General features: G+C 44.9%; 3 protein-coding genes across 4 annotated transcripts in view; 2 read left to right on the forward strand and 1 right to left on the reverse strand.

The window, feature by feature from the left end:
* Positions 1-4,918: 4,918 nt before the first annotated feature.
* On the reverse strand, positions 4,919-49,458 carry fbxo42 (F-box protein 42). Its single transcript, XM_084316126.1, has 10 exons — positions 49,330-49,458; positions 36,028-36,307; positions 32,869-32,985; positions 22,955-23,089; positions 12,740-12,893; positions 10,828-10,938; positions 9,375-9,471; positions 9,024-9,080; positions 8,797-8,913; positions 4,919-6,995 (listed from the first exon to the last, which is right to left on the reverse strand). The coding sequence occupies exons 2-10, from the start codon at positions 36,299-36,301 to the stop codon at positions 5,919-5,921; spliced, it is 2,139 nt and encodes a 712-aa protein (XP_084172252.1). The 5' UTR covers positions 36,302-36,307; positions 49,330-49,458; the 3' UTR covers positions 4,919-5,918.
* Positions 49,459-57,303: 7,845 nt separating this feature from the next.
* LOC311231225 (SUZ RNA-binding domain-containing-like) lies at positions 57,304-94,697 on the forward strand. Its single transcript, XM_084317768.1, has 4 exons — positions 57,304-57,529; positions 87,828-87,877; positions 88,154-88,426; positions 89,084-94,697. Exons 1-4 carry the CDS (start codon positions 57,476-57,478, stop codon positions 89,193-89,195), a joined length of 489 nt encoding a protein of 162 aa, XP_084173894.1. The 5' UTR covers positions 57,304-57,475; the 3' UTR covers positions 89,196-94,697.
* A 45,330-nt stretch (positions 94,698-140,027) lies between these two features.
* necap2 (NECAP endocytosis associated 2) overlaps positions 140,028-144,179 on the forward strand; it is an 18,389-nt gene continuing 14,237 nt past the window's right edge. For both annotated transcript variants that reach the window (XM_084316372.1, XM_084316373.1), the window contains exon 1: positions 140,028-140,166. In XM_084316372.1, the coding sequence (XP_084172498.1) occupies positions 140,072-140,166 (95 nt within the window). In that variant the 5' untranslated portion in view covers positions 140,028-140,071. The remainder of the gene's footprint in view (positions 140,167-144,179) is intronic.

Below are 144,179 nucleotides of genomic sequence, written 5' to 3' on the forward strand. Positions count from 1 at the left end.
GACTTTCTGAGTGAAAGACCCCAGGCGGTCAGGGTGGGGGGTCAGACCTCCAACACCATCACCCTGAGCATCGGGTCCCCCCAGGGCTGTGTTCTAAGCCCCCTGCTGTACTCACTCTACACACACGATTGTGTGGCCAAGTTCAGCTCCAACTCCATAGTGAAGTTCGCAGACGACACGGTGGTGGTGGGGCTGATCTCGGACAACGACGAGAAGGCCTACCGGGAGGAGGTTGAGGTACTGGAACGTTGGTGCCAGGACAACAGCCTGCTCCTGAACATTGGTAAAACCAAGGAGCTGATCGTGGATTATAGGAGAGGACAGCAGGAGACACACACACCACTGATGATTAACGGGGCTACCGTGGACAGGGTGAGCAGCTTCAAGTACCTGGGGGTCCACATCTCAGAGGATCTGACATGGTCAACACACATAGACACAGTAGTAAAGAAAGCGAAGCAGCGCCTCTACCACCTGAGACAGTTAAGGAAGTTCAGAGTATCGGGGAAGATACTCCAGTCCTTCTACTCAGGAGCTGTAGAGAGCATCTTGACCGGAAACATCACTGCCTGGTATGGGAACAGCACGGCACAGGACAAGAAGGCCCTACAGAGAGTGGTGCGCTCAGCCGAGCGTACCACGGGTATTGCGCTACCTCCCCTGCAGGCTCTATACAACAAGAGGTGCAAATCCAGAGCCTGCAGGATAATGAAAGACCCCCACCACCCCAATAACAGCCTGTTCCAGCTGCTGAGGTCAGGCAGACGCCTGCGAACCCCAGCTACTAGGACGGAGAGGCTTAGGCTAAGCTTCTTCCCCCAGGCCATCAGAGCCTTGAACAATGAACATTGAGAGACACAGAAATGCAACTATCCACACACAAGCACACACACGACACGCACGCTGAGCACGCTCACACACTAGCAGCCACTTTAACACTCATGCCGCACACACGCACACTTATGGCCAGAGGAAAGGCCACTTTAAATTAGTAAAACAACAGGAACAGTGTATTGCACTACTAAAGCTACCTAGCATGTCCTATATGCTCTGTAAATACTATGTACAGATACCGAGATGGCACACAATGTTACCTGTTTATTGCACTGTTGTTTTTATTGGATTCTATTATATGTTGTACCACTGTATTTTTATTGGATTCTATTATATGTTGTACCACTGTATTGCACATCGTCGCGGGCAAGACCAGCCGCATTTCATTGTATACCTGTATGCCGTGACAATTAAAACTCTTGACTTGACTTGACTTGAAACGTGACGACGTCATCGCCTCGGTGAAACTGCGTTGGGGGAAATATACACGCCTCGTGGCCACGTTCGAATCAAAACAACAATATGAGGGAACCCCCAAGATAGCTAGCTAACGTTATGTGAGTCTGGGGAGTCTTAATGTCTAAACAAACAGCATTGTTTGATTGATTGAAATTCGGATTCCTCTCTCGGATTAATTCATTGAGGAGACCTGAAATTCGCTCAGCTGCAGAAGAGTTGAGGAGAATATCTGAATACCCACAGGACTTGGAGAACTTTGTGATTGTGGACGTTGCTTTACTTTACTTTGCAGCGTCAGCTGCAACAATGGTGACTGTGAGTACCTAATAACTTTTCATAAGTGATGCCGCTGTGTGTGTGTGTGGGGATGGGGAGCCATACTGTATATTCTGCCGTGTCATATCATACTGTGTTATTGTGTTGATGGGGCGCCGCCGACTCGCAGAGTCATACTGTACTGCTTGTGTTTGATGGGCCGAGCCACAGGCTACTGTATACATGCATGTTCTGCCATGTCAGCAATATCTTGCAAGACGCTGAGAAACGCTCCAACGGTGACATCAGGCCATATCTCTATCTATCTCTCTCTCTCTGATTCATAATCAAACCAGACCTCCTGCAGGCAACCACTGTGTGTCTGTGTATATATATTTGTGTTGTGTGTGTGTAATATTCAGAAAGAGGGAGAGAGAGAGCGAGGGAGGGAGAAATATATTATATATATTATTTGGCTTAAATACGAAAAAAAATTATTAAAAAAATCTATTAAAAAAAATCTAAATTTTTTTTCCTTCTAAGGGGGCTTTCACACTCAGCCTTTTGTACCGAATCACCGTCCCGGAGCACGGGGGGCAGTGTTCTCACTCACCACTTTTGGGGTGCGAAACGGCGCTGAATCGTTTCACCCCCCGCTGAACGGGACCAGCTGGCAGAGGTGGTCTCGGGGTCGGTCCCGGGAGAACGGGGGGTGTGGCTTTGCGAGCTTGTACCTTTTCACGAGCGTGGCGCCTGGTGCTGACATAACGTCATACATTTTGTTTGCCATTGCTATGTCTATAACATTGTTCGAATGCATTTATTTCTATTAGACCAGTGGTGCCCAACAAGTCGGCCGTGGTCGACCAGTAGATCGCTCAAAAGCGGACTCTACAACACCATCCATTCGTGATAAAATATAACTTCATATTTATTGGCAATTTGTTCATTTTATATCAACATCCAGAGTCCGCAGTCGTGTTAAGACATTCCCGTTTACATTTTCGGTCGACCAGTAGATCAATGACATTCAATATAATCGATGCGAGTTACTAGTATGTTGCAGTAACGTTAGCGTTAGCCGTTAGCTTAGCGTTATTGTTAACGCTGCAAAACGATCAAAAGCGGACTCTACAACAGAGTTCCATTCGTGAGAAAATGGGGGTGGGTTATATTGACAAGGCTTGACAACAGAGGTTCAAATATAACTTCATATTTATTAGTTATTTGTATCTTTATATCAACATCCATTCTCCAGTCTCCGTGTGAACACTTCCTGTGTTTACATTTCGAGCGTGACATCATCGACTACGGCAAGCTTACAAGCTCAAAACGCAAACCGTAAACAAAACCCAGAGCGCACCCAGAATGAAGTGTGTACACAAACTAGAGGGGGGAGAGGGGGGGGGGAGAGTTCGGATCAGATCTCGGTACGGGAAGAACGGAACGAAATAGAAACGAATAGAGTGAGTGAGAAAGGGCCCTAAAATTTCTACAAAGAAAATTGGCATCCTCTGTTATTTTACCCACGCAACGCCAAGAGAGTCCAAACCGCAATCCACGCAAGGCACCACATCAACATCGACCATCAGATGTGCGCCAGGACCACGTTGGACACTTCCCACGGAAGACAGAGAGGGCGGTGTGTTCCGGGTACACCAACTTACTCTGCCACAAGTGTGATGTTCGTCTGTGCATTTCAGGTGACAGAAACAGTTTCTGGCACTATCACTGCTAAAAAGCAAGTGATTGTAAATGGTGTTCAAAGTGACTTGCAGTCACTTGGAGGATGAGAGGGGGGTGCCTGTTGAATGGTCAAGCGTTGGTGATGAAACACAAATATACTTGTTTTTGGCACTCAATGAGTTAAAAATATGGCTTATTGATGTTATTATTCATAATGTATAGTGTTCTGAGTCCAAATATGAAACCATATAAATTAACCCTTAAAAGTTATTTTAGTGAAGTATATACATTTGCCATGTTATTCTGACAGTGAGTAAAAATAGCATATAGGAAATTAGAACCACAGTTGTAATATTACATTTCAATAAAACCCTACAAAAAACTATATATTTTTAAAACACTATATTTTCCTCTCCAAAGTTTCCATTTAGTTATTTTATGTAAATAGGTTCAAAGTGACTTGCAGTCACTTGGGAGGATGAGAGGGGGGTACCTGTTTTATTTTGCGGAGCAGGTGTGAATAGTCAGGAATTGGTCTTGGGTGGAGGGCTGTTTGCACACCTTTAGCAATGCAAATCAGTTGGCCACAGTATTGTGACCACCAGTGTATATTGTAATTAGGGTTCTTTACATTTATTGTACGGTTTTCCATTTAGTTGTTCTTTAAGAAAATCACAATTCTTTAAAATATGGCTTACACCATCTGAAAGGTTGCTAAAAATTAATTGCAGGTAGAAATATATCCAGGTCCTGCAGTTAGAATTCCACCCAAATGGACATTTTGATGTAATTTAGCAAAAGTAGACATTTTAACTAAAAGAATAATTTTGTTTTATGAGCACTTGAAATCAAGGCAATAAATCTTACAATGTATGCATGTATTCATGTTTGAAATCTTATATCTTTTAAAGTAAAGGTACAGTAACATGACTTCCCATAAAATTTTCAACCATCTCAGGCATCACAATATGATGTCATAGGACTGTATTTTCCTTTGAGATTTCATAACGAGTATTAAATGGATGGAAACAAGACAAACGTCTTTCTCAGGTCTGCATCCCCTTAACAATTGGGTATGTATTGAGCCGTACTGTATTGTACCCATTCTGCAATCTGTTAAATAAAGTTTTCATTCATTCAAATAAAATGTCTTGGAAATTTTAGGACAATTTTGTTACCTCAAATTTACCCCCCCCCCCCCCCCCCCCCAAAATCAAATTAAAATGCCAAACTTTTTTGTTGTACTGTACTTGTGCTGTATAATGTCAATAGATTTGAATCTACAGTAATCCTCATCAGAATCCTCCATTATAACCCTGCAGATTGTGAAACGAATAGAAAGTTGCAAACTAGCCTAGCTTACCACAAATGGATGGAAACGGATAGCCGCGGTCCGTATCCGCTTCCAATCATTAGTGCTAAGCTAGGCTAGCTTTCTACTCAACACACAAGAGTGGAAATTGATATCCATCTTCTTGTCCGAGTCTGAAGAAGACAGTAAGCGCATTTCCCATAATGTTGGCGTGTTCCTTTAACATTTCACCAGAACAAAAAGTGAAGGGCCTAATACACGGTAATCAAAATGGCTACCAGCACATGCAATGTGGTTCAGTACACTACACACACAAACACAGTGGACGTGAGAAAAGGGACCCGGAGACGGTAACAGATAAGACATGGAGGCCTTTATTATTTCCACTATGTTTACAGTACAATGCAACATCTCAACCCCCCCCTCGTTAAAACATGAGTCAACAGACGACTTGACACAATCACCATGCCCACATAATAACACACACACACGCTCACACGGTTTGTCAATGTAAACAATGCAGGCTTTAGAGAGTGTTAGAAAAGCAAGGTAGTCGTGGAAACTGTTCCTCCTCAAACAAAAGGAGTCCATCCTTCCGCTTCTTCCTGGGAGAGTCCAAAGCAGGGAGGTAACGGGGAACGAGAGAAGACATCCGTTTACGGGGACGTCGCCTTTTTTTGGGAACAATGGGGAGGGGGAAAAAAACCTCCTGTCCTCTCAAACCTAGTACGCCATAGAAGCGATCACACACCATCCACACGCACACACACACGCACGCCTTCACTCTCAGTCAAGTTCAATTTTAATGGATTGAACGGCCATTCGATCAAATGTTATCAAAGTGTAGTTAAATTGCGATGTCTAGGCAGAAGTAGCGGGGAGGAGAGTAGTGTAAAGATGGGAGAGGAACATCTAATAATGATTATGTTCTTTTCCCAGAATCCTTTCTATTAGGAAAAAAAGGCCTTGTGTTTCAATTGCCCCATTTCACTTTTTGAGTTGCCGTGGAAACGGAATGTCACGGAGACGAGAGGAGGGGCTAGCAAAATATGAAAGGGGACTTTAACTGGTATTTTGCTAATGAAATGGCTGTTTTAAAATTTTAATTTAGTTAACACAATAAAAAATGTTTAGATATGACATTTATCAATTGATTTTACAGCTAAAATGAAGAGCATTTGTTGTAATTTGTTAATTCACTAAAAGGATAATGATAATACAGCTTGTTTTCAATTAGAGCGAGTGGAGCCCCCACCCCTCCGCGGCAAAAGGCATTCCGTTTCCATAGCGACGGCACACTGAAACAGGACAACTCTTTGCATGATCGGAGCGGATCATCTTGTCGTCTTCGTCCTGCCCTGGCGTTGCTGCATTACCTTTTAGCGCGCACAAAGTACAAGGCGTTGGTTTTAGGGTAGTATTTCACGTTCTGCTTCTTGTCCATCAGGCCCCCGAAGATGATAAGCTCCCCCCGGCCCTGCACCACCGTGTGGAGGCTGGTCTCGGGGGGGCCTGTGACGGCGGTGGGCGTCCCGCTGCCGTACACCCTCCAGGAGACCACGCCAGCTGCCTTGGCCCGGGACACGTCCAGGACGTACATCTGCATGGGCTTGCAGTTGAGCGACTGGTACAGCGGCTTGCCCACGTTCAGGCTCTGGGGCGGGTGGTGGCCGAGGCGCCGCGCGATTGGCGGGATCGAGTGTCCGTCGGCCCCTGCCGCCACCTGCGGGGGACTGGAGGAGGAGGACGGGGAGGAGGTCCCGGCGGAAGCCCCAGCCGCTCCTCCTCCCCCCCCCGCCGAAGTCGCTCCCTGCGTCAGGAGGGATGAGGATGATGATGGGGATGAAGATGGAGTTGGCAGAGATGAAGGAGATAGGTTCTTCACCGCCTCCAGGCCTCGCCGTAAGGCCGCGGGGGACACCGCCCCCGGGGGGGTGCGCGGGGAGCCAGCCGGAGGGGTGTGCAGGCCGTTAGTGCTGGGAGCCTCGGCGAGGTGCGCGGCGGAGGGGGGAGACTCCCAGCCATAGTCCGAGGAGGCGGTCGGGTGGGGGCGAGAGGGCGGGGATGCGGCCTGGGCGGGGCTGGTCCGAGGCGAGGGCGACGCCCCGTTTAGCAGAGGGGGGAGCGGGGGCAGAGGCGGGCTGTCCGGTCCCTGCGAGGGGGAAGGCTGTTGGGAAGAGGAGGGGCTCCCGTCTCTGGCACCTCCTCTAGCCGAGGGCCGCGGTCTCAGGGTGCCCCAGCGGCCGTTCACACACGGGGCCTCCTCCACGGCTCCCAGGACCGCCCCGGCTGCGCCGCTCCGCACAGGAGAATGAGAGCGCAGGGAAGGCGGCTCGCCGCCCAGGGGGGCGGGCGTGGCACTTATGGGCGAGGGCCGAGAGTTTAGACTTGGGCTGAGCGGCGCACGGCCAGACGGAGCCTGTGAGAAGACCACCACACACTGGCCCACCTGGTGGGGAAGAGGAAGAGGAAGAAAATCGTGAGAGAGGTACATGTAAAACAATGAGATTATGATTAGGTAGTCTTTTCAGTCCACCCAAAAAAGCATTTGCTCCAGCGTTTTGGTTTTGGAGATACCAAACAGGATAACAGAACAGGATATGTTAGCATTAGTTAGCATCAAGCTAAGCATAGTTAGGCGGCTGAGTGGCGCAGTGGGCAAGGCGCTCGCCACTAACGCAGGAGATGCTGGTATCGAGCCCAGCTCTCGGCGTTCCTACCAGCTTGGCCGGTTGTCATACTAACACAATTGACAGTGTTAGAGGGTGGGAAAGCCGGTGGGTGGGGATTGGACGTTGTAGACAGCGACTCCTACAGGTCGGTTGGGTGACGCCTGTACAGCAGAAACAGGAAGTATCGGGGGCAGCGTGAGCCTCCCACGCGTTACTCCTCGCCACTGAGAGCTGTCTGGTGAAAAGATGAGACAGGCTGCCTCCTCGTGTACCGGAGGGGACACGTGACGCAAGCAGGGTTTCCGTTAGCCGGTAATTACCGGTATTTGACCGGCAAAATCTGTTGAAGTCCGACATATTTAATCTCTCCGGTCATAATGTCCGGTGAAAATAATTCCCTCTAAGCACAATTAGATTATTTGAATTGTATTAAAATAGGCTAAAATGAAATAGCGTATGCGATGAACGAAACAATCATTACATTTGTTTCATCGTTGCTTCACCAAGCAGGTCTAAAAATAATGACAACGACGTTGTCAGCGAGAGCCTAGTGCTGGGTTTGCGAGTGCATGTGCAGCTGCAGAGCCACAGAACCCACCAGCGGTGCCGGCACAGTGCAGTACTCCAATTCAGCCATTGGCAATTCAGCTGTTTGGTGGGGGGCGCTGCTGAGCGGTCCCCAGATAGCGCCTGAAAACAGCTGCATCTCTGGCTCTGCAGCGGCATACTCTCGCAAATAAGTCGTTGGGAGGTGGAGATTCATCACACAAACCCACGATAATGTTGCCGTCTCTCTCTATAACGGAATTCGTTAGCTCATAAAAATGTGATTATAACAGACTGCTGTTTATTAATGTCGGGCCGACTGCCCACAGACACCTATTTTATTTAAAGTCAGCAGCAGCACGGAGTCTCTGGACTTATTTTATTTGGAATATAATGACTGTATACGCAAAAGTAGCCTAGTTTTAAGTTAAAATATTATAAATCTACATGCCTTGAGGATGTCATTCTTTATATAGCCTGCCTATCAATTGTTTTTAAGCTCAATAAACTCTGACCGAAATTTCTCTCATTTGGACACTGAGGCCGGCAACAATTTTTTCTAACGGAAACCCTGGATGCAAGGCTTCTATCCTCACTACAGCCGACCAGTGGGAGGCATAGTCTAGCAACGTTCAAGACAAGGGAGGGAAGAATTGGAATCACGAAATTGGGATGGGAGAAAAATGAGAAAAAGTAGATACAAAAAAAAAAAACGCTCTAAATTCTGCTGCCAAGCAATATTCTATTCTATTCTATTCTACTAGCACGCTTAGCATGACAGTGTATTCATACTCATACCACTGTATATATAATACTGTACATACATTAGCTTACCATATTTACTCTGTATCTTTCTCATACGTATATCCTACACAAGTTATACTGTGTATACTACAATGCACTTTACTGCTACTTTGCACTCGTTAGACACCGACTTAATTTTGATGTACTCCGTAATGACAATACATTGACTAACAGTTAATTATTCTAAAACTAAAAGAACCAGTGACCAATCGGATGCACTCAACATACCCTACAAGCTGGATGACACCACAGCTCTGGGGCTCCGTGATCATCGTTCTCCACCTGCAGCTGCTGCCATGTCCAGGGTGGCGCCCCCATGTGGAGGAGCCAGGCATCCTTGAGGAGCTGGGAGAGAGAGAGAGGCGAGGCAACAATAAACCTCACAGTTGCACACGTCATCTTTGCTATTAGAATAATTGCTGCAGTGTGTGGATAAAGAAATATGAGGCACTTACTGCATTAGGTCCGCCACAGCCTCCCAAGATTAGCAGAGTCTCGTTATCAATCACAATCTAAGAAGAAATAAAATATTTGAATTATAACAAGATAGACAGAGCAACTTAATACATACAACCTCCTCAGGACAGATGTGTAGGAATGGTTAGAACAGCAGTTCTATAGTCCTCTGACAGATCAGGTACTCTGATAGTCCTCTGACAGATCAAGTACTCCGATAGTCCTCTGACAGATCATTAGTAGGTAATAAATCAATATTAACCTAAGAGGTTTTAATAATGGAACACCCAGTGTCCTTGGTCTCAGAAGTTGCCTTGTCATGTCTCGTCTAAATGGTGAAGCGTCCTTACTTGAGACTGGCCTCCTCGTGGGTGTGGGGACGGCCCAGATATTGAAGGTATGGACCAGGACCACTGCTCCAGATCCAGTACCCAGACCTCATTACTCCTAACGGAGACCAGAGAGAAGAGTTACGACAGCCATTGTGTACAACATACCCTAATCAGAGCTCCAGAGTGCCACCATTTAGGTGCATTTGTCGAGATGGTGCAACTAAAATGTATAACTAAGTGCACCATTATGACTTGCAAATATATACTTTAAATAATTTTAAATACATAAGAAAGTAGAACAAATACAAATGTATTGTGCTGAATGTCAATTTAAGTGGTACTACAAAATCTTGTCCTGGTAAGGTTGTGTATTGGCAAGAATCTGCCGATATGATAAATATCACAATACAGGTGGCGATTCGATATATTGTGATACTGTAAGCAAGGGATATATTGCATGTTTTTTATATATCATATTAGGAAAACTATAATAGTTTAAAGAACACAGCTCCATATGCATAAAATCGGACATGAAGCGGTATTATGACATACAGACATGCTCTCCTCTGACATTACCAAGGTGGCATCCTTCATTGGCTTGAGTCAGCCTTCCCCAGTGTGAAGATGTCCTTTTAGCTCTGATAACCTCTGCTGAAAGGCATATATCTGTACTGCATGCAAAAAGCTACATGGTCCATGGCCAAAACATGTCGGGGGAGAGGGGAGAGAGGCACGAGGAGAGGCTAGGGGAGAGAGGCAAGGGGAGAGGGGAGGAAGGAGTCCACAGCATCTTTCTAAAAGGTTGCCTAACTTTGGAGCATCATTTAGCCCCTTCCACGACAAGCTAGCATGACATGGTACCAATGGATACATTAGGTTGTCTAGTTTTACGTGTCTTACCACGTATATATTCAGATTCTAATTCTTTATTGCCCATATTTATTGTAACGTATAATATAACTGATAGGACATCCAGACCCGCATCTGCACCTTTGATTACACTGTTTACTTTCTCATATTCAGAGTTAATTGTTTACACTGTTTATATATTTTTTTATAAGACAGATCAAATTGTATTGCCTATATTTATGTCTTTCTACTATTACCCTGCCCATACCTGTATATTCCCTTCACCCTCCTGCTATGACACCCAAATTTCCCCAAGGGGATCAATAAAGGAATATCTTATCTTATCTTTATGGGATACTAGCTTCCTCTCGCTAGATTAGAAAATGAGGACGCTACGTCGTCGGTCGGCCGAGATCGGCATCTCGGAGGGTTAATAAAAAAATCTATAGTGTTTTTGAGAATCGATAGTTGATTTCGACACATTCAAAACATAATATTGCGATACTCAAGTCCATCAATATCTTCTCACATCCCTAGGTGCTTACTAACATTTTGACTTCTGCCACCAGGTTTTCTTACTGGCTTTGCACAATTTAGTCAAATACAAAATAAGAAGACATACATTTGGCGTGCCCCTAGTGATCCCCCAAACACCACCATGCTGTTGCCAATAACAGAGGAAGAGTGGCCGGCCATGGGTGGAGGACCGTGGGTTGTCACTATGCAGTTCCACCTGAGAGAGAGAGAGAGAGAGAGAGGGGGGGGAGGGGGGGGAGACACAAAGAAAGAAGTTATAAATATATAACCACCACCACCACCAAAGCGACAGAATTAAGGTCTATGTTTTCTTCACCGCTGGATATGAGTACATGTAGGGCTAGGCGATATGAAAGGTGATCATCTGAATTTTTTTCTGATATGAATATTATACATCACGATATGTGAACAGTATGCAAAAAATCACAACACGAATAATCCAATTGCTGTGCATGGCAATGCACGACGTGATGATGTAATGCAAGATATCAAACCAAAACCGCTAATTCTCAAAAAACATCACCTCAAATATTGAGGATCATGTTCTTTTCTTCGCGCCCACATCCACAATTTTGTCGTTATGCCAATTCCCTTTCTCGTTGTTGCGCTGCCCTACTGTCGGGGTCTAGGGAGGGTGTAGACGACCACACGTCTCCTCCGATACATGCAGTCGTCAGGCGCTTCTTTTCATCCGACAGCGAGGAGTTTCACTGGGAGGTTCCAGCAATCTCCTCCAGATCCACCTTCCAACCCTGACCGACCAGTAGGGGTCACTATAGGGAGGTGTAGTCTGACGTCACTGGTTGTTCCACCCGTATAGGGATTTATCATTGGGAAAATGTATTATCGGCTATTGTAACAATTCTGCCGCATGGAAATTGAAAAGCTTTCCATTTTTGCACAAAATGAGTTCCCTTCTATCACTAACATTATTGTTTAAATATTTTCATGTTGAGCTATAGATTGTGGATGAATAAGCACAGAAAGGTACACCATGCCAATGTTAATGCTTTATTTGTTTTAAACGAGGCGATTTAGAAATGGGCAATGGGGAAATACATTGCGTTGGACAGAGGGTGGAACACGAAAAACGGCAATGACGTAACCACTACACCTCCCTATTGCAACGACCGGGACTCATAGCCAATCGGATTCCCACCCACCAACACTGCCAATTGTATTACTAGGGACGACTAGGGCTGGGCGATATGGCCAAAAACGTTATCGTGATAAAATAATAATAAAAAAATCATATAACTCGATAATTATCGTCGATATACATTTCTGTCAAGTTTAATTAACTTCTTATGCCCGGCGCAACGGGCTATTAATAGACTCACTTGTTTTGCTCCGGTAGAACGAAGCAGTCACTACAAGACGAGTTGGAGAGCCGTCGCGTGTCGAGCCAACCCTTTGAGAAGCGTTGTGGTCCCGGCTTGAATTCTCCATGAATGTGTCCAAGTCCATAATCCATATAAATCCATTTTGTTATATCCAACACAGTCTGAATGAATGTTTTTTGTGATTATGCCGAGTGATTTCAAACCACCAAAACTGAATGTCTTGTCTCGAGTTGATGTCGTCATCAGTCCGCGCACCTTCTTCTACGCAGTAAAGACGCCCAGTGCATAGATTATTATATTCCACCAGGGGGCAGCCTACCGCCACTGGATCAATGATATCCAAGCTTGGAAAATCGATATATCGAAACTTTGCGACCACGTTTCATGTTTATTTCGAGGAAATAATTTATCGCAATGATTATCGTTATCGTTTTATCGCCCAGCCCTATGACTGACCAAGCCAGAGATACCACTGACACCGGGATTCGACCCCCGGGTCTCTGCGGAGGTAGATGAGTGCTTAGACCTCTACACTACTCAGCTGGCCAGAGGATCTCATTTTGAGAAAAACTTTAGTTAATATGTGGTTGCTAGCATTCAATTAAATTACAGGATTACATTATACATATTGAATAGCACTAGGGTGCCTCATACCAGTTCTTAGAAGGAGAGTATGTGTGGATTTCATCGAAGAACCTCTCTGGCTGGTGGAGCGGGTAAGGGCTGGGGCGTGTCCAGCCTCCGAACAACACCAGCAGCTCTTTGTGCATCACCAGGGTCGCCCCTGCTTTAGGAGATGGATAGGAGCCTGGGCAAAGAAAAGAAAGATGTCAATCTTTCTCATGTTCTCAATATTTAATACGTTTCACATTCTATGTAAAGATTTTGAAATCCAAAGAAATATATCCGAAGGAATTGATTAAATAGAATAGCAGGTGATAATCAATTCAACAACAGCCAAAGAGCTGTGGCATGGTGCCATATTGTTTGGCAAAACACGTCAATCATGTTGAGAACACTATGGATGGGATTATTTAGTCTAGATTAGATCTTGGTTTAACGTACTGCCCTATCCGTCAATATGACCCAGTGGAACAGGACAACCAGGCACAGGAGTTTACACTGTTCAGTGACACCAGTCGAACAGGACAACCAAGCACATGAGTTCTGTATCATTAGGGGCTCTGCTTGGCATCACTCTGCACTCTCTCGCGTACGTGCACGCGCACTGAATAAATTCCACAAATGTACCTTTAATACCAGTATTAGTCTGACCACACCCCTCATCAGCTTACCTTCATAAGCAGGTGTGTGGTCACCTGCTCTCCTCCTTCTCACTTTCACCACAAGGAAGTGCCTGGTAGTACCCCACTTGACGTGTTGTTAGTTGAAAAGAGTTGTGACGAGTTTACATTGTGCTTAATTTTTTCTTCTCTCACATCTATTGTAAAGAAAAAGTTTGGGTCATAATGTATTCCGCGGAGAGTAGACCCGCTAGACCTACTCTTCACCAGCGGTTCTCCATTCCCGCCTCCGTCGTGCGTCTTGGTGCTGGGCTGTTGCCACTTTCGTGGTTGCCGACCCAGCCCAGGAGACAGCCGATGGATAGTTTGCCTCTCCGAAGAGCCGAGGAGTCGGTGCCGTCGCTCCGGCGATGGCCTGATCTCGACTCTGGTTCTTCTGGTTCCGGGGAATCGTCCGTTGGTGAACGGGGGGTTGTCTTGGAGCCAGAGGATTTGCGACGCAAACTTTTCGCGTCTGCCCGTTCACGTCGCAAGATGGTAGCGTGCAGACGCGAACGGCCTGGGTTTGGGGAACTGCTGGAGACCAGCGAGGATGCGTCCTGCTCTGGATTTCCGATGGAAACCGAGGACTTCATGGAAGAGGCGGACGGATTCTTGTATGATGGTCCCGTGGAGGAGAGTATCCCTCCTCAGGAGACCCCGGAGGGGGGAGAAATGGCTCCATGGGGCTCCCTGTTCGAGGATGTCGAGGAACCACCTTGGCCTCATCAACAGGATGCCCTACTGTCGGCCACATCAGACTGTGGCTCCTTAACCAGTCGCAGCCTGCTGCATGTGAGGGATGCGGGGTCGGTGGAGGAAAGTCCGCAGGGGGAACTGCGGGCTTTGTTTCCCGAGCTCATGGCGGTAGCCGCCGCCGCAAACGGCGTGCCGCTGCCGCTGCCATTGCCTGCACCTGTCACTGATGATCTCATAGGTCATCCCTGGCAGCGTCGCCCAGTGAGAGGGGTGGACGTTGTCTACCCATTTTTCCCCTCGATGGGGGCCTATGTTCGTCGGGGTCAGGCGGTGTCCAACATCATGGGACTAACTCCCACCTACGTACCAGTTACGCGGGTGTCGGGGTTAGTCAAAGGTATGGGGGAGGGCGTGCCTCGGCTTGACAGTCCGATGGCCGCTCTCCTCTGTCTGGATATGGTGTGGGAACCCCTATGCAAGCCGGTCCTCCAGGGGAAATCGGCTAGGCGATTGGCTTATTGGGGTGACCAGTCATTCATCGCTGGTACACAATCGCTGGCTGCGGCGTCTAACATCGCCCACCTGGCTAGATTTGTATCGGGGATCATGACGGGCGGCACGGATCTGAACGAGGTAAAATGCGATCAGATCACCCAGGCTGCTGGAGCTGTCCTGCACCTTTCCCAGGTGCTGGCCATAGCCATGGGGAAAGTGAGCGCCCTGGCCACCCTGGGCCAGCGTCATCTTTGGCTGGAGCAGGCCCGTGTGCCGGAGAAGAAGAGAGCTCCTCTTCTGACGGCCGCCCTCTCCGACGCTGGTCTGTTCGGGAAGGCCCTGCGGTTGATGACCTCGACATGCAGAGAGATGGCAGAGGAGAGATCCATCCTCCAACCCCATTTTCCGCCTCCCGTCTTTGCCGGTGGAGTCAGAAGGCTTCAAGCTGTCTCCGTCGCCGCTACCACTGCCTCCGCCGCCGCTGCTGGCCCTTCCAAGAGGGCCAGGAGGAGAGACGGCGCTTCTGCCACCGCCGGCCCATCCACGACCGGAGGAGACGGTAGGGAACGTCGTGTCCAGCAGACAGTAACCTACCGTCCCTCCGGGGCTCCTCGGGGTGGCAAGACTCGAGCGGCGCGAGGTGGCAGACGCCGCTGAGTGACTTTTCCCCTCTGTATCCCCTCTCTTTTACACCCTCCCCGGCCCCTCTATGATTTTGTGCCTTAAAAAACATTATAAATAAAAAAGTTCCCCGACATAAGGGGGACTGTGTTTTGGCCGAACGAACTGTGTGTTTCTTCAACAATTCATATGGTGGGGTTGTGTATATATGAATCTGCACTTTTACGTTGTGAGATGAGTCGTGTTGTGTTACGAGGTTAAGCAAGGTCTGCAACATACACTCAGTAATAGGTTCTATTAGCTTGATGCTCCACATGCAGGTAGAAACTGGTGTTATTCCATTGCTTGAACTAAGTATATGTGTCTCACAATGCTGTGTTGTTTAGTTGCAGTAATACTCGTACACGCACATTCCACGGCCTAGCCGTTACTCTCGGTCAGCGTTTTTTGCTATGTACGACATAGTCGACGGGTGTAGGATTCACACACATGCGACTTGTGTTTTGTTGTAAATCCTGTTCACATTTTGTGGGTAGCAGGCATTGTATTAGCTTATGCTATGCATTGCATTCTACCGGAGGTTTTCAAAATGGCTACGGTTGTTTTTCTGTGTGTAGGGAACGAAGTGTGTTTTCGTGAGGGGGTGTCGAATAAACCCCTCCTTTCCCACTTGATTGGTTTAGGGGATTTTTGATCTCTTCTGCTAAGCCAGTCAGGGCCGAGCCGGTGGGACGTCTTGGCAGGGGGGGGGGGGGGGGGGGGGAGGGTTATTCTGCCAACTCCTATTACAAGACAGGAGCCGGCAGGATTCCCCGCCCGTTGTAGCGGTGTTGCTATGGCGACGCCTTCCATGAGTTACGGTGTCTTAAAGGTGTCGAGTTAGGGCGTAGGGCTCACAGTTCTGCTGCGCCCGATTTATGTGTAAACTTGAGTCAGTTGGTCACATGACTCACAGTTGGCATATGTTTTTCATGACTATAAACTCATGTGGGAAGGTGTTTCTGGGAGGGTCTGGTCTTACACTCTGATTAAAAAGAGTGACTGGATTGAAATCATGTGAAAACGGGTTTTTTACTCCCAGCTGTGCAGTTGGTTCATACGGGTGATGCTTTTTCTTTATTATTATAAAGAGTTGGATGTGTCTATATGGATTGGAAATGAGGGTCCCTGATGGAAACAAGACTAACGTCTTTCTCAGGTCTGCCTCCCCTTAACCAATTGTGTGTATTGCGCCGTACTGGGTTGTACCCTTTCTGCAATCTGTTGGGTAAAGTTTTCATTCATTCATTCATGGAGTTGATTGCATCTCGCCCCACTTGTCGTTCCCCTGGGCGTCTTGGGGATTCAATAAGATGGTCTAAATAGCCTATTGTTGATGTGGGTATGTCAAAACGCACACATAGTGCTAGCTCAGGATGTTCTGTTGGACATTGGCTGACTGGCGCGCCTTGATTGCTTGGGGTTAAAACAGCGTTTTTATGAAGCAATTAGGATGGGGGTTTTTTCCTCTTCCGACACCCTGTGTGGTTGTCGATGGGTTCCCGTTCATATCAGGGGATGATAACGGAATGGATCTGAACATATGGGGAAGGGTCTCACGCCCTGGGGGTGGGCCGCCGGGCACGGTTCGTACCGAAACGTCTGGGTGGCGCCTTCTTTTTATGTTTTAGGATCAACACGCATATCTGCCCCTTCTCCTGGGGTTGGCATGTCGGCGTGGTTAGGGCACGGGACTGGTTCTGGTCGCGCTGGTCCAGATCAGTTACACCCGTTGTCCGCCGGGGATGCAGATCTGCTGTTCTGGTACCCTGAGGGACTTGGGCTTTTTTCAGGGGGAAAAAATGCTAGGTCGGTCCGGGTGTCACAGGGTTGAGCGTTATGGAACCCTTGTTGGGTACATTGTATTCTACACTGTCGTAATGGCTTACGGCCGTGCCAACCTGTACGCGCCCGATCTCGGCGGATCTCGGCCGCCATGCAGGTTGGTCTTGGTTGGTACTTGTTGGGTGACCTCCTGGGAATACCGAGTGCGGGGTGCTGGGGCTGGTTTTCCATTTTTTACGCTCTTCTCTTACGCATGGCGAAGAGGGGCCTGTTGGGGTGGTTTTGGCCTCCTCGGGGGACCCTGTGCTCCCCGTATCACCGGGCCCGGTCCGGGGTAATGTTTTGTTGACCCGTAGGCCCGGGATAACCCTGTTGGAAACTGGAACACGGGCTGCGGCAGTGCCGCAGGTGTGTTTTGGGTTTTTTTTCCTGAGGGGTTATGGGACCAACCATTGCATAGGGTAACACCTGGGTAGTTGGTTCTCTGGTGTGTTGCTGCAGTGTCAACTCCCGGGTTCACCGGTTGAGGGTGCCCCTGCACGTTCATGACGTCTGCCAATCGTGTCAGCCTTCTCTGTGGAGGCTTGGTTATGCAACAACGCCAGCATACGCCCCTTCCGCCGGGGCGGCTGTGTTCAGCTGTCCTTTCTGGCGCCTGTCTCGTCCGCAGTCTCCAGGCTAGGGTTAACAGCCTGTTGCCTGGTCTTTTTCCCCGGTGCACTGCCTACTTCCGTTGGTTAACTCTTGTGTGTTTACGGCCATGCTGTCTGCCTGTTGCAGGGCCAGTGTGCCAGACGGTGTACTGTTGGGGAGGACAGGGCCCGCTCGGCTGAGGGGCCTTTGTCCGAATACGCTGGCGATGTGGGGGGCGGGGTCACTAAGTGCCCACCTGGTGGGGTCTTGATGCTGGCATCATGGACTTCTCCGGGCCCCCATTCCAGGGAGTCCAGTCCTTTTGGTGGGTCTGAGTCTTCCTTCGCGCTCCGCTGCTACGGCCTTGCCACAGGGTTGGGTTTGCCCTTGATCCCGTGATTCTGGGGGCAGTAACGAGGTTGTTTCCCTCCGTTCGTTCCCGGGTGGCATGCGGGTTGTGCGTGTGTGTAGTCGTGGGGTCAAGCCACGGTCTGCTCACCCTGTGCGTTGAGTTGCTTGAGTGCCTCTTCGCACGGTCGGGTCCGTCGCCCTCCCGGTAAACCTCTAATAGGGGGGGTGCCCTCCATTAGGGGGGGGTCGGGGGGGCTCGGCCCTCCCTGTTCTGTTGGTTGTGGGGGGCCTTCAGCGGGGTGTATTTGTCGGCCAGTGGCTCCGCTTGGCCTCCCTTTGTGCAGAGTGATGCCAAGCAGAGCCCCTAATGATACAGAACGTTAGGTTATGACTATAACCAAGTTCTGTTAATTAGGGGTGACGCTTGGCATCCGACGGCCGCTGCAGCCCTTGACCTCACCTTGTGGTGAAAGCTTGGGAAGGAGGAGAGCAGGTGACCACACACCTGCTTATGAAGGTAAGCTGATGAGGGGTGTAGTCAGACTAATACTGGTGTTAAAGGTACATTTGTGGAATTTATTCAGTGCGCGTGCACGTACGCGAGAGTGCAGAGTGATGCCAAGCGTCACCCCTAATTAACAGAACTTGGTTATAGTCATAACCTATCGTTTACACTGTTCAGTAAAACCAGTGGAACACGACAACCAGGCACATGAGTTTACACTGTTAAGTAAAACCAGTGGATTGGAACTCTGAATGCAATTTAACAGTGGATTGGAACTCTGAATGCAATTTAACAGTTTTGTACTCAGAATCTGTATCGGCAATGGAGAAGTACCATTAGAGCCGTTCTGAATTCCCTCGTTAAATAAGTCGTACAGAGGAGTGTTTTTATGTCGCTCGTTAAAAAGGTTGTATGGGGGACTATACACATGTTTTCATGTCCCTCGTTAAAAGAGGTTGTATGGGGGACTATACACATGTTTTCATGTCCCTCGTTAAAGAGGTTATATGAAGGAGTATACACATGTTTTTATGTCCCTCGTTACAGAGGTTGTATGGAGGACTATACACATGTTTTTATGTCCCTCGTTAAAGAGGTTGTATGAAGGAGTATACACATGTTTTTATGTCCCTCGTTAAAGAGGTTGTATGGAGGAGTATACACATGTTTTTATGTCCCTCGTTAAAGAGGTTGTATGGAGGAGTATACACATGTTTTTATGTCCCTCGTTAAAGAGGTTGTATGGAGGAGTATACACATGTTTTTATGTCCCTCGTTAAAGAGGTTGTATGGAGGAGTATACACATGTTTTTATGTCCCTCGTTAAAGAGGTTGTATGGAGGAGTATACACATGTTTTTATGTCCCTCGTTAAAGAGGTTGTATGGAGGAGTATAGACATGTTTTTATTTCCCTGGTTATTTAACACATTCCTGCCCAACCACGGAGATGTTTCGGCGCCATGCTTAACACATTGGGCGCCAATAACGTCGCCATGGTATTCATAATTCCCTCACCCAGCCTCGGCTGATACAGTGGGAGCCTGCACAACTCTGTAACGCTTCAATACTGCCGCCTGGTGGATGATCGGCGAGTTACAACCGGAAATGGATCTCTGGTGATCTCCGTGCATCTGGGAAATGCGTCCGGCACTCACATATTGTTGCGGGACTCTAGAGTCAGACACACATCCGTGTATATGGATCGCTGCCATAACTCAATAATCGATATGATTTGGGCGTTTATTATTATTATACAAACCGGAAATGGATCTAGTCGATCCACGTCAAATAAGTGGGATCTTTTTTCTCCAGTCTCATCGGCGAACGGTAAGAGGACGCTGACGTTATTTTCAGCGTGATTGTTTATTATTATTAATGCAAACTGCTCTGATCAATATATCACCCATACTACATAAAGCATTTACTGGCGATCACGGAATTATAAACGACCCCCCCCCCCCCCCCCCGTTCATCCGCGCATGATGAGTCATAACATTTAGGATCATGTACAGTTGAAATTTTAATATAGAGTGTATCGGCAACAAACGGCAGTTGATAATCTATATATGCGTTTATGCCTATAACTCACGTTCTAGGAATTACTGCAGAAAACGATAAAAACATTTATATTCTAGACGGTATTTTCGTATGAATGAAAAAGTATAACGTACCTACATCCTGAATGATAGATAATCGATGTTGAATGGGCCATAGTAATGTCAATTTAGCAATACAATTTAAAAAGTTATAGCCCTGCAAAGAAGGTGAATATCTCCATAGGCTTAGAGTGGTGGCAGAGAGTGGTATGAGACGGGCAAACTCTGTGGCAGTTAATGTGTTAAAGGGCCAACCACGGACATGTCCGTGGCAAGGTTGTTTTGGCTTTTATTCCATTTTAATAACCTACTCAATGTCACCGAGCGGCACTGCAGAAGTACCCTACTCTTTGAATTCGAAAAAGTGCATTACCGGCCAGATCCTCGTAGGGGCGCTGTCTCGATAATGCAGTGTTCCCTGTGGCAGAAGTTGTCTTGTTTTTTCTGGATCTTCAATGTAGTTTTCTGCTAACCTGAAGCTATGCCTGTAGCACGGAATACGTTTTGGGACGCGGATTTCAGTGTGCAGTAAAGGAATATATGATCAGCCAATGGACATATCGATCTACCAGATGGCGATCGATAACTGGGAAATCCTTTTTGCAGTCCAACCGGTCACAGGTAAGATCGATTTGACGTCAATTTCAGCTTGGTCGGGCCTTGCTTTAATAGCCATCCACCCGGTCAGCGAATGAGGCTAATGCCGTTATTGGTAATCAATAATCAGAAACAACGTCCCCCACCCCCACTTTCATGCATTCATGGTGGTGGACCATCATATCGATCATATGCAGTTTGATTTTTAACTCTAGCTTCTCTATAGCCGAAATGCCATTGGATTTAACGTTACTAGCTTAGCGCCTTATATCTCGCCTTCCAGGAAATATACTAGACCAAACCCCATATAACGCTTATATTCACGAGGCTATAAAATGAGAACGTATTGATGAAAAAATTATTTCTTTAAGCCATTTTGAAGGGACGGTTTATAGTCTCAATTGACAATGAGAATGGAGAGATAGCAATACTATAAAGTATAGATTTAGCTCTACAAACAGCCTCACGAACTATGCAAGTCTGTTTTGAAATGCTGGCCGTCTAGAGTGATATTAGACAGCCCCAAATGGCTCCGAATGTGTTAATGAGGTTGTATGGAGGAGTATAGCCATGTTTTTATTTCCCTGGTTATATATATTTTTTGATCAACTTTTTCTCTTATTTTCAATTTTTTACCCATCCCAATTTCGTATTATCCAATTCTACCCTCCCGTCTCGAACGCTGTTAGGCCATGCCTCCCACAGGCCGCTGCAATGTGGACGAAGCCTTGCATCACGTGTCCCCTCCGGTACACGAGGAGGCAGCCGTCGCATCTTTTCACCTGCACAGCGCGATCTCTCAGCGGCGAGGGTCTGCGTGGGAGGGACACGCCGCCCCTGTTGCTTCCTGATTCTGCTGGGCAGGCGCACCAACCTGTAGGAGTCGCTGATCCCCACCCACCAGCTTCCCACCCCTAACACTGCCAATTGTGTTAGTATGAACGACCAGCCAAGCTGGTAGCAATGCCGAGAGCTGGGTTCGAACCCATCATCTCCTGCATTAGTGGCGAGCGCCTTGTATTGCGCCACTTAGCCGCTCTATTTACCTGGTTATTTAAAGAGGTTGTATGGAGGAGTATACATGTTTTTATGTCCCTCGTTAAATATGTTGTATGAAGGAGTACACGTTATGTCCCTCGTTAAAGAGGTTGTAAGGAGTACACGTTTTTATGTCCCTCGTTAAAGAGGTTGTATGAAGGAGTATACACATGTTTTATGTCCCTTGTTAAAGAGGTTGTATGAAGGAGTATACACATGTTTTTATGTCGCTCATTAAAGAGGTTGTATGGAGGAGTATACACATTAACCCTTTAATCGCCAAGGACGACTTTAGACGTCATTCCTCGCCATGCGTAATCTGCCAATGACGTCTTACAGCGTCTTTGAGATCAATATTTCAAGGCAATCATATTTCACCCACGGAGACTTGAGACTTGCTGTTGATCTCCTCTCAACTCTCCAACGGTTCAAGACCGCCATCTGGTGGCCGATCGCCGAATAGCCAAAAACGGGAGTGACGCGCTGGAAGTGCTGCTCACCCATATTTCGTCCGGCCACTCGCTATCGCTAGCGGGACTCCAGCTTGATACACTGGATAGCGATCCGTTGCCAATAACTCGATAAACAACATGATTTGGACGTATATAGTATTATATAACCTGGAAATGGATCGAATCCCATAATAGCGAACTTTCTGCTCCACGCTGATCGCCCAACGCTACGAGGAAGCTGCTGTGAGTTTCAGCGTGTTTGATTATTATTAAACATACACACTGCTCCGATCAACATACCACCCATACTAAATAAATGATTTAACGTCAGCCACAGACTTATAACCCCCCCCCCCTCCGGTCACCAGCAGATGATGAGGCATGACGTGTAGGACCTTGTACAATTGACATTTTTTAACTGACGTCAATCGGTATCAAACTACATTTGATGATCTAATATATGTATTTAGGGCTATAACTCACGTTCTGCAGAATGTGGAAGAAAACGTTAAAAACATATTTATACTTTAGACGTATTTTAGTATGAATATGTGAATGAAAAAGTAGAACGTTGCTACATCCTAAACGATAGATACTTGACGTTGAATGGGCCATAGTACGGTAATGTCAATTTAGCAATACAATTTAAAAAGTTATAGCCCTGCAAAGAAGGGGAACATCTCCATAGACAAATAGAGCTGGCAGAGGACGGTATAAGGATGGATATAAGCATGGCAGAGAAAGGGTTAAAGAGGTTGCTTTGACAGGCATGTACCTGAGGCTAAAGGGCGGATCCACTCTTTGCTGTTGAGGTCAAGTCTCCAGAGATCATTGAAGGCAGCATTGCAGCTACTCTGAGTGCAGCCCCCAAAAACATACATGGACTGGTTGGAGTCATAATAACATGCACCTGCAACCAAAAACAGACAAACATTAGTCATAATAACATGCAAAACACACATTAAAGCAAACAACCATCTCTCAATATACAGTCAGTGGTAGGGATGCCCCAATCGATCGGCCAGCGATCGGTATCGGCCGATATTCAGTATAAATATGAGATCGGTGATCGGTGATAATGCTTTATTTTCGCCGATCGTCAAAACCGATAGAAAAACATGATCCAATTCTTAGCGGAGATCTCACTGCAGACTTCTCTCTCAGACACACAGCTGCCTGCAGCGTACGGACTCCTCCTCCCCAGCCCCTCCCGCACTCGTGTAAACAAGAGGCTTGCAGTCTGCTATAGTCTGGTGCATGCGACGGGAGCTAACGTTGGCTACCCACCGAGCTAACGTTACTGTTTAAACTAAATTACCCAGTGACTACATGAGGCATTGTCTAACGTTATCTAGCTGGCTAGCTACTGATAGCTGCTGATATCAACAAATGCTCCAGCAATAGTCGAGTGCATGATAAGTTACCTCCGTTGACTCGGTAGCTCACGTTAGCTCTAAACTAAATAGTTCACTGAGGCGTTGTCTTAACGTTATCTAGCCGGCTAGCAGTAGCTACAGATGGCTCCTGATATCAATGTCTTATAACATTGATTCGATGCGTATTCGAGCTGAGGGCACGCTGAATGTGAATTATACCAATAGGGTCCAGCTGCAGCGCCGGAGAATCCTGGCCGTAGCTGGAGGCTACTCGAGTACACAGACAGTGGAGCCGTTTGCAGATAGCGAGCATTTATTTTTATTTTTTTTAACTTTCTTTTTATTGTTTTTCACAATAAGCAAACAATCACAAACAACAAGACATAACAAAAACACAATCCCGGGCTGCATTATTAGTGTCACTTTACAAAAATATACTTTTCACATGAGTTCTCAATTCTCTTACTTTCCCTATAGGTATGGCGAATATTCTTTACAACTATACATCAATACATCATCCACTGGTTGTCGTCATTACCATATAAAAGTCCCACTTTTCCCAGTACTTCAAACCTTTCTCTTCCTGTAATCTGAGAGTAAAAGTAAGTCTTTCCATTGTGTATATTTCGCCTATAATGGCCAACCATTTTTCTTTTGTTGGAGGTTCTTGGTGATCGCTTTCTTACTTGCTGCTAAAAATATTTTCATCAAATATCTGTCTCCTCCTACCAATTCCTCAGGTAAGTTACCCAGGTATAAATAGGAGAAGGTCTCCGGTATCTTAAAATTCAATATAACCTGCATGGTGGAGTGAACATCTTGCCAATAACGTTGAATTCCTGGACAATTCCAAAAGATATGAGAGTGGTTTGCCTCCCTCTGGCCGCACTGTCTCCAACATGGTTGCTCTATGCCTACTTGTCGGGATTTGATTTTGGGAGTTATGAAGAATCTAGTCAAGTTTTTCCAGCAGAATTCTCTCCATGTTTTTGAATTAGTCGAGCTACATTGAGTTCTGCACATGTTCTCCCATTCGTCTTCGGTTATTTCAATGTTTGATTCCTTTTCCCAATTTGTCTTAATGTAACTTGTGGAGTCAGTTCTGGCCTGAACAAAGCTATTATACAATTTTGACACAGTTTTACTCATCTTGTCCCTGTATGCCTGAATGAATATCTGAATAACACTGTCTATTGGGGTATTGGGCTCAGACCCCTTTACCTCTTTTAGAAAGTACTGGCGTAGTTGTAGGTATCTGAAGAAGTCGTGTTTATCCAAACCGTATGTATCTTTCAAGGTTTGAAAGCTCACAAGTTCTCCATTCTCTACCATTGTGCTGAATGAGGTAATACCTCGGAGAGCCCATTCCTTAAATGTTTGATCATACATTCTTGGTTTAAATCCTAAATCGAAGGCAAACCACCTCAAGATCTTAATCCTTTTTTCTAACTTGAATTGTTTCACAATTTTGAACCATGTCTGTAGGGTGTGTACAATAAATGAGTTTAAGTTTGTATATAGGGTCTTGGCCTGCTGTCTATCACCAATTACTGTCTGGAGTGGTATATCAAGTGATTTCACTTCAATGTCCTTCCACTTCGCTTCGTAGTCCCTTTCACACCAACAGACCAAAGGTCTTATTTGCGCTGCATAGTAATACTCCTTCAGATTTGGGAGGGACATGCCTCCCTTCTCTTTAGGGAGTTGGAGTGTCCGGAACCTAATTCTCGGTTTTTTCCCGCTCCATATGAATCTAGAAATCATCCTGTCCCACTCGTTAAACTGTTTAGCAGGGATTTCCACCGGCAAGGACTGGAAAAGATATAGTAGTCTAGGGACTACGTTCATTTTTACTGAGTCTATTCTGGAGGTGAAATCCAGGGGGGCTAATGACCATCTTTCTATATCTTTTTTAATTTGTGTGTTTAGGGGCTGGTAATTTGCTTCATACAATTTTGTTAAGTCCTTAGTCAGCCTTACTCCCAGATATTTTATGGACTTCATGTTCCAATTTAAATTGTAGTTTTCTTTTATTTCTCTTGGGGGGGTATAGTTATATGTAAGTATCTGTGTTTTTCCTATATTTAGTTTGTATCCCGAATGTTGACCATAGGTTTCAATAAGGTCCATTAGTCTAGGGAGGCTCAGACTGGGGTTTTTTAAGTAAATTAAGACATCATCCGCATATAATGCTATCTTATGCTCCGTTTCTTTCATATTAATACCTGTTATATTGGGGTCTTCCCTAATTGCTTGGGCTAGCGGTTCAATGAAAATCGCGAACAGGGCGGGGCTACATGGACAACCTTGGCGTGTACCGCGTTCTAGGGCGATCGGATTTGTTAACCGACCGTTTACTTTTATTCTCGCTGTGGGTCTTGTATATAGTGTTTTAAAACACCTAATTGCATCTTCCTTGAATCCTAACCTTTCTAGTACCAAGAATAAATAGTCCCAGCTCACACAATCAAACGCTTTTTCCGCGTCCAGACTTAATAAGGCAGAATAAACGTTGGTTTGTTTAATCTGATTCATAATATGTAGTGTTCGTCTTAAGTTATCCTGGGTTTGGCGACCAGATATAAATCCAGTTTGGTCCGTGCTTATTAGGTCTGGCAAAAACTGTTCTAATCTTTTTGTGATAATGGAGGCGTACAGCTTATAATCCAAATTAAGGATCGATATTGGTCTAAACGAACTACATAATTCCTTATCTTTACCCTCCTTGGGAAGTACTGTTATAGTCGCCTCCCTCCAGGAGGGAGGGGGGATGCCCTCTCTAAGAGTGTAGTTAAATGAGGCCACCAGCAATGGCATGATCTCCTGGCGAAAAGCTTTGTACCATTCTGCTGGAAGGCCGTCACTACCTGGCGATTTGTTAGTTTTAAGATTAGATATTGTCCTGTCTAACTCCTCTATAGTGATTTCTGCAGTCATAATTTTGTTCTGCATTTTGCCAATTGAGGGCAGGTCAAGAGATCTCAGGAATGCAATAGTGGCTTCACTATCTATTTGTGCTGGTTGTGTATATAGGTTTTTGTAGTATGATTCAAAGGCCTTCTCTATATCTCCCAAATTACTGGACACTATTCCAGTTAAGGGATCTTTAATCTTATTAATTGTATTTTGTGTCTGTTGCTTTCGCAACCTTCTGGCCAATAATCTAGTAGCCTTTGGGCCTGATTCATAATATGTTTGACGTAAAAATCTAGATTTTTTCTCAATGTCATCTTTATAGACTTCGTCAATCAATTTTCTTGTTTCCCTAATTTGCTGTAGCAGCTGACTAGTTGGAGTATTTTTATGCTGTTGCTCTATAGATGTCAATTTTTGGGTTAGATCCTGATATTTGCGTTCTTTCGTCTTCTTCAGTGTTGCTGTGATGGCAATCATTTTCCCCCTTAGCACAGCTTTTGCGGCATCCCAAACAATCACTGGATTAACCTCACCATTGTCATTAATCTCTATATATGTTTTTAATTCGGTCCTAATACTTTCAACAATTGTTTTGTTGTTCAACATTCCTGTGTTAAGCCTCCATAGTGTGTTCCTTGGCCTACTATCCAAGTGTAAAGTCATATAGACTGCAGAGTGGTCTGATATGTCAGTAGTTCCCAAAGTACAATCCATTATCCTATGTCTATCACCTCTAAACATAAAAAGATAGTAAATTCTTGAATAAACAGAGTGAGGAACAGAATAGTGGGTGTAGTCTCTCTCAGATGGGTGGAGATCTCGCCATACATCAAACATTCCTAAATCTGTGAGTGAAGCATTCATTATTTTTGTCTGTGGAGTCCTGTTCACCCTATGGCTTGTAGTGTCCAGCTCACGACTAAGAATAGTATTAAAATCTCCCCCACAGATTAGTATCCCCTCAGACTCCGCTGCTATCAGACCAAATATGAATTTATAGAAACCTTTGTTGCTCCCCGGTGGGGCATATACATTCAGCAGCGTAACCAAGTTGCCCTCTAATTTGCATTTTATCATGACATAGCGTCCTTCCTTATCATTAGTTTCTGTCATAAGTTCAACATTTAATGAGTTAGGAATTAGTATAGAAACACCTCGTTTATGACCCGATCTAAACGAGCTATAGAACGTATTCCTATATCCATATTTCTTGAGTTTCTCGTGCTCCATCTGAGAGAGATGAGTTTCTTGCAAAAAGATAATTTGAGCTTTTTCACGTTTCAATTTGGTTATGACTTTGCTCCGTTTAACTGGGTTAACCAGACCATTTACATTTATAGATACCACCTTAAAGTTTCTACTCATCTGTGCTTTAACAACTTAAACCCGACACTGTCAACCCGGAATTCACACATTACTAAACATGAACAGTTAGACATATACACATAGAGAACAGGTGTAACATTAACAAAAACAATACTTGGCTTCCAAAAACAGACGTTCGCTGGCCATCCCATGGCTTAGGTCCCGTTGGGGTGGGGGGATAGACTCCACTCAAGTGCAGGCCCCGCGAAAAAAAAAGGAGCTATATAAAAAAAAGAGAAAGTGTCTAGTCTACCTACAGCGTGCCTGAGTGACTCTCGTCGGTCTTTCAATAATCAAGTGGAGTCTGTTAAACTATAAAAAAGGGAGACTAATAGTCATCCAGTCATTTGGGTCAAGGGGCTATTCAGCGTTCACGTAAATAGCTTAGAGCTAGTCCACATTAGATCCAACAAAAACTCGGAACGTCTAGCGTTAAGCGAGTCAAAACAACACAATACAGCCCATAGTCCGCGACATATTCGGGCAGATCACTCACGTCACGTTGACTTAACTCACCAGTCTTATTATGCTATGTATTTCTCACCCTGAGATTCATTTGCTGGTGGTACATTGAAAGTCCTGCAGTCTGTTCTTTGCTCGTTGGGCTATTCCTCTCCCCCTCTCGCTCGCGTCTCCCGGGTGTCTCTCCTTCCTACCAGCGCGCTGCCACGGTTGTCCTCGCTGTAGTCGCTCGTCCTGGTCTGTTCTAGCAGCGCGGGGGGCTGGCTCCTCCACAGCGACTCCTCTCTTCTTCAGATCCTGTGCGGCTTCCTCGGCGCTGTCATATGTACGTGTTCCGGAGTCCCAGTGGATTCGGATCTTAGCGAGGGGTGTCTGGAACCGAATCCCGTTTATTTTCAGTGCCCTTTTGATGCCACCATATTCTCTTCTCCTCTGCATCACCGCCGTCGCGTAGTCATGGTCAAACGACAAGCGTTTGCCCTCGATCTCGATCTTCTTCTGCCAGGCTTTACTGATGACCATCTCTTTGGTAGTGAATTGGAGGAAGTTTATTATAATCGACCTAGGTGGTGCATCGGGTCCTGGCTTTTGAGCCAATGCTCTGTGGGCCCGCTGGATCTGCAGGTCGGTATCTGTCGGTAGTGAGAGCTCAGCTCTTAGCAGCTTATCAATAAACTCCGGGAGAGGGCAGTCTTTCTCCGTTCCCTCCGGTACGTTATAGATGCGCATATTTGTTCTTCTGGACCTCCCTTCCATGTCCGTTAGCGCTTCTTGCATGGCTCTCTGCTGTTCCAAAGACATGAGGAGTGTTTCCTTGACTGTCATATTCCATGTTTCTGTTTCTCCGATGCGCGCCTCTGCCTCGTGTATTCTGGTGCTTTGTGCTTTGGCCTGTAGTGCGTTAGCTCTCAGTTCTTGATTAATTTCCTTTTTAAAATCTTTGAGTTCGGTCATCAGTTCTGTCTTTAATTCTTCTTGTGTCGTTTTCAAGTCGTTCTTCAGTTCTGTCTTAAGGTCGCGTATCTCTCTGCTAATGTTGGCAAGTCCCTCTTGAATTGTTTCAGTCGTGTTTTCACCGCCGCCATCTTCACCCATGTTAGTTGATCTTACTTTGTCCATCTCGCCGTTTCCGTCGTCTTTCTCCCGTTTCTTACAATTCCTTCGACTCCTTCGACTCATAGTTTATGTCCTCTCACTTATTTCCGAGTATTTCATTATTGTTTGAGCTTTTCTTTTGAATTTGGAGAGGTTATCTCAATCGACCGTCGGGAGCTACAACTTCAAGCAGCCATCTCGTGTGCCTCTCCCTACGGAAGCCAGATAGCGAGCATTTTGACTTGTTGCGTGGTGGCGTTGTCTAGCACAGCGGTTCTCAACAGGGGTTCCCCGGCACACAGGGGTTCCGCGGAGAGCTGCCAGGGGTTCCGCGAGATGCCTGGCAATGTTCTTTAAAAATATAGAATGACAACAGTCTTATTTTGAAAATCCTATAGCGGGTCTCATTTCTGCCCACGCGCAGCTCCAGCTAAATAACTAGGCTCCGAAAGCTAGCAACATTTAGGTCATTATGATACTCTTATTATTTTGAAACTCCGTGGTGTCGTGACTCATATCCGCTCTACAGCACACAGCCAATAAGGATGCATCTCAACACAGCAGGCTGAGCAGTGAGCTTAGCGTCTCTCAGCTCAGCAGTAGTAGCGTACTCTGGATCTGGAACGCGGACATTGAAACACAGCAAGGATAGTGTTTTTGCGACCCAAAACAAATCCCTGCTGTTTTATTCCGCAACGGGTCAAATGCATATAACATGCTTTGCAATCCTTGCCATTCCTTTGTGGCCACGTTGTGTTTAAGACCGGAATTAATGTCCCTTTAGCATAAGCTAACAACAAGCCCTGTTCAGAGCGACAGAGAACAGCAGGGTGGGGACTTGGAAGGAGGACTGGGAAGGAGGGGGGGGGGGGGGCATTCTCCCTCTATGTGTGTGCGTTTGAAAATATATGATGAAGTCAGACTACTATATTATATTGATAGTAAATGTACTGAGGGTGGACAGACAGATTATGTTGATATTTAAACATAAAAAATACAATACATAATAAATGTATCCATGATCATCATGCAACATAAAACAATTGCAGGAACGGTTTGGGAGAGGAAGGTGTTTTAGGTTGCGTGTTCCAAAAAATGTACTTAAAGTTTAAAGCTCAATATATCAAAACGTGGCACTTTATAGTGAACAGGCACTTTATAGTGAATCCAAATTATTTTTTGGATTACAGAAAATTATCCCTAAAGTGCTATCTGATGCAGCTGCACTGTTTTCCATGAAAATACCATATTTGGATAAGTTTGACCATTTCTAAAAATCTGAAAATCATTAAGTCACTCTGGATAAAAAAAGACTTTACAGACAACATTGAGACAAAGCTTCCTGACACATCTCCATCCAAACTCTTGGAAGAACTCATTGAAATCTCATCCGATACCACCTGGAGAGCTAGTTTCAGAGTGTGGTGCTGAGTACCAAGTATCTCATGATGCTGCAGTTAAGGTGTTGATACCATTCAGCCCCACATATCTGTGTGAAGCTGGCTTTTCATCCATGACAGCTCTGAAAACAAAATATAGGGCCAAGTTGAGCCTTGATGATATGCGTGTTGCCTTGTCAAAAATCTCCCCACGTATTGACCGTATTATTAGCCAGCAGCAGCGGACCTCGCATTGAGCTAGAAATGTCCACTGAGTGAACGAGTGCTTATTTTCTGTATTTATTTATATTTTTTGAGAAATGGTAACTTGGTGATCCTTTTCTGTATTTAAAAAAAATACATGATTTTCTGTTTTTAAGAAATTGTCAAACTTATCCAAATATGCTATTTTTATGGAGAACAGTGCAGCTGCAACAGATAGCACTTTAGTGATCCTTTTCTGTATTAAAAAAAAAATACATGATTTTCAGTTTTTTCTTAAATAAACATTATTTTGAAAGCAAGCACTTTTGTCATCAGATTCAGACAACTTTATTGATCCCGCGTGGGGCAATTCATATTTGCAGATTCACCAACAAGCAACAAAGACAAACAAACAACAAAACATCTCAACGACAGCACGGCAAATAAAGAATCATTGTATCATCATTGTAGCAAAAAAGACAGGACCGAAAAAGTCTTTATCGTATGTAGGGGTGCCCTGGAATATTTTATTGAACACAGGGGTGCCTTGGCAGCAGAAAGGTTGAGAACCCCTGGTCTAGCAGATAATACAACTACAAGTCTAATTATATAATATATATATTTTATAAAAAAAATTAAATAAATGGATCGGTATCGGCCGATATGGCTCAAGACGATCGGTGATCGGTATCGGTGGCAAAAAACGTGATCGGGGCATCCCTAGTCAGTGGTGTATATATAATGTATATTCATGTCTATTTTATTATCTATTCCATTTTATTCTATTATTATATTGTATTTTTTGCACAATCGAAGGTGGGCATGGCCACCTTCATTTCACTATACGTCTTGTATATGTATGCGACGATTAAACCTCTTGAATATAATATATATTTTAGTACAGTAAAATAAAAAAACGTTTGTAAACTCGAAAAACTAAAAGATGTAACGTTATACAGCTAAAGTGTGTACTGCCGGCTAATGGGAATTACAAAAGTTAATATATGAGAAAGAGGTCAACATAAGTACTGGGACAAGGGGTGTTTGTATCTTTCACTCTCAGACTATACGATACCCATCTCGATACATGGGTCTGTGATACGGTACAAAATCAATTCAGTTAAGACCATGTGATGATTCGATACAGTTAGATTCAACACAGATTAAATTACACACAGATTCACTTCAGTTCAGCTCTGATTCTACACAGTTCAGTTTTGACTCATAGCCCCACAATGTTAAAGCAATAAGACGGTGTTCTAAACAGGTGCTTAGGCCTGGGTATCTACTATGTACTATACTACTATGCTAATATGTCTATATTACCATGCACTCAAGAGTGTAGCACTCAAGTTCAGCCAGTGGTGTACCCCTCCTGCTGACTTGTTGTGTACACAATTTGTAAGTCACTTTGGGTAAAAGCATCAGCTAAATGACAATGTAAATGTATCGAAATCTGAAAAGAATCAAAAGGTGATGTGTCACCTCCTTCAAAATTCCTTATTCAATATTGTTTTTGTCGTTTTGGCTAATGGCTATTCTGCAAATGTTAAATATCACAAAACATCACACAGCCCTACAATGAAGCATTCGAGAAGTATTGGCTTCTTTTTCAATGTCAAACAGACATTGAAAAGGAAAGAAATTAGACACAAAAAAGAAAAATAAATCAGATTTTGTTTTCTTTTTTAAATGACATTGTTTTGGTTATTGTAGAAAAACATGTTTACACTCAGCAAATGTGTTGAAAAGAACATTGCTTTGGTATGGCTATATCGGCACGGGTATTTCGATTCACGATAACGATTTCAGATGATACCCAGCCCTACGCCTGTTGCACAGCTAAGTGCTTCCCGTACAACGTTCCTAAGTGAGAAGATTCAGATACTGACTGTGTGAGAAGCGTTGAGTGATTGGCGTTCCTGGATATGGGTATGTGCGACTCTCCCATTGGATATTTCCCTCCTGGACAGCCCTCAGAAAACCATGGTAGCACTGATATGCAACACCTGAGGAGATGAGAAAACATCCGTTAGCAGAATGTCACATTGTTAAATATTCTGCAGGGGTGTTGTGAACCCAGAACCATTATGGAACTGTAATTGCAAGTCCCGGCGGGAAGTAAGATGAATAACCAAACGTTTTCAAACTAAATCATATTTATTAAATAGGGGAATGGAACCCATAAACAAACAATAACCATAATTAAACAATCATTTTACATATCTGTAGATACTAGATCTATATATCCTTATCTTACTAGTTACACTGCTGGCCAGTATGACTACTACTCCATACTGTCTTTATACCTGTATCACTGTACATAATACTATAACTCTGTACATACATCTGATTAGCACTATTACTCAGTAGTACAGATTTATATATTTTATACCCAGTTTATTACATGGCGTTTTAACATTCGCCGAAATGCTTGATTGTGATTGGTCAATAGCCCCTGACAACGGTGAATTATTTTTCGATAACTGACCGCTGCCATGGGCAACGCGGAATAATCACCGGTGATTATTGCTTTTCGCAGCTGGAGCAATCAAGCCCACGGCACTGACACACACTGCATCAGTGCAATCAGACACACCTGCCGGCTGCCGGCGATAATAATAATCACTTTATTTGGGCTGACAGAGCCACAGAACAACTGCGTCTGCATTTGATATCGTCTTGTCGATGGTGTAAAATTAATTAGGCATATTGTTAGTAAGTTAGCCATGTAATAAGCGGGATAATGTATAGCCTATACTCGGTCATTGTCGCAAAATAATTGACCTTCACTACATTTAAAACACCTCGGCGAGGCACCTCGGTATTCTAAACTCCGTGTCGGTCAATTATTTTGCGACAATGACCTCGTAGCTATACATTATCCCTTACATAATCACCTGTACATTGTATATTACTATTGTACTTTACACATTACATTTGCACTCTGGTTGGATGCCAAACTTATTTTCGTTGAACTGAACTTGTCCTGTATGATGACAATAACAAGACAAGGGATAAACAACACTAACAATAACTCCAATCAACTCAATAAGGAAAAACCAAGGGGAAACTAAACAAGGCAAAACGATACAAAAGCAACCGTGTCACAAGACACAACCAACCTCACCTGGTAAGCAGACCAACAGAAATAAGCTACCAAATAAAAGGGTGAACCAACAGGTTCGCACTCCACCAAAGACCAAAAGCCCTGAATGACTGACATCGCTTTATTCACTCGACCCTTGAGTGATTTCTTTTTAATTACTATACCTTTTGATATAATAACGTTCTGGAGGTCAAAAAGGCCACTTGCAGACAACACTCTCATCAATGCTTATGCAAACAGTAGTAGGATTTTCACACTAAACTAACAAGGGTTCATCAATCGCAATCCTGTGACCGTGTTCAACTTAAAGAAACACGCCAACATTTTGGGAAATTAGCTTACCGTCTTCTCCAGAGAGAGACAAGAAGATAGATACCAACGCATTGTCCAACTAAAACCTCTCCCGAAGGCTAACTGTAACTGAGGGGTACAATTCCCTGACTGTATTGATAAGTATGGTATCATTAAACCACTACCGCTTTATGTACTTTAATTACTGGCCATACAGTACATGATATATGAATATAATGAACACTTCCCACAATGAACCGGTTCTACACAAAGTTGTCTTTAAGTATTTATTGCAGCAAAAGGTACATAATACTTCTCGATATACTTTGAATGCACTTGTAAGGCAAAGGAATGTGCGTAGGCAAATCAACAATGAATGTCCATTCTCTGGTTACGCAGGAGGTAGTTATACAACCTGAATCTTAGGGAATTATATCTATGGTACACTAGTAATATAGCGGGAGATACTGGAAGGGTCCCCCTGGTTGTAAGCCAGCAGGGGTAGAAGATCTGTCGGTAGTAGAGAGTCTGGTCAACGATGACTAAGGAGACTCCAGGTACAGGAGACGGTGCAATAGCCTCTTGATCCACAGACGAATACAGCTGTTCTCCGTAGACTGTAGCTCCACAGTGAAGAAAGCTAGCCGGCCTCAGGCTCTCTGAGGCGCCGACTCGACTTGGCTCCTCGCGGGGTAAATCCAACACGTGCAGGCGTCAGCGATTCTCCGCTCCATAAATCACAGGACCAAAGCAAATATATTCCAGCCGCAAAGGGCTATGTAGTCGTCGGGTAGATTAATCCAGTGTACATGTCCACACGGTTCTCGTCTAGGTCTCCTCGGGTGAAAGCGCCATGAAAGCAGCCCAGCCTGGATAAGAACTCTAGCTAACACGAGGAAGCGTTGGGGATGCTGGTCACTGTAGAACTTTAGCCGCACGATACACTATACACAAATAGACTATCAATGACTTAATAGAAATATGTCGCACTCGACGGTATAGCGCCAAACTCTGACAATTCAGTTATTAATTCGCACGCGGTCTCAATGCTCTATTCTGGGCCAAACAGGCCATACTTCACCGCACGTTGTATCGTGGGTGAGGCTTCAACTTATTGGGTAACATACTTCTGTATTCACCTGCGCCGTATTTATATGCACGGTGAACAAACTAGTGCCAATCTCATTTCTGTCACGTATCCCTGGGCAAGGCCGGGCATGTCCAGACATGTCTTGACGGTGACTTTGAACCTGACTCCGGAGGCCGGTCCCTGGCGCCGGTGGACCGCTGTCCAATAGGAGAATGAAATATTATGGTCTGGGCTAAAGGGATATTCCGTGTATATGTACAAGGAATATACAAGGGATATCAAACGATATACAAATACTATGCAATATATATCAATAAATAAATATATATATTCGGTTTAATCTGATCCTTTGTAACACTAACCGTACATGTCCACTTCCATTCATTATGCTAAGCTAGGCTAACATGCAGCCAGATAGCTTTCTACTGAACGCAGAGAGGAAACTGGTATCTATATTCTGGTCTCTCTCTGGAGAAGATGATAAGCTAATTTCCCAAAATGTTGGCGTGTTCTTTTAACAAATGGTAACAGGTGGTTAATGCTGATATGACCAGGTTGTACCTTTGATGAGGCGATACCACTGTTTGCACACGAGTGCAGCGGTCTTGTGCTCCTGGTAGGGGGAGAGGAAGGACAGGATGTATTCTAGAACCTCCTCTGGCAGCTCCAGCATCGTCCTTCCTCCTTTGGCACCGCTCTCCATGTCGCCCTCTTGTCCGCCGGACCCTGCGTTCGCTCCTACTCCCTCCGATATCCCCCCCGCCTCTGCGCCGCAGTCCTCCTCGGTATCCATGGCAACGAAGTATCCATCCTCACCATCAGAGGAGCGGGACATAATTGTCTGTTGAGGAAATGGAAAATAGTTTTAGTAGTAGTATTAGCCTTTGTTGACTATATAGGTTTACCTGTACCACAAATTAATGGTAAATGGACTGCATTTATATAGGCCTTTTATCCAAAGCGCTTTACAACTTATGCCTCACATTCACCTATTCACTCAGACACTGGTGGGGGCAACCATGCAAGGTGCCAAACTGCTCATCTGGGGAGCAGTTAGAGGTTAATTAACCTCTTAAGCCCGAGGGGTCCTGTACCGGACCCACAATGACATCACACCATAAATCCATCTCTACAGAATGTATGAATTAATTAGGGATGTTAACAATTAATCGAAGATCGATTGATCGTTAAGGATTTACTCAAACACGTGAAACCTACTCAATCTACTAATCAAACGATGTCCGTCTAGTCTATTTTCAAGTCATGTTTCAATGAACAGATAGAGGGCTCAATATAACTATTACGAAGAGGAAACTACCTCGGTGTCTAGAAGAAGCGAGGGAATTTTTTAGCGAGTGGCGGCAAACTTAAGTCATGACAAAATGAAGTGGACAAAGAGAAGCATTGTGTGAGACCATTTTGGGAAAAAAGGAGAGAATAATGCCACCTGCAAACACTGCAATTCTGCATACACAATTACACATACAACACAACAGCAATGCTCTACCACTTGAATCAGGTTAATTCGGATAAGTTGGCTGGCTCATCCTCATCTCACCTGCAGCAACCCACCATCGGCTCTGTGTTTGCGAGGAGCGGCAACCGACAACAGGTCGGAAAAATAACACAGTCAGTCTGTGCATATATTGAGAAAGATATGATGCCTATCCAAAGCTGGCACGCCAGTACCTCTGCACTCCTGCGACATCTGTACCGTCCGAGCGAGTGTTAGCCGCTGGACTGATTGTGATCCGGCTGCGCTCCCGCCTGACACCGATCATGTGGATATGTTGATTTTCCTCAACAAAAACAAAAGGACCGGGACGCGTGTATGCTTTCTACAACGCAGTTGCGTTTCCGGGTTGCTCTGATTGGCCGCTGACCCCACGTGACCCTACGCTATTACGCCCCCCTTATCTGACGCTCTACAGCTCTCCGTAACTTCCTCGCAGAACAGCTGCTTCCGTATTTATAATATTGGAAACGCCGCGCTGTGATAACAACATTAACGAGCGCTGTGATAACATTAACACTTTCTCTGCCAGAGACGCCTAAACTCGTCATTCCCCGCCATGCTAATTCTGCCAATGACGCCGTAACACGTCATTGAGATCAATATTTCAAAAATCTGTGATCGCAATCATATTTCTCCCCCGGAGACTTGCGATCTACTGTTGATCCCCTCTCAACTCTCCAACGGTTCAAGAGCGCCATCTGGTGGCCGATCGCCCAAACCGGAAACGGAAGCTGGTGCTCATTCCAATTCGGTCCGATCACTCGCTAATAGTCCCGGGACTCGAGCTAGACACAATGGATAGCAATCCGTTACCAATAACTCGATAAACAACATGATTTGGACGTATATACTATTATACAACCTGGAGATGGATCGCATATTTCAACATCCCATAATAGGAATATTTTTGCTCCACGCTCATCGCCCAACGCTACGAGGAAGCTACGGTGAGTTTCAGCGTTTTTTTTTACCGTGTTCGATATAAACTGCTCTAATGATCATATCACCCACACTAGATGAATCATCTAACGTTGGCCACGGAATTATAAACGACCCCCCCCCCATCCGGTCAACACCAGATGATAAGTAGTAACTTCTAGAAGCACGTCCATTTGACATTTTTTATCTCGCGCAGATCGCTATCAAACTGTATTTGATCATCAATATAATGCATTTAGGGCTATAAATCACGTTCTGGAGAAAGCTGCAGAAAACGATAAAAACATATTTATACTTTAGACCGTATTTTAGTATGAATATGTGAATGAAAAAGTATAACGTTCCTACGTCCTGAACGATAGATAATTGACGCTGAATGGGCCATAGTAATGTCAATTTAGCAATACAATTTAAAAAGTTATAGCCCTGCAAAGAAGGGGAACTTCTCCATAGACAAATAGAGCTGGCAGAGAGGGGTATAATGATGTACATAAGCCTGGCGAAGAAAGTGTTAACGAGACTCTCGTTGTGTCTATTCTGCTTACGCTAACGTTAACGCCAACGCTGCCTCTCAGTGTCTATTCTACAAACTTTAACGTTACCTAGGCTCTCGTGTATATCTGCTAACGTTCTCGCGTCTATCTGCTAACGTTAGCATTAGGTAATAACCGGTTTAAAATGGATGGTGATTACCTCACGTTGTGTCTATATTCTACTAGCATTAACGTTACTAGTACAAACAATCAAACCAAAACATTGACATCTAACTTATCTTTAGATATTTACTCAACCTCTAATGTCTAACTATGAATGAACACAACACTCTAACTCACCATCTTTAGATACAGTACTCAACCTCTACTGTCTTTAACTATGAACAAACACAACACTCTAACTTACCATCTTTAGATAATAAAGTACTCAACCTCTAACCTTTAACTATGAACAATAAAGGAATATCACACACCGGAACACACACGCATGCATTGTCTCTTTAGGATCGCCGATGCGATTTGTCTCTGCGATTAACCCATCCCGTCGTCCTTCCCCCCCAAGGGCAGCCGGGAGCAGACAGGCGTCAACGTGAGCCGCGCCAGGGGACCAATCCAAGTGCTCCTATCCATCTTCGTCAAGGACGCCACAGCTTTAGCGATCTGTTGTTGTGCATGTTTTTCCATTGGGTTTATCTTATCGGGGGGGAAACCCTTGCGAGCACGGGGAGAACATGCAAACTCCACACAGAAAGGCCTGGGCTGGGAGATACCCCACCTGGGTACCTGGCATCATGGAAACCTGGTCCCCAAGCGGGAATCGAACCCTGGACCTTCTTGCTGTGAGGCGACAGTGTTAACCACTACACCACCGTGCCGCCTGTAAATATCTAAAGATAAGTTAGATGTCAATGTTTTGGTTTGATTGTTTGTACTTGTAACGTTAATGCTAGTAGAATATAGACACAACGTGAGGTAATCACCATCCATTTTAAACCGGTTATTACCTAATGCTAACGATAGACGCGAGAACGTTAGCAGATAGACACGAGAGCCTAGGTAACGTTAAAGCTTGTAGAATAGACACAATGAGAGGTAACGTTAGCATTAGCAGAATAGACACAACGAGTCTCGTTAATGTTGTTATCACAGCGTTCGTGAATGTTGTTATCACAGCGCGGCGTTTCCAATATTATAAATACGGAAGCAGCTGTTCTGCGAGGAAGTTACGGAGCTGTAGAGCGTCAGATAAGGGGGGCGTAATAGCGTAGGGTCACGTGGGGTCAGCGGCCAACCATGAATTTGGATCTTTAAGCCACTTTAAATGAAAATGTATTTGAAGAACAATACAGCAATCACTCATAACAAGATAAATAAATTAAATAACACAAATTAAAGTGGAAGTGTACTTTAAATAACTTTTGTTTGCTGTGTGTGAGAGGAGTCCGTGTGTGTGTGTCTTACTCTGATCGCTGTGTGAGTGAGAGGAGTGTGTGTACTGTGTAATTTGTGTGTGTGTCTTACTCTGATCGCTGTGTGAGTGAGAGGTGTGTACTGTGTAATTTGTGTATGTGTGTGTGTCTTACTCTGATCGCTGTGTGTGAGTGAGAGGAGTGTGAATGTGTCTGTGTCTTACTCTGATCGCTGTGTGTGAGTGAGAGGAGTGTGAATGTGTGTGTGTCTTACTCTGATCGCTGTGTGTGAGAGAGGAGTGTGAATGTGTGTGTGTCTTACTCTGATCGCTGTGTGTGAGTGAGAGGAGTACGTGTGTAATGTATTGTGTGTCTAGTCTGATCATCATCTCCTGCAGGGGAACAATGTTTTCAATGTCCAAAATTTGCTATGGGATCATCATGTTATGATGTTGTCTGGAACCCTGAGAAGCCACTCTCACAAAGATAGGTAGTGCACAAAAAATGACTAATCGACGCAACAATTTCTCGTCGACGATTTTTTATAATCGACGTCGTCGATTATGTCGACTAATCGTTGCAGCCCTAGAAAGCATACACGCGACCGGGACCCTGTGAGTCAGTCTTAGACAGGATTTTTATTTTCTTTTTTTTTTATCCACTTTTTCTCCCATTTTTCTATATTTTCTCCCATCCCAATTTCGTATCATCCAATTCAACCCTCCCCTGTCACGAACGCTGTTTCTTGCCTCCCACAAGCCGGCTGCAATGTGGACTAAGTCATACATAGCACAAGTCCCCTCCGGTACTTGAGGTAACAGCAGTCGCATCTTTTCACCTGCGCAGCTCGATCTCTCAGTGTCGAGGAGTAACGCGTGGGAGGCTCACGCTGCCCCCGACACTTCCTGATTCTACTGCGCAGGCGCACCAACCGACTTGTAGGAGTCGCTTGTTAGGATTTTTATTTTCTATGTTGGCGATCTTGTTGCAAAGTAATAATAATAATAGCCTTAAATAATCTTGTTGGCTCGTTAGTTGTTTTCAGCACGTTTCAGTTATTTAGTTAAATGTTAGGCCTATTGGACATTAGATTTTTTCGTTTTTGTTTATTTATTTATACGTTACGACATGTTGCAGTACAAGGGTTGACATGTAAGATTTGCAAAAGTCTTGTAGAAGTGGAGCAATCTTCCATTTACTTAGGTATGTATTTTTAAGCAGATTTTCAGAAAATATGGCTCTGGCTTAACACAATAGCGCCCGACCACGGAGATCTCCGTGTTTCGATTCCACCCGTTGTGGACAGAAGCATGGATATATCCGTGGCAAGTTATTTTTGCTTTTATTCCATTTTAATAACCTATTCAAGGTTGCCGAGATGCACTGCAGATGTACCCTACTCTTTGAATTCGAGAAAGTGCAATACCGGCCAGATCCTCTTAGGGGCGCTATCGCGATAATGCAGTGTGCCCTGTGGCTGAACGGAGCAGTCTTTTTTTTTTTTTTTTTTTTTGTTTTTACTTTCAATGGAGTTTTCAGTTAGCAGGATTCTGGATGTGCAGCATGTAGCTTGGATTACATTTTGGAATGCGGATTTCACTATGCAATAAGGGGATTTATCATCAGCCAATGGACCAGATGGCGATCGATAACGGGGAAATGCTCGGGGGGATCCAACCGGCTCATGGTAAGATCTTTTTCACGTAAATTACAGCCCAATCGAGCCTTGTTATGATACGATACGATCGGCCTATGTAGCTACTTAGACGAAGACGGTTATTGGTAATCAATAATAAGAAACGACGTCCCCCGCCCCCCCCTTTCATGCATACATGCTTGAGGATCATGCCGATCATATGCAGTTTGAGTTTTAACTGTAGCATCTGTATAACGGAAATGCCATTGGATATAACGTTAGTATCTATTAGCCCTTTATCTCGCTTTCCAGGAAATATACTAGACCAAATGCCGTATAACGCTTATATTCACGGCGCTATAAAATGAGAACGTATTGATGAAAAAATTATTTCTTTAATCCATTTTGAAGGGACGGTTTATGGTCCCAATTGACAATGAATTTTTTACATGGAGTGCCTGTTTGAAATATAGTTGTAACTAGTGTGCCTCAACAATATTCCATGAATCGTAATTTTTTTTCTCATAATCAGGTCTTTTTAATGATAATTTTTACATTATTACATCATTATTATTGTTATTATTAACAATATTATTATGATGGTTGTATCAACCCTAAATCTGAGTTGGGGGGGGGGGGAATGCAATGCAGACAAACAGCTGCATACAGTGCGACCATTTCACTCACATTTGCCCATTCATTTTTGGACACATCACACACCATCGGTGTGTGTACTGTACGTGTGCTGTCATAGCTCCACCTACAGGCCTAATGGAGAACACCAGGAGAACACCAGGATGTGAATGGAGGGTGAATGTGAGGTATATCGTGTAAATAAGTTTTGATTGATCGCAAGACTACACTGGGGGAAAAAAATAATAATAAGTTACCAGAACTTAAAAATATTGAGTTCAGTTACTGTGCATTAAGGTTTTCAGTTTTCAATCCATAATAAGTTAACAGAAAAATAAGTACACAACCACATTATTTCAACCTAATAAAACTATGTTTATTGTCATTGTTTTAAGAACACAAGTTTACTTGGTAATACTCACATTGAGTAAAAAAATGGCTTTTAACATGTGCAATGTTCAATGAAATAGAAAAATAAATAATAAAATGTGTTAATTAATCCCACTGGTCCCATAAGGCTCTGCAAATGTTACTGAATGATGTAGCAATGTATTTCCAGCTAAATTGAAATAATAAACAAATAAAGGGTCTCAATTAAATATGTGGTAGCAAAAATAACATGTGGGAGGATTTCAACAAGATAAATGTGACAACAGTGCAAAATATTTCACTATAATATAAAAAAAAATATATATATATATATATATATATAATATAATTTTTTTTTCCTGCTGCCCCCTGTGCCTATGAAAATGCCCCCGCGTGCCTATGCAGGCACGTGCCTAGGGTTGCCTACCCCTGCTATAAAGTATAGATTTAGCTCTACAAACAGCCCCACGTCTGTTTACATTTGCCGGTCCTCTAGAAATTTATTAGACGCATCCCAATGGCCCCGAATGTGTTAAGAGGTTAAGTGTCTTGCTCAAGGACACTTTGACACGCTGCTGGGAAAAGCCAGAAACAGGGAACCTTCTGATTACAGAGAGACGACTGCTCTACCTCCTGACCCCACTGTTGCCCCCAATGACTTTAGAACTACTGGTCTGAAGGGAAAAAGAAAACTCTTTCATATGAGCTTACCGTTATCTCTCAGATGATCACAAGAGGTCACATAGCCCTCAATCTTATACCAGACTTTACGGAACATCTGGTGAGATTGCTCCATTTATACCAGTGCAGCACTTCACACCCAACGGTGAAGGCATTTAAAACTACTTAAATAGAGTCAGCCAACAGCATGTGTAAGCATGTCATACCTGTCAACCATCCCATTTTTCCCGGGGATTGTACTGTATTTCAACCTTCCTTCCCACCGTCATCCCGCTAAAATATTTTACTGTATTTTCCCCGCTTAAATTGTTGTTTTTTATTTTTTTTTACAAAATGGCTGCAATTCCCCTCCTTGACGACAGGTGGCAGCAGTGTAGATTAGACCGTTAGCACAGGAAGTCAGACCGGAAGACTGTTGCGACCCGAAGAAGAAGAAGAACGACCAGATAAAGGAGTGGTTTAGCGCAAAATGTATTACATTCTACAACTACCTACCTACAAAAGGCAGAGAAGCTTCTTCTTTTTGGAGTTTTACGGCGGACGGCCACCATAATTGGGGCATTTACCGCCACCTACCGACCCGGGGATCAAGCCAGTCTTCCAGTCTCCCCTCTCTAACCCCTACTCTGACTACCTAACCTACAAAACAACTTCCTACAACCACAGTTCCCCATCCCAGTCAACCTCAATCTACATTATACTACCGTAATTCCTCTAATAGTAACCAGTATTCAATTAAAAACCGGGTCTCTATTAATGACCGGGTGCGCTGTTGAGCTAAGCAATTATAAGCCGGCCTCCTAATACAAGCCGGGTTTCATGTATATTAGAGGAATTACAGTATTTCCCTCAACGGATTTACCATAGGCAATATATTTAGTTATTGTTATATGCTGGCCTGGCTGTGCAGTAAATACCATATAATGGTATGGTGTTAATGTTTACCAAGAGAGTAAGCCTACCTCAGAATTGTATAAAACTAAGTTATTATTATTATTATTATACCAGTATTGTGATTGCACTATTTTACTTTATTTTACTTTTTTTTGACCACCCGTTTACTACCGTATTTCATACAGTACTTGGTTTCAATAAATGAACCCAGTACATTTTACTGGGTTCAAACTGACACAAAATGTTGATTTATTCATTATGATCCGTTTGAAAATGAGAAATATAGGCCTCTCTCTTATACATGCCTCCTCCTAATACAAGCCTGGTATCCGCTACAGTTGAAACAAATACAAGCCGGGGTTACTATTAGAGGAATTACGGTATATACCCCACTCTCTTGAATCACATATAATTCAACCTTCTATCTAACTTCCAACTCTGACCCTTTCGGCAGAGAAGCGATACCGGCAATGTGGCATTGTGGGGTTGTTCCCGGAGAGCTCACTCTCGGCCGTGGTTTCTCAGTGTATAATGTATGGCGCAGGCGCTCTCCCTCAACATGCGAGTAGGGTGAGACAACACCATTATTTAGTCCAAATAATACCCTACTTTATACTATATTATTGTCATTTGTTTAATGTAAAGTCAGTCTTACATTGGCACTGCTTTAACGTTGCATTTACCCATAATCCATTGCTGTATTAGACCCATGTCACTGCCAGTATAAAATTAAATTACGTGCCCCCCTTCCCAAGGTGTATATAGAAAGAGACAATAAACACAAAAGTAACATAGGACACAATATACAACACACAGGACTATGTACAATATAAACAGTGCCTACAATTAAATTAATGAATGAATTAAATAAGAGGTAAAAGAGAACTTACCGGTAGTGTAAATATTCTTTAATTTGTGTCAACGTTATAAAAATACTATTGTATTCAACAAATTAATTATGATACACCACAATGTGCCCTTTCTATCTATTCTAAATCTATGGCCTCACGATTCCACGGCTGCGCAGTGCAGACAATATATATACATACGAGGGGGAGGAGACTCCATTGGGAGGGGGCGGGCCGGGGGGAAGGGGGCGAAATATCCTGTTTTTTTAAATACCAATGTTGACAGCTATGCAGCATGTAATTGAGGCAAAATCCATGGTATCTCTCCTAGTTGACAAATACCACCCAGCATGCAGTCATGTTCACAATATGATTATGTGTAAGCCTGAATGAATAATAAGCCTGAATGAATAATAATCGGTTCTCCATCTTTAGCAATCTCCCTTGGCGTGTTGTATGGGCCGTTTGGTCATGGCTGATGTACACGCTGCTGTCGGTGCTGAAACTTGGTGGGCGGGGCAATTCGGCCATTACAATGACTTTCAAATGTGCAAACTTTGCCTACCTGGACGACGACAAGCATAACTAGGCATGCCAATCGTGTGGAGTGGACCCACAGCAGGAATGTATTTTGGGCAGCACCACATGGTTTTTAAATGAGCCAATGGCGCAAGTGAAAAGGTGTGGCCAGCGATCACACTGACCTATAGGGAATGTCAATAAGGCACTAAGCAGATATTGATGATGCAACTTCAATAAGGAAAGTAAACGGGGTGCCTAGCCCTCAGAGGCGTCAGGTAACTCTCCTCTAGTTCACTTGCCCACTGTCATCTACTCCTCATCTAAATCACATGTTCTTTGTCAGATTAAGTGCGACCTCAACGGGTGTCGCAAAGGTAAAACTCAAACTGTGAGATCCTTCCAGGGCCATAATGTCTCCAAGGGGGTGTAACAGGACCCTGCATTTGCATTTTAAATTTTAAGAGGTTGCTTTTATTTCTATTGCCATCATTTAGGATGATGCTGTAGCTAATGATTTGGTTTTCTATATAATGCGATGGGTAGCCAACAAGGTGCCTGAGGTGGGAATAAGAGACTAGACTATAGATCCTTTTACTGTTTATAAACAATGACAACGTTTTGGGATGTATGCACAATTTGGTTTCACGGTCTCAAGGGACAGTCTGGATGAAACCATGCAACGTCTGACGATCTGTCCATGTGTTCAGTTACCTTCGCCTAGTCATGCCGTCATCCAGGATGAAACCATGCAACATCTGACGATCTGTCTGTGCGCTCCGTTACCTTCGCCTAGTCATGTTGTCATCCAGGACCAGGATGGAACCATTCAATTCTTAATTTAATGTACATTTGACAATTAGCTTGCCTCCTATGCTTATGTATTTCTCTTAGGATATCATACTAGGCTACTATGAGAGCTCATTGTGTCTGATGTCCACAACGGTTCTTATGTATGGTACTATATTCCTACAGTTTGTTCTCAGTAGTGTATTGTGCTTGCAACTGTTGTCCTGTGGGGGAGACGGACCATATACCTTTTCATCTATCCTCCAAGTTTATTTAGTCTGGTTTAACAAACCAACAAACTGCATCCAGTGTTTAAAGGTAGATTATCCAACTAGTCTACAGGAGGTAGCTCTGGGACCTTGACATATAAGAAACAATAGTCAGAAATTACATATCTTTGGACTCTGAACGATTTACTGAACGTTATCCACCCAACAAAAATTGGTCAGGCGGTGATACCTGGCCAAAAATGGTGCCGGTCAGACGCCAAAAACAGCAACATGGTGATGTCCACTCTACATACTAGTATCTTGGAATTTGCAACAAACGTGCTTTTTCCACTTTATGAAATGTAGCTAAACAAAATTCAGACATGTATAATGACAGATAGGATCACTCAACCTGGCAACAGCTTGGCTGTTTTTTAATTAAAAAAAACTAAGTATTACTGTACAATATAAATGAGACATTTTGGGCGTGGGGAATTCATTTTGCAATGTGAATAGCAAGCAATGATAGTTAATTATATGATAGTAAGCCAGGATTGTTTGATAGCAAGGCAAAAGGCACTCTCCTGTCTTGCTTGGTTAAGCATAAGTGATGTGCGAAGTTGCAAACTGCATCAAGTAGTGGTGGCTACTAGTTTTTTTGTGCGTATTCTGATGTATTTGCTTAATAACTCACAAATGCTACTTGTTTAAATGAGGGTTTAATTCTTCACAATATGTTTTTAAGTAACACAATAGCCTTGTTTTTTGGTTTATGACTATTTATTGATCACTTCCTGTGAAACCATTATAGGAGTGCCAGTGCCTGCATATGGGTTCACTGAGTGTTGTACACATTTTCAATGATTAGTATCCATTTGTTGGACAGACAGAATTCACGTTAAGCTCTAACGGACAGTAATACCTTCAGTCACATTTATATCTGTTCATTGACAAACGGATCAATGTAACACATTGATCACATACTGTGCAAACACACTTTTGCTGGTATGGACTGGTTCTCTGAGGTCCTCTCCAGTCGAGCTTTCGCTGCTCCGCTTTAATCTTAAATATTCCCAAATCCTCCTCTATCATTGTGTAACATGTTGCGTCATCTCTAGAGCCTTCTTTCTCTTCTTCACGTTAAGTTAAAACTACTTCAAGTGAAAGTGAAACTTAAAAATAGCTGATGTCCAATGTCCATGTACACACCTTCAATGTATAATGTCTGACTTACACGCTTGATAACATGTTTAGTATTTTACAAATACTTTTTTTGTATGTGGGTACTGATATGCGAAAATGAACTAAATGGGTTAAATTTCCATTAAAAATACATTTTAAAAAAAATTATAAAAAGAGGAATACACTGGTGTATGGGTGGTGGGCAAGTATACTCATTGGATGCCTGAACACCAAGTAACAGACTACCGCGGCAAGCCTAATCTGACCATGGATCAAATATAATATATTAATTAATATACACGCATACAAATATTATTACTAATAACAATAATATAGGCCAGTTCGTGGCAACAACATATTTTGAGGTTGCTAGAACGTCTGTACATATTTCAACTTTGTTAGAACGTCCAGGTAATGTTCCAGACGTTGGGCAGCACAACTTCCATTTTGGAACTGTTTTTAGAACCATAACGGGACGTCTTGGTTTGACTTTCTAACATTCATACATTACTACTTCTCAATGTTTGCTGGGGAAGAACTTCATTTGCTCATGAAGAACAAAAACATGAATTCGGGAAAAGTATCAAAAAGAAATTAACAAACGATTTATAGGCTATCTTTTGACTCAGAAATATTTGCTGAACACAGCCCAAAGTCTTTTGAAGGTCAAATGAATAATTAATACATGGGTTGGGAACATTTTTGGCACAATCTACAAGGAGCTAAAATCTATTTACAGCTCTCATGTTTTACTCGGTCCAAGCCGATACTGCTGTCAGGAGAGATTGAGAATTGATCGATTGATTGAATTGAAAACTTTATTAACAGATTGCAGAATGGGTACAATACAGTACAGCTCAATACACACAATTGTTAAGGGGATGCAGACCAGAGAAAGACTTTCGTCTTGTTTACATCAGGGTCCCCCATTTTCAATTCATCAGGAGAATTCTAAGCACTTATTGTTAAGGGGTGTATACCGTTTCTGTCATTTAGCAGACTAAAAGATTAAGATATGTAAATATGTTTTAAATCTAGTGGATATGATACGGGGGTTGTTGTCCCTTTCTTTGGAGTAAACACCTGCCCGTCCCATGACATATTGTTAGCTAGGGGCTAACTGTCATCGGCCACTACGTTACAGGACACGTCTGATGGCTAGCTAACGTTGTGCTAACACCAAACATTGAGTGGCATTACCCAAATATCAAATCCCTATGCAATTTACTAGATAAAAAAGATGGCTAACGTTGTCCAACACGATAACATATGTCGATAACTTCACTAACTAGTTAACGACTAACGTTAGCTTGAGCTTCTAACATCATTTGGGGCTTGGTCTTCTAACTAGCTAGTTACCACAGCTAGCTAGCTGATACATCGTTTTGATGCAGTGCATGTTAAGTTAGCTAAGTTGGCTAACATACTGTTCAGCTAACGTTATAGAAAAGCCACACGTTGTTTCCTTCATCATAATAACACGACATGTTACTGACCTGGCCGATAAAGTCGATGTAGACCGTTAGCTAACGGTGGGTACGTTGTCTATCGCTCCTAATCGTTGCTAAAACTAGCTAGGTTAGCGTTAGCGTTAGCGTTAGCGTCAGCTAGCTACCGTGAGAGGGGTGTAGGGGGCTAACGCTAGCTCCACTCACATTACCGTTAGATATTATTAGTCCTGGCGTCCTACAACAATTGTATCCATTTGATTTTTTTTTAACCAATGGTACGGAATTAATAGTCACCGTTATTCAAGGCGTGGTCTTTTATCGATTCAAATGTGCTGCTGTCTTCCCTCTCCTTCCCTTTATATCAGCTTCGGTGGTAAATCTGCATACTCCAAACATTCGCCATCTTCCTCCGCTCTGCAGCTCGCAGCATCCTCCGCAAGATAAGGGCGCGCGCACGCACATGTCAATACACCCAGTGAGCAGAGTGACTGAGTTATAGGTTTGGGTTAGATATCCATAGTCTACTATATATATATATATATATATATATATATATATATATATATATAATTACACCAAAAAAATAAATACTATACTACTACTTCTTTCTTTTGTAAATATTCCAATGTACAGTTTTGCTTGTTGTACAGTTGTAGTGTCTCCCCAACCCCCCAACCACCTCCAATGTACAGTCCCCCCCCACCTACTACAATGTACAGTTTCTACGTCAAATGTATATACCCTCTTTTCTGGACTCTTTTTGTATCACAAACAGTACTGTATTTGCAAATCTGGTATGTCATAAATGTATATGTAGCAGACAGTACTGTCTATCTGTATGTCGTGTATGTCATAATATGTTATGATGAATTGAAAATGGGGGACCCTGATGTAAACAAGACGAAAGTCTTTCTCTGGTCTGCATCCCCATAACAATTGTATGTATTGAGCTGTACTGTGTACTGTACCCATTCTGCAATCTGTTAAATAAAGTCATTCATTCATGTACCATGCTACTGTGTCTATGCTACTATCTACTATATGTCTATACTACTATCTACTATGCCTATGCTACTACTATGCAACTATGTTTATACTACCACTCCGAGTGAAGCACATTTCATCACTCTTGGACAAACAATGCACTGACCCTTAACAGCCAGAGGTGTACCCCTCCTGCTGACTTGTTGTAATGTACACAATTTGTAAGTTGCTTTTGGACAAAAGCGTCAGCTAAATGACTACATGACATGTACATGTGAAAATGTAATGTTCTGCTATGGGAAATGAACAAGTACAGAGATGTTGAAATTACTCTCACAATGCAATGTAGACATAATGTATTATCCCCCAGTTTTCTATAGAATACAAGAGCTGTGATAAATGGTCAATATCAAGTAAAGTAGGCAACTCATAGTGGCACTCTGTATCAGCAAGTACTCAAAATATTAGTAATGCACCCTCTAATATCTAGAGACAGACAGGCAAACAGAAGGGAAAACTGTGTGTAGGTTGGTGGTACCAAAGATGACATTAGATTATTCAAATGTATGGTATTGTGCAGTGTCAGAGTGAAAGGTAACAGTAAAGTACATTGACTATATACAGTGTAACAAATAACAAGTGAGTAAATGGGGATATTATTATGTACAGTGATACAAGTATATAGTAATAAACGATGGTAGTAAGCCATACTGGCCAGTGATATAAGCAATAAGACTAGGTATGGGATATATAAGATAAGATAAGATAAGATAAGATATTCCTTTATTAATCCCCTTGGGGAAATTCGTGACACACACATACAGCTCATATATATATATCATATATACAGCTATAGTATATATATATAATCCTGTTTATATACATACTGTATATATACTATATCTATAGCTATATATATCCCATATCATTGTTAATGTTAATGAGGGTCTGTGGCTTAATGGAAGTCCACTCTGTTGCCTAGATACTCAGATTATACCTATCTACTGCTACAACTGCCTTATACTACCTACCTCAACCTATAGTCTACCCATATAATACTGTATGATAGCCATGCCATGTACAATAATACTGTGTATTGCATATATATATTTATCTATATCTGCATATATTCCTGTTTATATATTAGATTCGATTCAAATGTATTGTCATTATACAGCACAAGTACAGTACAATGGAAATAAATTTGGCAAACAGAGTGTAGATGTAACAGTAAAGTGCAATAGTAATATACAATGTACAGGTGATTAAACTGGGTAGGAAATATACATTAGTACTACTGAGTAATAGTGCTAATCAGATGTAGAGTTGTAGTATTAATATGTACAGTGATACAGGTATAAAGACACTATGGCAGTAAGTCATACTGGCCAGTATAGCATAACTAGTAAGAGTAGGTAAAGGATATGTACAGATATAGATATAGTATCTACAGATATGTAAAAAAGAATTATATGCAGGTATGTACAGACAGATGTGGATAGATATATATCCACATATATACAGCATTATTGTACATGCTATACAGGTGTATAAGTAGGTATATAGAAGGATTATGCAGGTATATTATATTCAGAAAGATATGGATATATATATATGCAGTACATATAAATACTATATATACAGTATATAAATTTAATTTATATATACAGCACTATTGTACATGCTATCATACAGTTATATGGGTATTATGAGGTAGGTAGTTATGGTTATTATAATTACTAGGATTACAGTGTAGGGAAGTTGTAGACAGTAAAAGCAGTACTAGGTGTATAAATTCAGTATAGGCAACAGAGTTCAACGTTTTTACAGTATGGGTAACAGAGTTCATATGGCAATGGAGTTCATATGCTATGGGGGGAGGCTGATGACAGCTGAGGGAAAGAAGCTGTTCTTGAGTCTACTTGACTTGGAGCAGAGGTTCCTGTACCGCCTCCCAGAGTCTCCTCAGGAAGAAGAGGCGCTGATGAGCCTTCTTGACCAATGATGAGGTGTTAATGGTCGAAGAGAGGTCCTCGGAGATGTGGGATGCCGTTAACGGCCCGTTGTTCAGGGTGAGGGTGGAGGAGATGAGATTGTCTATCCTAACAATGTTAGGAAGTCAAGTATCTAGTTGAAGACAGAGGGGTTGATGTCGAGGTCTTTGGTTTCCATGAGGTCACCAAGTTTGGAGATGAGTTTAGAGGGGATGAATGATGGTGTTGAATGCTGAGCAACAGCATTCTCACACGGGTATTGCTCTCATCCAGGTGGGAGAGGGTGGAATGTAGTGCTCATTGTTTGCATTTTGTACTTTAGTTTGTATATTGTATAGCATTTTGGACTTTATTCTTTTTACCTTTTTTTTTAACTGTATGAAAGCACATTCTCAGGGGGCTCATGCAGAACCAAGCATTTCACTGTAATAATGTATTATACTTTATATGTGACAAATAAAACGAAACTTGAGGAGATAGCATCCTCTGTGCTCCTGTTCTCACGGTAGGCGAATTGGTGTCTGTCCAGTGAGGGAGAAAGGCCAGATTTGAGGTGAACCAGGTCCAGTTATTGAGCTCATCAGGGTGGGAGGGGTCAGTGGTTGGGGGACCGTTGTTGGTGGGTTTATAGTCTGTGATGGTCTGGATGCCCTGTCACATGCGTCTGGGGTCAGAGTTGTTGCTCTTCAACCCTTAGCTTGTGGCTGTGCTTGGCCCGCTTGATTCCCCTATTCAAGTTAGCCCTGGCTGAACAGTAGGCCTGCGTGTCACCAGATCTAAAAGCGGTGTCACGTGCCTTTAGCAGTGTGCGGACCTCTCTGTCCATTAACGGCTTCTGATTGGGGAATGTAGTGATGCTGTTTAAGGGTGGGGACCAGGGGCGTTTTTAGGGTTAGAAAACATTGGGGGCTTCAGCCCGGGGGGTGGAGGGGGGCTCCCCCCCCCCCCCCCCTCTTTTTTTATTTTTTTTTTTAAAACACAGAAATACGCAATTTTTTTAGAGTAATTAGAAATGAATACTGAAGAACTTGAATCATTAGACGAGGTTCTCAAAGTGAGGTCCATGTCCATGAGAGGGATCTGGGCAGTTCCCATAGAAAATTCAAAGTTAACAGGACCAAATCATCAGTTTCTTATTTATTTATTTAACCTTTATTTTGCCAGATAAAACATTGATCTGGTCCAAGAGGCCCCAACAGGAGTACAAATATACATATATACACATATATATATAATATATATACATATACTGTACATACATACACACATATACACCAATAACGAAATAAAAACAGTTAAGAATCATACACATAAGCAAATAAACAAACAAACAAACATTATGCACAGCCTATGTACAAAAGAAATAAACAGTTAATCTCTAGTCTTTACAGTTTTCTTCAATTGCATAAACACTCAAATCAAAAGTATTACACAATTATCAAAACCTTACACTCAAGGAGCAAAACGTAGGCCCAGATTTGCACCCCTATAAGCACAATGTCAGCCTCACACTTTTTGCAAAACAATACACGCAGTGATTTGCAAAACACTAAACACACTTCCATTACATTAGACACAGAATGTCAAATTACCACACATATGAGCCAATTGGTTAAACACAGCCATCAGATGCACAAACACACCATTGCTTAATTGTAGATACACCAATCAGGTTTAAGCACTATAAAAATGCAGCAGGTGAGTTCACCTGTCTTCAACCAAAATGGAAAGAGAGTGAAGTACTGTACACAGAGAACGTGAAAATATACAATACATTCACCAAACACTACACAAGACAACCAATGATGCAGACTGATGAAAATATACATTTTCTCCCATTTTCCCAAATCAGTCAACATGTCAACATGGAGAATCACAACAAAAAATTATCTTGCCAGATCCATAGGCAAAGAGATAATGTCTAGTATTTTCTGTACTCTATTTACATTTTTTCAAAATTGTTTTTGTTTTACTGTAATTTTAACCTGTACTGGATACAGTATTTTATGTTTGTCTGATATTTGCTGAGCTTACAGTGTTATGCACATAGTAGCATGAAAACTGGGACATGTTTTGTTGTGATTCTCCATGTTGAAATGTTGACTGATTTGGTTATATGGAGAGAACATTTATATTTTCATCAGTCTGCATCATTGATTTGGGTATATGGAGAGAAAATGTTTTTTTTAGCAGTCTGCATCATTGATTTGGGTATATGTAGATAAATAAATTATATTTTCATCAGTCTACTCTACAGCATTGGTCTTGTGTAGTGTTTGGTGAATTTATTGTATATTTGCACATTTTCTGCGTACTTCACTTACAGTACTCTAATCACTGAGAAGTAGAATTGCTAAATGTGTTTTAGGTTAAGCACAGCAGTGTGTGTAACTGGTTCAAACAGAATTGAGTCATATGAAACGTGTGTGTCATATGGTAACAAAATGTAGTTTTTATAAATTAGTGTATGGTTTTGACAAGTGTTTAATTTAGCAAAGGATCTGAGGTGTTCTGATAATTGTGTGTGTGGTTGTGCTAATTGTGTGTTTTGAAACACCGGGCCCCGTTTTCAAAATCATGCTTAAGCAATCGAAAAAAAACTATTGTGTGTTTCATTATAATTATGTTTCAGTCTTCTCATAAAACAAATATTTGATTTTTGGGTCTTTTCCTGCCTTTGGTCCGCTTTGCATTCACATCTCAAATGAACCGTAGCAGGGTTCACTTGCAAGAGTGAATGAGCTTTCACACCACCCCAAACCAACCGGACTATCCGAGGAAATGAACCAGGGTTCGATTAAAGCTTATTATAGTTTATCACAGTATCATGAGCATGTCTTTGTCAGTGGACACTGGACATGGGTATGGATGGCTCCAGGTGCTGCTGTGTTAAAGTGCACATCTTCAAGTCCACAAATCGGTGAATGAAAGAATGATAGGATCAAATGAAAACGACTTACTAAAAATGGATTAAAAGTACTAAAAACCAACAAAAAATAACAAACACTAACAAACATTCAGCACAGACAATGGGGATACTGACAAAAAAAAAAAAAAAAAAATGTAAACAATTTTTTTTTTTTTTTTAAAGGTCCGGGGCTAGGAGAAAAACATCCGGGGCTAAAGCCCCGGAAGCCCAGGGCTAACGACGCCACTGGTGGGGACACTGTCAATGTTGGAGTTGATGTATCCACAACGGGATGGTGGAGTTGATGTATCCACAACGGAGGAGGTGTAGGAGTCAATAATGTCAGTATGGGAGTCCTGGGTGGCCTAGGTGGCAAACATACTCCAGTCTGTGTGTTGAAACCCGTGCTGCAGCTCAGAGTCTGCCCCCTTGAGTCATATTTTGACTGTTTTGTGATCAAATCTTTTTTATTTTCCATTTTCCAAACATGAAACAACACAACTCACAACACAATAATAACAATAATACATAAAAGACATCCAAAAACATAAACTAACACAACAATGATTAGACAATAAATTTGACAGATTATACATTTACATACATAACCAGTTAAAATAAGGGGCGGCTACGTGGCGTAGTGGGCAAGGCGCTCACCACGAAATCTGGAGACGCTGGGCTTGCCTGTTCGAGCCCAGCACTCCACATTTGCTTTCAGTTTAGCTGGTCGTCCGTACTAATACACATTGGCCGTATTAGGGGGTGGGAAACTGATGGGTAGGGATCGGGCGTTGTGGACAGTGACTCCTACAGGTCGGTTGGTGCGCCTGCGCAGTAGAATCAGGAAGTGTCGGGGGCAGCGTGAGCCTCCCACGCGTTACTCCTCGCCACTGAGAGATCGAGCTGCGCAGGTGAAAAGATGAGACTGCTGTTACCTCAAGTACCGGAGGGGACTTGTGCTATGTATGACTTAGTCCACATTGCAGCCGGCTTGTGGGAGGCAAGAAACAGCGTTCGTGACAGGGGAGGGTTGAATTGGATGATACGAAATTGGGATGGGAGAAAATATAGAAAAATGGGAGAAAAAGTGGATAAAAAAATAAAAAATAAAATAAGTTGTCACAAAATATAAGGAAAATAAAACATTTACTATAAAATGGGCTTCCTGAGCCCCCTCCATCTCCAGGCCCGGCAGCCGCGAACCCCAACCCCCGGAGGACCCGGAGTCCGGCGCCCCCGCGGGCCAAAGCATCACGCCTCTTTAATGCCTCGCCCTGCAGAGACCCCGAACCACGGCCCCCCCCAGTCAGAGCCCACGGCCACCAGACCCACAGCCAAAGGGGGCCCAGAAAATATACATAATTTAAATAAAAAAAAAAAAAAAAAAAAAGAAGTGGACAATGGCACTCGCTCGCACCCCCCCCCCAACTCACCCCAGGGCCTCAACGTGAGTTAAATACATTATATATAATAGATTATCCAGCAATTGAAAGTTATATGCGCTCTTTAAGTTTTGCAACCGCTGCCAACCAGAGAGCAATATTTGCTTCGTTAACCCCTAAAACTCGTGCAGTGGATATCTCCAGATATATCACATCAAGATAGGTGAGAATCCATACCTTCGGACATAACTTATCTGGTTGTATTCAGCGTGTATTCAGCGTGAAGCAATCAACTTTTTGGCAGCCGTAAGGCCGGCCAAAATGAGTCTCTTTACATGTACTGAGGTCGGCAATTGAGAAACATCATTTAACATATTTTGACTGTTCTAACTGAAGGCTTCACACGAGTGGGGTGTACATGGGTAGAAGGAATAATGAAAGGTGGTCTGATTGTCCCAGGTGTGTATATATATATATTAGATACCATTAACCATTAGGCCACAGACACTCATTTGATAAAAATTGGATAAATAACCCTCCAATAGGTGATGTAAAATCTGGGGCTGCTCCATAGACAATGAATGGGGCAATGACTTGAGGGCATAACATTGTGAGCTCTTACACCCAAATTAGGTTTTAATTCGGGTTGAGACCTATACCTAGGCAATGCTAGAATATAAACCTCATTTGGGTGGCTCCCTCAAAGGTCCCACTTCCCAGTGACCCATTTGGGAATGAGATCCACCCATATTTATCACACTTCTAGAATACTAATTTGAGAAGAGTACTGATCTAGGATCACTGATCAGCACTCCTACTTCGAGACGCAAACAACACAGGTCCAGTCCAGTTGGTGGCAGTAATGCACCAAAACGCTGTTGGCCGACTGTCATAAAAAAGTGAACGACCAGGAGGAATAGATGCAGCGGCTTGTTCCCATCAATGCGAATGACGGTGCGCGATCACGATAACCTTGCAAACCTAGGCTCGTGTTGTGAAATGTAGAATTATACAAGGCTGCAGGGTGTTTCCATTACATTTCGCTAACTATTATCTCATTCGAGTTTAAAACAGAACAGGTTCCCGCAGTCACAAACTCACGAACGCCGACGACGGTTCACTGCGTCAATGGGAACTAGCCTCTACTGCCGACGGCGAAGACGCGAGCGAACATGGAGGAAGAAGACGATGTTGCCGAGAGCTGGGAGGAAGCCGCGGACAACGGGGTGAGAAAGGTTACTTTTCTTTTAGCCAGGAAACCAATGTGACTTGATTTCTCCGTGACAGACGGGGCAACATTTAGGGGTTAACGGTACACTGAAAAAGAAGGGTCTTTCTAACAGAAACATGGACTGTTTTTGCACTGTGCGGGGCGGGCCCCATACGAACACAGCTTTAGCGAACTAAACTTACCACCAGAGCCACTGCCTGCCCCCCCGTCGGAAAACCAGTCCACTCAGAAAACCCGTTCATCTTTCACGCAACACTTCCGGTATTTTGAGCTCATGGGAGAGTTGTTTCGAGCCTTGGTGTAAGTGGTCGTAGTAGCTAGCCGGCTCTGGCCGTAGCTACCATAGATATATCTATGGTAGCTACAACCACTTACGTCAAGGCTCTAATCAACATTCATTCACGCGCTCCCCCCCCCTCCCGAGCTCCATGTAACGCGGAAGTGCAGTGGTCTATCCCCTCGCGCCCCTCCCCTCACGAGCTCCATGTAACGCGGAAGACAAAGTGCAGTGTCTAGCTACAAAAGGGTTGTTGTTATTGTTTTGTGTGGCCTACCGCGACTTCTGTCACACTATTGTGTACGTTAGATCGAGTTAAAAAAAAAAGCTTGACATGTTTAGTCTGTCAATGTCAATGGAGCAGGAGTTTATTTATTAAAGGAAAACGCCAACATTTTGGGAAATTAGCTTATTTGCCATCTTCCCTGGAGTTAGACAAGAAGATACATACCCTTTCTCTGTGCGTGCAGTAGGCTTAGGGAACGCCCACACCGTTAGCGTAGCTTAGCTTCATCACTGGAAGTGGGGCAGTCCTTTACCCTGAAGTTCCCTACTGTCCCCCACAGTTTGATTGATTGATTGAAAAGTGTATTAACAGATTGCAGAATGGGTACAGTACAGCTCAATACATACAATTGTTAACGGGATGCAGACCAGAGAGAGACTTTCGTCTTGTTTACATCAGGGTCCCCCATTTTCAATTCATCATAAAGCCTCAGTCACGTTAACACAAACCTAAACTAACTTTAGGTTAGTTGTAACGTTAGTTTAGGTTTGTGTTAACGTTAGATAATGTACAAAATAAATAAACGTATTTCCGGTGCTTTAGACGTCGCTCTTTTATTTTTAAACCCCCCGACCGGAAGTAAAAATGATGCCTCGTTTTCTGCTTACCCTTCTGGTTTGCCTGAATACTTTTGACAACAAATGTTTGTTTCTGCGTCTCTGATTGGCCAGGTCATTTCTGGACATGTACGCCCAATCGTGGGACCACAAGTGTACACTGGTTAAGCCTGGTCTATCCCCCCCCCCTCACAGTGAGCTGTGGTGTTCCAGAAGGAAGCATACTAGGACCGCTACTCGTCCTAATTTATGCAAATGACATGTCGTCAGCCTGTGACTGCAACTTGTTCCTGTTTGCGGACGACTCAGCCCTGCTGCTGGTCTCTGACAAGAACAAGTTGCAGGTTGAGAAAACCCTCAGCTCGGAACTAGGCAAAATCTGCATATGGCTCGCTGATAACAAACTATCATTACACATGGGCATGAATGAATGAATGAATGAGAACTTTTATTTAACAGATTGCAGAATGGGTACAATACAGTACGGCTCAATACATACAATTGTTAAGGGGATGCAGACCTGAGAAAGACGTTTGTCTTGTTTCCATCAGGGTCCCCCATTTTCAATTCATATAGACATATATGACATACATGACATACAGATAGTCAGTACTGCTACATCTATACATTTATGACATACCAGATTTGCAAATACAGTACTTTTTGTGATACAGAAGGAGTCAAGAAAAGGGAGTATATACATTTGACGTAGAAACTGTACATTGGAGGAGGTTGGGTGGGGGGGGTTGGGTACATTGGGATATTGACAACCATACTGGGTAATTTACATTGGAGGTGGTTGGGGGGGGGGGGGGGGCGGGGGGCACACTGTATAAACAAGTAACACTGTACATTGAGGGGGGGGGGAGGAGACACTGTACAAACAAACACAATTGTACATTGAACTATTGACAAAACCATACTAGGTAAATGACTGTACATTGGAGGGGGTTGGGTTAGGATATTTACAGGGGCCAGTGTTGAATTGCAGTCTCCCGTAGGTGTCCCTTGAGAGAGGTTTTGAAAGTGGGTAGTGATCCACATTCCTTTACAGCTTTGGGTAGGGCGTTCCACATTGATGTGGCATAATTGCGAAACGTGTTTAGTCCCTTATTTGAGCCGAATCTGGGTTTAACATGATTTGTGGAGCTCCCTCTGGTGTTGTGATCGTGGTATTCACTGACCTTTGGGAAGTATTTTGACATGTACATGGGTACCTTGGTCGTGTAGTGTATCTTGTAGACCAGGCCCATTGCAAGTTGTTGTACTCTGTCGTCTACTCTAAGCCATCCTAGGTTGTCAAAGTGGGCAGGGGTGAGGTGGGTTCTAGGAGTAAGGTCAAGCAGTAGTCTGACCAGTTTGTTTTGAGATGTTTGTAATTTTGTTTTTAGCGCCTTTGAGGTGCTTTGGTACCATGAGGTGCAAGCATAGTCGTAGTACCCCTGAATGAGTGCTCCTGCCAGAGTCTTCAGGGTGTTCTTGTTTACCAGAGAGGAGATCCGGTACAAGAATCGAGTTCGTTGGTTGACTTTTTTTTATTACATTGGATGCCATTTTGTCACAGGAGAGATTAGCCTCTAGGATGGAACCCAGGTAGGTAATTTCATCTTTCCTTGTGACAATATTGTCACCCACTGTAACTGAGAAGCCGTCGGTCTTGCTGAGTTTGTTATTTGAACCGAAGAGAATGGACTCTGTTTTGCCCATGTGTAATGATAGTTTGTTATCAGCGAGCCATATGCAGATTCTGCCTAGTTCCGAGCTGAGGGTTTTTTCAACCTGTAACTTGTTCTTGTCAGAGACCAGCAGGGCTGAGTCGTCCGCAAACAGGAACAAGTTGCAGTCACAAGCTGACGACATGTCATTTGCATAAATTAGGAACAGTAGCGGTCCTAGTATGCTTCCTTGTGGAACACCACAGCTCACTGTGAGGGGGGGGGATAGAGTACCGTTTACCTCCACCATCTGTTCCCTCCCCTCAAGGTAGGATTGCATCCAGCTCACTGATAGACTATCAAAACCAATTGCTTTTAGCTTGTCAATCAGAATGGAGTGATTGACCGTGTCAAAGGCCTTTTGTAGGTCCAGCATGACCATGCCGCAGTATTTGCCTGCGTCCACCTCTTGTTTGATGTGGTCATTCAAATAGAGAAGGCATGTGTCAGTGGAGTGGGATGTTCTGAAGCCAGATTGGAATTCGTAGATTAGATTTTTTTCCGCTAGGTACTTTTCGACCTGTTCGTAGACTATTTTTTCCATGACTTTCGAGATGGAGGTGAGAATAGAAACAGGGCGGTAGTTGCCTGGGTCTAATTTGCTGCCCTTTTTGTGCAGAGGGGTCACCCTCGCAATTTTGAAGTCCTTGGGGACGTGTCCCTGTTTTATGGAGAGGTTTATTATGTGTGTGATGATTGGTGTGATGGCGGCTGCTGAGTCTCTGAGGAATTTGGAGGGGATGTTGTCATGGCCAGTGGCCTTGTTAGGTTGGAGGGCGCTCAGTTTATTGAGTACCTCATCTGTTGTTACCATTTCCAGCTTGAAGTCGTCCTTGCGGACCCCTAGGTTTTTGTAGTAAGCTACTATGTGTTCTACCCCATAAAGCCCTGAGTGGGAGGGTAGTTTGTTTACCAGTGTTGTGGCTATGTTTGTGAAGAAAATGTTTAAGTAATTGGCTACATCCAGCTTGTCTGTGATGAGCGTGTTGTCCGTTTTTATGTTTATGTTTGAGAATCTGGTTTTAAGTTTTTTACTGCATCCTAGTTGATTATTGAGTAATTTCCAAAGTTCACGTGGTTTGTTTTTGTTTTCCTCAGTTTTGTCATTGATGAAATTCTTTTTTGCAGTTTTGATCATGGAGTTTACGTCGTTTCTTAGTCTGTTTCTTTCTAGTTTGAGTTCAGTCACGTGGGCTTGGAGTTCACTGCTCGTGCTTTTAGTAAGCTTTGACTGACTTTTACAAAACAGAGTCTATTCTCTTCGGTTCAAATAACAAACTCAGCAAGACCGACGGCTTCTCAGTTGCAGTGGGTGACAATATTGTCACAAGGAAAGACGAAATTACCTACCTGGGTTCCATCCTAGAGGCAAATCTTTCCTGTGACAAAATGGCATCCAATGTAATAAAAAAAGTCAACCAACGAACTAGATTCTTGTACCGGATCTCCTCTCTGGTAAACAAGAATACCCTGAAGACTCTGGCAGGAGCACTCATTCAAGGGTACTACGACTATGCGTGCACCTCATGGTACCAAAGCACCTCAAAGGCGCTTAAAACAAAATTACAAACATCACAAAACAAACTGGTCAGACTACTACTTGACCTTACCCCCAGAACCCACCTCACCCCTGCCCACTTTGACAACCTAGGATGGCTTAGAGTAGACGACAAAGTACAGCAACTTGCAATGGGCCTGGTCTACAAGATACACTATACGACTAAGGTACCCATGTACATGTCAAAATACTTCCCAAAGGTCAGTGAATACCACAACCACTACACCAGAGGAAGCTCAACAAATCATGTTAAACCCAGATTCGGCTCAAACAAGGGACTAAATACGTTTAGCAATTATGCCACATCAATGTGGAACGCCCTACCCAAAGCTGTAAAGGAATGTGAATCCGTACCCACATTCAAAGCCAAAGAGCACCTACGGGAGGCTGCAATTCGAAACTGGCCACCGTAAATGCCCAAAACCCCCACCACCTCCTAATAGACAGTCTCCTCCCCACTGCATGTATATATTCCCTCCCCGCCGTATGTATATTTCTCTCCCACCCACCCACCCCCTCCTAATGTACAGTCCCCTCCCCATCATATGTATATACTCTGTCAGGATCTAGGGGTAACAGTACTGTATATTTGAATACCGTTTATGTCACAAATGTATCAGTACTAAATACCTATATGTCCCTATGCCATAAATGTCATGTATGTTGTGTATGTCATAAATGTCTATATGAATTGAAAATGGGGGACCCTGATGTAAACAAGACAAACGTCTTTCTCAGGTCTGCATCCCCTTAACAATTGTGTGTATTGAGCCGTACTGTATTGTACCCATTCTGCAATCTGTTAAATAAAGTTTTCATTCATTCATTCATTCAAGCTTAGGCGCTCTTTCGAAGTTGGTTAAGGTTAGAGTTTGTCTTAGAGCATGGCGATAGAATGCCTGCCCTTCTTTCGACGGTTAAGCTTAGGCACTCTTTCGAAGTTGGTTAACACTTTCTCCACCAACAACGTCATAGAACGGGTTTCAAGTTCATGTGAATTCTGCCAGATCACGGCGTACAACGTTATTCTGATCATATTTCATATTTTCACCATGGTATTCATATTTCACTCACGGATCATTGTCTGATGCTGTCTGAGCCGGCACAACTCTGCAACGCTTCAATACTGCCAACTGGTGGCTGATCGGCGAGTTGCCAAACCGGATATGCCCGTTGGAGCTCGATCCGTCCCCTAAATCCGTCCGGCCACTCGTTTATCATCCCAGGACTCTAGCCACACACCGTGGATATGGATCGCTGCCATAACTCAATAATCCACATGATTTGGGCTGTTATTATTATTATACAAACCGGAAATGGATCACCTCGATCCCCATCACATAACTGGGATCTGTTTGCTCCAGTATCATCGCCCAACGCTAAGAGGAGGTTGCCGTGAGTTTCAGCGTTTGTGTTTATTATTATCCATACAAACTGCTCTGATCTATATATCACCCATACTACATGAAGCATTTAACGACAATCACGGAATTATAAACGACCCCCCCCCCCGTTCACCCGCGCATGATCAGTCATAACGTTTAGAACCATGTACAGTTGAAATTTTTAATATAGCGTCGATCGGTATCAAAAGGCATTTGATAATCATATATATGCATTTATGCCTATATCTCACGTTCTAGGAATTACTGCAGAAAACGATAACATATTTATACTCTAGACGGTATTTTCGTATGAATGTGTGAATGAAAAAGTAAAACGTTCCTACATCCTGAACGATAGCTAATCGATGTTGAATGGGCCATAGTAATGTCAATTTAGCAATACAATTTAAAAAGTTATAGCCCTGCAGAGAAGGTGAACATCTCCATAGACTTACAGTACTGGCAGAGAATGGTATAAGATGATCAAAGTGGTGGCAGGGAATGTGTTAAGGTTAGAGTTTGTCTTAGAGCATGGCGATAGAACGGCAGGTAGTTTGCAGGCTGTTAGACCCGGAAATAGGCGCAGAACTTGCTGTCCCACGATTGGCGCACATGTCACATGACCTGGCCAATCAGAGCGCAAAACTCGCACGCAGAAACAAACATTTGTTGTCGAAAGTATTCACGCGTCCGGTTCTGTGTTTGTTGGTTTTCGTTAGCTAGCAGCATATCAACACCAGCCATGGGAATACTGTTTTCTAAATTGTGGAGGCTTTTAATCGTCAAGGTAAGAGGATTTGAAGGCATGGTATCCTTCAATCGGTTCGGATCCTTTGAATGAAATGAGAATGTAAACAATAGGGCTGTCTTAAATACTTCGAAGCTTCGAAGCTTCGTTCGATGGCACAAGCTTCGAACATTAAAAAAAAAAATCGTCCGTCCGTCCATTGGGTGGGGCCGGGGGACAAATACACTGGAGGAAAGTAACCCAGCTCAGCACTGCCCAAATTATATCATCACTATTGCCTGTTTGAAGGATATCATCCTCAAACACATATACACCTACATGCCTTGTAGAATTCCACACATAAAAAAGAAAGATACTGGGATGAATAAACAAAATAGGAAATAAAATGTAGAAATGCATGCAATACATAAATATATATGAATCTCCATATATGAAATAGAACATTTAGATAAGGTGCTACTGAGATGTTTTGGTGAGTTCTTGTGGAAGTAGCCCTTCTTAAAAATGCATGAACATTCACTGATAATTGGTCTGTAGTGGAGTCTACAAGGTCTACATTGCCGGACCATGTAGAATCCGGACCTTGTAGACTGAGAAATTCTGTGCATAGTTTAGTCTACACAGGCCATATTTCAAATAATCAAAATCTTACTTCATTCATCTTAAACATTCTTGATTTGGGGGATTGGTAGTTCCCAGGAAATCTGAAGTTGTTCTTTTTTTTTTTACTTTTTTTTTTCTTTTTTTTTTAGCGTTTATCGCTTTCCTGGTCAAGCATGACCGACAGTTGTAGGGTGAAACGGGAGAGAGAGCAGGGGGAGACATTCGGCAAATGACGGCGAGTCCGGGAATCGAACTCGTAGTCAACCAGATCCGTGACGCAGCACGGAGTTCCGCGACGCAGCGCGGTAACATGGTGTGCTACTGGAGCATCCCCTGAAGTTGTTTTCACAGCGATCCACCTTGAATTAAATCACACAGCCGAGTGAAACCTTGTTGGCTGCGTCACAGTCACGAAAGGGGCTACTTAATTCATTAATCCAATCCACTTTATTTATAGAGCACATTTAAAAACAACAAAGTTTACGAAAGTGCTGTACAAGTCCCACAAAAAGCTTCGAATTAAAATCGAAGCTCTGCCCCGAAGCTTCGATTGCCAAAAAAAGCTTCGAAGGTCAGCCCTAGTAAACAAACCAGCGTTTCCGTTAGCCGGTAATTACCGGTATTTGACCGGCAAAATCTGTTGAAGTCCGACATATTTAATCTCTCCGGTCTTAATGTCCGGTGAAAATAATTCCCTGAGTCTAAGCACAATTTGATTATTTGAATTGTATTAAAATAGGCTAAAATTAAATAGCCTATGCGATGAACGAAACAATCATTACATTTGTTTCATCGTTGCTTCTAATAATGACCGACGTTGTCAGCGAGAGCTTAGTGCTGGGTGTGCAAACTTTTGTGAAGCTGCAGAGCCGGAGCAGCAGCAGCACAATGCAGTACTCCAGCAGTACTCCAATTCAGCCATTTTCAATTCAATGTTGGGTGGGGGGCGCTGCTGTGCGGTCCCCAGAAAAGAGCCAATAACAGCTGAATCTGCTGCTCTACATCGACATACTCTCGCAAATAAGTCATTGGGAGGTGGAGAGAGAGAGAGTCGTCACGCAAACCCACGATAATGTTGCCGTCTCTCTCTGCCAAATTTCTCAGTTGTTCACTGTTGTTTATTAATGTCGGGCGACTGCGCACAGACACCTATTTGATTTAAAGTCGGCAGCAGCACGAGTCTCGGGACTTATTTTATTTGGAATATAATGACTTTATATGCAAAAGTAGCCTAGTTTTAAGTAAAAATATTATAAATCTACATGCCTTGATGATGTCATTCTTTTGTTTTGTTGTCATTCTTTTGCCTATCAATTGTTTTTAAGCTCAATAAACTCTGACCGGAATTTCTCTCATTTGACCGGTAGATTGAAATCTACCGGACACTGAGGCCGGCAACAATATTTTCTAACGGAAACCCTGAAACAAACACTGGCGTCAAGTTAAAGTATCACTGCGTTGCGTGAAATCACTGACTGAGCCCAGAGAGGAGTGGTTCGGCAAAAAATAGTGTCGAGTATATTTGCTTAGAAAACGTAAATGTCGAATTCAATTATTTTTTATTTCTCCACGTGGGAAATACACAGGTCACAACATGTTTACAGGAACGTTTTGGAGTTGTATTTGGAGTGTATTTCGTGACTGTAGGGGACTGTAGGGAACTTCAGGGTAAAGGACTGCCCCACTTCCAGTGATGAAGCTAAGCTACGCTAACGGTGCGGGCGTTCCCTAAGCCTACTGCACGCACAGAGAAGAAAAGGGTATGTATCTTCTTGTCTAACTCCAGGGAAGATGGCAAATATGCAAATTTCCCACAATGTTGGCGTTTTCCTTTTAAGACCAACTAAGGATGATCTGTCATTTAAGGTTACAATGTAGGTGTTCTGAAGGTCCAGATTAACACATAGAGTCTGCGTTTTTATTATTTTGTATAACTTATATATTGTTTATATATATAAGATATATATTTTCACGTCATCTGTTTACCTACCAGTATTCATCATTCGCTTATTTGTATATGTTCCACTCTTAACGCCGTAGACAGCGTGAGCGCATGCGCAGGGTTCTTGGGACATGCCTGGACAGAGTGTGTGTGTTATAGAAGAAATGTTTGGCAGCAGTAACAGGACGGCAAGCAACGTATCTTGACAGAGAGCTGTACAGCTAATTAGATACCACATAATATTGTCGAGCCAATATTGGCACTTGTTCGAGCGAAGTAACGTTGAGAGACTTATAGCTGAACCCAGCGGCGTTCTGGATTTAACTACCTATTGAAGACGACATGCGGGTTGGCCTAAGTGTACAAGGGCTAACTAGCTAGCAACCATGCCAACGGGCTTTTTGGACTAATAGCTATTAATCCTGCCATCGGGCGCTAGGAATACAGGAACCCGGTCCGTACGAGACCCTCCTCACCAGCGACGACAGGATTATCCCAAGTTTGTCTGCGGCTCTCTGGAGTAGGAGCTCCAGAGAATTACCGTCTCCACCCGCCATCTTGCTTTCCCCGTGCTGCTCGCTTCTTCTCACTCCATTCCAAGCATCAATGGTCGAGTACTCGTAGTTCAGGACTATCGTTACCTCTGACATCGTTGCATTGACATTATCGTATTAAAGGAGATCTGCGCTATGTATAATATGTATGCTTTCTATTACTATTAAAGTGATTATTCAACTTTGTATCACTGTCCCCTCGCAGTTAATAGAGTGTCCGCCATTTTGTGTACCTATACTGTCTGGCTAATTAATATTCTTTAGTAGTGGTTTAATCTAACATTTCAATACAGTCTGGGTTGTGTAGCCCCTTAGCTACAATTGGTCCTTCGAGCCGGAGGTGACCGGTGATAATATCAGTGATAATATGGCCAGCGGCGGACACTCCCCAACCAGATCTCCCCATTAGCGCGCCCTAGGCGCCAGCGTCAGCCCCCTCCCTACTTGGAGGGCTACGCTGTAGATTTACCTCATAGCTTATCCAAGAGGATGCTAAGCAGGGATAACATTGGTAGCTCAAGCATGCCCAACCTTACAGAGGAGTCAACCCTAGATGTAGAGACCCAAGCTAGTTTAAGTGAAACTAACTTAGCTTACCGGGGGGGACAAGCGAGGCATGACTTGACTAGACCCACAGAGTACCGCGCCCCCGAGATGGACCTCGGAGCGCGTGAGAAGACCAGGTCGCCACCCAGCCCAGGCAGCTCCGAATCAAGGTCATCAGCGTCATCCCCAAGCGGGGCCGATAGGAGGCTAGCGCAAGTCCTGATCGCCACGATAACCACCTCGGCTGAAAGGGACCGCCTCCAGGCGCAATGCGAGAGTGAGCGTGAACATCTCAGACTGGAAGAGAGGCGCCTCCAGGCTGAAGAGAGGCGCCTCCAGACTGAAGAAAACATGGAGCGAGACCGCGTCAATGCGCAGCGCGAGGCAGAACGAGACCGCCTACAAGCACAAATGATGGCGCAAGTGCTCCAGAATGTAACTCCCCATTCTTCCACCCGGAGCTCCCGGAGATCATCACGCCAAGGGTCGAGGGCACCCTCCCCGACCCGACGAAGCTACATGGGACCCCGCCTAAGGGAAGAACCTGCTTACGTTGCAGAGCAGCTAGCCGAGCGACTACAAAGCCTGACTGAGGACGAGGGAGGGCAGAGGGCCCACCCGCACTACTCTATCTCAGACCAGGAGGCACAGCGCAGCCCCGGTCTCAGTCACGACACGCTGCGTCACGAACCCCCAACACGTCCCAGTGGGGGGTTAGAGCACCAGACGGCACTGAGGACTAGTGCCTGGCAACCCAGCCCCTGGTTCCCGCCCAGCACGAACCAACGACCCAACGCACCGGGAGACTCGCCGAGGATGCCTCTCCCCCCACGTGTGTCAGTGTCACAGCCCTCTATGGCACCCTACATTGGGACCCCCATATTCCCAAACTTCACAAGAGAAGACCGAGCGCAGTATACCAAGCTGCGTATGTGCCTAGAGACAATCATGTCAGGAGTACAGGACGAGCCATACAAGTACGCCATTCTCCTTAAGCATCTCAAGGTAACTAGAGCACACAACATTGCGCTGGCATACTCCAATTCACAAACTCCCTATTCTGACGCCCTGGCTGCCCTCGACGGATGTTACGGACGTACGTGGGATTATGTCATTCAGGAGATACGTGAGATCGAACGCCTCCCCCCGGCTAAAGACAACCGAGCCCTGGATGACCTATCCGTCAAAGTACAGTCCCTAGTAGGGATGCTCGGGTCCCAACGAGAGAAGGGGATGTACGAGCTGTACGCCAACTCCAACGTGGAGCGCATATTAGAGAAGCTCCCCCCATTCCGCCAAGAACGTTTTCGGCGGCAACGAAACTACCGTGACCCGAATGCCCCAGAACAGTCACTGCTGGATCTTGCTGACTTCCTAGCCAGGGAGGTTAGCAGCCTAAGGATTGACACCTTCGCATGGGGTGGCTCGAACTTTAAAGAGAGACCGAAGAGGGTTAAAGACCAAAGCAGGCCCATCACAGTGATGCACCAGGCCGAGTCGGTGTCACGGCAGAAGAGTCACAACCCCCCCGCCAAGGGGAAATGGAAGATCGCATGTCAATACTGCGACAGCGAACACTGGCTGTCACAGTGCGAATTCAAGTTTAATTCAAGAAACTGACCACCGACGAAGTAAGTCAGTGGATTAAAGCTAACCGCCGCTGTGCGCGCGGCCACATGGCAGCAGAATGCCGCCTTAAGAAGAAGTGTGGCAAGTGTGACGGCGCTCACCTCGAAGCACTGCACGAGAGCAACAAGCGAAACCCAGCTCCACAAAGCAACTCGAGAGCAGAAGTACTCTACATCGACCCCGCGAAGAGTGGGAGCTCCAGAGTGGTACGAGTACTCCTCAGTCACGAGGACAAGGTACTCGACACCTACGCCGTCCTCGACGACGGATCGGAGAAGACACTCCTCCTCGCCTCCGCCGCGACTCAATTGGACCTGCGGGGCCCAGAGGAGACCATGACCTTCCGTACCATTCGTCGAGACTTAAAGACAATCAAAGGTGAAAACGTCTCGTTCACCATTGCAGCGATCGACCAACCTGAGAAGCGGTACGCCATCAGCAAGGCGTTCACGAGCTACGACATAGGTTTGTCACGCTACGATTACCCCATCCCACAGCTGAGGGAAAAGTACGACCACCTACGCCAACTGCCCATACCGCCTATCAGCGGCGCTACACCGACCCTACTCATTGGGTCCGACCACGCGGACCTCATTGTCCCTACTGATGCGGTCCACATCGGACCCAGAGGATGCCCAGCCGCGGTTAAGACCTGTCTGGGGTGGATGCTCCAGGGCCCCCTCTCCGGGCCTTCCAGCCGACTAACGTCCACACGCTGCCTTTACACCAAGGCGAGCGACACAGACCCCACTCTCCTACAGCACGTTGAGAGGTTATGGACGCTAGATGCGTTGCCATTCAAGAACGAACGGAAGATGGTTCGGTCCAAGGAGGACAAGTATGCCATCGCTCTACTAGAGCAGAAGACTACTAGGGTCGAGGTCGACGGAGTGCTAAGGTACGCGACCCCACTCTTGAGGCGAGAAGGGATGCCCACTCTGCACGTGCCTAAGGGAGCGACGCACCACTACCTACAGAGCACAGAGCGGCGCCTCGCCAAGAACCCCCCACAAGCAACGATCTATCGCGCCAAGATCCAGAAGCTGGTAACGGCCGGCCACATCAAGAAGATCGATGACCACGAGGCAGAAGGGACGACAGAGTCCTGGTACGTGCCCCACCACAAGGTCACCCACAACGGAAAGAACCGCATTGTGTTCAATTGCAGTCATCAGATTGGACAGCAGAATCTGAATAACCTAATCCTGCCCGGTCCTACACTTGGACCCTCCCTCCTCGGCGTCCTGATACGCTTTCGTCAGGACAAAGTGGCCATCAGCGGCGACATCAAGGGGATGTTCCTACAAGTTCGACTGATGGAGGAAGACAAGCCTTTACTGAGGTTTCTGTGGAGGGAGAGGCTCGACGACGAACAACCCTCGATATACCAATGGGAGGTACTCCCCTTCGGCACCACCTGCAGCCCGTGCTGCGCCACGTTCGCGTTACAGAAGCACGTGGCCGAAGACCCCGGAGCTGACGATGATGTCCGACACAGCGTTGAACGAAGCTTCTACGTGGACGACTGCCTACAGAGCGTATCCACGCCAGAAGAAGCACAGAGCATCCTAATGAAGCTACGGGCTTCGTTAGCCAAAGGTGGATTCGACCTCCGACAGTGGGCCAGTAGCGACCCTCGTGTCCTCCGGCACCTCCCTCCAGAGACTAAGGCCGCTAGCAGCTAGACCTGGATGGCGCACACCCCAGGCGAAGCGCAAGAGATGACTCTGGGTCTCGTCTGGCGCTTCAAGACGGACTCGCTTCACTACCGGCACACACCTCTGAGGACGGACCAGGAGACGTCCACGACTAGACTGACCACTCGGCGGAGTGTGTACCGCCAGCCAGTACGACCCTATGGGGTGCATTCTCCCCTACACCACCCGGGCGAAGATGCTGGTGAGAGAACTGTGGGCCAAGGAGCAGGGCTGGGATGACCCCATACCCGAGCACCTAGCCACCACATGGAGAGAGTGGGAGGATGAACTTGTCTTACTCTGCGAGGTTGCCATCCCGCGGAGCTACTTCCCTCCTAACGTGTGCTTGGAGACTTGTCAGATCGACCTGCACGTCTTCAGCGACGCCTCGGAAGTGGCGTACGGATCAGTGGCCTACCTGAGGGCTCGAGAAGAGGGAGGAGAAGTCCACGTAGCCTTTGTCCTGGCCCGCTCGAGGATTGCTCCCCGCAAGCAGCAGTCGATTCCGCGACTGGAGCTTTGCGCAGCCCTGGTAGGCGCACAACTTGCCAAAATGGTGCAAAATGAACTCACCATACCGGTGCTTGAGATCATCCTATGGTCAGACTCCATGACCACCTGGATCCAGTCGGCCTCCTGTCGGTACAAAGTGTTCGTAGGAGTCCGAGTATCGGAAATCCAAGACCTGGTAGGAGCGGAATGTTGGAGATATGTTGACACCAAGCAGAACCCAGCGGATGTCATCACACGGGATGTCCCTAGCCGATCTCACCCGTCCTAACTCATACAGTGATGGCCCAGAATTCCTCAGGCTCCCGGAGGAGAAGTGGCCTATCTCCACACCGCGGGATGCGAACCAAGACGAGTCAGAAAGTCCATGTTCTGCGGGCTGAGTCAAGCCCCGGCTCCAACGGGCCCGGACCTAGACGACTGTCAAACTCTGGAGAGTGCCCAGAAAAGGACATTCCTATGGCACCACCCGGAGCTCCCCCCCCACCACAGACCTCAGTGCATCTGCCTACAAGGAAGCGGAACTTCTTGTGCTGCAGAGGGCGCAGAGAGACTCTTTCCCAGAGGAAATGGAGTGTTTGATAAGGGCAAAGCCAGTCCCCTCAGACAGTCGACTCCTCACCTTAGCCCCAGAAATCGACGCCCAGGGCCTCATCAGGGTGGGTGGTCGGTTGAGACGGGCCCCGGACTTGGCAGAGGATGTTAAGCATCCCATCGTCCTAAGCAGCCGACGCAGGGTAACAGACCTGATCATTCAGAAATACGACGAGGTGGTGTGCCACGCGGGGACTAGGGATGGGTACTGTAACTGAGGGGTACAATTCCCTGACTGTATGGTTAGATATGATACTTACTACCACTACCTCTTGTACTTTAGACTCTGGCCACCCAGTACTAGGTATAAATAATTATGATAAACACTCCCACCTGATGAAACGGATCCAACACAAATGTACCAAGTCGAAAGTCTGCGTTTATTAATAATACATAGCAAAAGGTATGTACAACGATCACTTAATTACATTTATGATTTGAAATAGTATGCACTTTTATGGCAAATGAGTATTCGTAGGTAGATCAATATCGAATGTCCAATCTCTGATTGCGCAGGAAGCAAATATACAACCTGGAATATTTAGGGAACAATAGCAATGATACTTGAATGATTATATAGCTGGATACACTAGGGGAAGGTTCCGACTGCTTGTAGGACAGCTGGAGGGGGGGGGTAGAGTCTGGCTGTATCCCGTCTGGCCGAGGGTATCCTGGGAGAGCCCACAGTCGTGCGACCCGGTGCCCAGCGATCCTCGATCCACAGATGAAAGCAGTTGGACTCTCTGTGGCCGGCGTCCTCCGGTCCACGATGGAGAGACGTGAGGCGACCTCGTCGTGTAGAGCGTCTTCTCACCTGTCGTCCTCTCCGGGGGGGGGTATTTCCAACACACCGCAGTGTTGGCCTTTATCCATAGAATAATCAAAGTACTCAAAGCATAATCCAAGCCGGGGAAGGCTAGCCGTCGTCGGTAGAATAATCCAATATACAGGTCCACTCGCTCTTTGGCCTGGAGCTCCTCGGGTGCAGCTTCACGTGGGGTCAACCACCCTGGATAAGCGTCCAGCTGATGCCCGAAACGATGGGGGTGCTGATTACTATAGAACTCTTACCGCACGAGGCACTACATATGAATAGACTATTATTAGCTTAATAGAATACGTCCAACTCGACGATATAGTGCCAAATATGACTATTCAAATATTAATATACACGATGTCTCAATGCCGATACTGGGCCGAATTGGCCTTACTGCCCACACGTGGTTCGCGGGGAGGCTTTTGCGTCTGTCACTCTGTTGGAGGGTAAGGAACTGGACTAAAAGAAAGCTCTACTTTAATAGCGCAGTATATATACGCACTATGAACAAATAGTACCATTAGTGGTGCGGTAGACATATTCCTACGCGGAACTAGGACTTGTCCATACATGTTGAGCGGTACGATTGAACCTGGTCTGAGGGGTATGGCGACCTGGCACCAAGGTCTCGTCCAATGGTAGAATGGAGACTATTATGGGATGTTCAGTAGACTAGAAGGGATATTCAATGCATATTGTACAAGGAATATACAAGGGATATCAGGGGATATACAAATACAATTAAATATATATATATAAATAAATATATATATTCGGTTTAATCTGATCCTTCAGAACAGCCGCCCCCTAATTGGTCCCAACCCAATTAGTTAAGCAGAGACAGATTAACCGCACTGTCTACCACTCAAGGGTTCGCTGTAAGGGTCAGTCAACTCACAAAGTCATAGGGTCATGGTCATCATCGATTGTGTCTGGGAGTCGGGGCAGTTCTATGAGCCTCGCCACAGGACGGGTGTAAATGCGCCCCTGGACGAGTACTTCAGCTGCTCGGACCTTGCCATCGGCACCGGTGATCACTTTGCTTACGCGGCCAGCCGGCCACATAGCTCTGGGTAGTGACTGGTCAATAATCATGACGACTGTTCCTTCCGTCAAATTGTCTCTCTCTTTTACCCACTTCTGGCGGGTCTGTAGAGACGGTAGGTAGTGCAGTAGGAAACTGCTCCAAAACTTGTCGGCTAATACTTGGCTGTACCTCCACATTCGTCGGCCGTTCGCTTCTTCAGGCCGGTACATTGTCTGGGGTAACGCGGGATCTAGCCGCCCCATCAGGAGGGTGTTGGGGGTGACTGGGTCGACATCTGCTACATCACTGGAGACGTAACCGAGGGGCTTTGAGTTCAATACTCCCTCAATCTCCGTGAGGACTGTCATTAGGACTTCTTCCGCCACAGTCTGGGCCCCAAGTACTGCGTACAGGGCTGTCTTTATAGAACGTACTTCTCGTTCCCAAGTTCCACCGAAGTGGGGTGCGTTTGGGGGGTTGAATTGGAAGTCAATCTGGGCTGGAGCGAGGTGGGTCTTAAGTTCTGGGCCCATAGCTTGGAAGCTCTCCCTCAGCTCTCTTTCTCCGCCTTTGAAGTTTGTCCCGTGATCGGACAATAATGTAGACGGTTTTCCTTTCCGTGATGTGAATCTTCGGAAGGCCATAAGGAATGAGTCTGCGCTCATGGTCGGAAGGAGCTCGATATGTATCGCTCTGGTGGTCATGCATTTGAATACAATACCCCACCGCTTCTCGGTGCCTCTTCCTTTCTTTATGTGCAGCGGGCCAAAACAGTCCATGCCTGTTGAGTGGAATGGCTTGTCGCCGAGTCGGAGGCGACATGGAGGTAGGTCAGCCATCCGTGGTATGCTGGGCTGCGCGCGCCACTTTCGGCAGTCTAGACAGGTTCGCTGGAAGCGTCGCACCGCCTCTCTTCCTTGAAGTATCCAGTAACGACGTCTGATTTCCGCGAAGACTCTCTCTGCTCCTGCGTGGTGTACATCCTCGTCGTATTTCTTTATAATCAGCTCTGTGACCTTGTGTCGGCTGTTCAATACGATCGGGTACTTAATGTCATCCGGTAAATTGGGGGCTCTCCGCAGGCGACCACCCACTCTGATGAGGGTATGTGTGTCACTCTCGGGGGCCAGATGAATCAATCTGCTGTCTGATGGGACGGGCTTTCCTCCCTGTAGACAGTCTAGTTCATCGGGGAACGAGTCTCTCTGGGCTCGTTGCAGTAGAAGCAGTTCTGCTTCCTCGTAGTCAGCTGCTGACATATCAGCGGGGGACTTAATCTCTGGGTGGTGCCGCAGGAATGTCCGTTGCTGCGCACTCTCTATGGTAATGCAATCGTCTATGTTGGGGTCTGCGGAGACAACGGTGCTCAATCCACAGAACATGGGTTTCTTATTCTCAGCCTCCTCGTCACTTGCTTCCCTCGGGGTGGGCGTGGGCCAATCTCCTTCCGGGAGCTTGAGGAATGCTGGTCCGTCACTGTAGATGTTATGACGGGTTAAGTCATCTAGGGACATTCCCCGGGTGATGACGTCAGCTGGGTTGTGTTTTGTATCAACATAGCGCCAGTTTGCTTCTCCGGTTAACTCTCCGGTTAACTCTTGAATCTCAGTGACTCTGACTCCCACGAAGACTTTGTATTTGCATGAATCCGATTTGATCCAGGCGAGTACTGTCGTGGAATCTGACCACAGGATTGTTCTATGCACCGGAATGGTGAGCTCACGTTGGATGAGCGTGGCTAGATGCGCTCCTGCGAGGGCTGCGCAGAGCTCTAGACGTGGGATAGACTGTTGCTTGCGTGGGGCTATTCTCGAGCGGGCGAGGATGAATGCTGTGTAGATCTCTCCCCCCTCTTCTTGGGCCCGCAAGTAGGCTACTGATCCGTAGGCGACCTCGGAGGCGTCACTGAAGACGTGTAGATCCATTTTACATGTCTCTGGCCTCACCGTGGGTGGGAAGTAGCTTCGGCGTATATTAACGCCTGGGAGTGAGTGGAGTTCCATCTCCCACTCTCTCCAGGTGGATCTAAGGTGTGCGGGAATGGGGTCGTCCCAGCCCTGGTCCTTGTCCCACAATGCTCGTACAATCATCTTTGCCCTGGTGGTGTACGGTAGTATACATCCTAACGGGTCATATTGTCGGGCGAGTGTTCTGTACACACTCCGTCTGGTGGTCGGTATTGCCATCGACCTTCCCTGCTCCGTGGTCAGGGGTTTGTGTCTATAGTGGAGCGAATCTGTTTTGAAGCGCCACACTAGTCCTAGTGTCATCTCTTGGGCTTCTCCTGGGATTGTGGCCATCCAGGTCTCGCTGCTCGCTGCCTTGTCCTCGGAGGAGAGGCTGCGCAGTACGTGCGGATCGCTGCTGGCCCACTGCCTGAGATCAAAGCCGCCTTTGATCAGAGAGGCGCAGAGTTTAAGTAGGAGAGCCTCGGCTTCTTCCTGGGTCGAAACGCTTTGTAGACAGTTATCTACGTAGAAGCTGTTCTTCACACTGTGTCGGACCTCTTCGTCCGCTGCTGGGTCCTCTGCGACATGTCTCTGTAGTGCAAATGTAGCACAGCATGGGCTGCATGTAGTTCCGAAAGGGAGGACTTCCCATTGGTAGATGGCTGGGTGCTCATCTCCTGGCCTCTCTCTCCATAGGAACCGCAACAGGGGCTTGTCCTCCTCTACTAATCTCACCTGCAGGAACATCCCTTTGATATCCCCGCTGATAGCCACCTTGTCCTGGCGGAAGCGGAGTAGTACGCCTAGTAGGGAGGGGCCGAGTGTAGGACCGGGCAATAGCTCTTTATTCAGATTTTGGGATCCGATCTGGTAGCTGCAGTTAAACACGATGCGGTCTTTGCCGTTGTGATGAACCTTGTGGTGGGGCACGTACCACGATTCAGTCGTCTGGTCGGCCTCTTTAATGTCAATCTTTGTGACGTGTCCCGCTGTGATGAGCTTCTCAATCTCAGCGCGGTATACACTTTCTTGGGCGGGGTCCTTGGCTAAGCGCCGCTCTGTGTTTAGTAGGTACCGCTCTGTGGCGTCTTTCTTTGCGTGAAAGGTAGGCATCCCTTCCCGCCGCAGGAGTGGCGTGGCGTATCTCAACACGCCGCTGACTGGGACTCTCTTTGTTCCCGTCTCGAGGAGGTTAATGGCGTAGATGTCGTCTTTAGAGCGAATGTCTTTCTTTTCGTTCTTAAAGGGCATTTGTTCTAAGGTCCATAGCCTCTCTACATGCTGCAGGAGTGCGGTGTCTCCCTCTGTGACTCGGGAGTGGAGACAGCTAGTGGCTGTGGTTCGGTTGAGAGATTTGGCGAGTGGGCCTTGGAGAGTCCATCCTAGGCGGGTCTCGACTGCTGCAGGACAGCCTCTGGGTCCGGTATGAACCCGGTCTATCGGGACAATGAGGTCTGCATGGTCGGAGCCTATCAACAGTGTCGGGGTAGCACCGTCTATGAGTGGGATCGGTAGCTTGCGTAGATGTACATATTTCTCCATCAGCTTGGCTACGGGGTATGTGTACCGCGAGAGTCCTATTTCTTGGCTGGTGAAAGCGTCTGTAATCCTGTACCGTCGCTCGGGCTGGCCGCTTGCTGCGATAGAGAATGAGACATTCTCGCCCTTTATCGTTTTCAAATCTCTTCTTATTGTCATTGGTTTTCGCTCCCCCGCAGCCCTAGCTGGGCCGCAGCGGACGCGAGCAGAAGGGTCTTCTCTGACCCGTCATCAAGGACGGCGTAAGTGTCCATGACTTTATTCTGGTAGCTCAATGTCACACGGACTCCCTTTAAGAGCACTCTGGCTCCGCTGCTGCTGGCGGGGTCGATGTACATGACGCTTGCTTTGCTGCTTGATGGTGCGGGTGGAGGCCGCCGTCTGTTACTGTCGTGGAGTATGTCCAGATGGGCTCCATCGCACCGACTGCACTTTTTCTTTAAGCGGCATTCGGCTGCCATGTGTGATCGCGCACAGCGAAAACAGCGTCTGTTGGACTTTATCCATTGACTCGCTTCCTCCGCATTCATCTTGGGGAATGAGTCACATTGTGACAGCCAGTGTTCTTTCTCACAGTAGGGGCACACTATCTTCCACTTCTCCTTTCTTGAGGGGGTACTGTGGCTCCTACTGCTTGGCACTGACTCCGATTGGTGCATGACAGTCACCGATCTTCTTCCATCATTTAGTCTCCTGGTTCCTTCTCTGGAGCCAGGGGTGCTCCGTCCGAATGTATCTAGCCGTAAGCTACTGACTTCTCTCGCCAGGAAGTCGGCTAGATCGAGGAGGTTCGGTTCGGGGCCATTAGGGTCTCGGTGGTCTCTCTGCCGCCTAAAGCGCTCCTGTCGGGCGGGCGGTAGCTTCTCCAAGATCCTCTCTACATTTGAGTTGGCGTATAGTTCATGCCTACCCTTTTCCCTCTGCGCTCCCAGCATCCCTACCAGGGACTGCACTCTGATGGACAGGTCGTCCAGTGCTCGATTGTCTATTGCTGGGGGTAGGCGGTCGATGTGCCTGATCTCCTGGATCACGTAATCCCATATACGTCCATATCTCTGGTCCAACGCTACCAGCGCTGCGGTGTATGGGGTCGTGGAAGTGGCGTAGGCGAGCGCTATGTTGTGCGCGCGGGGTACCTTTAAATGCTTCAGTAGTATCGCGTATTTATGGCGTTCATCAATGACATCCACCAACATTGTCTCTCCAGACACATGCGGAGCTCCGTATATTGGGCCCGGTTCTCCTGGGTGAAGTCTGGTACCATAGGTGTGCCAATGTATGACGCGGATTGTTGATACATCGGCGAGCGTTGGGGGAGAGGCCTCCTAGGCGAGTCTCCTCCTGCTCCTTGGCGTGGGCTGGTACCGGCTGTGTACCATGGCCCGCTGGTCCAGGTGCTGTTCCTCGGTGCGGGTCGTGCGTCGTGCTCACCCGTGAATAGCGTCGGGGGTCTGTAGTGCAGCTCCGCGGGGGTATAGCCTGGGCTGTACTGGACCTCCTGGTCCGGTAGAGTACTGTGCTGTCGTCGGGCGTGGTTCTCCTCCTCTTCCTCTTCGTCTTCCGTTAGGTCATCCAGGGCTTGTAGTCTCTGATTTAGCCTCTCCGCAGTGTATGCTGCTCCTTCCCGGTGGCTGGGTCTCGCTTGGACCGGTTGGGGAAGGGGGTCTGCGGGGGGTATAAACCTCGTCTGTTGGTCAAGTTCAGGGTCGCTTACTCGGCTAGGGGATGCCGCCCTGGAGTGATGTCTAGACGAGTTCCTGGAGCCTCTGGTGGAGGGAGGGGGTGTTGTCCTTCTGATCAGCTGTTCTATTAGTTGCGCTTGTGCTCTGTCGCGCTCGGCTTCGCGCTTGGTGAGATCCGATTCTCTCTGGGCACCGGTGGCGGCGCGCTGGGCGTCGGCCCGGTCTCTTGCCATATTCTCTTCCATCTGAATGCGTCTTATTTCCAGGCGTATGTGCTCTTCTTCGCTCCGTTGCTGTATCTGCAATCGATCGCGTTCACCCTGGAGTCTATCGCGTTCAGTAGAGGCTTTCAGGCTGACGAGGAATGCCTGCTGTAGTGTCCTCTCTGCCTCGCTGGGAGAAGACGGTTGTATAGGGGAGCCGTCCCTTGGGGTACTCCGTGCGGAGTCTTGGAGCTCTATCTCCACGGTGCTCTCCTCATCTTCTTCCGTGCCGAGTTCTCTCTCGGTAGTGTTGTCTTCCTCCCGGGACTCGTCGGGGACTACTTCTTCGGTATTGGCGGGGTGTAAAGTCATGTCTGGTTCCCCCTGGTCCCCACCGTGAGCTGGGTCAGTTACGTTAGAACCCATAGGGGCCTCTATGGTCGGGGTAGCCTGGTCGTTAGGGTTAGACATAATTTTACTTTCTAGTTTTACCGCGTTTACTGTTGGTAGAAGACTAGGTTGTTGACTGACAGTGTAAGCCTCTAGGTACTGAGGGAGCTGTCGTTTGCGCCGCGGGCGTTGTTGGTTAGGAGGATCGTTTCGTGGAGTGTTCATCATAGGCCATTTTAATATTAATAACACTATATTAATATTATACTGATTACCCTCCGGCTCGAAGGACCAATTGTAACTGAGGGGTACAATTCCCTGACTGTATGGTTAGATATGATACTTACTACCACTACCTCTTGTACTTTAGACTCTGGCCACCCAGTACTAGGTATAAATAATTATGATAAACACTCCCACCTGATGAAACGGATCCAACACAAATGTACCAAGTCGAAAGTCTGCGTTTATTAATAATACATAGCAAAAGGTATGTACAACGATCACTTAATTACATTTATGATTTGAAATAGTATGCACTTTTATGGCAAATGAGTATTCGTAGGTAGATCAATATCGAATGTCCAATCTCTGATTGCGCAGGAAGCAAATATACAACCTGGAATATTTAGGGAACAATAGCAATGATACTTGAATGATTATATAGCTGGATACACTAGGGGAAGGTTCCGACTGCTTGTAGGACAGCTGGAGGGGGGGGTAGAGTCTGGCTGTATCCCGTCTGGCCGAGGGTATCCTGGGAGAGCCCACAGTTGTGCGACCCGGTGCCCAGCGATCCTCGATCCACAGATGAAAGCAGTTGGACTCTCTGTGGCCGGCGTCCTCCGGTCCACGATGGAGAGACGTGAGGCGACCTCGTCGTGTAGAGCGTCTTCTCACCTGTCGTCCTCTCCGGGGGGGGTATTTCCAACACACCGCAGTGTTGGCCTTTATCCATAGAATAATCAAAGTACTCAAAGCATAATCCAAGCCGGGGAAGGCTAGCCGTCGTCGGTAGAATAATCCACTCGCTCTTTGGCCTGGAGCTCCTCGGGTGCAGCTTCACCTGGGGTCAACCACCCTGGATAAGCGTCCAGCTGATGCCCGAAACGATGGGGGTGCTGATTACTATAGAACTCTTACCGCACGAGGCACTACATATGAATAGACTATTATTAGCTTAATAGAATACGTCCAACTCGACGATATAGTGCCAAATATGACTATTCAAATATTAATATACACGATGTCTCAATGCCGATACTGGGCCGAATTGGCCTTACTGCCCACACGTGGTTCGCGGGGAGGCTTTTGCGTCTGTCACTCTGTTGGAGGGTAAGGAACTGGACTAAAAGAAAGCTCTACTTTAATAGCGCAGTATATATACGCACTATGAACAAATAGTACCATTAGTGGTGCGGTAGACATATTCCTACGCGGAACTAGGACTTGTCCATACATGTTGAGCGGTACGATTGAACCTGGTCTGAGGGGTATGGCGACCTGGCACCAAGGTCTCGTCCAATGGTAGAATGGAGACTATTATGGGATGTTCAGTAGACTAGAAGGGATATTCAATGCATATTGTACAAGGAATATACAAGGGATATCAGGGGATATACAAATACAATTAAATATATATATATAAATAAATATATATATTCGGTTTAATCTGATCCTTCAGAACAGGTACCTTTCACATTTGAACCGGTACCGGTACCTGTGAATCGATACCGGTACCCAACGGTACCTTTTTTCGGTACTTTTAAAAAAAATATTTTGTATAAATTTTTTTTTTTTACTTTTTTTTTCTTCGTGTCAACGTTCACACGCACAATATATGCTTACCTAGGATTTGACTTGATTCAACAACAAAGCAGTCGGAGCAATGACAAGCCGAAAACTGTCGACATTTTATTTACCTACCTCAGTCGTAAAAAAAAAAATCCAAACTTCAAATAACTACAATTTCGACAGTTTTCGGCTTGTCATTGCTCCGACTGCTTTGTTGTTGAATCAAGTCAAATCCTAGGTAAGCATATATTGTGCGTGTGAACGTTGACATGAAAAAAAAAAAGTTAAAAAAAATAATTAATAATTTTTATTTTATTTTTTTTTTTGGTTTCTCACTTGATTCGATACTCGGTAGTACCGACGTGTTTCGGTTCGGTACCTCAAAAGTACCGAATTCGGTACCCATCCCTAGCGGGGACCGAGCGAGTCTTTGCGGAGATCCGGCGGCGCTTCTGGATACTCCAAGGGAGAGAAGCTGTACGCCGATTCCAACGAACTTGCCCGACCTGTCGCAAGTGGAGGGCACAGCCTATTATCCCGAAGATGGCAGACCTGCCTCCCTGCCGCCTCCGAGTCGGTGAGCGGGCCTTCCATTCCACGGGCGTGGACTGCTTCGGCCCATTCAATGTCAAGAGAGGAAGAGGAACAGAGAAGAGGTGGGGCATCGTGTATAAATGCATGACCACCAGAGCTGTCCACATTGAGCTCCTCCAGTCGATGAGTACAGACTCGTTCCTCATGTCATTCCGGAGGTTCCAAGCGAGGAGAGGGACCCCCTCAGTGCTACTGTCAGACCAAGGGACAAATTTCCGAGGAGGAGACACGGAACTGAGAGCGAGCTTCCTTAACATGGGTGAAGAACTCAAGACCCGCCTTGCTCCGGCTCAGGTCACCTTCCAGTTCAATCCACCGAATGCTCCCCATTTCGGGGGAACGTGGGAGAGAGGGGTTCGATCAATAAAGACTGCTATGTACACCGTACTTGGAGCCCAGACAGTGGGCGATGAAGTCCTGGCTACGGTCCTCACAGAGATTGAGGGAGTTCTGAACTCCAAGCCCCTCGGCTACGTTTCAAGCGACGTAGCTGACGTCGACCCCATCACCCCAAACTACCTCTTGATGGTGGGGCTGGACCCTGCCCTTCCTCAGACTGTGTACAGACAGGACGAGATGAGCGGACGGAGAATGTGGAGACACAGCCAAGTACTGGCCGACCAGTTTTGGGCCAGCTTCCTCCTACACTACTTACCCTCCCTTCAAGCCCGTCAGAAATGGGTGAAAGACAGGGACAACCTGACCGTGGGGACCGTTGTGATGATCATAGACCAGTCACTACCCCGAGCTACGTGGCCAGCCGGCCGTGTGAGCAGAGTGATCAATGGTTCGGATGGGAAGGTCAGAGCGGCAGAGGTCATCGTCCAAGGGCGGACTTATACCAGACCAGTAGCTAAATTGATAGAGCTTCCTGCGTTCCCTGACCCCCCTGACGACGACGATAACCCATCGACTTTATAGATTACTTACAACTCCCCATAGCCCATTATGGAGAAATTGATTTGACCCTTGATATTAATCTGTGCCCCAAATTTTATTTGCTAATTAGGTTCCGACTAATTAGGGAGCGGCTGTTCTGAAGGTCCAGATTAACACATAGTCTGCGTTTATTATTTTGTATAACTTATATATTGTTTATAATATATATAAGATATATATTTTCACGTCATCTGTTTACCTACCATCATTCGCTTATTTGTATATGTTCCACTCTTAACGTCATAGACAGCGTGAGCGCATGCACGGGGTTCTTGGGACATGCCTGGACAGAGTGTGTGTTATAGAAGAAATGTTTGGCAGCAGTAACAGGACGGCAAGCAACGTATCTTGACGAGAGCTGTACAGCTAATTAGATACCACATAATATTGTCGAGCCAATATTGGCACAGTATAGTGACTTGTTCGAGCGAAGTAACGTTGAGAGACTTATAGCTGAACCCAGCGGCATTCTGGATTTAACTACCTATTGAAGACGACATGCGGGTTGGCCTAAGTGTACAAGGGCTAACTAGCTAGCAACCATGCCAACGGGCTTTTTGGACTAATAGCTATTAATCCTGCCATCGGGCGCTAGGAATACAGGAACCCGGTCCGTACGAGACCCTCCTCACCAGCGACGACAGGATTATCCCAAGTTTGTCTGCGGCTCTCTGGAGTAGGAGCTCCAGAGAATTACCGTCTCCACCCGCTCTTGCTTTCCCTGTGCTGCTCGCTTCTTCTCACTCCATTCCAAGCATCAATGGTCGAGTACTCGTAGTTCAGGACTATCGTTACCTCTGACATCGTTGCATTGACATCGTATTAAAGGAGATCTGCGCTATGTATAATATGTATGCTTTCTATTACTATTAAAGTGATTATTCAACTTTGTATCACTGTCCCCTCGCAGTTAATAGAGTGTCCACCATTTTGTGTACCTATACTGTCTGGCTAATTAATATTCTTTAGTAGTGGTTTAATAGTAGTGGTTTAATCTAACATTTCAATACAGTCAGGGTTGTGTAGCCCCTTAGCTACAGTAGGGCCTGGTTAGATTTAGGATGTAGACTACTAGTACTACATACAGAATACACACAACCATTCTGGTCGAACTGTATGCTAGAAATATCAGCAAGATTCAGCATACATATAGTTTGTTTTTGTTTTAATACAATTTTGATCCTTGTCTTTGTTTTGACAAAGTCTGTCATTATAGACTATCTCTGGTGTTGATTGATTGATTGAACATTTTAATGAACAGATTGCAGAATGGGTACAGACGGGTGGACGGTATAAACGGTATACGGTATAAACGGTATGAATTTGCTCTACGGTATGGATTTTGCCTATACCGTGTAACCGGTAGTGCAGCTCTAAAATAGCAATGACGTCATGTAACCACTGCGCGACTATTTCACTCGCATTTGCCCCTAAAAATAGATAGAATTAGTCATAGATAATAGATATGTGCGAACTGGAAAAAGTTATTTAGGAGGCTTCGCGCAGTGGGCGTGCCAGCCCCTCCCGCACGCATGTAAACACGGGTCTACTAGTAGTCTAGTGGGACGGGACGTCTCCCTGAGCTAACGTTAGCTTAGCTACCGTTACAAAATGACCCAGTCAACTATTCACTTTTAGTTTAATACATGATGAGGCATTGTCTAACCGAACGGTATCTAGTCGGCCAGCTACCGATAGCTCCTGACATCAACAAACGCTCCATCAAGTCTAGTAGAGTAGACGTGTATGATAGCTCCGTTAGCCGTTAGCTCACGTTAACGCAAGTTGGTTCACCGTTCAAAACGAAATGTCCCATTGAATTAAATAATTCACTGAGGCGTTGTATTAACGTTATATATCCGGCTAGCAGTAGCTACAGATAGCTCCTGATATCAATGTCTTATAACACTGATTCGATGCGTATTCGAGCTGAGGGCTTGATGAGCACAGTTAAGTAACGTTATGCCAATAGGGTCCAGGTGCAGCGCCGGAGAATCCTGGCCGTAGCTCTGCTCGAGGCTACTCGAGTATAGGTCCAGGTGCAGCTCCGGATAATCCTGGCCGTAGCTGGAGGCTACTAGAGTACACACAGACAGTGGAGCTTGTTGCGTGGTGGCGATGTCTCGCAGATAATACAAGTACAAGTCTAATTATATAATATATATATTTTATAAAAAAAAAAAAAAAAAATTATATAATTTTATTTATTTTTTATCAAAAACGATGATACCGTGATATATACCGTTACCGTCTATGCTTCAAATTATACCGTGATATAAATTTTAGACCATACCGTCCACCCCTCAGTACAGTACAGCTCAATACACACAATTGTTAAGGGGATGCAGACCAGAGAAATACTTTCGTCTTGTTTACATCAGGGTCCGCCATTTACAATTCATAATGACATTTATGACATACACAACATACAGATATAAAAATCTAATCTATATAATCATGACATTCATGACATACAGATATACAGTACTGTTACATTTGTGACATACAAGATATGCAAATATACAGTACTGTTAAACAGAGATCCTAACAGTAAATATATACATACGAGGGGGAGGGAAATGTACATTAGGAGGGTGTGGGACGGGAGGGTGTTCGGACAGTTTCTACGTCAAATGTATATACTCTCTTTTTTAGACGCTTTTTGTATCACAAACAGTACTGTATTTGTAAATCTGGTATGTCATAAATGTATAGATGTAGCAGTACTGTCTATCTGTATGTTATGTATGTCATAATGTTATGATGAATTGAAAATGGGGGAGTCACAAGACGAACGTATTTCTCTGGTCTGCATCCCCTTAACAATTGTGTGTATTGAGCTGTATTGTACCCATTCTGCAATCTGTTAATAAAATATTCAATCAATCAATCAACATTTACGGGGGCCAGTTTCGAATTGCAGCCTCCCGTAGGTGCTCTTTGAGAGCGGTTTTGAAGGTGGGTAGTAGGGCTGACCCCTATTAGTCGATTAGTCGACTAATCGGTCGAAAGGAGCCGTAGTCGACTGGCCAACCTCTTAGTCGAATATATAAAAAAAATATATATATATATATATATATATATATATATATATTTATAATTAAAAAAAAAATTATCATTCTTTCCAAAAGAAAAGAGGCCTAGAAGCGTGGCTAACGCTAATGGCACGCATACCAGAGAGGCTAACTGCCTACGAAAACAGGCACAGAGGCACTGAAAGAGGATTTCACCCATCTAATGAACACAATAGACTAGACAAATATCAAGATGTATCCATCAGTGGACCAATTGCATGCTTTTGCAGAGGACAAGAAGCCTTCAGTCGACTCCTTCAGACATTAACACTTTGAGGACCGGCCACGTATAAGTACAGGTTTTGATTCCACCCGTTGTGGACCAGAGCCACGTATATAGCCGTGGCAAGTTGTTATTGTTTTATTCCATATTAATAACCGTATCAACATCCCCCATCGACTCTGCAGATCTACCCGCCTCTGTGAAATCGCGAGCATGCAATACCGGCCAGATCCTCTTAGGGGCGCCATCGCTCCACTGCAGTATCATTGTGGGCGAGTGGATTTTTCTTTTTTTTTTACCTTCCAATGGAGGATCACATTACCCTGATCCCGAACGAACATCATGCACCGTGTAGTACGTTTCGAATAGCAGATTTCAGCCTGGAATAATGGGATTTATGATCGGCCAATGGACATATCGATCTACCAGATGCCGATCGATAAGGGCGAAATGCTGCCGGCTATCACATGGGCTGACGGTAAGACATTATTAACCTAAATTATAGCCGGATTGGAGCTTGTTGTGAAACGCAAGCAATCGATCAGTGAATGTGGCTACTTGCACGGACACTCAATTGGTAATCAATAATACTAATCGGCGTCCCCCGCCGCCCCCATTTTATCCATAGATGCTCTGGAATAGTCCGGCTGATAAGCAGTTTGTTTTATTTCATTCGAATACATACAACAGAAATGCCGTTCAATATAACGTTAGTAGCCTTTAGCCTCATAACTAGCTTCCCAGAAAATATATGAGACGAAAAGTGCGATAAACCTTATATTCACGGCGCTATAAAATGACAACCAACCGATGGATTTTTTTTTCTTTAAGCCATTATGAAGGGACGGTTTATGCACTCAAGTGACAATGAGAATGGACATATAGCAATACTATAAAGTATAGATATAGCTGTACAAAGTCACATCGGTTTGTTGACAAACCTTGGTCCTCCAGCACCATATTAGACTGCGCCGGCAGGTCCTCAAAGTGTTAAGCACCCCCCACAGCCCAAATGGAATGATGCAAAATATATATATATTTTTTTATATTATATATATATATATATTTTTATATATACCAATAGTCGACTAACGGCAAATTTTGGCCAATCATAGTCGACCATCCAAATCCTTAGTCGGAGACAGCCCTAGTGGGTAGGGATTCATTATAATACAAACCGGTCCAAATGTAATTTCCCAACATAGCTACTGCATCTTTTGGTTTGTTTTCTAATATCTAGCAAATGTTTTAATCTGCCATATTCACTTAACATATTTTCTTCTCTTTAGTTGCCAGCTTACCAAATCAGCAACTTTAATTATTATGATTTATTTAGCGCTTTTGACTGAGTTTTATCCTTTTACAGATGATTGGGGAAAATATTAGATAATATTGGGCAGTCATTTATGGATGACATATTTCAGAAGAGTGTTTATAGGTTACATTTGTTATTCTTTGCAGGAAATAGAGAGAAGACTTGAGGCTAAGCTGAAACTAAATCAGGAAGCAAAGTAAGTGAATGGGAAAGTTAATTTATTAAAGACAAATGTATGATTTATAAGATGATTTAAAAAAAACGTTCATGTGTATGCTTTTTTGGAAACCTTTTTCAGAATTCTAATCATGGGATTCTTGAACTCCATGGGTTTCACTGACCAGCAGCCATTGTGACTTCTTCATTCGAATGTTCAGTTCTCACAGTTCTACCTTTGCACACCTGAAAGGGTCAAGCGGCACCGCTGCAAGTTATTCGCTGATTGCTTTTCTTTTCCTCCCCCACTATGTAGGAGGAAGTCCAGCTTGAGTTCGAGCAGCTCACCTGTGCGGACCGCCATCGTAATCCAGGATGACTCTTTGCCGGCCGCGCCCCCTCCCCAAATTCGCATTTTGAAGCGGCCTTCGAATAACGGCACATCGGCAAACTCTACGTCCTCCTCCCGTCCCTCTGTGCAGGTGAAGTCACTGGCCCAGCGGGAGGCAGAATACGCTGAGGCCAGGAGAAGGATTCTGGGCAGCGCCAGTTCTGAAGATATGCCTCAGGACAAACCTTGCCAGGACAGGTAGTAATAACAACAACAACAACAACAACTACACATCGGTTATAATTTAAAGGGGACACCACACATCACACTGGAGAACACCGATCAGGATACAAACACATCCACACACATAACAGATAAGATGAGATATTCCTTTATTGATCCCCTTGGGGAAATGTGGGTGTCATAGCAGCATGGGGGAGGGGAGGTACAGGTATGGGCAGGGTAATAGTAGAAAAACATAAATATAGGCAATACAATTTGATCTGAATATGAAAATATGAGAAAAAGAAACCGTGTAAACAATATAATTAACTCTGAATATGAAAATATGAGAGTTAGATGTGTAGACCAGGTAAGACTCTATATTGGATTTCATTATTACATATAATAATTAACACATTTAATAAACCCAAAGCGCAAAGAACATAATAAACTACATATCTAATGGGGCAATAAATATACAATTTCACCCTATTCTGGTATAAAGAATCCTAGAGAACATGTGTCATCCCCCCCTTCCCCCAGCACCTGAATAACCATTCAGACTGCCGGATCCATACAAAGATCCCATATATCCCCTTTAAAAATAACAGCAGTAGATTTATTCATTCATATTGAAAACACCCTTTTTTTCTCTCTCTCTTTCTCTCTCCCTGTAATCTTCTCCGTCATCAGGCAAATTCGTACGAGTGCCCAGGAGTCATCCGAAACACTTCGTCCGAACAATCACGTGATCCGTCAACCCACCGGCCCGGACGGCACCCCAGGCTTCCGCCTCTGCAGATAAATAGGAGCGGGGTGGGTCGGCGGGAAGCAGCCGGTCACGGAGAGAGAGAGTGCGTGCGGAGGTCGAAAGGGTGTGAAGGTGTGGCGTTGTTGTACGAACACGAGAGCAGTAGGAGGACTTAAAAAGGTCGACTGGTATCAGAAAGACGGAGAATGTAATAAAACACTGGGATGAGATGGACTGTCCTACCCTCTCTGCTTCACTGGCATCACACACGGTTAACCTCGTCTCTCTATCTACGCAGAGGCGTCGCGTCGGGGGTGATTGCGGAAATCAGCCCTGGGCGGGGTGAACCTGAAACTCCTCTTTCTGTTCCACACTGAACAGAGTGTCGCCTCAGGTCACTACACACTGTGATACCTCCTATGTATACCACAAGCTGCCCTTTGACTCAACCCCACCCCACTACGCCGCCGCTCACTGCTGTTCACCAGCTGACAGCTGAGGGTATCGGGTTTATAATCCCGATGCCGAGGATGACGACCGTCATGGTAATTCAGTGGGAAACTTCAGGACTCCCACCGATGGAAAGTGCAGCGTGGCTATGGATTATGAAAGGGACGGGAGGACGGAACACGAGTGCCACAACAAGACGCCAAGCTTGCCGAAGCAATAATTATTACATACGCGTGTCCGTGGATCCTCTTTTGACAGACCCTTTTGTTTTGAATTATCACTTTGTTTTAAAACGTTTACAATGTTTTCTTTTAATGTCTTTTTTCTTCTTTTTTTTCTCTTGAGACTCAAGTTGGAATGGTGTCTCTGCAGAAGGTAAAACTGCAGTGATGTATAAGAAACCTACATGGTGCAGCCTAGATACAAAAATGATATTGGTAGTGTCTCGTAGAATAGTTTTACAGGTTGGCGGGGACAGTTGTTGGGAAATACAATCGGCTTTATTGATCCGATTAATGGATCCAATCCTGCATACTGTAAATGTTGCCTCCCTGGCTCTGCTCAGCGTAGGGAGCTAGCCCTTTTCCTGGTTCTGCTTAGCGTAGGCCGGGGGGCTAGCCCTCTTCCTGGTTCTGCTTAGTGTAGGGAGCTAGCCCTCTTCCTGGTTCTGCTTAGCGTAGGGAGCTAGCCCTCTTCCTGGTTCTGCTTAGCGTAGGGAGCTAGGCCTCTTCCTGGTTCTGCTTAGCGTAGGGAGCTAGCCCTCTTCCTGGTTCTGCTTAGCGTAGGGAGCTAGCCCTCTTCCTGGTTCTGCTTAGCGTAGGGAGCTAGCCCTCTTCCTGGTTCTGCTTAGCGTAGGGAGCTAGCCCTCTTCCTGGTTCTTCTCAGTGTAGGGAGCTAGCCCTCTTCTTGGTTCTTCTCAGCGTAGGGAGCTAGCACTCTCACAGTCAGCTGGGAGGTGCATCTTGTCGAACAAAGAGGATCTGTTGTTGGTACTAGGGCTGTCAGTTTATCGCGTTAATTCTATTAATTAATTACACAGCTAATTATCGCGTTATGAAAATTAACTCAACTAATTACACACAAAAAAACGTTTAATAACTTTTTTTATCTCATTCATTCCATAAGAACGTAGAATACACAGTTACAGACTTTTTTTTAATATGGTCCATTTGCATGTTGGGGACATCTATGGATCTCAGGGAATGTATTCCCAGTGTCAGAAATACTGTGTCTGTTACTAGGCTTGAGTAAATTGTAATGAACCAAATGAGAATATCAATACTTTTTTTTTTTAATCTTTGACTGAATAACACCATTCTAAAATTGACCAGACCTGAAAAATCTTAGCAAATTAATAGATGGAAGATGATTAAACGGAAGGTTTTGTAGATACAGTACTGAATTCTGCCATCCGGACACATGCCATTTGAAATATGATTATAGAATATCAGGCATAAAATGGTTATGCGATTAAAATGCGATTAATTAGATTAATTAATTACAAATCCTGTAATTAATTAGATACATTTTTTTAATCGCCTGACAGCACTAGTTGGTACCAATCATATTTCCTCTCAAACTAGAGTAGAGATTGGTTGATGAATGGGGGTAAAGGAAGACCCCCATTGGTGCTTCAATCTGAAAAAAATACCTTGTTACTAATTATCAGCTACAAAGAAACGGGTATGCCAGATTTACTCTTTAGGAAAGATTCTGGTTCAGACTAGGCAAATTTCGGATGAAAACAGATAAAAAAAAATTGGTATATAGAAAATCGGAATGCCAAAGAATTTGGATTGTGCACGGTGAAATAAGCGAGATGGGCGTGAATGAATTTCACCTTGAGTTTGGTCTTGATTGATTGATTGTTTTTCTTTGGCAATAATAATTAGTATTAAAGTGCCAAACCATAATTTTGTCGTCAGCAGGAAAGAAATTACTTTCAACCTAATCGGCAGAAATTCAACCGTGTGCGCCTTTAAAAAAACCGATCTCTACAAAAGATGCTCCGATTTCTACTACGGACAGCGGGGGTTCCTCTGTCATTTGGCCACAGAACACCTCAGGAAAAGGGTGCTCTGTAGTGGCCATTGGGGGGTCTGGATGTTGCACTAGCTTGTTTTTCAGAGGTGCGTTTCTGCCTGAACTCATGTTTGGTGGGAACTTGGGATTGATCTCAATTCAATCAGTTCAAAATTCAAACCGAAATAGCTGTTTACTTGCTGATGATGGAATGTTAATTTCCCTGTCGGGTTGGTTAATACAACCTCTACATGCCAAAAGCTTTTTCAGTATTTGAATTTTTCAAGAAGATCCACTTCCCCAACCCTGGTGGGAACCTGTTCCTGTGTATTTCTACAGTACCTCATGATTAATGACGTGAATGATGGAATAACTCTATTTGAAAAGTGTTTGTGGGGTTATTAGATAGTATTAAGTCAAGTGATAGATGGGGAGGTGGGGGGGGAGGACATGTGAGAAGGTAAGCAGGACTCAAACCCACAGCGCTTTGTGTACATGGTACACGTATAGACGGGTGACAAATTAAAAGAGGAACCTGAATAAATGAGTAATGAAACCTAACGAATGCAGATGCTTCCATACAGGTCTACTGCGTGATATAATTAAGCGATTAACATCCTATCATGCTCTGTGTGGACTCTGGCCCAGTTGACCTTGGAAAAGATCTAAGTGACTTTGAAAGAGTGTTCGTTATTGGGGCACGGATGGCAGTTGATTCAGTCACAAGTCACATTTCTATCCTGATGGGAGTGGTCTCTTTTCTAGTATGGCAAGGCCCCCATCCACAGGACACTAACCCTAACCCATCCACAGGGCACGAGGGGTCACTGAATGGTGGGCTGAGTATGAAAATTATGTGAATCATATGCTATAGGCCTTCTCAACCACCACATCTCGACACAATTGAACACCTATGGGAGATATTGGACTGACGGCGGGTTAGACAGCGCTCTCTCACCATCACCAAAACACCAAACAAGGGAATATCTTTTGAAAGAATTGTGTTCCATCCCTCCAGTAGAGGGATCTTCCTACAAGTCCTAGTGACTTGTAGAATCTATGCCAAGACGCATTGAAGATGCGTCTTGTTCCGGTGGCTTGTGGCCCAACACCTTACTGAGACACTTTATGTTGGTTTTTCCTTTAATTTGTCACACGTCTGTCTGCGCCTGAGCCAGCATGATGCCCAGGACAGATGAACTTAAAGAGGGTTGGTTAGTTCATTGAGAATTGGAGGCAGCAAACCTCTGAAGCAGGTATTCTGCTAGTCATTCATAGCTAGGGCTGGGTATAAAAACGACAACAACAACAACATGTATTGGCGTAGAAAATAAATCTCCCAGCAATACCCAGCCCTATCCGTAGCTACCTGGCAAGTCTGAGGCTGCATGTTACTTGCTTCTCAGTAGGGATGCCCCGATCACGTTTTTTGCCACCGATACCGATCACCGATCGTCTTGAGCCATATCGGCCGATACCGATCCGATATCGATCGTTTTTTATAAAAAAAAATAATAATAATTTTATATAAATTATTATTTTTTTTCATAAAATATATATATTATATAATCATACTTGTAGTTGTATTATCTGCGAGACATCGCCACCACGCAACAAGTCAAAATGCTCGCTATCTGCAAACAGCTCCACTGTCTGTGTGTACTCAAGTAGCCTCCAGCTACGGCCAGGATTCTCCGGCGCTGCAGCTGGACCCTATTGGTATAAATCACATTCAGCATGCCCTCAGCCCGAATACGCATCGAATCAATGTTATAAGACATTGATATCAGGAGCTATCTGTAGCTAGTGCTAGCCGGCTAGATAACATTAAGACAACGCCTCAGTGAACTATTTAGTTTAGAGCTAACGTGAGCTAACGTGAGCTACCGAGTCAACGGAGGTAACTTATCATGCACTCGACTATTGCTGGAGCATTTGTTGATATCAGCAGCTATCAGTAGCTAGCCAGCTAGATAACGTTAGACAATGCCTCATGTAGTCACTGGGTAATTTAGTTTAAACAGTAACGTTAGCTTGGTAGGTAGCCAACGTTAGCTCACGTCGCATGCACTAGAGCAGACTGTTGCCGGAGGCAGCCTCTTGTTTACATGGGTGCGGGAGGAGCAGGAGGAGAAGGAGGAGCCGTACGCTGCAAGCAGCTCTGTGTGTCTGAGAGAGAGCAGTGAGATCTCCGCTAAGAATTGGATCATGTTTTCCGATCGGTTTTCACGATCGGCGAAAATAAAGCAATATCACCGATCACCGATCTCATATTTATACTGAATATCGGCCGATACCGATCGCTGGCCGATCGATCGGGGCATCCCTACTTCTCAGTTTGAAACCATTGTAATGAAGTTTAGAAATACCCTTTAATAAAGTCATGTACACAAACCCACAGACGAGACAACTTTGCGAATATTTTCCTATTTCATGAAATAGCCTAAGATTTGTCACATACCTTACAACAATACCAGAGGCCTTGAGCATATTGCTGTGACTGTAAACATTTCAGACGTGTTAAGTGTTGTGTGTTGATAACATAGTCTAATGGAGGCTACAGTATGTCACCAGTCTCAATCAGCAGGTACATTCATTTATTAATTATTAAGTAATTCACCCTGAAGTGATGTGTTTTTTTCTATATTAGAATTTATTTAATTAAAACCTTGAAAATTAGATAAATATTCAGTCAAGTGTGGGGTAGATTAGTCAAATCTCCTTAGAAAACCTTTGCCATTGTTTGGGGTGGGGGTATTCATGTTTGGAAGATCTGTAGTCGACATCTGCTCGAATTACATGTCTGTGCTGTATGACTATGTTGTGTCTATCTGAGCATGTCAGTGTTGTTTACACATGTTCCTACCCTAGCATGCAACAAACTGTAATAGTCATCCAATGTGTGTGTGTGTCTAGCTGCCATGCTTCACAGTGTCTGTCTTGTGTGCCGTTTCATTTCCTCCATGTTCTGTGAAGTTAGCGCAAGCTAGCAGCACCAGTCATTTCAATCAAACCATTCCATTTGTTTTGTGGGATGATCCTCCAAGGCACATCTGCTTATATATTTCACTATTAAATAAAAACAAAAACAGTAATACAGATGTTTTTTTATTGACAACTGTAAAATGAAAATGTACTTCTGCATATTAAATATGCAGCATTTGATTGTGTTTTGCTCAATAGCTACTAGTCTAACATAAATTAAATATGCAATAAGACAAGTCTTATTAGCCAGCATACTAACTGTTTAAGTGAGCCCAGTAGTCACAGTATCAAGCTTTTTATAGTCTCCACTCGGCTACTAGTTTACAACTCAAATTGTCAGGTGTTGTCCCCTTTGCAACATATTTGGAGTCGGAGAAGTAAAAAAAGAAACTTACTGTTTCATTGTTGTTTATAAAGGCAGGCCCTGCAATTTTGCTCTAGGCTTACAGTTGATTCACAATGCCTCAAAATTATTTTGTTTTGATTCATAGCGACATGATAGAATAATTCTAAGAATTACATGTATAGTAAATGTGTTTTGTAATTGCACCCGCCCGGAAAATGCATAGTGCACCTTTAAAGGCTGTAGTGTAATCTTTATGTTACTACCCTCCCAATAAATGAGTCGCATTCATTGTAAACCTATTCCTCTTGACATTATCATGTAGCTACCCGTTCAATGTAGTGGGTATACAGACCAGCTTCAAGTAAGTAGACAAGGTTTTCTCATTTTGTTTTCAAACTTTAATTGTCCCAAGCAACCACTAGTCCAGAATAACGGAATTAAAGGAACACTACACCCAAAAATGTCCTTATGATGTCACATATTCCAGGAAGTATTACATACAGCTCAGTGAAATTATGAAAGTGAAAAACAAATATCAAGTCCAAATGAATGGATTGACAGTTCCCGGAAAGCCATATGCAAAGTCCTTGATATATACAGTATACACTTATGGGCTTTATTCTTTGGGTGGAGTGTTCCTTTAAAGCATGGAGAGATACGTGTTGGGAAATACAATCACCTTTATTGATCTGATTAATGTATCTAGGCTGCAAGGGTGAGTATTTTAGAGCTGTGTCACTTCTTGGTGTATAATCCGTGTGAACGTTGTAATTGCAAAGTAAATCATGGTGGTTGATTATTCAGTTGATTATTTATATGTATTTATGTACGTACTGTATATTTATTCAGGCAAGTTGACTAGAAACACTCACACCTGGGAGCTGCCAAATAAAAACACAGTTTTTTAGTCTTGCCTTCCAAACAGTCCCACTGGAGCAGTGCCTTTCTCACAGGCACCTCGATGGAATCTGTTGAGGGAGGGGAGAGTGACGTGCAGACAAGCCTGCTGACCTCTACACTACTGCCAAATGTCAGCCTGTACTTTTTTGTGAACTAAATTGTAGGCTGTGCAAATGTAAGCAGCACACTGAAACAGCAACTCTCAAGGTCGCCTTCCAGCTTCAGACAGTATTTCAGGGAACCAATTACAGCAGTCAAGTTTGATATTGGATATTCACATATTGAATTTCAACCTTCAATACTTCTGTCCCTTTGGACGTGGGAAAGTTTAAATCTCTATTTTCTTATCCAGGGTAGGTATATTTGATCGCTTTTTGGGGGGGATATGAAAACATCAATAGTATCATAATGCAATTATTAATTATTTTGATCTACGTATTTCCCCCCCCCCCTCCTAACAGCAGCAATTTATACATTTTTTGTCATTTATTTATCAATATTAAACAGCCATGAATCACATTTGGAATGTAATAGCTGGACTCAGTGGCTAAGAGAGGTGATGCAGAATCTTAAACTTGAGAAGCGGACAGTGTCGGTTAGCCTTCGGGAGAGGTGTTACCGTGTCAGTTGGACAATGCCTAGGCTAACCGGCACTGTCCGCTTCCATTCATTGTGCTAAGCTAGGCTAACATGCAGCCAGATAGCTTTCTACTGAACGCACAGAGAGGAAACTGGTATCTATCTTCTTGTCTCTCTCTGGAGAAGATGGTAAGCTAATTTCCCAAAATGTTGGCGTGTTCCTTTAACATCCAACCACACACAGTGAGTTAACAAAAGGCACTTAAAGCTGCAGTAGGCTACTTCAGAGAAACTAGCAAAAGTGTGTTTACCTGCCCAGCATAAATAGATGCCAAATGTAAGATATTCATATTCAGTAACTCTCTCAATGTTAGACCCATTCACAGGGGATATATGCATACTATTATAATCAACATATCTGGCTATAAACAGCATGCATTTTGTTTTATTCACATTAAGTACCCGTTTAATATTAATAAGCGCATCTTGTAGAGCATAGGTGTCAAACTCATGGCCCGCGGGCCAAATGCGGCCCGCCACGTCATTTGATGTGGTCCCCCAAGAGCGCTGGAAAAAAAAATATATATATATATCTTTTTTTTTTAACATTAATCTTGGGTTAAAAAATAGCGGCGTTAAAATAATTGTGGTTTAATGCGTTAATAAAGCTTTGACAGCCTTAGTTATTACACATTCTTACACATACATGTGTGTTGAACATCTGAGGTATTGATGAAGTAACAAAGGAAAAAAGCCAAAAGCACTTACTCCTCAGACATTCTTTGACAATTTTACAGCCCAAAATACAAAAAAGATCCAGGCGGAATAGGTAACAAAGGGTTGAAGAAATATTGTCTGAACTGTCAGATGCAAGCTGGCTGTGTGACATAACCGAGCATCTCGCTCAATTGAATAAGAAGCTGTAGGGACGCAAACAAGTCCCACCCAAAACTTGACCAATATAGTTGTGAACTGAGACAACCCTTATTTTGTAAATTTTGAGTACAGTTACAGTTGTGTGTTCATGCAGACACATAATAGCAATTTCATTACGAATTGAAAATGGGGGACCCTGATGTCGAAATTCTTTCTCTGGTCTGCATCCCCTTAACAATTGTGTGTATTGAGCTGCACTGTACTGTACCCATTCTGCAATCTGTTAATTAAAGTTAATTAAACTATCTTCCATTAGTTGGATGTATGGCCTCTGCAAGGTTGTGTGCAGCCATTTGTTTTTGTAACATCTGCTACATCTGTCCCACGCGTTCTTTGCAGCTCACAGTTGTTAGTTCTGCCCTTCTTGACTGTGACAAAAAGGTTTTGAACAAACTTAATGTCATAGCTTGTATTTGATGATATTCTTCTTTGTTATTTACTTGAATGGTTTGATCATTGATTGATGGAGTAATATGGGGTTCTGATAAACAAAAATTATTTGTTAAAATAACATAAGCTAACATATATTTTTACATCTATGCAAATGCATATGCAATATGTATAACTTGAATAAGTAATAAATACAGAAACAACATGTTTAACAATATGTAAATGAGTAGCTACATTTATTTTACGTTACATTAACATTTATACGGTCTTTGGCCCTTTGAGGGCAACCATAATGCTGATGTGGCCCTCTGTGAAAATGAGTTTGACACCCCTGTATGTAGAGCATTAAAGGAAAGTTGCAGGTTCTCAATGAATAGTTGTAGAATCAGCAATACAATACACAATAGTGTCATCAGCCTAGATATGGACTTGACACCCCCTCAATGAAGAGACAATAATATAAATAGCAAAGAGGATAGAACCCAAATTTGGCTGTACCTGTTGATTTCTGTGATCCCTTGACCTTTCCTCTAGCACAAATATGTGGATGTATAGCTGGGGTCTGTTGAGACCAGTGGCGAATCCTCATGGAAGCCAACGGAAGCCAGGCCTCCCTATACAAATATGAATTAATATCAAATATCAAATATGAAAAAAAGAAAAAAATTATATAGTTTACAATAATAATGAAAAATCATTATTTTTCATCTGTGTTATAATTTTTTTTTTTTTTAATGTCTCCCTCTTCTCCTTCTCACTCTCTCTAACACACTGTCAGACTCACTGCAGCAGAGGAGACTGGAGAGGAGGCAGGGGGGAGGTGTCTTTCTCCAGCCTCCCCATGTATGTGGACTCCAAAACCAATACTAGCCAATCAGATTCGAGCTGACTAAAGCCCTGCCCACACCTTAAAACGGGCCTGTCAGCAGACTAAGTAGTCTGGCCTCCCCTCTGCACATTTGAACATTTTATTAACCCGTGACTGCTCCCACGGGCCGAATATTGCCCCGATCCTCGCGAGATTAAATCCACGGGTACCTCTCGGTAGGGCTGGGCGATATGACGATATTATATAAATATCGGGTACAGTTCATTAACGATACACTTTTTAAACGTATCGTGGATATCGTGATGTTTTGCCCAAGAGGCTTGTGTCGCGTCAATCTGGTCCACACGTTGACACTTTTGAACAGCGCCGCCCCACACACACACTACTGCATCAAAAGTTACTACTTATGATAACAAAGGCATTCGTTTTGTGGCATTAACGTTATATAGTTACACTTTCAATAACATCAGCGTATTTACATAGCAACGACCGAGGTCGACCTAGATATAGCAAGCATTAGTCGTTCATATCTCAGCCCGTGCTGACTCAGTTGTGCCCATTCTGCGGTCTGTTAATAACGTTTTCAATCAGACAGATGTATGGAAAGGCTTTTATTATAACATCCGTTGCAGTAAAATCATTATGCCTCCAGTCGTTTAGTCATTCTGTGGAGCTAAAAGCTAAACGTCGGCCGCGGCGAGCTACCGCTGCCATTGTTGTTGTCATTGAGCTCTCCAATGGCGGAAGTAAAAAATGAATACGCGCTTGCCGATTGGTGCTAAGAACAGCAGGGCGGGTGCAAGCGATGTGACGTAATTGGCAGACGCGACTGTCAATCAAAATGATTCTGTTTGCCGACTGAACGAATGAAAACGTTATTAACAGATTGCAGCATGGGTACAATACAGTACAGCTCAATACAACAACAGTCAACAGTGGACTGGAGGATGCAGACCAGAGAAAGACTTTCGTCTTGTTTACATCAGGGTCCCCCATTTTCAATTCATCATATTTCATATCTAAATCATATAATATCTCATTGCTAAATATATGCAATATATAATCTAATAATCCAATAATCTAAATCTAATATATAATATAAAAATGCTAAATGCATGGGTATTTTATTTTGTCTTTAATGTTAGCTTGCAAACTCAAATACTGTCTTGGTAAGCCTCATAATGAATTGTTTGGGGAAAAAAAGAAAAACATCGTGATGCGTATCGTGTATCGCCGAAAGGTCAGAAAATATCGTGATATCATATTTAGGCCATATCGCCCAGCCCTACCTCTCGGTGTGCCGAAGCTTTTCCTAAATCACTTCCATCATCGAAAACGAGGGGAAAAGGTCGGCTCGCGACCCTGTAATTGTCGCGTGATTTTAAAAACTCTGTATTATGTGAGCCTATTATATTTTATTATTAAGCTTTCTATCGTGGGAACATCTGGGCGTCCCGCAACTTTTACTCATTCACATGTAGCCCCGAAAATGCTTAGAAAAGGAAAGCCGAAAGCGTGGAATAAACTCGCAGAAACGGAAAAGTGTCCCACGGGCGCGCCGTGATTCCGAAAATATTCACGGCCATAGAGGAGACAGTGGGACACCTTTTTGCAACCGAATATGTGTCTCGAATTTGCTCCGACGCGGCGCGCAAAATCGTGCAAGGAAAAATCTGACCAAAAATGAACCAATGCTCCAGCAGTATTAATGACCCTGATGTAAACAAGACAAACGTCTTTCTCTGGTCTGCCTCCCCTTATAAAATTGTGTGTATTGAGCCGTACTGTATTGTACCCATTCTGCAATCTGTTAAATAAATAAAAAGAAAGTTTGACTGGCCGCCGAGCCATACTGTAGTGTACATGGTGACTGCTTGACTTAAAAAAAAAATTAAAAAAAAAATATTAATAAAAATATTTAATAAACATTTTTTAAATATTTTTTTTTGGCATCCCCTGTTATTTTACCCACGCGACCAATATTAGCAACCATTGTTTCTGTCATCTACCCAGTAAAATGTTGCATGTGAAAGTAATGGCAAAGTGGGATTGTTAGGCCTGGCTGGACGTCTGCACTGAGTGTATTCTTCATTCTCTAGGTTATTCAGTTATGGAAATAGCTTATTACAGTAGTATCATATAGATTCATATAGAAAGACATGAGGTTCTAAATGTTTCCTCCCAAAAACAATTGTTCAGCTTTAAAGATATAATGAATAGGGGGGGCAGGTGGCGCACGGAGATTACGTTCGTCACCAACACCGGGAGACACTGGATTCGCCTGTTCGAATCCAGCTCCCGGCGTTGCTATCAGCTTGGCTGGCCTCTCACACTGATACAATTGGCTGTATCAGGGGGTGGGAAAGCTGAAGGGTGGGTCCTGGGCGTTGTGGACAGCGACCCCTACAGTTCGGTCGGGGCGCCTGCTCAGCAAGGGTTGGAACTAAGGAGAGATAGTGTGGCCTCCCACACGCTACACTCTCCCCGGTGAGAACCTGCGCGGCCAGGTTGGCCTGCCCCAGGCTGCACATGCGTCGGAGGAAAGCATGTGACAGTCTCCAGTCTCCCGGACCAACAGTAGGGGAAAGTACGCAACAACCAGGAAGGGTGGGATGGGAGAAAAATCGGGAAAAAGGAGGGGAAGAAAGATAAATAAAAAAAATATATATATATAATGAATAGAATGACCCCCCCCCCCAAAGAAAACAATGTATAGACTCATACAAACATAATCCCTCTTAAAGGAAAACGCCAACATTTTGGGAAATTAGCTTATTTGCCATCTTCCCTGGAGTTAGACAAGAAGATACATACCCTTTTCTTCTCTGTGCGTGCATTAGGCTTAGGGAACAGCCGCTCCGTTAGCGTAGCTTAGCTTCATCACTGGAAGTGGGTCAGACCTTTACCCTGAAGTTCCCTACAGTCCCCTACAGTCACGAAATACACTCCAAATACAACTCCAAAACGTTCCTGTAAACATGTTGTGACCTGTGTATTTACCACGTGGAGAAATAAAAAATAATTGAATTTGACAATTACGTTTTCTAAGCAAATATACTCGGAATTTTTTTTTGCCGAACTACTCCTCTCGGGGCGCAGTCAGTGATTTCACGCAACGCAGTGATACTTACTAACGTGACGCCAGTGTTTGTTTACATTCTCATTTCATTCAAAGGATCCGAACCAATTGAAGTTTATGGATACCATGACTTAAAATCCTCTTACCTTGACGATTAAAAGCCTCCAATTTAGACAGTATTCCCATGGCTGGTGTTGACATTATCTAACGTTAACACAAACCTAAACTAATGTTACAACTAACCTAAAGTTAGTTTAGGTTCGTGTTAACGTTAGATAATGTACAAAATAAACGTATTTCCGGTGCTATAGACGTCGCTCTTTTATTTTGGAACCCCCCGACCGGAAGTAAAAATGTACCCTCGTTATTTGCTTTAGTGTCCGGCTGTTGGTTTTCGTTACGCCATCGCTTTAATCAATGGGGGGACTGCGAGATTTGCGAGTGCTTAAAATATATCTTATATTATAGCTATGGGTCTACACTCTAATACACCTGTCGATTGTCAGTGAGTTGCTTCCAGCCAACATGTACAAAACGGATTGTTTTTTCATCCGTACATTTCCGTTTTATACCGTTTTGAATATGAATATAGTTTTGGTGATTCTTAGTAATCCCAGGAAAAGACGCGATAATAGCCCTTTAGTGGAATACACTAAACAGTGCATGTTGTCATTTTCCGATAATAGCCCTTTAGTGGAATACACTAAACAGTGCATGTTGTCATTTTCCGCCTGATTATCTAATCATCCTGAAATCAATGCTAGATTATCGTTATTATCCTTCCTCATGCAAGAATGAAATGGCCCTCGTAGCGCGAGGCTCCCTCAGTCCCCTCCTGCACCCAACGGCACACAGCCACACACACACACACACACAGAGACAGCGTTGATCGGGGTAGAAAGAAATATCAGATCAACGCAAGATTTTATATATAGAGTCCTTACCTGGTATCTGATGTAATGCAAAAGAAATAATCCAATTATCTGATCGCCATTCCAAATACTGCTCGTGGAGGTCCGTCCCACATTACCGAGCGTTACACATGAACGCACGGCTCGGATCGTCCCAGAAAAGAAACTACACCATTTCTAATGGAGTGCAATACCAGTTGGAAGGCGTAGGCGGCGGTATTTTCCCTTTTGCGAGCTCAGACCCATTCCCAATGATAACATCAGCATTCAGCTTCTTCAAAGATTGGGTTGGATATTGATAATGAAATTTGCTTTGACAATGCAAGGGTGGCCCAAAAATTCAATGATTTTTTCACTACAGTGGCATCAACACTTGTGAAGAAGTTGCCCAAACCCACTGGACAGTTTGGTAGTAGTCATGTATTTAATTATTATTCAGATAAGGTTGCACAGGATTCCTTCAAATTACAACCAGTGGACATGGCTCTGGTAGAAAAAACGATCAATACCCTAGGCAAGGACAAAGCTACTGGAATAGACGGCTGCAGTGAGGTTTATCAAAGACGGAGCAAACCAAATTAGTGAACCTCTAACACATATCATCAACCTATCACTGAAACAGGGTATCGTACCCAACGACTTAAAATGTGCCAGAGTGGTTCCACTACACAAAAAAGGAGATAGGACAAACGAGGGAAACTATCGTCCAGTTTCTATTCTCAGCGTCATCTCCAAAGTTCTTGAGAAGGTCATATTTAATCAAATATCAGATTTTCTTAAACAGACAGATCTCCTTTATCAATTCCAGTCTGGCTTTCGCCGTAACAGTAAGAAGCATTTTGTATAAAAGTATTCTGTACTTCTGTATGACAACTATTAAAGAAACTTGAAACTTGAAACTTGAAACTTGAGCCCTGTGTATTCTACGGATGCTTGTCTAATTGATCTCACTGACCATATTCGAACCCAGATGGACTGTGGCAAACAAACTGGCATGGTTCTGATTGACCTGCAGAAAGCGTTTGATACTGTTGACCATCAGATCCTGCTTGAGAAGCTCAAAGCCTGTGGGATGGACAATGGGTCGGTGAGATGGTTCAGGTCGTACTTGACTGGGAGGACCCAGGTTGTGAACATAAATGGTGTCGCATCTTCATATAATGAAATAACATGTGGGGTGCCGCAAGGCAGCATCCTTGCTCCATTGCTCTTTTCACTATATGTTAATGACATGGTGTCTGCAGTATCCTGCAGACTCCTACTGTATGCTGACAACTCAGCACTTCTGGTGTCTGGAGACGACATGGCAGAAATTCAAGCCGGTCTCAGTAGGGAGCTGGAAAGCCTTCACAAATGGTTAGTTGACAACAGATTATCGATTCACCTTGGAAAAACTGAGTCAATTCTATTCAGCTCAAAACATAAATTGAAGGAATGTTCCCGACTTGAGATCAGCTGTAATGGCTTCAGTGTCGAGTCTAGAGACTGTGTTAAATACCTAGGTGCAGACCTCGACCAAACACTCTCAGGGAAAACAATGGCCCTGAAGGTGATAAAAAAAGTTAACACAAGGGTGAAATTTTTGCACAGAAAAAAGAGGTTCTTATCACTGGAAACTATGAAATTGCTTGCCAACTGCATGATCCTCAGCCAATATGATTATGCATGTACGTACTGGTATAGTGGTGTTACAGTGGAAAGTAAACACAGGCTACAAACCAGCCAAAATAAGACCATACGATTGGCCACCTCAAACCCATATTGAGCCATGTCACTTCAATGAGGTGGGATGGCTCCCTGTGGAGCAGAGGGTCTCCCTTCTGAAACTGGGACATATGTATAAAATGTTAAATGGATCTGCCCCCAGATATTTATTGCCCTGCGTGGCCAGGTCCACAGACCACAGTTACGGTCTGGACAGCTCTCAGTTTATGAGCCTAGAAAGGGTTCCTATTCACAGAATGGCTTTCTGTCTACAGCCTGCCGGCTGTGGAACTCTCTGCCCAGGGCCATCCAAAACTCCCCCAGTATTGCTGTCTTCAAGAGGGGTGTGAAGCGACATCTGCAACAATAGGTTGCAGAGGGTGCTTGGCCACCATTCTTGAAGAACAGGAACATGACATGCTGTAATGAGGCTCTTTCAGAAAATTGTGTTGTCTATTTTATCTACTTGTTGTATCTATCTTATCTTCTTAACTCTTTATTTGTGATTTATTGTATTCATCTTGGGACCATGTTGGAAACATGTTATCCTTGTACACACTAAAAACAGATGGGTCAATTGTATAACCCAATTTCTTGGTTAATCGTGTTGGGTTAAAATTATGGGTTAATTCTCTGAGCATAACCATTATTTGGGTTATTGAGATTTAATTTTGACCCAATTCTGGCCCAATTTGTGAGTTATAATAATTATGGGTAAATTTTCTGAGACATAACCCATGTGTTGGGTCAGAGAGCTGGGTGTTTCCGCCGGGATCTGCAAAGCACACCCCTCCCCCACTGGGAACTATCGTACATGCCTTTTGTTCCAGTCAGTCAGTCACGTTCACAGTCAACACGGTACAACAAACCCTCTTCACGGAAAAGACTTCACTGACTCAAGGTAAGATCTCGTTTCGTTAGCACAGTATTTATATCTCAACCCATCCATTGTGCCTATTGCGTCGTGTTAACCATGCACTGTCAACGTTGTGGAACTAAATTAGCTAGCTCTTCACAGCAAGTCTGTCGCGTCATCAGCTAGTGGCTAGCTGGGAGAGCTAGCCACAGCAAGTTGCAACTTAGCTACTCATTTCTATAATCGGTTCATCTCTAACCTTGTAAAAATATGTGGTAACCTCTATTAATAAATAAGCCACACGACACGACACGACACATAAACCATTACCGTTCAAGCATGCTACCGAAAGTGACCAAGTCTATGAGTATTACAAAGGTTCTGGCTAGTAGCTAGGCCTAGTTAGCCAGTACTAGTAACGTTACTGTTATTGCTAATTTTACCGTGTTTTGGGTTGTAATGATACCAGATTCATTGGAGACTATCTATAGCTGTGTAACGTTATATGATTGATATCTTTATTAACCATATGTGTGTAATAAAGCTGTTGTCCTCTCAATGCGGTGACATAGCTGGTTGGCTAGCTAGCTACATACTGTGATTTAGCGCCATTTTGAGGTCTACATTTTCCATCATCTCTCTAATGTCCCGCGATTCGGGCATCAATTTACAACATCCTATACTAAATTAAGCAGTAGACTGAGGAAGCCAGACATGTGGTGAGGCTTTTTACACCTGAATTCAGTGCTAAATATTCTAGGCTGCTATGTCAGCTAGTACTTGGCCTATCGTTCACACGTGGCTGAGTACTTGGGCATGAGGCATTAATTAATTGCAGATGTGTTCATTTCCACATTGCTTTCTGTTTTGTTTCAGGCGAGTCTTGATGGACAGCTTTGTCACAGAAAAATTAATTGAGTGGCAATTGCCAGAGCTCACAGACAGTTTTAAAGGTGAGCATTTTTACTTTCTTGACCATGAAAATGTTTCCATGACTAAGCAGTATAGGGTTTCAACACACATGCACACACATTATTCTGTTCTTCATCTTGGTTCTCATCCTGCTCTTGTCCTGGTGTCTGGTCCTGTGTTGGAGTTTACTGCCTGGACTGTAAAAGTCTTTCTTTGTTTTCTGTCTTTTGTCTTTCAGATAAAGATATCGATGAGGAGGTGTTTCAACTTTTAGATGACGAAACAATCCGGAACCTCATCCCCAAAATAGGCCCCCGGCTCAAGTTCTCAAAACTTTACAGAGAATTTGTAAGTGATCACTAAGTTAAGAGTTCTAACATATCAAGGCAGATGGCGTATACATGCTTTAAATGCAAAAGGCTAATTCCTGGTGATGCCAAGTCTCTCTTTTCACATTTACGAGTAGCACACAATATAAACGCTTCATCCACTTTTATCCAATGTTGTGAGGGAGTTTGTAGCAGAACATTTTCTTTCATTCGGTCTTACAGAAAGCACTTGCAAGAAGAACATAACGACAACCAGGCCCTGGCCCAGCCACCTAATGTACCAAATCAGGCTGCTAATATTTTCAATGCTGAAGAGCTAGTACTTTCTTGACCATGAAAATGTTTCCATGACTAAGCAGTATTGTTCAGTAGGGTTTCAACACACATGCATGCACACACAAATTATTCTGTTCTTCATCTTGGTTCTCATCCTGTTCTTGTCCTGGTCTCTGGTCCTGCCAGCCTGGTCCTGTGTTGGAGTTTGCTGCCACTGGATGGTACTGAAATTACTGTAAAAGTCTTTCTTTGTTTTCTGTCTTTGTCTTTCAGATCAAGATATCGATGAGGAGGCACCACCAGTACCCCCCTCACCAGAACCAGCAGTACCTCCCCTCACCAGAACCAGCAGTACCTCCCCTCACCAGAACCAGCACCTCCCTTCACCAGAACCAGCAGTACCTCCCCTCACCAGAACCAGCAGTACCTCCCCTCACCAGAACCAGCAGTACCTCCCCTCACCAGAACCACCAATACTTCCCCTCACCAGAACCAGCAGTACCTCCCCTCACCAGAACCAGCAGTACCTCCCCTCACCAGAACCAGTACCTCCCCCCACCAGAACCACCAGTACCTCCCCTCACCAGAACCAGCAGTACCGCTTTTGGAGTCCGCAAAAGAGGGGTGGAGTTCTAGAGGAAGCAAGGTAAGCAAAAAAAGCAAAAAAATTTGGCCGATGTTATACAATTACATACAATTATACATACAATTGTTAAGGGGATGCGCGCTCGGGCTTCATATTTTGGTTTACGCAACTTCCTCCGGAAGTGGCAATGATCCGTGAGCCGTGAGTCGCTTCCGTGAATCGGTTCATTGCGGTGAGCGTGTATCGAATCGCTCACTCACTGAAATGATCCGTTTGGCACATCACTAGTCTTTCTGTGCTCGCCTTGAGAGCCTATCTGCTTCAGAGAGCCTAACTGCTGCTTCAGAGAGCCTATCTGCTGCTTCAGAGAGCCTATCTGCTGCTTCAGAGAGCCTATCTGCTGCTTCAGAGAGCCTATAGGTTGCACCCACAGAGTTTGGTTGCACCACCACCAAGCCAAGGTCTGACAACCAAAGTCCCCCAGGCCCCCATAACCTCTATTTAAACTCGAAAAGGCATTGAGGTTTCCCTCATTTACAAAGACGAGTTAAAACCACTCCAAAAGCACTCCAAAATGTCATTGCACGTTCCATTGGCATGAGAAAAAAAACTTGATTTAATTTAGCTCCCTTATATAGTTGGTATAAACCTGTTATCTTGCTTATGATTTGCTGTCAACCCAAGATGCACCTGTATTTAACATTCTTTCTTTGCTTATGTGCTTGTTTTAGGTTGGGACAAATATGGTGGAGTACCTCCAGCAGGCAAGACCCTCTCCCTCGGTTTTGGTGCTGGGAGAACCACACACATCTTGTGCTCAGGCATTCGTGATCTATGCAGGTCGGGCACACCCTAAAAGCACAATGCTCGGGGCAGTTGATACGTGTTTTAAAGCATTTTATGTATTTGACATAAAGTACCCCAGGCAGTGTGTTCATGCATGGGAGTTTCTCCAGCACGTTATATATAATATTGAGGGACCAGAGTCCAAGCATGTAGCATTCTTAAGGACAGCCGTACGTAACGCAAAACTTACAAATGAGGAGGAGGTGGAATAGGTGAAGTAGCAGGAGGGAAGGTGGAGGAGAGGAGGAGGAGGAGTATAAGGAGAGGAGGTGGCGTAGTGAGGAGGTGAAGTAGGAGGAGGGAAGGTGGGGGAAGAGATGGAGGAGGAGGGAGATGGGTAGATGCTAAGCCCCGTATTTCTATATGTATATATTAGTGCTGTCAATCGATTAAAATATTTAACAGGATTAATCGCATGATTGTCCATAGTTAACTCGCGATTAATCACAAATTAATCAAATTTTTTCTACCTTAAACGGATCTTTTTCAAGTTCCAAGTTTTAATACTCTCTTATCAACATGCGAGTCAACAAATGCTTTCCTTATGCAGTCATTTAACACAAAAGGATGACCCTCATGCATTGCAAATTTGCATCAAATTCAAAACAGAGTGATGCACAAAATAACTTAAAAGAAAGAAAATTAATTAAAACAATGAATAAAGTGTACATGAAATAATAGGGGAAAGAAAATGTTAGGAACTTGTTACATTCACCCACACAAGGGCTGAGTAATCGCACACACCCCCCTCTCTCTCACACACACTCTCCTAGCTCTCTTTCTCTCTTGTTCTTCCCTTCTCTCTCACTCCCCTCTCTCTCTCTATATCTCACACACACACACACACACACACACACACACACACACACTTCAGAAACAAACATAGTATCAATGAGAGCATCAATAATACACCTGAGTATAGTCTAGTAAAAAAAAATCTTAAAAGGTAATCGTCAGTTAAAAAAAATAGTGGCATTAATAGAATCGGGCGATAACGTGTTAATACCGCGTTAACTTTGACAGCCTTAGTATATATGTGTTTTGATCTATCAATATCTGGGGGAGTGTTCCAACAGGGCAGTAAAGCAGTACAAAACCATATACCGATATGTATTATTTATTATTTATTATTTAAACAGGAAATCAGTTTGACATGAAAGCACTTTTTGATGTCCACACGCCGTGACATGTATATGCAACAAGTGTAATACATTTTGAAGTTAAATGTATTCTACGCCTTGGTCTGTTCTTTTCATTGATTTCAGCACAAGCATCTGTGCCAACCTAATGTAGTGTACTAACTATAGCAGTTGTGTTAATAGGCCCTTTTCACAGCAGCCATCTTGACACAGCAGGGTAAACCTACATCCTGTGAACCAGACTGACACATGTGTAACTAATCATGTTGCTCTGTCCATCTGTTGGTCAATCGTTGTCAATCTGGCTCACAAGATGGCTGCTGTGAATAGGGTCTATTTGACCCTTTTGATGTAACCCAAGATTCAGTCAAAGCAACTATTTTGACCCTTAAAATGGGTCGTTTGTATAACCCAATACGGATCAAATCAACTAGGAGGTTGGGTTATTTTGACCCTTAAAATGGGTCGTTTGTATAACCCAATATGGGGTCAAATCAACTTGGAAGTTGGGTTATTTTGACCCTTAAAATGGGTCGTTGGTATAACCCAATATGGGGTCAAATCAACTTGGAGGTTGGGTTATTTTGACCCTTAAAATGTACTTAAATACTTAATACTTAATACTTAAAATACTTAAAAGTATTCGTTTATTTGACCCAAGTTATGGGTCAAATTAAATAACCAATAATAATGGGTCAAATTAACCCACACACTGGTCGGGCCCTTTTTGACCAGTGAATTGGGTCAAAAATAACCCAAATTGGGTCAAATTTGACCAATCTGTTTTTAGTGTGTACCCCTTGTTTTTATACTTTTGTATAAATTGTATGTACTAATCAAATCAAATCAAATCAGGCTGGATGGATGAAAATTAATGGATATCGCTAATAAAAGAAATAACGATTAAAACCCAACTATACTCGTGATTGGCGAGTATAGTCGGCGAGTTAACCCGACTATCATCGGGTCTGGCGTTGAATGAGTTAATCACCACTTACAGTAAGACCCACTAGGCCATGGTTAGACTAGGTGTTTTTGTTTTTGTTTTGAATACGTTTTGAATACGTTTGCTGTCCCTGTTACATAGAAATGCCGTTTTGGCAGGAAAACGTGTTGCCCTAGCGGGAACGCTGAAAAGGTGTTTTCGTTTTGGATACTCGCCAAAACTCGCCGACAACGTGTCGTGTAGGGCTGCAACGATTAGTGATGTCGATTATGAAAAATCGTCGACGAGAAATTGTTGCGTCGATTAGTCATTAAAAAAATATATATATATATATTATTATATATATATTTATTTCTTTTTTTGCACTACCTATCTTTGTGAAAGTGGCTTCTCAGCTCTGGTCCAGCCAGCTGAAGACTTCTTAGCTTAACATAACAGACAGACAGTAAGTTTGGGGGAACTAATGGGATAACTGGGGATGTTGTTTGGTCCTGACAAGAGTCTCAAAGCAACTCTGAGGTCATGCTCAATGTCCAATCTGTTCCTCTGCTCTATCTTCAGCTGGACCAGAGCTGAGAAGCCACTTTCACAAAGATAGGTAGTGCAAAAAAAAAAAAAAAAAAAAATTATAATAATATTTTTATTATTTATTTTTTTAATATAATTGTTTTTCGATTAGTCAACTAATCGAAAAAATAATCGACAGATTAGTCGACTACCAAAATAGTCATTAGTTGCAGTCCTAGTGTCGTGTAATCTGCGCGGAGCCGTTGTTGCCCACATCTGCGTGCCCTCACCAACGTCCGGTGACAACAGAGCTATAGCTGCAGCTACCATGTGTTGTCAAGTTATTGTTATAAAGACCCCAGTCCAAGCTACAACAGTCTGCATTCCCTTAACAATTGTTTGTATTGCGCCGTATTGTATTGTACCCATTCCGTGATATGTTAAATAAAGTTTACATCCATTCATTCTGCTAGCATTAACGATTGCATGAGCAGCTGGCTAACGTTAGCTACCTACCGTAGCTACCAGACCCTGTTAGCTCAGAGCTCATCTTTCAACATAACAAGCATTAAACAAAATGGCCCAGTCATCTATTCACCTTTGTTTAATACACAAGGCGTTGTCTCTAATGTTATCTAGCTACTGATAGCTCCCGATATCATCAGTTTGGTGCTGGCTGGCTAACGTGAGCTAACGTTAGCTTCTAGCCACAATGCTATACTGTTATAATGGCATATTCCTATCACATTAGCATGTAAGCTAACACAATCAGCGCCGATGAGACTAAACTCCGCTCTTGGTGGTCAATTGTGTTGATGATAGTTTTGTTTCATCAACAAATGAGAGGCAGAACACACAGTGAATGTATCCGTTTTGTTTATTGCACTTTTATTACACTTTGCTGAAAAATAAGTGCTGCATTGGCTAAATAGCCGAGGCATTTAAAGGCCAACTTGCAGGTTGTATTTTTGTTCAATGAACAATGTGACTAGGCCAACGCTGACTTTCATGAAGAGGGGGAAAAAAATTATCGAAATTGACCCAGTTTTAGCGTTTTTATCAAACATTTTGTTGACCAAACCACAAGCTCCACGCACATGCATATTTTAATTGCATGTTTCATAGTGTGCGTGTGTCCTCTTAATGATGACGTCACATCAGGTGCAGGGCAGCAGGGGCTCTGAGACTCACACACAGCTAGTGGCAGGAAGCAGAGCCTTGCTACTACTAGCCGAGGAGTGATGAATGAAAATGTATCTGTTTCACCTAACACTATTGCTCCGTGATCATAGCCATTCATCTCTAAAGCTAACCACTATTTGTAACAGCCACAACCACGTTACCATATTTGTAATAATGTAAATCATTGTGTCGTTGTACATATTGTGTATGCAACGTTAGCAGCTAACGTAGCTTAGCTTGGTAGCCGCCGTTCTTGAAACTCCTAACAAAGCCTGAATTAAAATGGTTCTCTCCTCTTTGTATACCTTTGTCCTCACAAATATTCTGCCAGGGAACTTATGGACATGACAATAGTAGTTATAAGGTGTTTGATCATTGTGTCGTTATATGCACCGAGTGCAGCTAAAGGGGCTATCCACCGAGTGCAGCTAAAGGGGCTATCGTATCAACATGCCGCAACGTGTAGCTAACGTAGCTTGCATGATGCGTGTGCAGTGCCCCACAGGTCTGAGAAGAGGACCTGCACATTTTACTCGTTCCCAAAACTCTTTTACATGCACGACAGTAGACATAATGTAATGTTAGCGGGGTAACGTTAGCCAGAGCTATATAGCCAGCTTGATACTATGACCCGGGGATCAGTCGACAGCCCACAGACCAGTAGCTGTTAGGGTTTGTAACCGACCTCAAACGCAACGGCACAGAGAGAGTTGTTCAGAGTTAGCCAAAGCAAGGGCGTATTTATTTTCTGAGTTACAAGATGGAATGAAGTTGAGCAACCGAACAAACGGGGAATCTGGCATGTGAAGATTGTTGCGGCTCTGCAGATACTCCCAGTAGGTGGTGGTGAGGAATTGGCTTGTGACGTCTGAAGCGGCTCTGCAGATCCTCCCAGCTTTCACTCCCGGTGGAAACGGAGAGAGAGAGAAATCTGAGTTAGCCCAGCGCACAACAGAAACAGAGAGGTGACTGATCCAGTATATATCCAAGTGACTTGATCTTCGGTGTACCACACACAGTTAGCAGAGTCCAGAGAAAAAAACAATACGGTAATCCAAAGAGTAAATCCAACACAAAAATCGGTGAGAACAGTACAAACAAAAACGGGATCTCTTCGGTGTTTCACAAACACACAAAAAACTGATGATCCAAAAGAACTGTTTCCAAAAACTCACCAGAGCGCAACGCGTAAAGCGGGCAGATAACGAGGCGCAGCTCAGAACGGGAAAACCAGGTTCTCCACAGGGATTCTCCACGAAAGTCCTGGAGAGCAAAAGACAGCAAGCGGGGAAGGCAGGCAAATGCAGGAGTATTCAGAACGATCCAACATCGATAGTAGGGGGATCAGGGTATATAAAGCCACAGGGCGCTGATTACAAGCTGTGACAGCTGCGGGATGAAATTGATACTTGCTCCAGAAGCGTGTGGCGGGGAGAGCACCAATCAACACGGCACCTTACAGGAACGGAGCGTGTGGCGGGGAATGCAATTAATCAACAAAGTACCTTAAAGGAACGGAGCGTGTGGCGGGGAGCGGACCAAACCTCACAGTACCCCCCCCTCCACGGGAGCCACCCGGCGACCAGGCCGACCCGGCTCGCCCGGATGGGCACGATGGAAGTCGGTGATCAGGCCGGGATCCACAATGAGCTGGCGGGAGACCCAGCTCCATTCTTCCGGACCGTACCCCTCCCAGTCCACCAGGTACTGGAACCCCCGACCCCGCCGTCGAACGCCCATCAACCGGCGGACCTGCCACTGGGGGTGACCGTCCACCATCTCGGGAGGAGGTGGTTCCGGAGCAGGAGGCATCAGGGGACTGAGAGAGACAGGCTTAACCCGGGACACATGGAAAACGGGGTGAATGTGCATGGACGCAGGAAGCTTAAGACTCACCGCCGCCGGACTGAGTACCTTCAGAACCTCAAAAGGTCCGACGAACCGGGGGTTAAGCTTCTTGGCCGAGGACCGAAGTGGAAGGTCCCTTGCGGAAAGCCACACCCTCTGCCCAGGGTGGTACGTCGGCGCAGGAACCCGGCGCCGGTCAGCCCCACGACAGGCGCGCTCTGATGACCGGAGCAGCGCGGTCCTGGTGATCTCCCAGACCCGACGGCACCGGTCGAGGTGGTCCTGTACGGAGGGAACTGCCACCTCCGTCTCCTGTGCAGGGAAAAGAGGGGGTTGGTAGCCCAGGGATACCTCAAAGGGTGAGAGGCCGGTGGCGGAACTGACCATGGAGTTGATGGAGTACTCGACCCAGGGAAGGAAACGGCTCCAAGAAGCTGGTCTCTCGGCAGCCACACACCGAAGAGCAGACTCCACACTCTGGTTCATCCTCTCCGTTTGTCCGTTAGTCTGGGGATGATAACCAGAGGAAAGACTGACCGTTGCCCCCAATCCCTTGCAAAAAGCCCGCCATACCTGGGAAGTGAACTGGGGCCCCCGGTCCGAGACGACGTCCTGGGGAAAACCATGGAGGCGAAACACGTGGCGTGTCAGGAGGTCCGCCGTCTCGGCCGCCGAGGGAAGCTTGGGAAGGGCCACGAGGTGAACCCCCTTGCTGAACCGATCCACCACGGTCAGAAGGCACGTGTTCCCCTGGGAGGAGGGAAGACCCGTGACGAAGTCCAGCGCCACATGTGACCAAGGACGGCTCGGAATGGGAAGCGGCTGTAATAGCCCGGAGGGTGCCTGGTGGGAGGCCTTGCTGCGGGCGCAGACTGCGCAGGCCAGTACGAACTCCTTGACGTCGTTCCTCATGGTGGGCCACCAGAATCGACGAGCCAGGAAGGAGAACGTGCGATGAACGCCCGGGTGGCAGGCGAACCGGCTGGTATGGCCCCACTGGAGGACCCGGGACCGGACCGAGTCGGGGACGAAGAGACGATGAACCGGTACATTGCCTGGAGCGCGATGGAAGCGTAGGGCACGCCTTACCACCCCCTCGATGCCCAAGGTGACGACTCCTACCACCCTGGCCTCTGGGAGGATGGGAGTCGGGTCCTCAGTGGTTGGAGCCCCCTTGGAGTGTAACCGGGAGAGGGAGTCGGCCTTCGTGTTGCGGGAACCAGGGCGAAACGTCAGCGAGAAGTCTGACTGAGGAAGCTGGCCCATCTTGCCTGCCGGCCATTGAGGCGCTTGGAAGCACGGATGTACGTCAGGTTCTTGTGGTCCGTCCAAATGGTAAACGGCTCCTCGGCCCCCTCTAGCCAATGACGCCACTCCTCCAAGGCAGCCACAACCGCCAGCAGCTCCCGGTTGCCGATGTCATAATTCCTCTCGGCAGGGAGGAACCGACGCGAGTAGAAGGCGCACGGATGTACCTTCTGGTCTGTTGCCGACCGCTGGGATAAGATAGCTCCCAGTCCACCTCAACGATGAACTGTCTCTTGGGGTCTGGATGGAGCAAGATCGGGGCGGAAGTGAACCTCTTCTTGAGGGAGCGGAACGCAGCACACGCCGCTGGGGACCAGTCGAACGGCAGGGCGGGAGAGGTCAGTCTGGTAAGCGGTTCCGCCACTTGACTGTAGTTCCGGATGAACCTTCGGTAGAAGTTGGCGAACCCGAGGAAGCTCTGTAACTCCTTCCGAGAGGTGGGTTCCGGCCACTCCTCCACGGCCTGGATCTTGCGAGGATCAGCTCGGGTCAAGCCTCTCTCCACGATGAAGCCCAGGTAATCGACGGAGTCGGAGTGGAATCGGCACTTCTCCGCCTTGACGAAGAGCCGATTGTGGAGGAGGCGCTCCAGCACACGGCGGACATGCTGGATGTGTTCCTCGAGGGTCTTGGAGAAGATGAGGATGTCGTCTAGGTATACTACCACAAACTCCTCCAGCATGTCACGAAGGACGTCGTTCATGAGCGCCTGGAATACCGCCGGAGCGTTGGTGAGGCCGAACGGCATCACCAGGTACTCGTAGTGGCCCCTGGGAGTCTTGAAGGCGGTCTTCCATTCATCGCCCTCTCGGATACGGACTAGATGGTAGGCACTCCGGAGGTCCAGCTTGGTAAAGACGGTAGCCTGGGTGAGAGGCTCGAAGGTGGAGTTCATGAGAGGTAGAGGATACTTGTTCTTAATGGTGATCTCGTTGAGCTGGCGATAGTCGATGCAGGGTCGAAGGTCTCCGTCCTTCTTCCCAACAAAGAAGAAACCGGCCGCCACAGGAGAGGAGGAAGGCCGAATGAGTCCTGCTTCCAAGGACTCAGAGATGTATTGATTCATCGCTGCCTTCTCCGGGACGGTCAGACTGTAGAGGCGGCTGCCGGGAAGGGGAGCCCCGGAGCGGAGGTCGATGGCACAGTCGTAAGGCCGGTGAGGCGGAAGGGCCTGAGCCCTGGACTTACTGAAAACCTCCATGAGGTCGTGGTACTCGGGGGGTATGGTCGAGAGGTCCGGAGGCGGCTCACCAACGGATCTCCGGGGCGAGGGACAGGACGCCGCCTGAAGACACTGGGCATGACAGGAGGAGCTCCAACCCTTGATGGTACCGGAGGACCAGGCGATGTGGGGCTCGTGCAGCGCGAGCCAGGGCCGGCCCAGGACTACTGGGACAAGAGGGGATCTGGTGATAAAAAACTGGAGTCTCTCAACGTGGTTACCAGCAATGGTGAGCAGGACAGGGCAGGTGCGTTGAGTGATGTCAGCCAGGCGGTGTTGGTCCAATGCGAATACCTCCAATGGCCTCACTAGGTCCTCAAGTGGAATGTTGGCCCGGGTAGCAAACTCGAAGTCTAGGAAACTCTTGTCAGCCCCAAAGTCAATGAGTGCCTCCACCGTGGCCCGTTGGTCCGCCCAGGCCAGGGTGACGCTCATCAGACGGCTAGGTGGTGCACGGCTCTGGGAACGAGAAAAACGGCTCACCAGGATCTCCCGGGGTCCCGGCGAGCCTGGTCTTTTGGCCGGGTGGGGCAGTTGGCGATACAGTGTCCATCCCGACCGCAGTAGAGGCAAAGGCCGGACATGAACTTCGCCTCCCGTTCAGCTTGGCTAAGATGAGAACGTCCCAGCTGCATGGGTTCCTCCTCGGGCACCGAACGGGAGGGAAAAGAGCCACCAGTCGTGTTGGGAGCAGGGCGACCAGCAGTACCGTCACAAGTACGGGGGGTCCAGAGTACCTCTGGAGGTCCCTGTCGGGTTCTCTCACGTCTTCTCTTCTGGAGGCGTCCGTCGATGCGAATGGCGAGGCTGAACAGGTCCTCGAGGGACTCAGGTTCCTCACGGGTCGCGAGCTGGTCACTGACTGCGTCGTTGAGCCCCCTCATGAAGGTGAGACGAAGTGCTTGATCGTTCCAACCGCTCTCCGTTGCCGCCAGTCTGAACTCCAGCACGTAGTCGGTGACCCCGCCACTGCCCTGCCGGAAGGTACCCAACCGGGCTCCAGGGTCCTGGCCACGGGCTGGGTGGTGGAAAACCCTGCGGAGCTCAGCCACGAAGTCTGGGTAGGAAAAACAGAAATCTGCCCTCATTGCCCAGGAGGCAGTGACCCACTGGGCTGCCCGGCCTGAGAGCAAGTTAGTCATGTAAGCCACTTGGGCTCCCCTTGAAGTGAATCGACTGGGTTGATGACGAAAAACCAACTCACATTGCATGATGAATGTGGCACAATCCTCGAAGTTACCGTCGAACAACCGTGGTTCGGAGAGACGGGGCTCCCGAGGTGCGGGATCGGGAGGCGCGGGGCCTGCCAGGGCTGCGGGTGATGTTCCGGCCGAGGCTCCTCAAGAAAGTGGGGTTACAAGCAAGGTGTTAACGGTTTCACTCAGCGCTTGTAAGTGGAGGAGAATATTAGACTGCTGGCTAGCCAGAGAGCCCAGGGACCCCTGAATAGGCAGGACCTGCTCTCGGAGTTCCTGTACAGCAGCCGCATCTAGCTGTAGGCTGTGGTCGTTGGTTAACTCTATCTGGACTGCCAACGCTGTTCTGACTCTCTCTGTGTCGGCTGTGGTCGTCATGGTTGGATCGTAATGTTAGGGTTTGTAACCGACCTCAAACGCAACGGCACAGAGAGAGTTGTTCAGAGTTAGCCAAAGCAAGGGCGTATTTATTTTCTGAGTTACAAGATGGAATGAACTTGAGCAACCGAACAAACGGGGAATCTGGCATGTGAAGATTGTTGTGGCTCTGCAGATACTCCCAATAGGTGGTGGTGAGGAATTGGCTTGTGACGTCTGAAGCGGCTCTGCAGATCCTCCCAGCTTTCACTCCCGGTGGAAACGGAGAGAGAGAGAAATCTGAGTTAGCCCAGTGCACAACAGAAACAGAGAGGTGACTGATCCAGTATATATCCAAGTGACTTGATCTTCGGTGTACCACACACAGTTAGCAGAGTCCAGAGAAAAAAACAATACGGTAATCCAAAGAGTAAATCCAACACAAAAATAGGTGAGAACAGTACAAACAAAAACGGGATCTCTTCGGTGTTTCACAAACACACAAAAAACTGATGATCCAAAAGAACTGTTTCCAAAAACTCACCAGAGCGCAACGCGTAAAGCGGGCAGATAACGAGGCGCAGCTCAGAACGGGAAAACCAGGTTCTCCACAGGGATTCTCCACGAAAGTCCTGGGCCCTCATTCATCAACGTGTGCGTAGAACATGTTCTATTTCCACACGTAAGCACAGAATTTAGAATGAGTGTACGCACAGGAAAGTCGGGATTCATCACACGTGCGTACGCAGGTTCTACGCACACCTGTCATGATGAATATGACTTTGATCCTACGTTTGAGCTCGTGCACTGTTTTAAGTATTTGCATACCAGAAACGCCCCGATTAACCATATACGGTAATGGAATACACCCATGAAATGTGGAAAAATGGACTAAGCCGAGGGAAGCGTGTCATGAGACAGGCTGACAGACGTGTACACTTACGGTGATGTCGGATATGATATCTATTAACCATTGCTGCCTGGGCAGCGCAAACACTAATAAATACCGCGCTGGAATATGACTGCCTTTTCCCGTGTTGTTTGATTAATACCCAGGGATTAAAGTTCTCCTACATTTTATTCCAAATCGCGATGGATCTCCCGTCAATTTTCCACCTGCTGCATATGATTTCTAGAGGCATACTACAATCTATTTTGATGTCAGTATTGGGTAGCCTATATAAACAATAATACGAGAGCATATACAAGAACAATGAATCTCACTGCATGTATGATGTAGCCTGCCTTTCAATACATGAACTTGAATTCCATCATGTTTGTGTGCGGGACTCACAAGGCTGTTGTCACAATGGGTGGTACCGGTACGCAGTAATAATAACAGTCCACACAATATCACGATCCATGCCATAGCCTATGTTCTATTAGGACATGATCTGTGACGACAAATGTTCTAGAATGTTTGATTAAGATATCATACTCTGACAGCATGCCTATGATCAACAAAAACGCGAACTTGAATCCCATCATATACATAGTCTGTCCACTATCTGGTGTCATTGCAATGCGTTTTCTATTCTTTCTTATACAGTAAAAAGGGGGAAGAACACTATATTCATATGACTTGTATTCTGCTTACAGCTTCGAAATTCCACTTGTTTCGTTTAACGTAAAGCCTTTTAAATATAATCAAAACGTTCCCGTGTTTCGGCGGTCTGTGCGCAAAATAATAACGAGTTGAGCTTTATGATTTATGATGAATTGAAAATGGGGGACCCTGATGTAAACAAGACGAAAGTCTTTCTCTGGTCTGCATCCCCTTAACAATTGTATGTACTGAGCTGTACTGTACTGTACCCATTCTGCAATCTGTTAATAAACTTTTCAATCAATCAATCAATCAAGCTACGCGGAGCGCAGTCAGTCAGTAGCCTACACCCCGTATATTCCGATAACGCTATATAAACCATGCTGCATTCATTCTGAGAGAAAGATCTATTATTCCAAATGCTATTTATAGGGTTTTGACCATAATTACACTACTGTTGCTATTTTACAATGAACTATAATGAATTACGGTTCATACAGAACATCCAGTGTTATTATGCACAGAAGCTCATTTCCTTGTTCTAATAATATATTCTACCACTGGGCGTCAGCTAAGTGTGCTCTGACCTGTGCGTAGACGTAAGCACGGAGTCAAGTTCAAGTTGAAATTGATGAATCCCACTCTTTGCTTAGAAATGATCGTACGCACAGGGTAAGCACAAATCTGTGCGTAGAACACGTTGATGAATGAGGGCCCTGGAGAGCAAAAGACAGCAAACAGCGACGGGGAAGGCAGGCAAATGCAGGAGTATTCAGAACGATCCAACATCGATAGTAGGGGGATCAGGGTATATAAAGCCACAGGGCGCTGATTACAAGCTGTGACAGCTGCGGGATGAAATTGATACTTGCTCCAGAAGTGTGTGGCGGGGAGAGCACCAATCAACACGGCACCTTACAGGAACGGAGCGTGTGGCGGGGAATGCAATTAATCAACAAAGTACCTTAAAGGAACGGAGCGTGTGGCGGGGAGCGGACCAAACCTCACAGTAGCGCTGCTGTACTGAACAACAGGCTGCCTAGTGGTAAATGTAGTTCTTTTTTTACGACATTAAAAACATTATAACTACCTTGTTTTAACCAGTTGTAGCTGGTCCATCAAAGTCTCAGACGATTAAACCCATTTGCGTCTTGTAAGGCGTCCATTTGGATCAAGGAAATAGCTTTCTGCACTCGTCAAAACTCCTTGTAGTGGATCAGAAGTAGGGGAAAGATACCAGATGTGACGTCATGGCCCTGATAGCTCTGATAAGCGTTTTAATTTGCTCATGCATGTTATTCGTGCGTGGACCTTTTTAACCATTTCTGAGTGGCATTTCCGGCGTCAAATGGAAAAAAATAAATAATGAAATTATATACCAATGATGTAAACTACCCATAATTGATCAGTAGGGTTTAACCTGCAAGTTGGGCTTTAAAGATGGCGGCGTGTTGACATTTCTTTGCAGGAAGTGTATTGGCACATTCAAGTTCTGATTGGTTGAAAATTGCCTTCATGTTCGCCACCTACTGCCACCTACTGCTTTGGCAGTGTACTACATCACTGTGCTCAAGTGACAAAACAAAAGTTCTCAGGTTGCAAAACGAATGTCTGACTCGCCTACCGCTACGTTGCGACCTGGAAAAGCGAAACTCTACTTCAAAACGAAACGAAAACATCAGTCAGTCTAACCGCAGCCTAAGTGTGTTTATCTGCAGAGACCCCTCCCTTTGTCTGAGTTTTCTTTCTTTCTATTTTGCTGCACAGGAGGTTTTTGGGTATCAACTTTGGGCAGTGAGTGTGTGTTATATGCTTACATATTTCCATATTGTACAATATGTACGTATTACAAATATGTACATATATTGCTTATTTAGCATTTATTAAAAAGAAACTAAATAAAAATGTATATAATTTGGGATCTTTTTTTGTATCCACTTTTTCTCCTCGTTTTCAATTTTTTCTCCCATCCCAATTTTGTGTTGCCAATTCTCCCCTCCCCTGTCTTGAACGTTGCTAGACTATGCCCCCCACTGGTCGGTTGTAGATGGATAGAAGCCTTGCATCACATGTCCCCTCCGGTACACGAGGAGGCAGCCTGTTGCATCTTTTCACCAGACAGCGCAGACTCTCAGTGGCAAGGAGTAACGCGTGGGAGACTCACGCTGCCCCCGATACTTCCTGTCTCTGCTGTGCAGGCGTCACCCAACCGACCTGTAGGAGTCGCTGTTCACAACATCCAATCCCCACCCATCGACTTTGCACCCGCTGACTCTGCCAAATGAGCCAGTACGACGGCCGGCCTAAGTCGAAGGCAATGCTGAGACTGGGATTCGATACCGGAGTCTCTTGCATTGGTGACGAGCACAATCTCCGCTACGCCACCCAGCCACATTTGGGGTCTTTTTCTGTATTTTTCACCCATCCCAATTTAGTCGTTATGCCAATTCCCTTCCTGGTCGTTGTACGCATTGCCCCACTGTCGGCCTGGGGAGGGTGTAGAACTACCACATGCCTCCTCCGATACATGTGGAGTCACCAGCCGCTTCTTTTCACCTGACAGCGAGGAGTTTCACTGGGGGAATGTAACGCGTGCAGAGGTTCACGCTATTTCCCCCAGATCCCCTCCCCGCTGAACAGGCGCCCCGACTGGCCAGTAGGAGTCACAGTTTACAATGACCAGGACACATACCCCACCGGCTTCCCACCCGCTATTATTCAGCATTTTAAAGAAAATTCGCTTGTCAACTTCTCTTTTTTTCCCTAAAGTTGACAACATTTTAGAGGTAAATTTGATATGATATTGAAGTAGATTCCCAAGCTAAATAACGGTTCTGCTCTGTATCAGAACCGGGTGGTTCGTACTCTGCGTTGTTTCAATAACTCTAAAGCTCTGGGAATTACTTTTTATCTTCTCAGCGGTGCCGGCAGAAGGAATCAGGAGGAAAAGGTTATAACAACAGCTGTTTAATCAAAGTTAAGAGTTGTATACAAATTACAATAAAGAATGCTATAATTGTGATCAAAGACCCTATGCCGTCTTGATAACAACCAGACTAATATTTATAGTAGATGAAGAATGATAGTTGATGATGGCTTTGTTCCCTTGGCTAGGGATCAAAGTATAGTTCTGTTTTTTCCCTCCAAAAGCGATGTCCTTTGTTCTTCTGCTGACCTGCCCGCCTTGAGTGTGGATGGGTGGTAAGAGGTGTTGTCCTGTGAGTTGGGTTTCCAGAGTGTCTCTCCCCCTCACAACATCCCATCTTATCTCAAGGCGCAGGGTCTCGTTGTGATGACATCATAAGCTGTGGTTTGTCCAATCACCGCCTCTCTATGTTTGAATGCAAACGGAGGCGGTCCTTACACAGTCAAATATACTTTCATTTGTTTCATTCAATCTAACAATCTACTTTAATACATTGCATTTATTCATTTCCTAATATCTATATTTGAATTACCATTGATCACATAAACACAGAGATATTATACTTGAACACATTTCTTTTCATAGTGACTTATTTTCACTTTAAGTGAAAACTAATTACCTAGTGAATTCTTACCCTAATATAAACAAGCCTATTCTATTTATATTTTAACTTACATCATCTGATTTTACACAGTTTAATATTTTTAGCTTTCATTTACTATACATTCTTCCATATCAAAAACTAAGTTGTTTATGAGGTGTGTGTGTGTGTGTGTGTGTGTGGTGTGTGTGTGTGTGTGTGTGTGTGTGTGTGTGTGTGTGTGTGTGTGTGTGTGTGTGTGTGTGTGTGTGTGTGTGTGTGTGTGTGTGTGTGTGTGTGTGTGTGTGTGAAGGCTTATCTGAACTCCTTCCTGTCCCCCACCCTGACGAACCCAGGTGGCTCTTTTGTTCTAGAACCCCCGAAGGGCTTATTCAAACAGTTCTTTATCGTTTACAGCCGGCTGTTGAGGGGCCCGACACCCAACCTTTTGTGAGGGGTCTTGCGTAAGTAAATAACCCTATCTATTTTAGTGAGACAGGGCAAAAGGGCAGAGTAATTTAATCACCAGAAGAATGTATTTGGTTGACTGACTAGTGCAGCTGTTTTCTCTAAATATAACACATTAGTTTGATTTAAAATCCTATTAATGATGATGATCTATGTCTCAAAATCTACCACAATATCACTGGATCTTGAGTCATATTTAATCTGCAATGCCTAGACAGTTCAGCGTTCATAAACATTAAATTGTTTTGGCGATACGCTACCCCAGGGGTGCCCAACCTTTTTTGAACCAAGATCTATTTTTTTATTTGCCACCTAGCCGAGAGCTACCAGCCAAAATTTGACCTACTCTCGGCTAGTATTAGTAGTAATAGTATTAGTAATACCCATTCAATATGCACATGACAGAAAATATTATATGGCATATAATATTTTTTCTGTCATGTGCATATTGAATGGATATATAATATAATGATATTTTATATATCATTGTAACAGTGTAGTGTAGGAATTACAAGAATGACAAGACTAACTTCTCACGTTGGGCATGCAGGCAGCATGACCCATTTATTTCACACTCTGCGTACACACTGACAACATACACACACTCAATTCAATGGGCATGAGAAAACATATGTTTACATTGCCAAAGCAAAAGTGGAACAATACAATCAAAACAAAAATGATATATGTACAATTAAAAGGGAATAGGAATGATGTGTAAACAGAGCTGTCACATTGCAACTGACAACACACACAGTCAATTCAATTCAAAGAAAACATATTTACATTGCTAAAGCAAAGGTGGAATACAATCAAAAAACAATTCCACAAAAAGGTCTGTCAACAGTCACTGATAGTTCTCCTTTATCTTTTTTTTTAGTAGAATTAAATGTCAGTCTCTACCTTACTGAGAACGCTGGCACTGGGAAGAGGAAACTAGTTTTTCAAAGTCTGGGTTGTAGGAGCAGGTTGCAAGCCTCAGGCAGTCCACAAGATGGTCATCTGTCATTGTGGTTCTGTACTTGGACTTGATGATCTTCATGTGAGAGAAAGCAGACTCACACAGGTAGGTTGATCCAAAAAATGCTGTTAAGTTCATGGCACATCTCCTGAGGTTGGGGTACTTCTCAGGCAGCAGTAGCTCCCAGAACTCTGCCTTCATCCCTTGTGTTGCCCTGGCTTTAATCTCAATGTCAGTTTGAAGTGTGAGGATCTCGTTCTCCACAGCAAGGCTGTCCAGATTAAACAGTGTGGCCACTTTGGATGTGATGTCATCCACATCTACAGTTCCAAATGGAAAACACATGTAGCTTGCAACAGGTTCAAGTGTTGAAAAGTCTGTGAAGCGCTTATCAAACTCTGACAAGATGCTTTGAACTTTCTCCTCATAATGTGTGCAATCAAACTGTGCTGTGTCCTCACCCTGACGTTGAAGTTCTGCTTGCATGTGAGGAAAGTTGCGCAGGTCACTGCGTTGCAGCCTTCTCGCCCACATGGTGAGCTGATCATGTTTATTACACATTTATCCTTTCCCTGCAACTCTAAATTCAGGTTATTCAACATACCAGTGACATCGGTTATGAATGCCAAATTCAAAAGCCAGTTGTTGTCCTCTAGATGTGTATATTCTGCATGTTTAGCAAGCTTGAGAAACGCTTTAATTTTAGGCAGCAACTCGCTGAATCTCTTCAGAAATGTACCTCTGCTCAGCCACCTTACATCTGTGTGCAGCAGCAGGTTGGTGTGCTCTGCCCCTGTCTCCTCCATATGTGCACGAAATAGCCTCCTCTGTAGGCTCCTTGCCCTGACAGAGCACACAATCTTCATAGTGATATCCATAACTTCCTTCATATTTAAAATGTTACCACACAGCACTTGTTGGTGAATTATGCAGTGGTAATTAAGGAAGTCCGGGAAAGCGTCGCTTTTTTTGCACAGTCCGACAAACCCATTATTACAGCCAACCATGGCTGGTGCACCATCGGTTGTAATAGAGATGAGTTTATGGAGGGGCAGTTTGCTCTGCTTAGCGAACTCCATGAAGGCTTGAAAGATGTCTTCACCTTTAGTGTGTCCTTTAAGAGGCAATATGGTGAGCACTGAGCAGCTCTTCTTTTGACCTCATGTCGTCAAAGGCCATTCTAATGTAAATACATAGCTGTGCCACATCTACCATATCAGTCGATTCATCGAACTGCAGGGAATAACACTCACATGTACTAATGTCCCTCATGAGTTGCTCATGAACATCTTGGGACATTTCCTCACAGCACCGGGCCACAGTATTACGTGACAGCTGAAGGTCTTTGACAGCATCCATAATCTCTGCGTGATACTTGGAATCACCAAAGAGTGAATCGGCAGCCACAGTCAATGCCTCTTTTACACAGTCGCCGTGTTTGAAGGATTTTTTCTTTTTAGCGAGAACGTGACTGACCCGATAAGATGCAATTGTTGCAGCTTTTGCCTTGGTTTTGGGCTTCGTAAAAGTGGACTCTTGTCCCATTAGTGAAGACTTCATCTGCTGGAGTTCTGTTCTTCGTAGGACTGTTTTTGGAGGAAAATCCGCGTGGTGTTTCTTGTGCATCGTTGTATAATGCCGCTCCAAATTACCCTTTTTCGGCACGGACACGGTTTGTTTGCAAATCAGACAGACTGATTTTGCGTTGAAATAAACAAAAAAGTAAGCCTCCTCCCACTCTTCATGGAAATTATATGTTTTTGGTCTTTTGGCTGCTCCAGTTCTGCTGGTGGTGGTGTTGCTTGCGGCGCTGGCGCTTTCCGGTAGCTCGTGTGGTAGATTTCCATCAAACTGTATTTATTGTACTGCACACCATGGATCGCAGAATGGCAAAAACACCAACAGGTAAAATACATTCACTATTTTCCCTTGCTCCTCTACCTCTATGAACAAAAGAAACGAGACGCATCGCTGATTTGAAAACGCAGCTGCTTGGCTCAAGACTCCTAAAAGGGGTGTTGAAGCAGGCAGATGCTGATTGAGTGAGAGATAGTGTCTCGTCTGATCTTCCTGGGAAAGTCAATAAACATGGGTGATTTTACAACCCAGGGCTCTAGGCAAATGGTCCAACCAAATTGAATACAAAGAAACTGCCTTGAGAGACGCCAGATTGTCTCTGCTAAAAACAAAGAAGCAGTTGATCAAAGAGAAGACCATTTGGCCACTCCGTGACCTAAATTAGTTCAAAACGTCATGGTAGTGAGTCAGCCAATGAGAGCTGAGAAGAAGTGTTCTCCAATAGAAACGCTCGAGGCGAGTTTTGGAAACGCCCGCTTGCCGTAAAATTAGAGGCGGAGCCTAAATTGGATATAGCCAAAACTCCTCGCCAGGAGAGAAAACAGAACCAACCCAGAGACCCAGGAAGCAATACACACACCCTTTTTCTCCACTAGAACCCAGCGAGGAGAAGAGACCGACGCAGCAGATCGAAGCTGAGACGCGAGAATGTTTATAGACAAGCTTTTTTATTGAGAATTTAGTCTGAATTCTACGATCCTCCGGCATATTGGATGCATCTCGTAGGTTCATTGCACATATTTCTTTTGTAACATCTGATTGAAATCCATTTTCATTAAAAACGGGTTATTTTCAAACTGCTCAGATCTCGCTTCATTTCAAACGGCCGCGCCGTATTTTCTCTCTGGGTAAGCAGTAACCAGGTTAAAACAGTGGTTATCTGCATTTGGCAAGAGTGGCAATTCCAAGAGCTTGTAAAAAGGTTTAAATCACAACGCAGAGTAGTAGTAGGGAAATTAAGCTAGGAATCCACTTCATTGTGGTGCCGTATCCAAGAATAAGAGCTCTTTTTGGGATCACAACAAAGAAAAGTTATTTTTTTTTCTCTCTTCGTTTTCTTCACGACGGACGACGAGGACAACAACAGATCGATATCGTCTTCGAGTAACGGAGAGGTTGCTGAAGAGGTGAGTGTGATTATGGATTGGGCTCTATTCGAACCAACGAGGGGGTTGCTAAAGATATGACTGTAAAGAGATATTGAATTGAATGTTCTGACTGAAGGAGGCGGCTCTAGGTTCAGTGTGCGTCGTATGTCCTGAAGCAGGATTTTAAGCACACCGTGCATCGTATGTCCTGAAGCAGGGTTTTAAGCACACCGTGCGTGGTACATTTTAAAGTAAAATTTTAGCACAATAAACGGAGCGCCGCTGGCAGTCGGAACATTCAAGGAAGTAAGGGAGTATTTAGAAACATGTCTGGATTCGTGCTCAAAGTTAAGCAAGGTAAACAAGTGTGCGTCGTATGTCTTAAAGTAAGGGCTTAAGCACACCGTGCGTTGTATTTTCTAAAAGTAGAGATTGAGCACATATAGGTCTAGTTTAACCTTGGGCACGGCGGGCGTGTTAAATTTAGACGGCGTTAGGCTGTAACATAAGATAGTACTTAATGGGGAGTCGATTGAAAAGCTATAAAAAGCAATATAGTAAACTTAAGACACTGTCTATAGTACGGAGGGTAAATATGCCTGATATTGCATTTAGGAAGTCGCGCGGTGGTTGTTGACGGGATGTGGAATCTGCCGCGGGCATCGGGGACTAAAATAGGTTGGTTATGAATGATATTGCAGCTATGGTTAGGCATTTATTTAGATATGAGTGAAAGGACTTATGGTTATGTTAAACGTGTGTGATGTATATGGATTAAATCTGTAAATTGGCACTTAAAATATGACTGAGAACGGTTTTAGTGTTGAACCTGGTGCACGCAAATATCCACAGCGCCACTCAACTATACGGGGAAGCGCGTTCTCGTCAGAACTCGTGCGTATCATAGCGCGCGGCTACAAGCTATAATAGCTCGTAGTGGCTCGCTTTATTGCAGTATAACTGTATTATCTTTAATAGGGAATGGGCTAATGTTTACAGAGTATTGGCTGGTTGTTTAGACATGTTTAAGGATGCATGATGAATGAGTGGGCCACTTTAGAGAGGTTAGGAATGAATGAGAGGAACGGATGTATTTGTAAACATATGAAAAGTCCCGTGACAAAGCCTCGCGTTGTGCTAGTCTGGAGACCAACGGGATCTCGGAATTGCGGACGTGACGTAATTTCGGTGGTCTGGTCTAGCAGGAAGCCGGCCTGCGAGACGAACTACAATTCGGTGCAGGGGATTCTGGGGATTGGGGTTAAAATTGAGTGGGCACGTGGGCTGGCGTAGAGGGGGTGTAGTTGCGTAATAACACGCGTGTTGTTGAAAGGTTGGGGGCGCCTCCTGCAGGATGTTGGGGGGTACTGTGGTGCAATAGGCGTGATGTGCGGAAATGGGCAGCAGGGGGCGATGTTGTCTTAGGATTAGTTATAGCCTATTTGTTTACACAGTCCCTCTGGTGTAAATGTGCGGGGTGCTTTCAATTCCTCTCGCCATGATGTGCTCCCTCAAGGTCCCCTCCCCTCCCCTTCCTCTTCCTCTCTCTCTCTTCCTCTCTCTCTCTCTTTTTCTTCCTCTCTCTCTCTCTCTCACTCTCTCTCTTTCTCCCACACGCACCATTCTCTCTCTCTCTCTTTTTCTCTCCCCTCCCCTTCCTCTCCCCTACTCTTCCTCCTCTCTCTAGCTCCTCCCCTTCCTCCTCTCTCTACCCCCCTCCCCTTCCTCCTCCTCCCCTTCCTCCTCTCTCTAGCTCCTCCCCTTCCTCCTCTCTCTAGCTCCTCCCCTTCCTCCTCTCTCTAGCTCCTCCCCTTCCTCCTCTCTCTACCCCCCTCCCCTTCCTCCTCCTCCCCTTCCTCCTCTCTCTACCCCCCTCCCCTTCCTCCTCCTCCCCTTCCTCCTCTCTCTCTAGCTCTTCCCCTTCCTCCTCTCTCTAGCTCCTCCCCTTCCTCCTCTCTCTAGCTCCTCCCCTTCCTCCTCTCTCTACCCCCCTCCCCTTCCTCCTCCTCCCCTTCCTCCTCTCTCTACCCCCCTCCCCTTCCTCCTCCTCCCCTTCCTCCTCTCTCTCTAGCTCTTCCCCTTCCTCCTCTCTCTAGCTCTTCCCCTTCCTCCTCTCTCTAGCTCCTCCCCTTCCTCCTCTCTCTACCCCCCTCCCCTTCCTCCCCCTCCCCTTCCTCCTCTCTCTAGCTCTTCCCCTTCCTCCTCTCTCTAGGTCCTCCCCTTCCTCCTCTCTCTACCCCCTCCCCTTCCTCCTCCTCCCCTTCCTCCTCTCTCTAGCTCTTCCCCTTCCTCCTCTCTCTACCCCCTCCCCTTCCTCCTCCTTCCCTTCCTCCTCTCTCTAGCTCCTCCCCTTCCTCCTCTCTCTAGCTCCTCCCCTTCCTCCTCTCTCTAGCTCCTCCCCTTCCTCCTCTCTCTAGCTCCTCCCCTTCCTCCTCTCTCTACCCCCCTCCCCTTCCTCCTCCTCCCCTTCCTCCTCTCTCTAGCTCCTCCCCTTCCTCCTCTATCTAGCTCCTCCCCTTCCTCCTCTCTCTAGCTCCTCCCCTTCCTCCTCTCTCTAGCCCCTCCCCTTCCTCCTCTCTCTACCCCCCTCCCCTTCCTCCTCTCTCTAGCCCCTCCCCTTCCTCTCCTCCTCTCTCCTCTCTCTCTCTCTCCCCTCTTCCTCTCTCTCCCTTCTCTCCCCCTCTCCCGCTCTCACCCGCTGAGCTCTCACACACTGAGTTCTCACACACTGAGCTCTCCCTCTCTCCCCCCTCTCTCTCTCTCTCCCCCTTTCTCTTTTTATCTCTTCTCTGACTTTCTTTCTTTTCTCTCTCTCTCCCTCCTTCTCCATAGGAGACGTTTGGGCAGTGCAGAGTATGGCATATTGTGTAATGTGTTTTATGGTTCAAAGCGTGGAACAGGTCTGTTCGGGACTGCGTGCCCCCCCCCCCCCCACTTCCCTGATGTTCCTTCAAACCCTCTCCCCCCCCCTCTCTTGATTTTCCTTTGAACCCCCCCCCCCCACTTCCCTGATGTTCCTTCAAACCCCCCCCCCCCCCCTCCTTTTCTCTTTCTCCCTCCTCTCTCCCGTTCCCCCCCCCCCCCCCCCCCACTCCATCCTTTGCCCCACTTGCTGTGCCTCTCTCCACCCTCCCCCCTCTTCCTTCTGAAGACCGACATGGGGTTACATGTTTTCCCTCTGGCCTGGTTCTCTCTTGGCCGGTTGGCGGTTACGTTGCGGCCTTTTTTACATGTCCTGGTGTTGTGTTTAGGTTGGGGTCTTCATGTCAGTAGACTGAGGGTATGTTCGGTTATAAAGTTGTGTTGTTGTTTGTGGGGATTGCAGGACATATTAGGATACGCGCCGGTGACGGAGGGAGGAAGAGGAGGACGGAACAGACAAACATGGTTCCTGGTTTGAGTGACAGTAGTAGGCGGGTGCTTCGGGGGTGTGCCGTGGCAATGATTTGGTTGTGTGTGTTGATCGGTACTATAATGTATGATCCATATCTGCGACCTGAACAGCCAGAGGTGGTGATAGTGGGTAGGAGGTCGCAGCCAGACCATCACGGTAATCTGTTTTTGGGGATGGCGAGGACTGTGGCTAAGGCAGCCAATAGGTCGGATTGTTACGTGTGTGGCTTGGCCCCGCTAGCAGGCGACGCAGGTCTTCCCTTGATTGCACACCCCTTAACGAAGTGTCATGCCAATGTGTTGAGGGACGAGCCTCTGCTCGGCCTATGCGACGGGGTGGGTCATGATAGGATGTTGAGGTATTTGGGCCGGGAACAGGGGTCGAATAAGGCAGTAGGTTATGGGGGTCTGAAGGACACTAGCCCCATTCCAGTGGCGTTTAGTGCGGCTGGGTTTGAGATGTGCGTAGAGGGGAAGTCAGGTGGTAGGGACGTGGGATATTTGGACGGCTGCAGGGGTGAGAGTGGAGTATGGGGTAAGAATTCGGAGGCGCCGGCCCCTAGGGGGGGCGTTTTGGATTTGTGGTGAGTATGCGTACGCGGCGTTGCCTATTAAGTGGAGGGGTAGGTGTGCGTTGGGGTATTTGGTGCCAGCTATGAGGGTGTCAGATGTTTTGCCGACGATTCCCAAGTCAAGGAGGAGGAGGATGATGGATGCGGACCACTTTTTCAGGGTGGCGTTTCCCTGGTGGGGGACGTATGCAAACATGGGTGAACTGGACCATCTAGCTCGCGTGTTTGAGGATATGACGGCTACGACCGCGAGAGGTATGGCCCTGGAGAATCAAGAGTTACGGTCCTTAAGACTGATGGAGCTGCAGTCAAGGACGGGTTTAGACTTCCTGTTGGCGAGTTCGGGTGGCACGTGTGCATTGATTGGTCAGGAATGCTGCACATTTGTCCCAGAAAATTACATGGGCATACAGGAGGTTATAGAGCATTTGAAGAATATTACTAGGGAGATGCAGCCCACGCGGGAGGACTCGTGGGAGGGCTGGGGTCAAGGTTTGATGGGATATATAGGATGGACAATTGCTAAGTATTTGCTGTGTGCTGTGGTGATGTTTGCGGTTATAGTAGTTTGTGTGAATGTTATCAGGGTGTGTGTGACGTACGTGTTCAAGACTCTCGGCGCGGCTGGTTCTGCGTCTGGGGACCCACACCGCTCGGTTGCACCTGCGTATGCGATGATGGTGATAAAGGATGGCGCGGAGGGTGGCAGGGTAGGTGTGGGCGTTCCGATAAAGCCGTGGTGCCCGGCGTCCGCGCTGGCGACTATTCTCTGATCTGGGTGGTGGACATTCAGGGTTGGGGAGTGGGAGGGCCGGGGCGTGCGTGTGGGTGTGAGGCGGGGGACGTTCCTGGACGACCGTGCGTTGCAGTTGACGGGATAGGGTTGTGTGTACAATTGTGTTTTTTTCCCCCCATAGTAGGTACGTTTGGAGTGACTGTATGATGTGGGGCGGTGTACCCGGGGTTCGGTGTTGGGTCTGGTCGGCTATGCATGGCCGTCCGGCAGGGCACTGGACTCTGGGGATACTGGCCTGAAGGACGGGAGAGGTTGCCGAGATGCTGACTGCTGTGTACCTGTGGTGAGGTGGGTTTAGGCCACTGTGGAGGGGCTGTCAAGGTCTCTTCTGTAAACAGGGTCGACACCTCACGGCGTGCGTGGCGCGGCGTCTGTGGCATTCTTTAGATTACCTCTGGGGGACACGTGTCTGGGTGACAGGTGTCCCCTGGGGGGTGTGGTACTAAATAATGGAAAAGAATGTGAAAAATGAATGTAACTATATTAATCAAGATGTTTTGGTTTTCCGAGGAGTATCAGAATTGGAGCAGGATCAAGCGGAAGTAAAGGAGAGCGGAGATTCAACAAAAAATAGGAACCCAGTGTGTTGACAGAGATCGAACGAGATAAGCTGTATCGTTATATCGTTATTTTCAAACAGATCACACTGTGTCTTGCTAAATATTTTAGTATAGTGTTGCCCGACATTTCCAATGCATAACGAATAGTGGAAATAACAGGGAAATGCCACTGTATTAAGTCTGGATGTTTTTGCTTTCTTTCTGTACAGGTGCTCGACTGGACAGGAGCTCTGAACGATTTCCATAACCATCTGGGGAAAACGGCTGTAATGAGCCTTGGTATAAGTATGAATGATAAGCCAGTTATCAATCCTTGTCTGCACAGTAGAAATTTGACAGTGTGAGTGTTTTAACTCAAGTAAGTAGAAATAGTAAAAGACAGAGAAACTTGTTTTTTCAAACGGTAATTGCAGGAGTGTTTGAAGTGGAATGAATGACAGTAACATAGGAAGTTCACCTTAGTGGAACATTGATAGGAACAACTGGGGCGGTAAATGCAATATTATTAACAATAGAATAACAACAACAACAATATGGAAAAGGGGCTTAGTGATCGGGCCATTGGGGGGAGAAGGCCGAGAGCCTCTGCAGACATTTCCCAGATAGACTTTACCAGTGATGATCTGATTGATTGGAATTGGAATATGGACTTCTCTCATGTGACCAGTACGACAGAAGGACTTGAAATGTTGACTTTGGTTCCAATACAGGGGAGTGAACCAGTGACAACGGTGTTACTCCAACCAGAACCGATTCAAGCTGGAGTGTCCATTGCAGGCGACTGCAGTTTAACCAAGGTACAGAAAAAGAGACTGAGGAGGGCGGCGTTGTTACAGCGGTCCCGCGAAGTCCACTCTGGCCGGATGGCTGGAACTGAGACCGACAGCAGGTATGGAATACACGAACAGCTTCTACAGCCCACCCGTTTCCCATGTCCACCCTGCCCTCAGCACCGAAGCCAAGATGAGAGGCGAGAAGAAACACATTCCATTCGGAGGACACAACGACTTTGTGGTCAAACCCAAACACATGGTGATGGAGAACCCCTCCCCCATCAGCCCGTTCCAGTACGTGTGTGCTCCAGACAGCGAGCAGACCCTCCTCGCCGCCCCGGCCCAGTTCCTGCTGGAGACCTTTCTGCAGAGCTGCTGCCACAGGCTGTTCCCCAAAGCCGTCCGGAACAGAACCAACCCTGTGCTGTCCATCGACAGCTACCTCAACATCGGCCCAGCCCAGCGATGGGAAGTCAAACGGCCAGTGCTGAGATGGGGGAAGAGGCAGCATCCTATAGACAACAGAGAGCGTTTGTGACAGCGTTCGAACAACACGAGGCAGTTCATCGAGATCTGATGAAGACACAGCTGGAGATTGGTCAAGCCGCACACGAGACTCAGAGATTGGGACGAGAACTGGCAAGAAAGGCTGCGCTACTAGAAGCGACAGCTGTTGAGATCATGCTTCGGGCGTCTGACCTAGGCCGCCGTGATCAAAGAGTGCCCTGTGCTCCGTTGCCCGGACAGGGAACTGGGCCGCGACAGGGTGAACAAAACCGCAGGAGGGGTGAGTTTCTAGGCCCCTCCCAACAAGGGAAGGGCCGAGGAGAGGCAGCAGAAAAGGACAGGTATGCCCCTCTCTCCTCCAGGCAACAGGACATGCGACCAGAGGACAGGAGAGGGGTGGACCTGGCGAGGACAGTGGGATGCCAGCCAAGAGACTGCGGGGGTCGTGGTAAACTGGGACCGCCTGGGAGGCTGGCGGCGGCTGTGTGCTGGCATTGTGGGGAGATCGGCCATCTCGCTCGGTCAGGTGACAAAGGGTGGCAACCACGACCAAAAGGTGGCAGAGGCCGGAATCCGAATGGATTCCCGGTGCGGAAGGTGGTGTGTTGGACGTGTGGGGAGACTGGTCATATCTCACGGGAGTGTGCGAACAATGGCCCGGCTAGCTCAGTTGGAAGAGAATGAGACTGATTAGAATAAGGATAGAGATGAGGATACATAGATAAGGTTTGATTAGGTGTGCGAGTTACTAAAATGGTTTGGAAGACTAACCAGGGTAAGTTGGGGCTATAGAGGGATGACGTAACTGAATATTGCATGAGCTAATCAAACTAACAAAATTAATGGTTTTAGACAGGAACAATGGAACATTTAATGTTAGACAGAGTTGGAAACAAAGGACTATTTAATTTTGTTGCGGGGGTATTTATGCCTCTAGATGATAGTTAATTATGTTGGATGAGTGTGTAGCATTTAGGCACTCACAATTTTTTTGTTTATTTACAATTTTCTTTGTTTTTGTTTGACTATATTTTTTAGGAACTGGCTGGCTGGGAGGGATCTCTCGCCGGTCAGGGATAGCAGGTGGTGGTGACACAGCGAGACTGGTAGGAAGTCTGATATAATGAGCTGGAAACTGAGAATGGACGGGAGCTGGTTCATGGTTTATTTTCCGCTCATTAAGAGACCAGATGTAGAATCTGGGGAGTTGTGTCACATGTTGGGTTAAGTGTTGGGGAAACATATTTCTCTGTCTATAGAAAGCTCTGTAGGTTTCTGGTCGCAAATTGACCAGATAGTGTTCATGTAGGGTGCAGACATGTGAATTTGATGATTGACTTATGGGAGGCTCTGCACCGGCTTGTTGAAAGCTGGCGGAGTGTGTGTGATGTGTGTTTAAAGAGACTGTGGTTTGTTGACCATGCACATAGGTTCTGTTGGTGATTGGCCTCGTCTAGAGCTGGCTGTCCGGACCGAGGAGCTGTCGGGAAACAAGGTATTGATAGTGAAATAATGAATATTCCACTTTTAAGGGTGTAGATAGTTGTGTTGAGCTTGAGATATTTGATCTAGTAAAACAGTACAGCACAAATAAGAAATGAGACAAAGGTGATTTGATTGAATGCTAACGTAAGAAGCTGTAAAATACATAGATAAATGATTTGGAGAAATATGTATTGTCAAAATGCAGAACAGTAGAGAATGTATCTGCGAAAATAAATGTTTCCAATCTATTATGTGTTTTGTAAATAATAATCCAAAATGCAAAAAAGGACAGAGGGAAAATCGTTTCCTTCTGTGGAAAATCGGAGCAGTACCGAGACCTGCACACAACAAAGAAGAGGCTGTGGTTAGCACAAGGCACAACAAGAAGAAAACGGTCAAAAACGAGTTAAAAACAAGCTGGTAAAGATCTGTCAACACACAGGACTGATTTGGTTGAACGCTCTCCCTCTAGCACTGTTTGCATGCCGGTCAAGCGAAATTCGCGGTCTGCGTCTGACACCGCACGAAATGATGTTAGGTCGCTGCATGGTAGTACCAGGTTTGCGCGCGACAGGCAAAGGTCCGAGTTTGGACATCCTGGACAACGACATGCGTGAGTACGTAAAATACATGTCAAAGATACACAAAAGTATTCTGGTTCATGTCTCCAGTAGACAGGAGCATGAAACCGGGGAGGAGGTGAATAGGCAGACTACACCTCAAATCATACCAGGCGACTACGTTTATGTCAAAGTATTTAGACGCAAGTGGTTTGGCGCGAGACGAGAAGGGCCATACAAAGTCGTTCGAGCCACCGAGAGGGCTTTACAAGTTGAAGGATCGCCTATGTGGTTTCACGTTACTCATTGTGTAAAAGCAATCAATACAGACCAAGAATGGGAACCTGAACCACAAGACCTTGACGGTAAAACCGGGGCGTCGCAACCGTTACACGAAGGCGAAGTGAAGGCGGCGCTAACCCCAAACGATGGGGAAGACCCGGATGATTATGGCGAGCCAGACCGAGGGGGCCACGATTGGCCACCAGTAGAAGATGAAGGTTTTTTACAGGAACCAGACAGAGGAGAAGATTATGAATTGGAACATAATAATTTCTCCTCTGTGGACTTGGAGAAGGTACCAGAAGAGCCAGAGGAACCAGTGCTTAGCACAAGCCCGGAACAAGATACTCGACCAAAACGAGTCATCCAGAAGCCTAAACGGTATACATAGGCGAAAGAAGGGATAGTGTAACTGATAGGCCTTGGAGAGGGCGTGTACATATTAATTTTTCATTTTTCATTAGCTGAGCTCTCTCCTTTTTTAGAAATGTTTAGATAGTAAATGCAATGTAAGGTCTTTTCTTTCAGAGTGAATTGCACAAAACAGACACATTTGGATAAAAAACACATAAAGTATAGTCTAAACCTGGTAATTGGTACGATCATCTTTTTGTATAAAGGGACGGACCTAGACTGAAGTGAAATTGATATAACTGATACATTGTATATAACCTGCAAATGAGTGGAAATTGTTAAACGGTGTGAGTGAATAGAGAACTGTGTAAATAAAAATGGGTTCATAGTCGGTCAGTGGAGGAGGGAGTAATGTGGGTGTTGAAAGCAAATGATACTAACAAATATGGAAAATGAGTCAGAAGGATTCTGGAAAGGTTTGGCTCTGAGGTAATTAGGTTAAACAGTAAGGTTAAGGTAATTGTAAACAGTTTGTTTGAGAAATTACTAACAAGTATCTTGGGGATCATTAATCCCCAAACCGGGGAAACTGTGGTAGATTTCCATCAAACTGTATTTATTGTACTGCACACCATGGATCGCAGAATGGCAAAAACACCAACAGGTAAAATACATTCACTATTTTCCCTTGCTCCTCTACCTCTATGAACAAAAGAAACGAGACGCATCGCTGATTTGAAAACGCAGCTGCTTGGCTCAAGACTCCTAAAAGGGGTGTTGAAGCAGGCAGATGCTGATTGAGTGAGAGATAGTGTCTCGTCTGATCTTCCTGGGAAAGTCAATAAACATGGGTGATTTTACAACCCAGGGCTCTAGGCAAATGGTCCAACCAAATTGAATACAAAGAAACTGCCTTGAGAGACGCCAGATTGTCTCTGCTAAAAACAAAGAAGCAGTTGATCAAAGAGAAGACCATTTGGCCACTCCGTGACCTAAATTAGTTCAAAACGTCATGGTAGTGAGTCAGCCAATGAGAGCTGAGAAGAAGTGTTCTCCAATAGAAACGCTCGAGGCGAGTTTTGGAAACGCCCGCTTGCCGTAAAATTAGAGGCGGAGCCTAAATTGGATATAGCCAAAACTCCTCGCCAGGAGAGAAAACAGAACCAACCCAGAGACCCAGGAAGCAATACACACACCCTTTTTCTCCACTAGAACCCAGCGAGGAGAAGAGACCGACGCAGCAGATCGAAGCTGAGACGCGAGAATGTTTATAGACAAGCTTTTTTATTGAGAATTTAGTCTGAATTCTACGATCCTCCGGCATATTGGATGCATCTCGTAGGTTCATTGCACATATTTCTTTTGTAACATCTGATTGAAATCCATTTTCATTAAAAACGGGTTCTTTTCAAACTGCTCAGATCTCGCTTCATTTCAAACGGCCGCGCCGTATTTTCTCTCTGGGTAAGCAGTAACCAGGTTAAAACAGTGGTTATCTGCATTTGGCAAGAGTGGCAATTCCAAGAGCTTGTAAAAAGGTTTAAATCACAACGCAGAGTAGTAGTAGGGAAATTAAGCTAGGAATCCACTTCACTCGCCGCCAAGTCCTGCCAAGCACACCGACGGTGCTGTCGGCACCAAGCTGACGGCGTTGCTCACTGACAGCGGCAGCTCGTCGGAGGGTCCTGGCGCTGGCGTTGTTGAGAAGTAGCGTCCTCTGAATGAACCTCTTCTTTGCTGGTGGTGCTCCGTTCATCTTGCAGTTTCTTGAGTGACTCAAGGCTGGTCTCAGAGCTACTTTTATACTGTACCTGCCAGGTGATGGGCCCCGACCCCCACTCCTGCCACTCCATGAAGACAAAGGCATCAATTTGCATCCCTATGGTTGAGGCTCGCTGTCCGGAATGTACAGAATGTAGACGGTATCGATTGGCTCAGGCTGCCTGACAGCCTGCGCATCCACAGGACTGCTCGAAAGTTTTTTGTCCTCCCCTCCAAATCAAATAAAATTAAATGATTTTCCAAAATAATCTCGCGGTCTACTTGAAATCAGCCCGCCATCTACCGGTCGATCGCGTCGACTGGTTGGGCACCACTGCGCTATACAAACTACTTAGTATGTCTTTAAGTAGGAGTACGGTAAAGGTGAATTGCTCTAAACAACCAGAACTCTTCTCTGATTAAATTACTGAATGAATTGCTATTGAATGTACTTAAAGTAGGCTATTAATAGTGAAAGTCCACATTCTACATAACATTCCCTTGTTTTAGCACTTGGGTTCAGACCTTGATAACGTCTAAATTATTGTGTGAATGATCTGGTGGTCCACTGGCTCTGGTTGCTTCCCCTCAGCTCTAAATCCATCATTTAAATCAACATATATGTTTTGTATAGGCTAAATAGACTACTGTATGTTGTTGTGCTGTTTGCCTTTATTGTTGTTATTGTTTGGCCTGATTATCAGTTGAACACATGTTGAGGGTATCTGAATATCTGCCTGCACTGTTTATGTCTCTTACCTGTTGGTAGTTTATGTGGACATGTGTGTGTGTGTACATGCATGTGCTGAGATGGTCAAAAATACGACAGAATACGGAATATCTTGTTACAAATTATAAGTAGTATTATAAGTATGCAAATGTATAATTTATTTTAATACTATTGGGAAGGAATGTATTTAATTGGCCTAAAATACATGCTTTTTGTATTTTCAAAATACCTTTTTTAAACTGTGAGAAAGGGTATGTAGGTATTATTGAAGAGCATGGGACCAGAACGCTGAGTAAACTGCTGAGTGTGTCTGTTCATATGGAATATCTTCTTTCACTTCATTCTCTAGCTTGTGATTCAGTGGGTTGAATGGTTGCATAATTGAACACCCCATATACAGTAAGGACATGTGGGCCATAGGACGTGCGGTAGAAAGTACATGATATTCCTTCAAGAGGACATCCTGTACCATCTGCCCTTTCAGTCTGACCGCTGTTGGAATAACTCTACTGGCTCCACAGGTCGGAGAACAGGCCTTAGGAAGTGGGCTACTCCTACCAATGTGATCAGTTGCTCGTTTTCTGAATTTAATATTTATTCTCATTAGCCTAATGTAATGTGACAGCATTGAGCCTTTCAAGTGGCTCTACAAATGTTTTTTGTTTTTATGTTTGTTGGTTTGGGTATTTTTATTAACTATCTTTGAGAGGATTTGTATAAATTTAAATGTTAATATATATATATATACTTTTTATTTTTTTAATACAAAAATACTGTCTGAAGTATTTTGTTACAAATGAGGCTACGTGATGATTTTGTAATGGCTACAAAAATACAAATGACAAGATTCATAAATGGAAAATGATCTGTAGGTCTAGCTACTTCAAAATAAATAAATAATAGCTGCTCATCTCTCTCCCTCTCTGTACGCGTGTGGGGCGCGCGCGCGTGTACGTGTCCAAAGGTACAACTGTATGTACAAATGCATAAACCATCCTCACCAGAGGGGGCGCTCTGGGGCTCTCCTGTCTTCTCCAGTCAAGCCGAGTGCGTCCATTGAATTTGGGAAGTTTAGTAAAAACTTGACAAAATGGCAGAAGACAACAGCTACGAATCGGTAGTCTGCGTGAAGCCAGAGGTTCACGTCTACCGTATTCCTCCTCGAGCCTCTAACCGTGGATATCGGTAAGCAGTCCTCGTTAGATCAGAACCGGTAACGTTAGTTGGGCACGTCTACGTTCGCTGAATGCAAGGAGAGGGTCAATCAGTGAGCTAACACTGAGCTAACATCAACGTCGCCTAACTCTAGCCAAGATTGGGAGAATGAGGAAGGCGCCGCTTAATAATAATAATAATAATATTTTTTGTTTTGAGGCGCCTTTCAAAAAACACCAATGGTCCTCTTACAGGGCATGAAAACAAAACAAGACAGTGGTAAAAACAGTGGTCTTGGCAAACGTGTCAGTGAAGTTAAAACAAAACAAACAACCGTTTATTCCGCTTGATTGTTCCTGCCTCGTGTTAATGTTGTGTTTTATTTTATTTATTTGACCTGTTCTGTCACAGTACTGTATATTTGCATATCGTATATGTCACAAATGTAACTGTACTAAATACCTGTATGTCCCTATGCCATAAATGTCATGTATGTTGTGTGTCATAAATGTCACTATGAATTGAAAATGGGGGACCCTGATGTAAACAAGACGAAAGTCTTTCTCTGGTCTGCATCCCCTTAACAATTGTGTGTATTGAGCCGTACTGTATTGTACCCATTCTGCAATCTGTTAAATAAAGTTTTCATTCATTCATTCAGGTGGAGTAGAGTAGAGCTTGCTAAGGGAATGCACACTTGCACAGGACTCGTGTCAGAGTTGGTGCTGATGTGCGTCAGGTGTCTAATGCCAATGGTTAAAATGCCACTTTGTAATGCAACGAATATGCCCGTGGGGTTCTGTGACATCTGATCTCTGAACTTTATTTAGTTTTTTTGTCTAAATAAAACACAGGATTAGTCGAGGTTTGATAGGAGTCATGTGATGATAGGCCTAGTACTACTGATGTCATCAATCCAAAAGGGGTTTGGCTGGTTTTACATCTGGTTTGATGCCTGTGGGTGTGCAAGGTTGTGTGTTGGGTGGCTTTATCTGCCTTTTAAACCCCAGAGGTGGCCTATGTGCTGAACATGTCCACAGAATCTCAATCTCAATAGAAAAATGTATCCAGAGAAACAACTGTTAAGGTGATCCACGCTAATGTTTGAAGCTCAGTTGTTGGAGCATGATTATGGTTTGAGTTTGGTGTGACAACAACTCTGACTGTTGTTGACTACAGCCAGTCATGTATTAAGAGCAGAACGTTGACTGTAAGAATGCCTGAAATAAGATAAGTGTACACTTTGATTGCCAGCGTGACGTGCACTATTTATCGTTGAATTCCACCACCCACTTCAATGACAGCGCTCTAAACGCATAATCTATGTCTTAAATTATGGCTGTGTCTAATCTCCGTCGCTTATCAATGACTTGTTTGCAGTCAACATTGTCGAAACTGATTGTTTTTTAATCGGTTCATTTCCGTTTTATAGCATTTTGAAAAGCCCTCGTTTTCAAGGAAAATATAAAGTTTCCATGATAAAAGACATTTACTGGAATATTCTAGAATACACAAAAACGTTGTAATTTTTCGGCCTATTAATGAATCGTTTTCAAATAAACGCTAGATTATCGATAGTATATGATTGTGTACGTATGCACGCTATAGACGCGAGCTGAAAAATCGATTATCTTATTTCCTCATCAGCGATCACAGCCAAACAGCCACATCACACATGGGTGACACGCTGATATCTCCGCGAATACAGCTCCGATTACCCCAAGACTGGTAACATAGACTCCTTACCTTAGATCAGATGTTCTCCAAAAAGAGTATTCCAATTCCTGATCGCCATTCCAAATACCGATCACGCTTATAGATTATTGGCTGCTGTAAATATATATTCCAGGCTGATTTCCGTCCCGCGAGCAGATCCCTCTTGAGCAGACTGCTCGCCAGCACAAGGAGCCAGTTGCCCCACCCCCCCCCCCCCCCCAGGTCAGTCTAAGCGACTGACCTGCAGTTACACAGGGATAGACGATAGGGGGCGCTTTTTGCCAATCTGAGCTCCTGTAGGCCGGGGCTGGTGTACCAACGGGAGACTCGGTTGATGAAATATGAATTCAGATCGCTAATAAAAAAATAAAACGATATTTGTCGTCGTGGGCACTCAATGGGGGGGCTGATAAAACGAGATGTCGTCCGTGGCACTGAAAGGGTTAATATAGGCATAATATATATATATATTAATATCTACTGAGGTGTGTATAATCACTGCATAATACATTGGATACATTGGTTTGCATGTCAATGGGAGGTGTGCTCTGGTGTCCAGAGCCACAGATAGGATCTAGATAGGGTTTTGCCAAACAATATGATGCAATGCCACAGCTCATTGGCCATGGTTGTCATTTGATGATTATCATCACCTTCATTTTGATTACAATCACTTGTTGTTTATAAACCAGAATTATTCTTTAAAGCTAGTGGTCTCTGGTCGGCTGAATGTACACAATTTCCATCAGAAAACTAAAGAAGACGAGTCTTGTTGCGAGACGAGTATACCTCAAGTCCCTGAGAGCCATGGATCTTTTTTTATCCTGTATCACACATTGAGCCATGTTACAGCCCTTGGATCCAAACGACAGAGTCTCGACTGATGCATAAGACTATCTTTATTATTTGTTCATCCGTGACGTCATCTTAGCACCGTGAAAACTGCATTGGAAACGTACATAAACAGACAAACAAACATTTCACATAACTGTTTCCACAGCACAGTACAAACACTAAACTAAATAACATTGGTATCAAAACTACAAGGATTACATTCTTACACAAGACATAAAATCATTCATTCACAAATTACATTATACAAAGTTACAACCATAATCAAATAAACAACAAAGCATACCTTGCTGGCGCTGCGCTCTCCAACATCAACGTCGCCTAACTCTAGCCAAGATTGGGAAAATGAGGAAGGCGCCGCTTAATAATAATAATAATTTTTGTTTTGAGGCGCCTTTCAAAAAACACCAATGGTCCTCTTACATGGCATGAAAACAAAACAAGACGGTGGTAAAAACAGTGGTCTTGGCAAACGTGTCAGTGAAGTTAAAACAAAACAAACAACCGTTTATTCCGCTTGATTGTTCCTGCCTCGTGTTAATGTTGTGTATTTATTTGACCTGTTCTGTCACAGTACTGTATACTTGCATATCGTATATGTCACAAATGTAACCGTACTAAATACCTGTATGTCATGTATGTCCCTATGCCATAAATGTCATGTACGTCATAAATGTCACTATGAATTGAAAATGGGGGACCCTGATGTAAACAAGACGAAAGTCTTTCTCTGGTCTGCATCCCCTTAACAATTGTGTGTATTGAGCCGTACTGTATTGTACCCATTCTGCAATCTGTTAAATAAAGTTTTCATTCATTCATTCAGGTAGAGTAGAGCTTGCTAAGGGAATGCACACTTGCACAGGACTCGTGTCAGAGTTGGTGCTGATGTGTGTCAGGTGTCTAATGGTTAAAATGCCACTTTAGTGTAATGCAACGAATATGCCTGTGGGGTTCTGTGACATCTGATCTCTGAACTTTATTTAGTTTTTTTGTCTAAATAAAACACACGATTAGTCGAGGTTTGATAGGAGTCATGTGATGATAGGCCTAGTACTACTGATGTCATCAATCCAAAAGGGGTTTGGCTGGTTTTACATCTGGTTTGATGCCTGTGGGGGTGCAAGGTTGTGTGTTGGGTGGCTTTATCTGCCTTTTAAACCCCAGAGGTGGCCTATGTGCTGAACATGTCCACATAATCTCAATCTCAATAGAAAAATGTATCCAGAGAAACAACTGTTAAGGTGATCCACGCTATAGAATTATTCTTTAAAGCTAGTGGTCTCTGGTTGGCTGAATGTACAAATTTTCCATCAGAAAACGAAAGAAGACGAGCCATGGATCTTTTTTTATCCTGTATCGTATCTAGGGATGGGTACCTTCACATTTGAACCGGTACCGGTACCTGTGAATCGATACCGGTACCCAACGGTACCTTTTTTCGGTACTTTAGTCTCAAGAAATTTTATTTACCT

Source organism: Notolepis coatsorum, assembly GCF_963971535.1.
Source record: "Notolepis coatsorum genome assembly, chromosome: 6".
Classification (NCBI taxonomy): domain Eukaryota; kingdom Metazoa; phylum Chordata; class Actinopteri; order Aulopiformes; family Paralepididae; genus Notolepis; species Notolepis coatsorum.

Coding starts and splice junctions, on each gene's coding strand:
- fbxo42 (XM_084316126.1), bottom strand. CDS start 36,301: ATGTCCCGCTCCTCTGATGGTGAGGATGGATACTTCGTTGCCATGGAT. Junction 10,939..12,739: donor TACTCTCCTTCTAAGAACTG/GTATGAGGCACC, acceptor TCTCTCTCTCAG/GTGGAACTGCATAGTGACAA. Junction 6,996..8,796: donor GGTGTCATCCAGCTTGTAGG/GTATGTTGAGTG, acceptor CTTCCCCACCAG/GTGGGCCAGTGTGTGGTGGT.
- LOC311231225 (XM_084317768.1), top strand. CDS start 57,476: ATGGAGGAAGAAGACGATGTTGCCGAGAGCTGGGAGGAAGCCGCGGAC. Junction 57,530..87,827: donor AGGAAGCCGCGGACAACGGG/GTGAGAAAGGTT, acceptor TATTCTTTGCAG/GAAATAGAGAGAAGACTTGA. Junction 87,878..88,153: donor AAACTAAATCAGGAAGCAAA/GTAAGTGAATGG, acceptor CCCACTATGTAG/GAGGAAGTCCAGCTTGAGTT.